At 39.0% G+C, this 144179-nt stretch overlaps 1 protein-coding gene across 1 annotated transcript; it reads left to right on the plus strand.

The window, feature by feature from the left end:
• Window positions 1-76664: 76664 nt before the first annotated feature.
• sfswap (splicing factor SWAP) lies at window positions 76665-119866 on the plus strand. The gene is made up of 19 exons (XM_033975974.2): window positions 76665-77012; window positions 78120-78283; window positions 78863-78994; window positions 79828-79904; window positions 81602-81824; window positions 82334-82437; window positions 82932-83082; window positions 84198-84444; window positions 85740-85892; window positions 86051-86144; window positions 90177-90246; window positions 91660-91763; window positions 91889-92021; window positions 95318-95514; window positions 103269-103558; window positions 106349-106480; window positions 107841-107975; window positions 113054-113126; window positions 119348-119866. The coding sequence occupies exons 1-19, from the start codon at window positions 76822-76824 to the stop codon at window positions 119411-119413; spliced, it is 2736 nt and encodes a 911-aa protein (XP_033831865.1). The 5' UTR covers window positions 76665-76821; the 3' UTR covers window positions 119414-119866.
• The last annotated feature ends 24313 nt before the right edge of the window (window positions 119867-144179 follow it).

Raw genomic sequence — 144179 nt, forward strand, 5'->3', positions numbered from 1 at the left:
CACGGTCTCCCATCCAAGTACAAACGAGAATGGGTATCGACAAGATGGTATGGGTGTTTTAAGTCAGTAGTCCTCCATATGTCCTCTTTCCAGTTATGCACAAATAGGTAAATTGGTCCTCTAGTATGTAATAATAATGCCTTACACTTGTAATGCACTTTCCAAGCTTGTTGAAGCCTCTCACACCACCAACCTCCAAACTCCGAGCACCACCAATCACTCACGCATACACCACTGTCATATTAGGCAAGGTGGGTGAAGTGTCTTGCTGAAGGATACAAATACAGAACTTGGTCCGAGCGGGAATCCATCCTCCGAGCTTTGAGCTGGGGAGCACTACTCTAACCACTGAGCCACTGTCACCCAATACAAGTCTTACCATATATAGAGATTAGATTATATATGAGATTGCTCAGTCATGGGAATTAACCAATTGTTGTTTTTTTCTAATTCACTGTGTTAATTTGGTTGTGAGTTGCCTATTTAACCATTTGGCTCAGTGGGTGTGCCTCTGTACCAACTCCTTCCAAATGTAATTGCAAAAAAACACCTCTGCACCCTATAAACCAGACTACCTTCTTCAAACCAGTTCACTCGACAAATACCTCTAAATGCCCCTAATCTCTCCAGGGTCCACGGGTATTTGCCGATCAAAGCCAGCCTGATAAACGACTGCTGTAGATGCTAAGACCTTGTGGCAAGTCACAGTTATCCATTGCCATCAGAGAGGCGTGCCCGGGCCCCAAAGCACTCCCAGAGCGGCCCCAGAGCAGCCCTGGCACCCCTCATCAATAATGGGAGCAGCTCAGACTAGTCCTCAGTATTCAGACACATGGGGTAATCGCTCATGTCGCCGTGGTAACGCACAGGCAGTGGATACAGTGATGGATCGTGATCATGCTCCTCTGCCTCACACAGGCTCTGCTCCTGATGCTCAGATTTCCACTCCTCCTCACTCTTTCCTTAGAGCTTCATCTTTCTCTATGATCGCATTCCTCATAGTCTGCGTTTTGTCCCGCTCGGTCAGACATTACCGGATTTTGGCACCCACATCAATCTGAAAGGGAGGGTGTAGGATAGGGACATGTTTACAGTTCCACTCAAGGGGAATGCGGATTATTCTATTGATAAAATTCTAATGTCTTATGTTTTATTACTTTTATATATTGTTGCCATATAAGGTCCAAAACCAGTTACATTTTTTGACCCTTCCTGGTAACTACCCATGTGAGCTGTACTTGTACTGTGTGTGCAACAACTTGTCTCCAGCACCAGCAACAGATCCTTAATCAGTGCTAGTTCAGCCTCTGCAGCTCAGTGAGTGAAATCTGGAGGTTCTTTCATGTGAGGCAGTGTCTATCCATGCCTCAATACTGGGAATCAGAAAAACCTGTATCTGCAACTTGTAATACCTTTTTTTTTTAGCTGTAATGCCGTGTTTAGACCGTGGCGTCAAGCTAGTCCAGTGTTTCCGTGGCAGGTTTCAAGCTTACACATGGTGCGTCTTGGGTGTTTTCACTGTGCTTTCAGTGCATTTGAACATTGTCCAAAGCCTCAAACACAAGAACTGAAAAATCCAAACTTTGACACAGCACGTCAACGAGTTTCAAGCTTTTGTCCTCAAATGCAGAGGCGTTCAACTAGACACTGGTGTGATTTTGACGCTGTGGTCTGAACTGAGCAGCTTCTTTAATAAAATGCAGTTGCGTTAATTTTTCACGATGAAACATGAAATGTGGTTAAAAGCTCATAAAGTCAATGTAGTGTAGTATGGGTCCGTGAAAGTATGATAACATTTAGGATATTACTTTCCTGTGCAATCTTCTTTGTTCAGCTGGACATGATTCTGGGGCAGATGGGTTTAGTTGCATTTGCAGACTATTAAAAATCCATTTGGTCTTTTTTATTTGTTAACAGTATTTGAACTGCTTCACCCTTCACCTTGGCAGCAGAGTGTGTCCTGGTGGTCTCTGCTGGCTACTTGTATGCTGAATACTGTAGAATGAGTTGTGTTCCATATACGAGTACAAACAATGCCAAGGCTAAGATGTTCAGCGGACAGATTCAAGACACATTTCTCATTTATGGCTTTTACGTTCCTAACCACTACCTAAACCCAAACACTCAACAGGGATTAATTCCTTATCAAGTAATACATTGCAAGGACATTTTAATTTCCAATTGCTCTTGTAAATAACCTTGGGGCATGAGACACCAGGTATAATATCAAAGTTTTATATGTCTTAATTCCAATTCTGCAATCAATCCTACTGTACCGAACAAGTACTAACGCAAAAATCCATTCATTTCCCCTCAAGGACAGCTTTCTGAGTGAGAAACATCCGCTCGATAATGTAACCACCAAAAATCATTTGCAAGAAGAAAATACTGCCGTTTAGATATTGGCTTTCTAATCTCAGGGGTTGTGCCGGCCCTTTAAGGCTAAAAACGTGTGACTGATGAGAGTGCTAGCCCTCTCTGATTTACACGGTTGTATTGATAGGCTATGCTTGATTAAGATGGTTTTGGGGGCTTGGTGTGGAATGATCCGTGGGAGACGTGCCATAAGCCAGTTGGGGCCAGTGGATGCACTTGAAGGAATTAGAAAAGTGGCAGTGTATGGGAGGTTGCAATTACAGAAATGATTTCCGCCAAGTGAGCGCTACAAGGCATGGTGTCTGTGGCATTTTCTAAGCCGGGACTACATCTGTGAAATAACCGTGATTAAGCACGCTGCAACGCTTTTCTCGTACCACTTTTCAATCAGCTAAAAGCAAGAATGGCATCGGAAAGCTTTCAAGCATGCCCAAGTCCAGTCCTCCTGTTGTTCAATTTCACGCAAGCAATCCCATTTATTCTAGGACCACAAAGTTCGCCTGCAGTATTAAATTAAATCTCAATGCAATTATAACAGTGTCTCTTATTCTATTACTAACACTCATGAGGAAGTAGTAGTTGTCAGTTTTTCATATTTGAAATTGATACATAATAATAGCTTGAATAAGAGATAGTTAGTCATTTTCATTTTTGTTTTATGGTTTCTAATGCCACCCAATTTAAGTGAAAAAAAATAAAAAATAAATAAATAAATAAATCAACACAATGTAAAAAAGCAGACAGAGGAAAAAACATATTATTTTCTTACACAAGAAAATAACTAGCAAAGAAAAATACAGTATGGAAATACAGTATGGTCTGAATCACACTTTAGACATTTTTTTAAAAATAATTATTCCATTCATATTAATTGAATATTGTGCTTTGAATTGTTTCCTAAAACATATAGACCTAAGAGAAGGTATTTAAATTATAAACCAGCTACAAGTTACAGGTCAGATCTGTGGAGAGGAGACCCTACTCACAGAAAGATTGCATATATTTCAAGCTGGTTTTCAGCAGTAAAACACACAAGACCAATAAGTTGCCATACTGGGGAAGTAAGTGTAACTGTATACAGACATAGCTAACCTGCTAGTCACCATGTTCCAAACAGGAAGTGATCATGGGTGTGTTTCCGGTTCCATCAACTCCAATGGCTCCAATTCACTTTACCCCCCTGTCTCTGTAACTGCTGCAGTGAGCCTTGTCATTTTGGTCTTAAAATGTTTATATTCACCCTTTCTACATGATCCTGTGATTTTTATCTTGCTATTGTATCCATAAATAAACATATGAACATAAATAACAGACGAATCAGGCGGCTTCTTCCCCCGTGGTCAAGTGTTAGCAACAAGTTGAATGTACAGCGTTGCTAAGCGCCTGCTCTGTGACTGGAGTCGACCTATGGCTGATGTCACACTCCCTTAAACCACTTTTTTTTTTTTTTTTTTTTTTTAGCTTTCTCAGTCTATGGAAGTAAAGAATAATGCAATAACATCCATGGAGACAAGCAGACGGCAGACATGCTACGATAAAAGTTCCACAGCGCACCTTTAAGAATAGTGACTTTAAGTAGAAATGTTGATATAGTATGGGATAAGGTACAGCTGGTATCAAGAAACCCAAACCACCAACAAATTCCTATACATTTCATACATATGACATATTTGACTGCGCACAAGTTAAAGCCAAATGCAAATTGCACCTCATGTACCACAAATCTATTTATTTTCAACAATGTTATTTTATGCATTTGTATCTGTATTTGATTGGAACTTTTTTTTCTGTTGACAGTTCTATCCAAATCTGAAAATTATACAGAAAAAAGATAAAAATATACATACAATATAAATATAGCACAAACCCTAAATCAAAAACAAACAGCATGGATTTTTTCCCCCTTTGTCCTTTAAGATCTTGCAGTGCTTGCTGTGTGCCTGGCGTCTGTCTCTGTCTGTACGGGTTACTTTTGGGAGCAGAGACATTGTATTTTGATTAGCCCAGCGAGCCAGAGGTCAATGCATCGCTCCACTTCCACCCCCCGATCATGTGTGGTCACTAATGGGCCTTTCTGCATGACAAACAGCACCATCAGCGTCCACTGTCCAGGAGGGCTCTTCATTAAGATGCACTGTCTGCAGTTTGAGCAGTCGGGCTCAGCTTGTTAGTTATGGAGCGTCTTTGGAGCACTTGTGACGACTCAAGTCAATTAAAAATGCCAAGCGCTGATTAAAAGCCTGCGCAAACTTGGTGGTGACGGGGTTCTGTAATAGGAAGTTCCAATTGGTCACATACTGAGACTTTGGTTCCTTTCAAATTCACCAATAGTCTTAAAGTCAAGATGGTCTTTTTTTTTTGTTTTTGTTTTTTTCTACAATGAGTGTGTGTGCATATGTGTGTGCATGCATGTGCGTGTATGTATGTATTTTTCAAGAGATGATGTGTAGATGTCAGTGTGATAGATTCCTTTCAAGAAAAAAAATAAAAATAAATTAAAGCTCTATTTTGCTTAAAACCACAGTGTGTAAACTTTTAGCCAAAAATAGCATAAAATCATGTTTTGTTTAGTTTTTTTATTTTTTTATTTTGATGTTTATTGCACTGACAAACAAGCATCCTTACTGTGAGTATGTTTGCATCTCCACAAACAAAAATAATATTATAACAAAAATTATATTATTATTTTTTGGTAAGAACAGAACTTGACATGCCTTATCTTCCACACACAAATGTATAAATGTACTTTGTGTAATAATGACTTTTCTGTGTGCCCATGTTGTGAACATGGGTCTTAGTCCAAATAAAGGCCACAATGCAATTTTCTGTACAAAAACACTTGCATTTACACTTGGAAATTGGAGCTGTCAGCCTTTGTAGTGGCTGACCAGTGTTGGTGTGATGTTGTCATGGATTTCTTCTCATAACAGCAAAAGAACACAAAACATTATAATTCTAGAGGATTTCTGAAAAGTGTCTGCATAATATTATCACATGATTTGCTTAAGAACAAGCCTTTAACAAGCCTTATATTTTGCAAAATGGACTCTTGGATGCTGTGACCTCTTCAAAAACATATCTGAAGTTGTGTTTTGTTTCATTCACACATGTTTGAGTAACACTTTATTATTAGTTTGTCCACATCTCCAAAGCTCAAAATGCTCTGCTCCACCTCATGATGTCATGAAGCGGTAGTTTTCATGTTAACAGCTCCTTTTTACCTTTTGTTCAATAGAGATGAGCAATTCCACGGCTGAAATTATTAAAATGATTCTGGTGAACATGTGTTACCACATGACATCACAAGGTGGAACACAGTGTTTTCGGAATGTTAAACATGTGTGAATGAAACAAAACACAACACCAAGTATGTTTGTAATGAGGAAACAACATAACAACATAGATCAGAAAATAGTGTTTAAGAAGCATTTGCATTAATAAACCATGGCATTGGATTTTTTTTATTTCTTCCGTTTACTTAACAGTTTTGAAAAAATGTCTTAATTGTACTAATTCAGAGTTCTTCACAGGTGTGATTACTTGCTCAAAAAGTACATCTTTCACGATTGTTTTTCTGTGTGAACTGCCCTGAGATTCTAGACCAGGGGTGAGCAAAACGTTTTGACACATGGGCCACAATGGTATATGTGTACATAACATGTAGCATAAATATGCAATGCTCATTGTACAATTGTTTTCCAAATGCATTAATTAAATTAATAATTAATTTATTCAATTTCAGTTAAATAAATACAGCAGAAAAACTCACATTCAGTTTTATCAAGTGCCAAAAGATCAACAACTTGTTGAAAAGGTAAATGGAACAAGGTTTACACTTACCTCCATCCATCCATCCATTTTCTTCCGCTTATCCGGGGCTGGGTCGCGGGGGCAGCAGTCTAAGCAGGGACTCCCAGACTTCCCTCACCCCGGACACGTCCTCCAGCTCCTAGGGAGGCGTCCAGGAGGCATCCTGAGTAGATGCCCGAGCCACCTCAGCTGGTTCCTCTCAACGTGTAGGAGCAGCGGCTCTACTCCGAGCTCCTCCCGTGTGACCGAGCTCCTCACCCTATCCCTAAGGGTGCGCCCGGCCACTCTGCGGAGGAAGCCCATTTCAGCCGCTTGTATCCGTGATCTTGTCCTTTCGGTCATTACCCAGAGCTCATGACCATAGGTGAGGGTAGGAACGTAGATTGACCGGTAAATCGAGAGCTTCGCCTTCCGGCTCAGCTCCTTCTTTACCACAACGGACCGATACAGCGACCGCATCACTGCAGACGCTGCACCGATCCGCCTGTCAATCTCCCGCTCCATCCTTCCCTCACTCGTGAACAAGACCCCGAGATACTTGAACTCCTCCACTTGGGGCAGAGACTCACCACCCACCCGGAGAGAGCAAACCACCTTTTTCCGGTGGAGAACCATGGCCTCGGATTTGGAGGAGCTGATTCTCATCCCAGCCGCTTCACACTCGGCTGCAAACCGCCCCAGTGCCTGCTGCAGGTCCTGGCTCGAAGAAGCCATCAGGACAACATCATCTGCAAACAGCAGAGATGAAATCCTGTGGTTCCCAAACCAGGCCCCCTCCGGCCCCTGGCTGCGCCTAGAAATTCTGTCCATAAATATAATGAACAGAACCGGTGACAAAGGGCAGCTCTGGCAGAGTCCAACATGCACCGGGAACAGGTCTGACTTACTGCCAGCAATGCGAACACAGCTCCTGCTCCGGTCATACAGGGACCGGACAGCCCTTAGCAAAGAGCCCCGGACCCCATACTCCCAGAGCACCCCCCAAAGGACACCACGAGGGACACGGTCGAATGCCTTCTCCAGATCCACAAAACACATGTGGACTGGTTGGGCAAACTCCCATGAGCCCTCGAGGACCCGATGAAGAGTATAGAGCTGGTCCAGTGTTCCACGACCAGGACGAAAAACACACTGCTCCTCCTGAATCCGAGGTTCGACTATCGGTCGGATTCTCCTCTCCAGTACCCTGGAATAGACCTTACCGGGAAGGTTGAGGAGTGTGATTCCCCTGTAATTGGAACACACCCTCCGGTCCCCCTTCTTATACAGAGGGACCACCACCCCGGTCTGCCATTCCACAGGCACTGTCCCCGACCGCCACGCGATGTTGCAGAGACGTGTCAGCCAAGACAGCCCCACAACATCCAGAGACTTGAGGTACTCAGGACGGATCTCGTCCACCCCCGGAGCCTTGCCACCGAGGAGCTTGCCAACCACCTCAGTGACTTCAGCCAGGGTGATGGACGAGTCCGCCTCTGGGTCCCCAGTTTCTGCTTCCTCCTCGGAAGACGTGACAGTGGGATTGAGGAGATCCTCAAAGTATTCCTTCCACCGCCCGACAACATCCCCAGTCGAAGTCAGCAGCTCTCCACCCACACTGTAAACAGTGTTGGTGAAGCACTGCTTCCCCCTCCTGAGGCGTCGGACGGTTTGCCAATATCTCTTTGAGGCCGTCCGATAGTCCTCCTCCATGGCCTCCCCGAACTCCTCCCAACCCCGAGTTTTTGCCTCTGTGACTGCCCGAGCCGCGGCACGCTTGGCCCGCCGGTACTCATCAGCTGCCTCAGGAGTCCCACGAGCCAACAAGGCTCGATAGGACTCCTTCTTCAGCTTGACGGCATCCCTTACTTCCGGTGTCCACCACCGGGTTCGGGGATTGCCGCCGCGACAAGCACCACAGACCTTACGACCACAGCTACGAGCAGCCGCATCGACAATAGAGGTGGAGAACATGGCCCACTCGGAGTCCATGTCTCCAACCTCCCCCGGGATCAGGGAGAAGCTCTCCCGGAGGTGGGAGTTGAAGACCCCCCTGACAGAGGGCTCCGCCAGACGTTCCCAGCAGACCCTCACAATGCGCTTGGGCCTGCCAGGTCTGTCCGGCTTCCTCCTCCGCCAGCGGATCCAACTCACCACCAGGTGGTGATCAGTTGACAGCTCAGCCCCTCTCTTCACCCGAGTGTCCAAGACACGCGGTCGGAGGTCAGATGACACGACAACAAAGTCGATCATCGACCTCCGACCTAGAGTGTCCTGGTGCCACGTGCACCGATGGACACCCTTGTGCTCGAACATGGTGTTCGTTATGGACAAGCTGTGACTAGCACAGAAGTCCAATAACAAAACACCGCTCGGGTTCAGATCGGGGAGGCCGTTCCTCCCAATCACGCCCCTCCAAGTGTCACTGTCGTTACCCACATGGGCGTTGAAGTCCCCCAGGAGAACAACGGAGTCCTCGGTTGGTGCACTGTCTAGTACCCCTCCCAGGGACTCCAAGAAGGCTGGGTACTCTGCACTGCTGTTTGGCCCGTAGGCCGACACAACAGTGAGAGACCTGTCCCCGACCCAAAGGCGCAGGGACGCGACCCTCTCGTCCACCGGAGTGAACCCCAACACGCAGCGGCTGAGCTGTGGGGCAATGAGCAAGCCCACACCAGCTCACCGCCGCTCCCCGCGGGCAACGTCAGAGAAATGGAGAGTCCAACCCCTCTCAAGAAGTTGGGTTCCAGAGCCCAAGCTGTGCGTGGAGGTGAGGCCGACTATATCTAGCCGGTAACGCTCAACCTTCCACACAAGCTCAGGCTCCTTCCCCCCCAGCGAGGTGACATTCCACGTCCCCAGAGCTAGTCTCCATGTCCGGAGATCCGGTCGTCGAGGTCCCCGCCTTCGACTGCCGCCCGGATCTCTCCGCACCCGCCCCTCATGGCTCCTCCCGCAGGTGGTGGGTCCACGGGAGGACGGCCCCACGTCGTTCCTTCGGGCTGGGCCCGACCGGGCCCCGTGGGGAAAGGCCCGGCCACCAGGCGCTCGCTGCCGAGCACCCACCCCAGGCCTGGCTCCAGGGTGGGGCCCCGGTAACGCCAGTCCGGGCGACGTAACTGGCCTCGTTGTTTCTCTATTCATGATGGGCTTCTGAACCGCTCTTAGTCAGACCCGTCTCCGAGGACCTGTTTGCCATGGGTGACCCTACCAGGGGCATAAAGCCCCCGACAACATAGCTCCCAGGATCATTCGGGTGCTCAAACCCCTCCACCACGTTAAGGTGGCGGTTCGGGAAGGGGTTACACTTACTATTTTAATATAATTTTGTCACGTTTTGCGGGCTGGATTAATAAGCCCAAAGAGCCGTGTGTGGCCTCCGGGCCGTAGTTTGCCTATGTCTGCTCTAGACTCTTTTTCCCTCTCTCCAGATCTTGAGGCTTGGTCATAACCCAAAATTTTCATGAGGAGAAATCGGTGTTAGAGCTGCAAATATAACACACATAATATTGGCTACATTTCCATGACCAGTAAAATCTGTGTGTCTTTCCGTCAGCATCACAAATTATAGGCAATCAGATTACTCACATGTAATTTAGATCTTTACATACCACTTTAGCGTCTCTGATTACTCCAGAAATCACGTAATGATTAGATTACTGATGTATATTTAAACATTTAAAGAAGACATATTGAGCTTGTGTCTGCTATATAGTTAGAAACAATGACACTCATGGATCATTATATTATAATTTGCACATTTTAAATTGCGGTATTCATCTAAAAGAACTTAATACAAGAAACAAGTCCACTGATTTCAGCATAAGAAAATTGTAGTGCCCAATGGGAGCTGATGTCGATATGAAAGTCAGCACAACAAAGAGCCGTGAAGTTGTCTGCACCTTCGATGGGTAGCATTAGCACATTTTATTTATTTATTTTTTTCATTTGTACTAAAGTGACTACATGATGCTGCAGAATCCTACGCGTATCACCGATTAAGAAAATAGAATTGGAGAACAAAGATAGCATAGTGCAGTGGGGGTATGCCGGTGGAGGTGAAAATGGGAGGTGATTGGCAGCATGGTGTGATTAAAGATTGCTCAAACATGCACGAATCACTCCAAATACAACGTTGGGGGAGTAAAGGATGAGGGGAAACAACTATAACATGATTAGAAGCTCTGAAAAATCTATGTTGCGTAACAGGTCTGCTTTAAAGGCTTATGAAACATGCTACATTATTGTGGCCAACAAAATGTAACCACGTAACCAAGTCTCATTGAAGGACTTACATAACCAAAATACATACATTCCTATAACTCTGCTCTTCTCACAAACCACTATTAACCAATTTACACATCAGCTCTCCTTGTCAAAGCCTGATCTCGTCAGATCTCTGATGCCAAGCAGGGAAGCTATGACTACAATAGTAGCTTAGAGTCTGAACTGAATAAATAGTACAAGAAACTGTAAAGCGGCTTTAAGCATCGGTAAAAGTGCTGCATAAGAGTAATGCCTCATTATTAACTAACTAATTAACTAATAACTGTCCTTACCAAAGCACCATGAATGTCAACAGGCAGCACATCACAATTACCACAGAACACACACCTCTATTAGGCCCATACAGATCCACACCTTTTACACTAACATGCCATTACTGTGATTACTCATGTGGAACTTAACTCCAGCCTCAGAGGGAGCGGCTAAATGGACCAGGTCTCTCAGTCCAAATCACACTACACTTTTTACTTTTCAAAATCGCTAGAAATCGTTCAGGTGATACACTCTAAATTACAATTGATCTGTGAAAGGTCAAACACCAGGGGATATGGGACGTCTTCTTTAGCTCCAGGAACAGTTCAAATAAGTCACATGTGAAGGAGGGAGTGGATGAGATGTCTCCTGGATTAAGGTTAAGTTTAAACATCAGTGGGATCACAGGGGAGCACTTGGACACTCCACTTCTTATACTCTTATACCAGGTCTTGTGTTGGAAAAAAAAAAAAAAAAATGAAGAAAGTCAAACCATTATAGTTTTGAAAAGCTTTTTTTTTTATGTTGAACTTTTTGTGTCATAGTTTGGTAACACTAAAACACAAAAGGAGTCATAGTATAATCATTAATTGGTAAGACCAGTACTTCCACACTGACGAACACTTAAGAAATCTATCCCCTAATGAAGTTTTAGTTGCAAATTGTTGGTTTCTTGACATACAGTGGTCCCTCGTGACATCCTGATTCACCTTTTACAGCCTCTGTTTTGCAATTTTTTTTATTTATTTTTTTTGTGCAGTTTTGCATGCTTTTTTACATGTGCATTGTGCTCTCCATTCTGACTGGCTAAGGGACTGTAGACCACTGTCAATCAATCTCCTCCGTGTCTCCTGTACAGTGCAGAATGCGTTCAGCCAAATTTATGTAGCCTTTGATTTATTTGACGTATATCATTTTATGTATTAACATTTATTTGGAGCAGAGGCACATGAACAACACATTTCAAGCGATAATTGAGGAAGGAAGATATAAAATACGAAGGTTTGAACTTTGAGAGTGTTTAAATAAGAGAGAAATATAAGAAAATGTTAATGTCTGTCTGAGAAAAGTGTATAAAGTGTGTGGTGAGGCGTTTTACAGCCTTAAAACATATATAATAATTGTAAAAAATTAAGCTGACTACTTTGCAGATTTTGGCTATTGCGGGCTATTTTTAGAACGTAACCCCCTCGATAAACGACGGACCACTGTATATTGATTTCATCCAAGATATGTAGCCTATTTATTGAATTAATCTTGCTGGAAAATAAAATAAAATAAAAATCAACACAGATCCACTTACACTTGAATGTAAGAGGGATAGCTAAAATCCATAGCACAGTATTGCAAAATTTAGGAGTCAAATTTGATTAAATATTGTAATGTTGCAATGCAGGAGAATATGGTGTAAAATGGGGGGTGAAGAGAGTGGGAGAGGCAGTCGGTAAGCTGGCCAGAGACGGAAATGAAATTCACATCATCACTGAGAGGCGGCAAAGAACAAGCATCCTGTTACCAAAGGCCTTGGTCATAATGCAGGACAAATAGTGTTTGGTCCCCATTCCCTCCATCACACCTTGAGCCAGATTCAAACACAACTGTGCAATGTGTTTACTGGCAGTAGCAAATTCCTATCCGAGAATTGTATGCAACAATAACAATTACTTAATATAGTTAGATTTAGATACACTCAATTGGCTAAGTGCCCCTGTTGAAAATGTGGCAGTGAAACTTCCCATTGACTTTTACACAGACCCACAAATAACAGCCGGGAGTGCATTGTCACACCAATCGCCATGACGACAAGAGCGAATTGCAGATAGACTCGGTGGCAGACGTGTGTGATGCTTTCATTATCTCCTAATTTCCATTTACAAATGAGAAGGATCCCGGCTGCCACATTTAAAGCGGCCCGGAGCGGTTTGATGCATGCTAAAGTCAAACCAACCATTAACAGGCAGTAAACACCTCATTTGAAGGAGATGGACCTTTTATATCAAACCTAATCGTAATTGTTTAGAATCTGAGGCTTGTTTCAAACTTCATTTGGAAAATTGGTTTTACTCCAAAGGTGACCTGAATCTCAAGGTAAGTTCTGATTGTTGTACATAACGAACAGAGGGGGACAAAAAGACGACAAAAAAACAATTGAATGATTTGTTCAAACTTTATTTATTCATCTGCAGCAATAGAAACGTTTCCAGCGTATTTGAGCTAAGTGTGCAGCTGGAGGAGTACACTGAATAACTAGCTGCAGGAAAACTAGTTACTCCATCCAATGATTGTCATGTTAAAGGAAAAATAGTACAATTCACCACCAAATCCAGTCTTTACAAACTATTTCATTTATCAAAAATATACTTTATCTTCAGTAAACAATGGTCAAACATGTCAGATCTTCTGGTACACATCCTGTCTGTGATAAAAAATCCACCAAAACTCATCCAGGAGATATATTTTTCAGGAGATATATAACCACACTGAGATTTTCCTCCCATTCCTCTATTCTCTCAAACAAAAACCTGACCAGAATACAGAGCTGCCTTTCAAATTCACCTGGCCAGTCCAACTTTACTTTCTGTACAAACCAGATCCTACCCTCTGTTACTCTCTGATGCAACAATAGCTTTTGGGGGACATCGTCAATGTTTGATGATGTTGTTAAATCGACTCTCCAGAAAAGAATGGACCTCCAAAATAAACACAAAGGAATTATGTAAGTGCTGTGTCCAGGGAATAAAACGCAGGTCTGGCTATTATCTCTGTGGCGCATCCATTTTATGCGCGCTCCTAAAACTCCTAAGTACCAATGTTGGACGTCTTTTATTGTCTACTTGCTTTGGTGACTCAGCAGTGTCCCATATGGTGAGCCTCTTTAGTACTTGAAAGAGTCAGACATCGCATGTGTCATAGCACAGACATGACAAAAAAGGGTATCTTGAAGTTAGGTATGATGAAAGACCACAGATCAGACCACACGTTTGCGGAGCGATTCCATCTCCCAGAGATGAATGTTGACATTGTGTCCTCGGGCAAGACATTTAACCCCCCTCGCCCTCAGTGTCCGCGTACACTGGTGGATGAATCTGTGTGTGAAAATGAATGCTATATAAATGCGACTATTTATATGTTCAAAGACAAGCTCCGACTGATATCAAGCATGGGTGATATTTTGAAATCTTAAAAAAAAATAAAATAAAATAAAATCTTCCCTCCCTCTCTTGCTGTGTTTATGATCAATCTCTGTCAATAAATGTGACCAACTGCAAAAACAAGTGCACTGTCAAAGTAAAAGCCAAAGTGCTCTGCCATGAACGGGACCCTATCATCCCATTTCCTTTTCATACTTTTACAAATGCAAACCAAGCCCTGGGGCCTAAACATGGCCACCAATTGAAGTCAATGGGCCGTGCTCAATGGTGCATGTTGCTGGTTAAGCCTTTAGCAGCTAGGCACAGCCGCTCCTGCCCACTGGCCATGAGACTTTACGTGACAAAAGAGAGTGGAGCAGAGCGGCTGCAAAGGAGGCAAGGGAGTGAACCTGAACAGGAGAGAGTTGGAGTGAGCAGAGCCAGCCATAGATCGATTAGGTTGGCTCTATGGTTATGAAATCAAGGAGGTTCACGATTGGATGAGAATATGACCATTTTATATTTGACATTATTGGCATAAACATGTCTGTTTTCCCCGGCTGCCTTTGAAAGCACTCCTGTGCCTCCACCCTTGATCCCGCTCTCCTAGTTAGCGACTATTTAAGCCACCTGCTCCCAATATGGACCTGCTGCACTGTCTGCTGCTGTACCTTTACTTTTTTAGGTTAATTGCAAGGTAGGAAAATGGCTCTTTACAAATGGTAAAAATGTATCCATTAATTTAAATGGCATGTTTCTGTTAGTGGTTTTCTTCTGTGCTGCTGTTGGTGTGGGAGTAAAAATGGGTAGCTCTGATACAGAGGGCTGGGTGCTTAGTTCCTGATTGTCATTAATGGGTGGCTAAACCTGTTGCTGTTTTGCTGTTTTGTCTTGCCATTTTATTTTGTTTTGCTATTTTACTTTTGCGGTTTTGTTTAACTTATTTTGTGTTTTTGGTTTATTTAATGTACTTTGTAAGCAGATTTTTAACCAAAGTGAGTCATACAATTAACCTTTTTGTTTCAGTGATGCTGGGTGCCTCCTTGTGGTTGGGCTAGGCCAGACATAGGCAAACTACAGCCCGAGGTCCTTTGGGTTTATTAATCCGGCCCGCCAAACGTGACCAAATTATTAAAACAGGTTAGGATAAACTTTGTTAAATTTTTTTTTTTTTTTGCTGTGTTTATTTAACTGAAATTTTATAAATTATTAATTTAATGAATGCATTTGGAAAACAATTTGTACAATGAGCCTCACATATTCATGCTTTGCTTCATGTTACAGGCCAAATCTCTAATGTAATATATACATATATATATATATATATATATCCTGGCCCAGCTCCTCTGTCAAATTTTAGAACCCATTGGGGCCCGTGTGTCAAAAAGTTTGCCCACCCCTGGGCTAGGCACATTGGTGAGGTTTCCCCACCCTTGCATGTGATTTAGTGCAATAGGAGTGCACTAAATCACACAAGTTTTTGCTCTTTTCATTTGCTGTGCTGTCTGTCCACTAGGGTGAGTATGTGGTAGTGCCCCTGAGAACATTCTCAATAGTCTGTTCACCACAGGTGGCCCCAGCTACCTTATTTTTCTTTATTTTTTATGTGTTTGGTAATTTCAAACTGCTAATTTGCTGCTTAATTCTTAGGCCTATTTTAGATAAAGATTCAACTTTTAGCTTTTTGTAATAAAATTTTTAATTTTCTACCTTTTTTTTTTAACTTAAATTTTGTTATAATAAATATACACTTTGAGATGTAGTTGTCTTGTCTAACTTAATTGTATTTCAGCCCCATCCAAGGATCTTCTTTTTGTTTTTTTTTCAGTAAATTCATTTTAATTGTTTATCACATCTCATCTTTTTAATTCAGAACCTTTCCTGTGTGTCTTTAATTTGTAAATTTGATTGTGACCCCTGGGTTTTTAAACCCTCAAAATTAGACTCTGTAATACCACACATGCAGGGTCAAGTGTTTTAGGGGCATGTCCCAGTGGTAACTGGGACTAAATTCGGAAGTAATATTAATATTTAATGACAGTTTGGTTCGTTCGACCTTTGTGAAAACTGCAGGTGCTGTGTCAACAAAACACGAGCAGCTTGATTACATTGCACGCTATGAGAATCCTTTCTGAGTGTGAGGGATTTTTTCATTGTTGTGCCAATGAGTGGCCACTAATCCAACTTGAGACAGCTCTAAAGTAGCACTGCTCTATCCAGTTATTTTAATAGATTCATGATGCAAATTCACTGGCAGCATCAGTAAATGCTACCACTAAGATGACTTTACCTCACAGAGCCTAGAGCCTAATATTTGCCCAAACAAACTTTGGTCATCACCACGTGTGATCACAACTATTGTATAGTGTGCAGGTCTGCTGTCGCACTCACTTCCAACTACTGGTGCTAAAATTGACTTGGGAAATGAATGTACTGTGTTAAAGCCTGTTTACATCCTCAATAGGTATAGGTTTGTATGTTGCTCTGAATCACTAAGGTAGTAGCTATAAAAAATTTAAATCCATCTAATTGTAATTTGGCTTTACAATGCCCTCCTGTTTGTTTTTTTTAAATAGCATGTATGTGTGGTGCAATGAGGGCATCAGAATATAAAATGTTTCAACACAGGTAAGTGCACATCTGTGAAACACGTATGAAAAGGGCTGTAGTTGACCAAAATTATCAGACACTAATGAGAATGCAAAAGTGGTAGTCAATCAATCAAACTTTATTTCTATAGCACCTTCTAACAACCCAGGCTGCCCAAAGTGCTGTACAATGTTAAAAAACATGATTAAAAACAAGTGGTACTTGTCATCATTTTAAACCTGATACATAGTCCAGAATGATTCAACATCGACTAATTGAGCAACTGCTTTGTGTCATGGATTAATGGAAATATTTCAGTGTGAGAGGTGGCCTCTTCTGTTCTATACTCCTCCTCCATATGCCCGTGGATTTGTGATGCTCCTCTCCTGCTGCTCCAGACTCCATTGACCTTTAGTCCATTCACAAACTCAGCCGTGTTTCATAAGAACCGCATCACTCTTCGTTATCTGACCTTTTCTCTGCATACTTCAAAATCACTTTTGTCTGGAGATATCTACAAAGTGCCATTTAGTTGTATCGTTTCATTCTTTACATTACAGTCAGAGGTGCACAACAGAATGTCCTTTTGGATTGCCTGATCTTGGATTGCACTTTATCTGTGTGGTTTCTATAGGTTTTCTGTCAGATTTAATTTTCTCTATCCTCCCATCACCTTAAAAAATATTAACAGCAGGCTCTGAGGTGCTTCCAACCAATATTCAAGCTCAGGTCTGGAGAAAACACCCAGGGGACTGCATCTGTTTATGACCCAGCAGGACTCAGGATCAGTAAAACTTCTTAAAGGTCCTATATTGCACAAAATTGACTCTTGTGAGCTTTAAGGCATGTTAAAATGTTATTACTTCATCAAAAATGTACTTGGAGTTGTGTTTTGCTCACATATGTTTGAGTGACCCTTTATTATTAGTCTGTCTATATTGCAAAAGCTCAAAATGTTCTGTTCCACCTTGTGATGTCATGAAGCAGTAGTCTTCAGGTTAACCTCCACCTTTTACCTTTAGTTCAGTAGAGATTGGCAATTCCAGGGCTGAAATTATCCAAATGATATAGTGAAGCAGTATGGAGTCTGACTATGAGATGAGGAGTTAACATTTGATTACACTGGGTTACAAAAAAAAACATTTTTGAAAGTTGTCTGTGTTTTTTCAACTGAATTAGGACCATTTAGCACCGCTGAATCCAAAAATGACATCCATTTTTCTCAGTCAGGTCAGGTTTTTATGCTAATTTGATTTTGAACCGCCACCTTAACGTGGTGGAGGGGTTTGAGCACCCGAATGATCCTGGGAGCTATGTTGTCGGGGGCTTTATGCCCCTGGTAGGGTCACCCATGGCAAACAGGTCCTTGGAGACGGGTCTGACTAAGAGCGGTTCAGAAGCCCATCATGAATAGAGAAACAACGAGGCCAGTTACGTCGCCCGGACTGGCGTTACCGGGGCCCCACCCTGGAGCCAGGCCTGGGGTGGGTGCTCGGCAGCGAGCGCCTGGTGGCCGGGCCTTTCCCCACGGGGCCCGGTCGGGCCCAGCCCGAAGAAACGACGTGGGGCCATCCTCCCGTGGACCCACCAGGAGCCATGAGGGGCGGGTGCGGAGAGATCCGGGCGGCAGTCGAAGGCGGGGACCTCGACGACCGGATCTCCGGACATGGAGACTAGCTCTGGGGACATGGAATGTCACCTCGCTGGGGGGGAAGGAGCCTGAGCTTGTGCGGGAGGTTGAGCGTTACCGGCTAGATATAGTCGGCCTCACCTCCACGCACAGCTTGGGCTCTGGAACCCAACTTCTCGAGAGGGGTTAGACTCTCCATTTCTCTGGCGTTGCCCGCGGGGAGCGGCGGCGAGCTGGTGTGGGCTTGCTCATTGCCCCACAGCTCAGCCGCTGCGTGTTGGGGTTCACTCCGGTGAACGAGAGGGTCGCGTCCCTGCGCCTTCGGGTCGGGGACAGGTCTCTCACTGTTGTGTCGGCCTACGGGCCAAACAGCAGTGCAGAGTACCCGGCCTTCTTGGAGTCCCTGGGAGGGGTACTAGACAGTGCACCAACCGGGGACTCCGTTGTTCTCCTGGGGGACTTCAACGCCCATGTGGGTAACGACAGTGACACTTGGAGGGGCGTGATTGGGAGGAACGGCCTCCCCGATCTGAACCCGAGCGGTGTTTTGTTATTGGACTTCTGTGCTAGTCACAGCTTGTCCATAACAAACACCATGTTCGAGCACAAGGGTGTCCATCGGTGCACATGGCACCAGGACACTCTAGGTCGGAGGTCGATGATCGACTTTGTTGTCGTGTCATCTGACCTCCGACCACGTGTCTTGGACACTCGGGTGAAGAGAGGGGCTGAGCTGTCAACTGATCACCACCTGGTGGTGAGTTGGATCCGCTGGCGGAGGAGGAAGCCGGACAGACCTGGCAGGCCCAAGCGCATTGTGAGGGTCTGCTGGGAACGTCTGGCGGAGCACTCTGTCAGGGGGGTCTTCAACTCCCACCTCCGGGAGAGCTTCTCCCTGATCCCGGGGGAGGTTGGAGACATGGACTCCGAGTGGGCCATGTTCTCCACCTCTATTGTCGATGCGGCTGCTCGTAGCTGTGGTCGTAAGGTCTGCGGTGCTTGTCGCGGCGGCAATCCCCGAACCCGGTGGTGGACACCAGAAGTAAGGGATGCCGTCAAGCTGAAGAAGGAGTCCTATCGAGCCTTGTTGGCTCGTGGGACTCCTGAGGCAGCTGATGAGTACCGGCGGGCCAAGCGTGCCGCGGCTCGGGCAGTCACAGAGGCAAAAACTCGGGGTTGGGAGGAGTTCGGGGAGGCCATGGAGGAGGACTATCGGACGGCCTCAAAGAGATTCTGGCAAACCGTCCGACGCCTCAGGAGGGGAAAGCAGTGCTTCACCAACACTGTTTACAGTGCGGGTGGAGAGCTGCTGACTTCGACTGGGGGATGTTGTCGGGCGGTGGAAGGAATACTTTGAGGATCTCCTCAATCCCACTGTCACGTCTTCCGAGGAGGAAGCAGAAACTGGGGACCCAGAGGCGGACTCGTCCATCACCCTGGCTGAAGTCACTGAGGTGGTTGGCAAGCTCCTCGGTGGCAAGGCTCCGGGGGTGGACGAGATCCGTCCTGAGTACCTCAAGTCTCTGGATGTTGTGGGACTGTCTTGGCTGACACGTCTCTGCAACATCGCGTGGCGGTCGGGGACGGTACCTGTGGAATGGCAGACCGGGGTGGTGGTCCCTCTGTATAAGAAGGGGGACCGGAGGGTGTGTTCCAATTACAGGGGAATCACACTCCTCAGCCTTCCCGGTAAGGTGTATTCCAGGGTACTGGAGAGGAGAATCCGACCGATAGTCGAACCTCGGATTCAGGAGGAGCAGTGTGGTTTTCGTCCTGGTCGTGGAACACTGGACCAGCTCTATACTCTCCATCGGGTCCTCGAGGGCTCATGGGAGTATGCCCAACCAGTCCACATGTGTTTTGTGGATCTGGAGAAGGCATTCGACCGTGTCCCTCGTGATGTCCTTTGGGGGGTGCTCTGGGAGTATGGGGTCCGGGGCTCTTTGCTAAGGGCTGTCCGGTCCCTGTATGACCGGAGCAGGAGCTGTGTTCGCATTGCCGGCAGTAAGTCAGACCTGTTCCCAGTGCATGTTGGACTCCGCCAGGGCTGCCCTTTGTCACCGGTTCTGTTCATTATATTTATGGACAGAATTTCTAGGCGCAGCCAGGGGCCGGAGGGGGCCTGGTTTGGGAATCACAGGATTTCATCTCTGCTGTTTGCAGATGATGTTGTCCTGATGGCTTCTTCGAGCCAGGACCTGCAGCAGGCACTGGGGCGGTTTGCAGCCGAGTGTGAAGCGGCTGGGATGAGAATCAGCTCCTCCAAATCCGAGGCCATGGTTCTCGACCGGAAAAAGGTGGTTTGCTCTCTCCGGGTGGGTGGTGAGTCTCTGCCCCAAGTGGAGGAGTTCAAGTATCTCGGGGTCTTGTTCACGAGTGAGGGAAGGATGGAGCGGGAGATTGACAGGCGGATCGGTGCAGCGTCTGCAGTGATGCGGTCGCTGTATCGGTCCGTTGTGGTAAAGAAGGAGCTGAGCCGGAAGGCGAAGCTCTCGATTTACCGGTCAATCTACGTTCCTACCCTCACCTATGGTCATGAGCTTTGGGTAATGACCGAAAGGACAAGATCGCGGATACAAGCGGCTGAAATGGGCTTCCTCCGCAGAGTGGCCGGGCGCACCCTTAGGGATAGGGTGAGAAGCTCGGTCACACGGGAGGAGCTCGGAGTAGATCCGCTGCTCCTACACGTTGAGAGGAACCAGCTGAGGTGGCTCGGGCATCTGCTCAGGATGCCTCCTGGACGCCTCCCTAGGGAGGTGTTCTGGGCATGTCCCACCGGGAGGAGGCCCCGGGGAAGACCCAGGACACGCTGGAGGGACTATGTCTCTCAGCTGGCCTGGGAACGCCTTGGGGTCCCACCGGAGGAGCTGGAGGACGTGTCCGGGGTGAGGGAAGTCTGGGAGTCCCTGCTTAGACTGCTGCCCCCGCGACCCGGCCCCGGATAAGCGGAAGAAAATGGATGGATGGATGGATGATTTTGAAAAATCAGATCTTCTGACTAAATTGATTACAATTTTGTGACATTATCAGTTGATTTTCTTTAATATTTCTCATCCAAAAAATGTTTTAGGAGATAAAAAATAGTTTTCTACCGAATGTATTAATTAAATGTTACGTTATGTTAATTGATAAAGGTAAGTACATGTAAATTGGAACGTTACGTTATCATTGTGCAAAATTCAGGACATGAACTTCTGTTTCTATGAACCCCTTGAATGCTCAGCAGCAGGGATGTCTCTCTTCAGAGTCCAACAGTAATCAGCCATCATGACTGCATCCCAGTGTCCCTGATACCTGCTCTTCATCTCTTTTATGTCCTGATGGAATCTCTCCACCTGCTCATCACTCAGTGATCCCAGATTCTCAGGAAACTTGAACATTTAGCTCCTTTTGGGAAAAAGGATGTGGAGCATCATCATTAAAACCACACTGGAGGAATCTTTGTCACTGATGTCAGGAACTTCTACAAAGACAGGTACTGGAATTTCATCACAGTGAGGACGACGTGCTGATTCACGGTCAGGATACTTGAGGCTGCTTCGGTTCTTTCTGTTGATCCCAGTCACATCAATAGCCCAGAAGTAGCTACTGATGTCGGCTCCCTCCAAACCATGGGAATTCCAAACTTCAGAAAATTCTTCTCGCCTTTAGTCCACTGACGCAGATACTCGGTGCATGACTTGCATGCCATGTGTGGCGCCCAAGCCTTGGTCACCAAGTTTAATATCAAAATAAGCATGGTAAGCACTCTTTATGAAACTTGTGACTTGATTCCTGTTAGGAACATTGGTGTATTCACCGCAGATATAGCAGAATATGTCAGGCTTATTTTTGCAAGATCTTCTAGTCGAAGCCATTTCATTCACTTGTAATATAAAAAAAAAAAAAAATTGTCATAAGTTGGCACATGCAAAATCTTCAGAATTTGTTTATAGCGAGAAATATAACAGAATTTTGCATCATATGATGTGAAAATACTCATACATGTAAACAAAATCGTCCAAAAACAAATAGTTCAGAACGCTGATTGAGCAAAACCAATGTGATTTTTGGATTCAGCACACCAAAATTATCCTAAATCAGCTAAAAAAATCTTAGACAATAAATTTAGTGTTGACCAGTGTTATTATAGATTAGAAAACAGTGTAATATGGGCCCTTCAGTCTTTGCACACAGATGACTACTTTGGGTTTAAGGTTCCGCACAGATGTGAATGTAGTCTGTAGAATATCTAAAAGAGATTAACAAATACAAGAGGCAGAAGTCTTTGTGTTTTTTAGCTTCTTTTTTTTTTTTTGTTAGACTGATTCAGAAAGGTGTACTCGAATAAACTGTTTCCCTACTTAATCAGCATAGTCTGCTATGCATACCAATAAATAAACTACACACAGAGTGTCTGCCCCATTTTGAGTCAGCAGTGGGGTCAGACGGGGAGCATTTTCTCTCCAGTTTTATTTCAATTCAATCAAAAAAAAATTGTCAACAAAACTAAAAACATGTAAAACTGGTTGTATGGCTGGATATCTTGATTAATTTAATGTATGCAGACGACTTGTTTTTTTTTTTGTTTGAGCACCACTGGTCTACAGCAGCTACTCAGCATCTGTTCACCTTATGGTTATATTTATCATATTGAATATAATGCAACTAAGAGTATGATCACGATGTGTAGGATCAAAGAGGACAAGCACATGATATATCCTGGTTTTTGCCGGCCTAATGTTGTGTTATGTTACAACTAAAATTAAATATGTTGGGCATATTCTCACTGCGGACATGGCAGATGGTGATATTTATAGACAGTGCAGGATGTTGTATGCTCAAGCAAATACTCTGGTCCACAAGCTTGGTTCTTGTACTACTTAGCAGGCTGAATAAGTCACTCACAAATATAAGATTCAGTGCAATACGCTCTCAGTCCAAGATGTGGAGACACTGGTGTGGTTGTCTTTAAAATATAAATGTTTATTGTTTGTATTGTCACTGTCCTATTTTAAAAATGGACCATGAGTCCAGAACAAAGATGAATGTGTTGAATTTAACACAGTTTCAAGGACAGTTTGAGTATAGTGAACTGCATGAATTATTTTATGGGTAAGCCTCCACTGTCATAGGCAAACAACTTTACAGAATTCAGATTCCACTGCAGTATTCCCAGAGATCACTATTATCTATTAACCTTGTTTTGTTTTTTTCTTCACAACTTTCATGTTGTTATTGCAAAACCTTACACTCATACCTGTTTGCTAGGTTCTAGCTCCTCACAATCTTACACTGCTAACCATCCCAGCTACGTTTGAGCAAAAATTATTGCTTCACTAATGCCAGACCAAACCAAAACAAAGATTTCAAGCCACATTTGCCAAGTTTGTTCATTTTTGCACCTACAGTGGTTCATTCCTAGTACACGTTTGTCGATACAATATATTTTCTTTTTTGCATTGTATTGGAACAGACTTGTTGGATTGCTGTATTTATCCTTTTGAATCTTCTCTAGGAAAAGATCCATAACAAAAGAATCCACTGACATGCTATAACTAAAGAACAGGCTGACAAAGAATGTATTTGCAGGGGGTAGCTGTCGCCCATTTTCTGTCCCCATCTAAACACAGTCTGCCTCAGTAATTGGATTGTCCTCTAACCTACATTATTGTATTTTTACTCCAAACATTCACTGCTGCTGCTGGAATGTAAAGTTGTTGTTTTTTTTGTTTCTTTTTTTTACCTTTTGTGCCTTTTGTCATCCATGGAAGTGGAAACAACACAAGTAGGCAGACTTTAAATAAAGAATCTGTACATCTACCAGATTACTTTTCAATACAAGTGTGTCCAAGTCCAACACTGTTTCTGCACCTTGTTGACAATAATTTAGTGGCTCAAGCCCACAGAGCAGCTATTATACATGAATACACAAGCATTGATTTTCTGCAGGACGACCCCACTGGTCACTGAGCTTAGTTCCTGTTGAGGCTATATGCAATTATTTCTCAGGCTATGGCAGAAAACAGCTTTGGCCTGACAATGGAGCTGTGGGGAGTTGTTTTGGTGTGGAATTTGTCCAAAATAATATTGCACCTGCTGAACTGTAAGGTTTAATTTTCTGTTCTGTTTCTGTTCGAGCCATTCACACATGGCCGCATAGTGCCACAGCAGGGACAAAATTCAGGTTGAATGACTAGGCAGGGGCTGTCTGAACAATAGTGATGAAAACAGGACCGATTTTAATTTGTGACTCCAGGAAATGCAGAACACCTTTGATTGATCTCAGCGTAAACACAGCTGTAGGGAGGGTTTGAGACCTCAGCAGCGTCTCCGAAACAAGCCGGCCTGTAATTTCAACTTGTTAGTGGAAGGCATCAATCTGCGAAATGTGATGCATTGATTATTAATGTTCAAGGCGCGCTGCTTCTTTCCTCCAAGTTTATGTCTCTGGTGATTTCCTCAAAAAAAACCAAACACAACCAGTTAAATAATCCTTTTTGAACAGTCCTTTTGTTTGACCAGCTGGATTGGTATTGCCCATCACTAGAGAAAAGTTGTGAATATATCAGTGATTTTTGTTTCCAGCCAAGTATCACGATATTGATCTTTGTGTCATTATTTTTGCTCCACACCAACTCGTCTAAAAATAAACATGTGCAAATAAATAAAAATATAAAGTCCTTTTAACAAATCGTCTGTTTCTTTACAAAAACATGAATTATTTTGAGCAGTTTTGAAGTATTGAATTTTTATTTTTATTTTTTTTTTAGAATCAATATCATTTGGAATCGATCAGCCTATCCCTACTTAAAACTTCAAAACATAATAAATGCCACATAATGACTAAGAAAAACTGAACATCACTGAGATGTGTGTGTGTGTTTTGGTTTGTTTTTTTTCATATGACAGAGAAGCTCCAGTTTTTGTTGCTATATAACTTTCGACATGGTCCAGTTTGCACACGCTACATTGAAGTTTTCAGCTAATAAAAAAGCACATAGGATTTTCTCAGTTTGATGCACTGGGGGAAGGACTGACATCTGAGTACAAGGCGCATGATAAAATGTAAGAGCACTGCAAGAAACTGTAATTTTACAGAAAGTGAAGGACACTTTTTGCAAGTCAGAAAGTAGATGGGAAAAGTGAACTATAGGAAGATGCCCAACATTGTGGCAAAAATATGCAATAGAATCTACTGCAGTGAGCATTGCGCAAGCAAGTTTGAGAGCACGGGGTAGAGAAGCTGGCTGGAGAAAGACTTTCAGAATGTATGCATATAGCTAAAAGTCACCAAGGCAACCCTCTAGTCTTAAAAACCTGAAAAACAGAACTTGTTCATTTTAAGTTTCAGTCGTCCAAAGTTGTTCCTCACTCATTTTATGCATTCTGAGCATCCTAATTATTCACCATGATGAGTTCATAAGGACTTTTCAAAACTTTCAGAGACCAGAGTGGAGCTTATCACGGTAATGCACACTAGCATGCTAACAACATCTTGGTTCTCAGATGTAATACACTTTATAATTAGATGCAGAGAGCACAGAGCTGTCGCATTGTGACTCAGAGCTGCTTTTATAATATACCTGTCCAGGAGCAAAACTATGCAGGAAGAATTTGGGTTCAGCCACTTTAATAGGATAAGCAAAAGTTAAATCTGTCAACTGGACAAATGTAGGAATGAAGACGTTTCGCTGCTCATCCAAGTCGCTTCTTCAGTTCTGGTTAGATTGCTGATGGACACTGCCTTATATCTATCTGAAGGGAGACGCTAACTACACTGAAACTATAAACAGCTATTAACAGTTTCAGCCTTAATGGCCTACATTCAACCTTCAGTGGCCCTATTGGCTCACTCTATTCTTTGTTTCCTTTGTTTGCCTTGGGACTGATGATGGAGTTGTAAATGGTGTTGTAAACTGGTGTCCCCCATTCCTGTTCAAGGAAGGATTGTGTTTCCTAACAAAAATAGCTTCTTTAACTCCCCTCTCTGGCTAAGATCTGTACATCACTATCTTCAAAGTTGATGGTTAGTGGCTTTGAGATGGAGATGTACAGCAGACTGGGGTCCAGAGGAGGTCTCGTGATGGCGTTCGGACATTCTCTTATGGGTGACTGTTTAGTTTCTCCAATGTAACACTCACTGCACTATTCACTACACTGAATGAAGTAGACCACATTGCTTTGTTTATGGCTTGGGATTTTGTCCTTTGATTGAACCAATTTCTGTCTTAAAGTGTTTGTAGGTTTGAAATAGACTGGAATCTCAAACTGTCTGAAAATTCTCTGAAGTTTTTCAGACACACCCGCTGTGTAAGGAATAGTAACACCTTTCCTCCTAGGTTCAGATTATTGTTGTCCTGTTTTTTTTAGCTCTCTTAGATCTATTGAAAGCCCATTTTGGTTATCCACAAGCAGAGAGGGCTTTCTCCATGCATTGTTCCTCCTTTACATTTTCCTCTGTGTTTGTGGGTACCACTTGAGCTCTGTGTTGTAGTGTGAGGATAACTCCGACTTTGTGCTGCAGTGGATGGTGTGAATCAAACAGCAGGTATTGGTCAGTGTGTGTGGGCTTCCTGAAGACTTTTACCTGGAGTCGCCGGTCCTCTCCTATCGTTTCTGCATAGTCTAAGAAGGCCAGTTTGTTCTCCTTGGCCTCTTCCCGTATGAACTTGATGTTTGGATCTACCGCATTAATATGTGCAGTAAATTGTTCCAGATCTTGACTGTTGATTTTAGTCCAGTTGTCATCCACATATCGATACCAATGTGTAGGTGGAGTGCCTGGAAATGAGGCCAATGCATCCTGTTCAAATTGTCCCATATGTAAGTTAGCCATAATAGGAGAGACTGGTGAGCCATTGGCACAGCTGTGGATTTGTCTATAGAAGTTTCCTCTAAACTGTAAATATGTGGTATTTGAACAAATTTCCAGCAGTTTGCAGATTTGGCCCGGTGACAATTTAACTTTTCCAGTAAAATCATCAATAACATAACTATTTATGCAGTAGTAAAGGTAGTATTTTGAGTACAAAGTTGTCATTTAGCTTTGATGAACACTAACCAAAGATGAGTTTGCAGATGCATTATTTGTCTGGTATAATTGTAAGTAGTAAACACTCTCTCGAGCAGCAGTTTTGCGTTGGAGTGAGTCCAGGTGTTGATGTTTGTCACACCATACATAATTCTTTTATGTATTTCAGGCTTTGGTGTAATGTTCAGTCACAAAGTCCCATCTGTGCTCCCCACTTCACAAGGCACAACATGGACTGTGATGTCGTCTTTGTCGTCCTTTGACTGTGATCTACAACTGGCTGCGCGTCCAAGAACAACCTAACCATTAACAGCTTTAGAGCCGTGTCGCCTGAATCAATAATGCAACGTGCTTTCTTTATGTGTTTCCCTCCACACCTCATTAGAATCCAGCTTAGGGCAGAAGAAGGCCAAGGGCAAGCTTTAAGTCAAGATGGATGTGGAGAAGATGGAGAGATAGAAAAGATGAAGAGATAGATAACAAGTGACACAAGCTTCAAACCCTACAGAAGATACAGGGTTTTAGTATTGTGTTTGTATTGTGGCTCATGAAAGCACTTTGAGAGGCCATTAGTAAGGCACATCCTTGTTTTCTTACCGTAGAGACAGGTACTCACATTATTTACATTTTCTGCAGGTTTTTAACACCGTTATAATGGTATTCATTTTGTAAAAACAGGTAAACAAACCACTGAAAGACTGATGACAACATTTTCATATATGCATTCATTTTCAGCAACTGTATCCTGTTTGTCTGAGATCCAGAATACATATGTATTCAATACCTTACGAAGACGTGAGTCTGATCACTGGTGAATCCCCCCTTTTTGGGCATGACTGACAGGTGGATAGGCCAATCAGGAACACACGGTCTGTCCATATCGGAAAAGAGAATTGGAAAAAAAATACCACAGTGGGCTGAAATACATTGAGGATTTCTGCAGAATTAATGGAGACGCACTAAACTCTGTTAATCTGAGGTGAGATAAATTTGATTTTATGTGTAAATCATATGTTTCCAATGAGCTCCGTTGTTTCATATGTGTCACTGAAAAAAAAAAAAATCTGATTGCATCTCAAGCCGGGTCAAACGTGATCGTTCAGAGGAGGGCACAGGGACCAGACTGATATCAATCTGTATAAACCATACAGAAAATATCATTCTGGATTTGCCAGGCAAGTTAACATGGTCAAATGCATCAGCATGTAGCCAGTTCAAGTCCATGGCATCCATGTTTTTGTGAAGTGAGTCAAATGTACAATTTGTTGACATGTTCAAATGAGTTCATAGGTTCATTCTCTTATTATAAAGCATCTGATCATATATTTATTATTTACCAATAACACTGTACTCTTCAAACACAAACTTAAAAAGCTTTTGAGTATTTACTGGGAGGTGTGAGTAGAATGATAAACATGGCATAGTCCTTTTAAAGATTTAGTTTAACTTCAAGGCTAATTTAATTTAACCCTTTGTCACCAGTGTCATTAGCGTTTTCCGTTGCCATGGTGAGTCTGAAGGAGTGCCATGCCAAAGGTCTGAGCCATAACTCCACTAATTAGATGCACTGGCTGCGATCACCTTCAGCGTCCTTGTTAACGGTTTGATACACTGATGAGAACACAGAAGTATAGTGTCAACTTTTTTTTTGTCTTCTCATTTAGAAAGCTATTTTCGCCATATGACTTCTTTGCCCACTTTCATTTCTAATTTATGCACCATGTACTACTACAGTGAGAGCAGACAGCTACATCCTTCTGTTGAAAGTAAAACTATACCCAAAAATGTCATTGTGAGTCCTGTGCAAAATGAACCAATTATCTGAAGGTCACTGACCCCCAAGCACATAATGGTTTGAGGGATTTTAAAAGTATGGGGACAGCCAGGACCTGAACAAAATGGTGAAATGAATTGAAAACTGGATTATGATGGCTACTGCTCGTTAACTCCTAAATTAAATGACCTTTTGATAGACTTGCTGCTGTCTTTCATGCAGTTATCCAGTGCAAACCATATCCATTTCATGTGCTAGCAGTTTGGCAATTGTCACTATTTTAACAAACCTGAAACGCAAACTTGTTTAATGGGACAGATAGATACCAAACATTGACATATCGATACTGACTGAGGTTTTCAAAAGTATTATCATGTACAAAATATAAATTCTTAAAATTTCTCAAAAAAATGCAGTTCAAGCTGTGATGGACTGGGGATAATGATGCAAGTATAGCAGTAAATGAATTTCTGTACGTTTTAATACAAATTGGACTCGATATTGCGATACTAGTATTACCTGCTGTCGTATCAAAACAAAACAAAAATGACTGGTATTGTACTACAAAAAGATTAAGTCTGTATTGAAAGCATGATTTTTACTTTACTCTTAAACCTTGTGTTGAATACTTTGTGTCTTAAGCATCCAGGTGAACGTGTTTCTCTGTAAGAACCCGACACACACTTATTTGTTTTTAAGATGTCTTCAGTAGAACCATCTGCTTTGGTCACCTGATACTGGTATTCCTTTTCAAGCGGACAAGAGGTCTTTTATTGCATCTTTTTAGTGACTGCAAGCATCTGTTAGTGACATATTCTACCTCTCTGTGAACAGCTAACTATACATCCCTTTATGGCCTTGTATGGACAGTATGTAAAATGAGTCAAGTCCTTATGAAACCTGCCTTCTATAGATAGTACCTTTACCTTTAAGTTCTGGAAAACTCCCCTGAAACACAACGCATGTGCCTGCTGTCTGTAACTTCATTCATCTGCTCAGATAAACTTTTTTCACCTCTCTATCTGGTCTGCAATCTCTTCCTTCACAATTACATGTATGTTGTTAGAAAATCACGTCCCGATGGAGCGTTTTTGTTTTACTTTTCTTTACTGTGTTGAACCCTCCTGGAAATAGTAACCACTGTAAACTACCTTTTCTCTAAACCATAATGTAAAAGCTATTTCTAAACCACAGAGAGATGGGCAGTATATAGGACTTAGGAGAAGCATCTACCCACGTCTGAAATCAATTGAACTGATGTTTTGATGCAGAGTGAGTTATATATTCAGGTTTTTTTATTATTATTTCCTTTTCATTTTAATTTCTATCTATTATTTTTGCCTCTTGGAATTATAACATTCTATCTGAATTCTGAGTATAGTTCTAAGTTCTGACCTGTCATAGAATACAATAGAATAGAGAAATGGGTTTTTCTCATATAACCAAATACGGCCAATAGTAGCTCATGTTCATTCATTGATCCGAAAGTTCCTGCTCTCGACATGAACATCATTAGTAGAGCGGTCAGATCCCTTAACCCAGAGTTTGGCAGTGCGATTCCAGTTCCCACAGATGAATGCTTTAGTTGTGTCCTTGGGCAAGACACGTAATCCACCTCGCTCCCAGTGTCTGCATACAGTGGTGTATAAATGTGTGAATGGGCGAGTGGTTCCTTTATGTAAATGGTCTGATTTTTATACAGCGCTTTTCCACCGTCAAGGCACTCAAAGCGCTATATAAATATTTGACCATTTGCCATATTAAAAAAAAAAAAAATCCTACAAAATCTAAATGTGTAAAGTGTACAGAGAGTATTCAGAAACAAGATTAACTGAGTTTCAACCAAAGTGTCAGATAGAACCTTTATAACTCTACGATGATGAAATTCTTAAAAATGTGCTAAATTCTATCTATCTTGTACAGATGTTGGGTGAGTACCAGATTTCACATTTACTCATATGTGTAGATTTGGGCCTGGAGGATGCACTAGCCTCCTTGCAGCAGTTCAGAGTGTTTTGGTCCAGCTGGCACATTGAAGATGGAACAGACTGAAATGAGGATGTATGATTCAAGATTGTTAAAGCTAATTGCCAGAAATGTAGCAAACATCTGATGTGCTGTTGTTACTATGGCGCCTGGTGTGTAATTTTAACACTATTCACACTTGGAATAAAATGATATCAGATGCCAGTCTACAACACACCAGCTGGGAGTATTATAAATGACAGTTGGAGATTTATTATGCTTTATGGGTACAATAACTCCATCACACAAATCCTTTTTACATCTCAAATATTCAAGGTAAAATGGAGCAAAATGATGCAGCTGAAGGTATGAAACAAAGCAATGGGAATAAATGATGCCGGCTGTTTACAGTCAAATATATTACTATGATAAACAATGTCAGGAATATTTCTTTTTGAGTTGTGTCATTTCTGCTGTCTTTCCATGAAGGTAAAAGTGTTTATGTGCTCAGATTTTGTGCCTCTTTCTTGCACCTTTTTTCATTTTCTGATATTTCAACTTTAAAAAGTCATATTGACCGATTGTCATAAATTAGAAGAAAGGGTCTGCAAATTTGCTATTTAATACTCAAGGTAAAAATGTATTTAAAGGTACAGCCTAGCATGTGGTGACATTATTCAGCACAAATTAAAATGTTGTTCCAGTTTCTCCTAATAAGTGATCATTTTTGTACACAGCCTTAGATTAGTTTTGTCACTTACTTAGTTGTAAGTAAAATGTCCATTTTATCAAATAAAAAATGTGCTTTGGGTCTGTCTGATGTTTACGTCTGTCTGATGAACTTAATGTAAAAAGTGATTTGAGGGTTAACTAGAATAGTTGCCCGTAAAAAACATAAATAAATAAAAAATGCACAACATTTTCTTTTGTTTTGTTCACTGAGAGACTTTTTTGTGTAACTCTCACCTGCATTCCTTGGAAAAAGAAAGCTAAAACCATGCTTTGCAACATTCTCCGTGGAAATAAATGCGTTTTGTGCTGCACTGTGGAAAATTACAGCCAAAGGAACAACATTTTCATGGAAACAAACAGGAGAAAGCTCTCCTCCAAGCCAAATAAGAGTCAGGTCTGTGTTGATGCAAGTTTTCCAGGGCAATAAAGTGAAAAAAACACATGATTTTATTTTAGTCTAACTAAAAGTTACATACTGTGGCTTTAACGAATATATATTGTGCAAATAGACCTTTAAGAGCTTTTAATCATGTGGTTTCCCCTATCACTAACTCACTCTGAGTTGTATTTAGAGTGATTCATGCATGTTTGCTCCTGATAAACACACACTGCCCTGTACTTACTTTGTGCTTTGTTTATGTGCGTTTGTGTGTTTCTCCCCAAAAACACTGATTCAACAGTCATTTTATGTGAATACTGTGGTTTACAATGAACAAAATGTAAAAAGGAAAATAATGTATGTGTGCCAGATTGTGCGTTTCTTTAACTTTTTTTTTCCACTATATATTAGTTATATATTCCTCCATTAGAATAAGAAAGTTAAAAAGTTAAACACATTATAGCAAAAGCAAAAGTTCAAACCTGGATGACTGAGAGATTGCACAGACATCTTAAACACATTGTAGAAATTAAAGCAAGAAGTCTAATATAAATATAACCACTGCACAGTTCTACAGCAGCACTTTTGAGTGAAAGTAGCAGACTGAATTAAAAATACAAACTTTAGGTCATAGAAATATTTGAGAGGAAAAGTTTCTGGTACATTTGGCATGATTTAAAGGCTCTGTACCTGATTTTGTTTCAAAGTATTTGAGTAAAATATGCCTTGTCAGTACAGATATATTGTATAAGCAGCTCTTGAGGTCAAAAGTCCAGTGTGATATTGTCTGCATCTAATGATAGTGTGTTTTATTTATCAGTAATCAGGAAGTGCATTGTTAGCCTGTTAGATGTTAGCACTCGGGACAGCAAAGCACTCTGGTCTCTGAAAGTTCTGAAAAGCACTTATAAATATGGTGAATAACTAGGAGAGGTAAGAGAGCGGTAACTTTGAACCACTGCAAATGCTTTTAAATAAAGTTCTGATTTTCACGTTTTTAAGACAGTAAAAATCAGGTACAGCGCCTTTAAGTAGTGAGTAGGTTAACACTGGCCTTTTGTTGCCCCCCCCGATCTGCTCTTAAGGAGTTTCTTTTATCTGGCAGACACGGGACTTATGCCTGCAAACCAGTCCATGTTCATTTCATGCAAGTTAGCCTCTGCACAGCAAACTCACCGAGGTCGAGATAACAGGCCGTCTCTCCTCCCGCTCTACACTACAGCTGTCTGTGTGTCTGCAGGCTCTGGACCTACAAGCTCTGGGGACTCAAGCTGTGGTTAAGATACTTCAAAAATACAGAAGTTAGAGGATAAATATTCCTTTTGTGTCAGTTTTACTTATTCATTAGCAATACTTAGCTATACATTTGTAATTAAGACAAAAGAGACGTACTTAAACAGTGGGTATTTTACTTTTATGGGGAATTAACGGCTAACGCATAAAATATTATCGTTTGTCAGGTTGCTTTGTACAGTTTTGTATCATGCTTTTGTACATTTATGGATGCAGGGTTCGAATATGGCCCGGGAAAAAACGCAAAATTACTTTTCAGGCGAGATTTTAATGAGGGAGCCATGTTATAATATGGTAGAAAGCTTAAAAAAATCGATTTTGCATAATACATATTCAAGAGCATGTACCTGATTTTTCAAACCAAGAGTAAGGAACATGTGTGAGCTTTTGGTCCCACCCTATTAGTCCTTTGTCACTGTGATATTGCACCCTGACACAGAAACAACTGTCTGGGATAATGTCGTGTTAGTTTTCATCAATCTTTACCCATTTAATGCTGTATTCCTGCATCATTACAGAGAATCAAGTGTCTGAGATAGTGTCAGGTGGTTGATTTCCCATCATTCTTAATAACAATGCACCTATTTCTATATTGGCTATAACCTGAGAAAATGGTATACAAAGTGAGTAGATTATAATTTACAGTCTCAATTGCTCAGCTTTACCATACAACGCGTGCTATAAAGAGCATTTATCATGACAAGAATAAATTAAAGTCAGGTACAAGCCCTTTAAAAGCTTGCAGTCTCCATGGCGACAAGCCGGAAGCAAATAAACAGACATGTAATGACATATATTAGAGATAGATACACTTATTGACACACTGTAGAACAATACAGGCAAAGAAATAACAAGGAACTGGAGGAACCCTTACCAGAAAAGTTACAAAGCGCAACTTTAAATATTCACATCCTAATATCCAAAGCCAACAGGTCTCTTTTTTGTCTCTGTGAGTAATCCTTTAATAGGGCTGAGTAACTGATTAGGAGAAGTGGTGGGATCCTTCTTCAGATCTTTGTCAATATCTTGGTCTGGGGTAGCTGAAGGATTTCCCTGATGCATTTTTAATGATGAAAAATGGATGACCTGCAGGATAAGTTAAGCAGTGAAACCTTTGCAAGTTCTCTGGATTGTGTAAAATGGACCTATAATCTTCCATTGAGGAGGCAGCATGAAATATATTGTGAACAGTTGCATGTATTTTTTTTATGGATTGGTGTATTATCACATTTATATTAGAATGGGTTTATGTAATGCCTCTGGGTAAATTATTAAACAGCACACACAATCCCAGTGTTCATGACAGGTTGTGGGTCTAATGACAAGATTAACCTTTTCTCATTCTATACAGGCGACAGTAGCTCAGTTGGTAGAGTGTTTGTCCACTGACCCACAGGTTGACAGTGCGATTCCAGCTCCCACAGATGAATGCTGTTGTTGCGACCTTTGGCCAGGCACTTAACCCCCTTATAGGTGAAAAAGCGTGTTCGTAGAAATCATTTCCAAGTCCAGTGTCTATCATGTGCCTGAAAAAAATGGAGGGAAATGGATTGTGCGCACATATATATATATATTTTTTTAAGTCACACTTAGCTGATCCCTGTCAAATAAGTTGCCAAATCAAACATAAGACAAAATATATTTCTGAGGTATTAGGAAATAAATTCTGAGTTATTATTGAAATTATTGAAATGATTGTTCACAGCTGTGCAGATTTTCACAAGGAAAGTTTTATGCAAAAATATGTAAATAATAACTAGGTAATAGTGACTAGAGGCAAGGCAAGCTATTTGTACAGCACAATTCGTACACAAAGTAATTCAAAGTGCCTTACAGAATGAGAAAAATGTTAAAATCACAATACAAACAAATCAAAACATAAGTAATCATTATAAAATTAACATTATGAAAGAAGAGTGCGGAATAAAAAACTTTCAGTCATATGCACAGCTAAACAGAACCGTTTTGAGCCTGGATTTAAACATTGTCAGAATTGAGGCCTGTCTCACATCTACAAGAAGACTGTTCCAGGTTTTAGCTGCACAAAAACTGAAACACTGATTCCCCATGTTTAGTCCTGACTCTGGGCACCAGCAGGAGGTCAGTCCGTGAAGTCCTTAGAGTATGAGTGTCATAACGACTGACTGGGGGACCAAAGATTCAGACTCGGGTGAACAGTTTAAATAAAGTTTATTTGCAGATAAGGGAATGCAAATGAAAATGACGGAGCAGACGGTTGAGAGCCATGTCGTGTCGTATGCCATAGTCTTCAAGTGGATCGTAGTTAGCAGGGTCAGAGTCTAGGAAGTCCGTACCGGTCGAGATGTGTATAGGAGGAACCGGAATCTCCGCCCAGCTCCAGACTCTGACACAGAAGGGAGAGGGAAAGACAGCACCACAACACAGGGCAGACTGGGATCTTGACAGTGAGATGGTTCATATGGCACTAACATGTCAGATATGTACTTTACTGCCAGGTCATGGAGAGACTTCTACACAAGTACAGCTGCTTTAAAGTCTATTCTCTAACTAACTATTTATTTTGGTTAACTAAAGCACCAGAGACAAATAAAAATAAGAGAAACTACTTTGTCTTCCAAATTCACCAGGTGTTTTGGATGATCAGATTTCTCAAAAATCAGATCTAGTTGGGGTAATGTGATTATTCTAGTTATATTATTTTAAATGGACATTTAAATGTAACCACAGTCTCCCTCTACATTCCACAGTGCAAATCGTCCGTCCTTCATCGCATGTGTTAACGACTTTCATTTGTCAGTGGCCATTTGTCATCCCTAGACACCCAGTCGTGTACCTGGCATTAATCGACAGGAAGTGACCGAGCCAACAGACGGCACGTGTCCAGATCTCCGCCCAGGACTGGACTACTAATGCTGCACATATGGTTATGGAAGCATGTTCGGAGGCAGATGACATTATGCTTTTGGTGCAGATGAATCACTTGGCCAAGATCAGACCAAACATTTGTCAAAACTCCAATCAGAGAATGGACTGCAGCGGATTCATCTGCCCAAAGCCACCAAGCAAGAAAAGTGATTATGCAAGCGTTGGAATTTCTATGCTATCGTTCCATCTTTGTCAAGTTGAACCTCAAGCGATTTCAACTTTTGATTTTTTTTATTATTTATTTATTTTATTTTTCATAAAGCAGTAATTTCAGAGCAATTATCAGTCCAGATTTACAGAAAATCCAGTTATTTAATGGCACATAAATTATAGACTTTAAGCAGAGTGAAAGAAAAGAAATATATGTGAAGCCGTCAAGTACAGACGTGTAATTAGACTTCATAGAGAAGACTGCCCTAATTAGTTATTAAAAGTAATATTATGCCAGAGTGCGCCATAGCATTTGAATATATGCTTCTGAATAGTCCTCCCAGTGGAACTTACATACACCATATAGGATGGATAATTAACATTTACCTGAAGTGCAGGCAGAGGATAAAGTTGCCAGACAAATTGAAAAAGAAAAAACAAATAAAAAAGGTCAATGTATATTGTCAATGGAACGCATACTTGTATTTATTTGTTTTTAAAAGTTTGAGAGCAAAATGCGCAGTTAAATATGTGGCAATTTGATAGTGTATGCGTGTTACAATGTCCATTAATATTATGTCAGTGCTTTTACGATGGTGAAGGGAGAACACCAGCAACGCCATTCCAGTGTACTAACCCAGAGATTTAATAAGGTTAAACAAAAGACACCCAGGTTTGTCTACTTTATAAATACCAAACAAGACTCCATTTGGTAGTAAAAATAATGATGTTTATTGAAAGACAGCAGGTAGAAACCAGAAAACTTTATTAGTTGTCAATTATTAGATTTATTGGTATGTGTATCACAAATTATCTTCGGGTAATATTTACCTTTAAAATCTTTAATAGAATGTTTAAAATATTCCCATGCGGTATGAAATATTTTAAAATCAGGGAAGCTGAGACTGGAAATGGAGGGGCTAGTGACAAAAGAGGGGTGTTGTTCGTGATGAAAAGGGGAACCTTAGACACAGCAAACACACAAAATAAAAGAAATAGCCACTACTTTGGACCACAGCTCCTGAAACAGAAACTAAATTATTAAAATGCAACCTCTGTGATATTTTTAACAATGCACATTATAAAACAGGAACTTTTGATCTTTTACAATGGTCCATAGTTTTTTTTTTTATTGCTCTCCGATGAGCAGTCCATGCATCCTCAGTGTCCAAACTCTGGAAGCATTCAAAGTGAGAGACAGGTTTGGTTTAACAGGCCACACTATGGCCAACTTCTGTACGGACTGCAGCTCTATAACCCAGTTGTCAACCACAATACTGTGGGCAATTATTCCAGAACAATAGAATTTAACTGGAAACAGACTAAGCAAAACAACAGTGAGCGCTCCAATGACAGGTAGAAACAGCCACCTGGGCTATGGGGCCGGCACACATGGAGCAGGCTGCTAATGAGACGTTTGGATGTAGGAGGATGCATGAATGCCGATGCGCTCTTGTAGTGATCTTGTAGTGGATCAGTGGGTAAGTCCGAGCTAACCCACACTGGGAGGCAGAAAAGGCAGAGGGCAACAATCACTGTGGATCAGATGTGGGAAACAAACGCAGTGGAGAGGCATGAGGAAAACTGCAATGTGAGGCAAAGGATCACAATCTCTGCAGAGAGCTGTGAGCAAGGGATACAACAGCAGACTTATTTACTTACTGGAATTGGACATCTTAAAGTGACAGGCACAATCTATATTGCTACACATAAATAACACATACAACATAATCCTGAAAACTCTTTACCAGATTTCAAACTTTACTCTTACAGGCATGAAGACAATAGATAAATACAAAGGGTTTCCCATACAAAAAGTGTAATTTAATTATTTCTTTGAATCTTTTTCCAGAAAAAAACCCAAACTAACAAATAATTAAATTTAAGTGTATTGTTGCGTCTTTTCTAAGCTACGAAACAGTTATGTTTACATGCACATCAGGAAAACCAGATAACTGGCCTAGTCCAATTTAAACTGATTTATGGTAATGTATGTTAACCCTATAGAGACAATTAAGATGTAGTAAGTACAATCTCAAAAAAACAAACACAAAAAAAACAAAAAAATAAAAATGACAGTTACAAATCTGGAGGAGGCCAGGCAAGTTCATTTGTATAACACAATTCATACACAATGTAATTCAAAGTGCTTTACAGAATAAGAAAGACATTAAAATCCCACATATCAAAACATAAATAATCACAATCATTATAATAAAAGAGAAGAGTGCAGAATAATAACCACAGTCATATAAACAGCTAAACAGAACCATTTTGAGTCTGGATTTAAACATTATCAAAGTAGACGCCTGCCTCACACAGATGTGGCACTAGGCCATGGAGATACTTGTACACTGAGCTGCTTTAAAGTCTATTGTCTGACCCACAGGAGCCAGTGCAGAGACCTGAGCACAGGACACATGTGCTCGTACTTCCTGGTTCTAGTCAGGACATGAGCAGCTGTGTTAAAGCTTGTTTGGAGAGGCCAGTGAGAACCACATACAAACTTGGATGTCTGATATATAACTGCGCAGTCCAATTTACATTAGGAGCAGAGTAGAAGAGGAGTTCACAGCATGGGGTAAGAAATAGCCACGGAAATATTAGACATTTGTCTGGACATGCACAGAGAACTCTAAACCCACTTGGAGTTCTCTGTGCATGTAAATTTAGCGAGGGACTCATTAAATACTTGATGGAATAATTTGCTTTGTGTCTCTCTGCTGCTCAAGGAATTTCCAATGAGTTTTGATTGGAAAAAATGGCCAAAACACGATTGCTTTGTTTTGTAGTTGCATAGCAGGTGTTAATTTTCCCAGCATGCTCCAAGTGGCTGTCAGTGCTTGGAAAGAAAACTATTCGACATTTTAAAATCCAGATGCGTCCTCAGTTCACAGCAAAAGTTCACAAAAGTTCAGTTGTTTTTGATGCAGACTTAAACAGCAATGAGTCACTTTTCAGCAAAGACTATTCTTAAAATATCACCAGAAAATGTACAAAAACATTAAACTAATTTGTTAGAGAGGTAGCAAACTCTAATTAATTATAATGGCCCATCAACATCTATCAAATATAATTAAGGAAAATGGAGTCTCTGATAGCACTACATAAACACGATATAAAGATTTTTTGCATTTTGTAAATCACCGTAATATTATTCAAGCTGCATTACCTGATTTTCAAACCGTAATTATTTTCAGTAGTTAGTAGTAGGTGTTAAAATCTACTTAATAGTTCCTAGTTCTAAAAAAAAACATTTAATTTAATATATGAAGTTGTAAAATAAAATATAAAAATGTAAATGTAAAATTATACTAAAACCGTGTTGCTTTGATTAGTTTTTGTTTTTGTTGTTTTGATCTTAACATGGAGATTCCAGTGTTGGAACATAAAGTCAAAGTAGCAAAGTACTTTTTAAAGTGGATACTTTACTACTACTTTGAGAGCACGTATCTGCACTTTCTACTTCACTACATTGTTGAACAGGACTGAAAACTCAAGGTATTTTTTATTATTGTTTGAGACATGTAAAGGCCATGGGGTTATTTTTATTAAGTTCACAGTTTGAGCAAACAAAAATATACAAATGAAAACAGATGTATAAATGTGTAAAATGGTTGATTTAGTGGTTTCTCTTGAGCAAAATTCAGCACAAATCTTTATCAAAATGACTAGATTTGAAAGCTTAAAAGACTTCAAAATCAGTGTGAAATACTTTTACTTTTTACTCTTGAAGTTAATTTTGAAACCGGTACTTAAATACTTTTACTTTGAGATACTTGTACTTAACTGGTATCTGTTCCTTTACCTAAGTAACGAAACTGAGCACTTCTTCCACCACTGCATTCAGTACACATTTAACCATGTAACTTTACTTTTAATGAAGCACACACTTTTCAGTACTTTTTCCACCTCTAATTAGACACAAGTATGAATTTACTCTAAAGGAATTATCTTGGCCTCATATATTACCACTAAGCCTCCCACTGACATCATGATCTTAATATTGCACTGACAATAAAAGTCACAACATTGTAATATCATATAACCATTATTGCACACCTCTCCTCCTCTAAGTGGCAATATAATAATCAGTATCATTAGACCATGCACACTGAGTACCTAGGAAAGCACGGCATGATGGGTAATAGCACATTTGTCAATAGGTAGCCGCTTTCCCAACTCTAATCACTGGCTTGTTTCTCTCCTGACGGTCAGTTCAAAGCCTTTTCCCTACAGATACGACAATATTATTTATGTGTTTGTTGTGTTTTGGAGTGAGCGCTTGCAGACCTGTGGGGAGTTGCCCTAGAGAGCGAGCTGTTCCCTGGTGTCCCGGACAAGCACAGGGCTGATTGCAATCTGGAGAAGCCTCTTTTTCTCCCTCTCTTTTCAATGTGTCTGTATCTGGCAGGTTGTAAAGAACGCTGTCATCCTTTTGTATTGCGCCAGATGCACTCACCAACTTTAGTTAAAGGTGATGAATGTTAAAGATGTGCGATGAAGTAATTTGCAGCTCTGTGTTTGGAGTAAAGTCAAGGGTTATGCAGCTGTGCGTTGGATATTTTAAAGAACAAATATTATACTTTGTGTATATTGTTGTCGGTCTTGGTCCTGTTGCTGTGGCATCTCGGGGTTGAGAACTTAAAATTAAAAATTAAAAAAACAGATTATTTTTCAGCTTGGGCGCTCCCCATATGGAAATCTGATGTAGCGCTCCATCTACTGGCAGTAAAGGGAACTAACATGGGGGGAAAGACTAACGTTAGACTGTTAAAGAACATGCCCCAATGCTGATGTAAGGATACAGTAGTAATGAATGTAATTTCACTGCAGAAACACTTAGAAACTTTGAGTTGGGTAATAATTTGTGAACTTTACAAAAAAAAAAAAAAAAAAAAAAAAAAAAAACTACCTATGTTTCTACCTATGACGACACAATCCTGGTAATATTCAAACTGGGTCTTTTTTTGAGGCTCAGAGGGAGTGGACTTGCTGCAAAGTATTACTGAAATAAGTATGAATGAAACTAATATGATTCCAGGTATTTTATTTTCATGTTTGTGTTTATGTGTCGTTTATTGTTCAAGTCCAATGGCTTCAATAGACTTTGTATTGTGTTTTCTTTGGGCAGATATTTCATGGCTTGCCCATTACTGTTGTAGTATATATTTGGATGACATGATACAAACAATATTTGGATGACACGATCAAACATTTTCTTATATTTGTTTATACTGCAGAAGGAACATCACTAGTGTATTTTTAAATTCAATTCCAAAACCCGCCTCACTGTCTACTGGTTTGAAAGATTCTGCACCAAATGGTATTTGACACGTGGCACTGATTTGAGACATATTAAATAAGAAATCGTTAATATTTCAGTGCGTCACTGCTCCATAAGATCAGTGGGAGGCTGCTAATCTCCACAACAGTTCTTCCTAATGCTGAAAGATTTCTGTCTAAAGAACCGCCAAGGAAGCCAAGAGCTGAAACACACATTCTTGCATTCATTATTATTTGTTAAGAGCTTTATTCTATAAGCTGATAATCTGTTAAATGGAGCCTGTTTTAGGGAGATCTGATGGTTTAAATCAGGCTGAGTGCTCCGTAAGCCTTCCACTCCAGGACCCCCGTGGATGTTCTGACTGCGGGCGGCCCTCATTAGGAATCACTCCAAAACTCAATCCAAATGAATAGGTGGGTATAACACATTGGCTACAGCAAGTGAGTATATGACTGTTCAAGGCTTGGTCTCATTATGGTGCAATGTTGTGTTTAAAGTAATTTATGATTAGAGCATTTCCCACTGTGGGATTGAATCAGGTTCCATCCGCACTGGGAGCCTGGAGTTTGGCACATTGTGCAGAGCTGAGAGTATTTCAGACAAGGATGAAAATGCCAATAAACAATGACTAAGTTGTAGAGTAAAAAGTGAAGGCCACACAGCAATGCGGCACTATGTAAAGTTACATAGTGCATCTTTAAAGGAGACATATGCAATATAAACTTTTATGATGTTTTAACCTTGTTATAATGGCCTCCTCCCATTATTATCTTACTCAGAGTTGCATTTTGATTCATGCATGTTTGAGAAAGTGTGCATTCTCCTTAACAGAGGAGTATTAGGGAAGATTTCTGTTTTCACCTACCCCTTATCTCCACCCACATCCCTGTCCTTAAAATTCCTACACTTGGGTTTCAAAATGGTTGCATAACCAAAATGTAAAATCATTTTGTACTTATGTTATATAGATTTAGATATAAAAAGCAACGTTGTCATGATAATTTGAGTCTTAAATCATTGTTTGCACACTGCCTAAAGCTCTTGTTTTTTCAACACCATTTGGCAGCAATCACGCTGTATGTGTTTTATGCAATATACACTCATTACACCATAAATGTTTATGAATCTTACAATTAAGAAGAACATAAAAAGCACATTTTAAAACTGACAACTTTTGAAAACAGAAACTGGTAATGACCAAGGAAATATTGCAAAGTACAATTACGGTTGTAATGAAGTTTGTATCCTCACAAAACCTCCCTCCTCTCATGAAAATGTCCACCGTTAAGCACTAAAATAATTAAGTCTGTCTTACATTTGTGTGGGGGAGAATAATGCAATGCACTCAACCAAAAGCACATTTTGCTCAACTGAAACAAGGCAAAATTGACTTCTGTTAATCCAATCAAAGACACTAATCATTTTGTATGGAGCTGTTCTCTTTACACACATGTTTATCTGTACAGATATGCCTAGGCCAAGAAGAATTACAACATATAATTCTGTCATGCTAGTGTTGCAGAAAATGTCAAACAAGCCAGTCTTGACTCTGTATCCTTTTGTATCAATGCAACAGGCCCATTTTCAAAGCCCTAAGCCACACATTTCATTGTAATTACAGATCTATTAGCTTGTCACACTAGTTACACTCTACCTTCCAAAGCAGGAGAGGCTGATAGCAAATGTGGGCGTTAGCGTAGAACCAGTCATTGTTTCTCTACAAAATCATTTAAAGGACCTGTCCCGAATTTTCTTCTCACACATTTGAGCAAAATGTGTCCTGCCCCACTACAGATATATTGTATAAGCAGCTCGAGGTCAAAATAAGTCTGTTGTAAACTGTCTGCATCTAATTAGAAAGCATTTTACTGTCCAATAATCAGGAAGTGTGTGCGTTAGCATGCCAGCTGTTGTTAGCTTTAAACTCATCGTGGTGGAAAATTAGGATGTTCGGAATCCATGAGGTAAGTGAGGAATACCTTTGGACCACTGCAAACCATTTATTTATTTATCTTTATTTATACAGGGGGACCCAATGAGACACTTGGGCTCTCTTTTTCATGGGTGCCCTGTTTAAAATACAACACAAACCGAAAAAACAATCAAAACAAATAAGTCCATAAAAAACATCATTTAAAATAAACTACTTCTGTTTTTCACGTTTATAAGACAGTGACCCATATCTTCAGGAAAGAGTTGCTACAAGCCAAGGACTGCGACAGTGTCAGATGATTGAATGGCCTAACCAAATAGTGTGTCTGATAAAAACAAATACACAAAGATATGAGGTGAGCGCCGCAAGTTCCCTTTACATACACCCTTATTCCCTGCAAAAATGAAATAAAGAGACATGTGCAGATAAGGAGCCTGTTGCAATCACTGAAGAGATGACGATAACTGAAAAAGTTTGCAAAAGGTTCATGTTTATGTCTTTTCTACTGACCTGTTACGATGGGTGCTTGTTGCAGTCTTGACTCTGATGTAGTGCTGGTAGTGCTGGCAGCATAGATTGTATAAAGAAGTGCGCTAAGGGACTACAACATCACCCATAAATTTCAGTTCTGACAACTGACAATTGTCAATTATAGGGCCAAATTTGGAGCCAAGTTACAGTGGAATTCCAAAGAGCCAATCAGGAGTGGGGCTGTTGAAGGTAAAGCTCATTTCCACCCGCACCGCTAGTTTAGCAACGCTGTCAATCAAAGCAACCTTGGGGAAAGAAGGTGCCTGATTTGACTGTTACCAATGTTCATTTCTTAATTTACACACAATAGCGAAATAAAAACACCAGGATAATGTAGAGCGGGTTAGTATGAACATTTTAAGACCAAAATGACAAGTCTGACAGCAGCTACGGAGAAAAGCGTCACAGTTTTTCAATACAAAGTGAATTGGAACCAGACTCGATGGAGCCTGGAAACCCGCCCATCCTCATTACATATTCAGAGTGTGGTGGTTAGTAAGTTAGCTATGTCCTTTTACAGTCTATGGTTGGTAATTGGCAATTTGAGGTTTTGGTGCTGTGATCCAACAATCAGTCATAACAGAATCACTCTGACCCCGCAGACATGAGGAATAAGAAATTCTACTCAGGCCACACCTCCCTGAACTCCTGGAGCGACAAATTGAGCTAAATTCCTCAATGTGCAGCTGGTCGTATTGTTGTTTGGCTGGGCAATTATGTAGTGATTCTAGTCTGTTTAGTCCAGTGCAAATCAATGTCACAGAAAAGCCTTTAGCAATTCAACACAACGGTTGGCCTAACCCAAAGACAACTTTTTTTTTCATTGCCTTCTGTTGTTTTTGTCTTTCAGGTAACTGCTCCCGCACCAGGCAATTTGTCTTCGTCTGCGAGTGGACACAACAACAGCAAACAGAGCTACATTCATATTCTTCCAGATGCATCGCTGACCCAGATACTCCATCTCAAATTCTGTTTCTCACAGGCTGCGATTGTAAATGAAAGCCTCTTACCATTTGACAGCAACAGAAGGCGCAAGAGATAGAGTTGAGTTTGATCGTAATCTAAATATGTCATTTTATATGCAAGCCATCATTTCTAAAGGTTAGATCTGCCGTCTTCAGGACATGGGTAAAAATAACGGATTTCCATTTCCTCTTGACTTGGAAAAGGTCAGATGTGTTATAAGAAACATCTGGTCCCAGCGTCACTCGTGTGGTACTTCAGCCATCAGGATTAAGCTTTCAAATATCATAAACAAATAGTAATAGGATTTTGTAGATCGATTTTTAGGGAACGTGATCCAAATTTGCCAAATTGTGATAGGCTTATTTGAAAGAAATTAAAATACCATTTTGAGTGGGGGTTTTTTTGTTGTTTTTTTTAATACCTGGAATATGCTTTTTGGAGCCTATCATTTTTTTGTCTCAAAAAGTGGCTAGTCAGAAGTAGTGCAATGGAAATTTCATGATGCCCTACAAACAACATGAATGATTTGATTGAAAACAACTTTTATTTCAGGAATAAATGCTGAACATTTAGTAAGCAGCTGCAAAAGTAACAAAACATTATTTTTACTGCCGTATCTCTAACATGGGTGACTAGTAGCAGGTCTGTCATGAAAATGTTTTTGCTTTGCCTTGAATGTTCCCCAGTTTGTTATATACTATGATATATTCAAGGTTTACTGCCAAAAATACTTAGTTTAGTGTTTGTCTCCATGGAGATCGCTAAATGCCCCTTTAAACTGACCTATTACTCAGAGCCTTGCGATAACTTGACCAATAATAGTGAGTTAAACATATCACTTGAGCATAAGGAAGCTCTAAGATGCAATATGATCATTAAGAAGTTGAAAGTTTGTAATATGGCCTTCTTTCAGCTCTTACAGCTTATTGCATGTGTTGGGATGTATTTGTGTTCTGTGTTATGACAGTCCCAACAAAATAGTTTCTTCTTTCATCTTCAGCCGCTCCTCCTCTCACTTCCTCTGTATGGAAACGCCCTCCTCTCCTGTGACTACAAAAACATTTACAATAACATTTAGAAAGCTGTTAAAGTGAGATTCAGGGGGCACATAATTCATCAACATTAGGATTAGTTACAACCAGTGGTGGGAAAAGTTAATTTATCAAGTGCCCCTTTAAAAATGTACCTAAAGAGAGATTTGTGCTGAATTTTTAAACTGATTTTTTGAACAGAGACAATTGTAATGTCAGATTGAGGGTTCGTTCATCAGTATTTGATTTGATGATTGATTTGATGATAAGTAGGGATGGCCCAATATGAATTTATTTATTTCGTTTTTGAGTCAGTGTGACATTTGTGTTGTTATTGCGGCTGATAACGATATTTGCCAGTGCCAATATTAAATTCTAAAATCCATAATATCTTGAATATGTAGTTTACAAATTCACTTAAGTAAAAATACTAAGAACATATTTTTATCTGGAATATAAAATAATTTGTTGGCTGATTTTATAAACATTCAGCCATTTGTTTTTTGTTATTTGTTTTATTATTATTATTATTATTATTAATATTATTATTATTATTATTATTATTATTATTATTATTATTATTATTATTATTATTATTATTATTATTATTACAAATTGCTCTTCTTTTCACTTTTTTTTTTTTTTTTTTTTTCCCCCAAGGCTTAGAAAAATGTTCATGTCTAATATTGGCAGAATTTTCAATATTGCACTGATACTGAAATCTGGGGGATCCCTCCAATATCATCAATACTGGAAGCAATATATCGCCCAATCCCTACAGTTTTGAATGTTTTGCATTTAACAATATAATAATACATCATTCTTTTACTGTTTTTAATTCAATTTTATGCATTACTATCCAGAGTGTGGTTGTAAATCTGCACAACACACTGCAGTCATAAAGTGTCTTGCAAAAGGACACTGGTCTTATTAGGATAACAGCAGCAGCCTTTTTGTTTAGGAACCTAAAAGTTACCAAATCCAAATAAAGGAATAAACATGCATATTTATTTATTAAAATGTGTGATTATTTCATTCATTTTTGATTTGTTTTGGAGGGTTTTTGAGATTCTGGTCACATGTTTACAGACCTGAAAATGACTTTTAAATGTCTTTCGCACTATTTGCTGTAACTTTGACAGATGAAAATTCTCTTGTCTGACCTGGTGGATATTTAAAAAGAACAACACAATTTAAGATAATTTTCTTTTTGTAATGTGCGGGTCATTTCGACTTTGTATTATGCTTTCCATGTCATCCTAACTGTAGCACATTCACAAAAGGAGCTGAGAACACACCACTGCTGCACTGATGGGACACGTGTGCTGTGTGTCAGGGTGACCCAACAAGCCTGGAGAAATACTTGACCACTTTTTGTAAAAATAACTCAGAATAAAATAGTTGCTTGTGGAGGCTGTTATCTTTTGAACAGAGTAGTAAATGGTCACATTTTTCTATAGCGCTTTTCTACCTTCAAGGCACTCAAAGCGCTTTACGACAAGGAACCACTCACCCATTCATACACCGGTGTACGCAGACACTGAGGGCAAGGTGGGTTAAGTGTCTTGCCCAAGGACACAACGACAGCATCATCTGTGTGAGCTAGAACTGCACCGCCAACCTGTGGATCTGACCGCTCAACCAATGATATACAGGGTGTCCATAAATGCTCATTACAATAAAAACATGTTTTACAAATCCAGTTGATAAAATATCTTAATCAGACTCGCTATTGAGAGCAGCTATCAAGTCTTTCTACTCCGCCGCATTATTGTGCTGGACTGAAAAGCAAAAGTGTTTTTCTATCATTTGAGACTTGCTGAAATGGCTAAGAGCATTGTTTTTTCGCATGTTCATTGTTTGAGAAATATACAAATAAAAACAGCTAGTAAAAACAAGAAAGTGGTACAATTGTTTCTCCTCAACACAATTCAGCACAGTTCTTTATCAAAATCAGTACATGTGGTGCTTTAAAAGATCTCAAGTAGATTTTGTGATACTTTTTGATTTGATGTGCTGATAATTGTACTTGTACTTGAGTATTTTTTAGTACTTTTGCTCAGGTAACTAAATGACTTCTTCCACCAGTGTTGTAGACTTACTCACAGTGGGAAGATTTACCAAAACTTTTACTCACAAAGGATTACTGCTACTTCAAAGTAACTGTAACGGAGAACTACCCACCACTTGAATACTCCATGGTGTTTGTGATTAGAGGGAGGGATCGCTGTCACAACCCGTAGCTTGGACTCAGGATGATTTTCACCTTGGTAAACCTGTCACAGCGACTTGCAGAGTGTGAACTACAAGCCTCAAGCTCCTAACAATCCGTTAGTGCTTGTGTTGTGTCTAATTGGGCTCGCCGTGAGTTGTTGCTAACCGTGAGTAACTTTTAATAAGTGCTGGATGCTGGAGTGCTTAAGTGCACCTCAATTGAACTGACGGCAGACAGTCTCACACTCACACAGCCCAGTCATTACAGTGTTTAAAGACTACGTTTTATTTTTCCTTTGCATTTGTAAGATACTTGGTCAGAGCAGAATTTGGGTTAGAATAGCTTTTTTTAATAGGACAGTCAAAATGGTTTCCGCTTTCATCTTCCGCCGCTCCTCCTCTCATTTCCTCTTTATTGAAACTCCCTCCTCACTTGTGACTTCAAAGTGATTTAGAAAAGCATTAATAAAAAAAAAGAACATACTAAAATTGCCTTGGTTCATAGCACCCATGCAGCCTCTAACAATTAAACTTTATACAAACCTGCTTTGACTCTGATGCTATACAGACAGGAATGTAAATAGTTTAGTGCCTGATTAATGATAATAGGATCTTTAGGTTTTAAAGATACACTGTAACTTTTCTGATGGACAGCCCAGCACCTGCTTGACTCTAAAGAGATGTTATTGCTGTGCTTGAAATGTTCCACAGCTTTTAATCTATCCATGGAGAAAAAGCCAAATTACAGGTCAGATCTGGAGAGAAGGGTCTGGGTGGGTTTCCTCTGGGCATTCCAGTTTCTCCCATCAACCCAGAACATGCACCATATGTAAAATCCTCCAGCTAAGGTAGTCCTGACCAAGCCTAGCTGCTGCGCTGTCATGGCCACTGCTCCTATCAGTTTGCCCCTGCAGCATTGAAGGACAGGTCAAATGCAGTGGAGTGTGAACTTAAGTGTGAGCCAGTAGCCAGTAGGGCAACAGTAGCTCAGTGTTTGTCCATTGATCCAAAGGTTTGTGGTTCGAATCCTGCTCTCGACATAAACATCAACGGTTGAGCAGTCAAATCCACTGACCCAGAGGTTGGTATTGCGATTCCTGCTCCCACAAATGCTGTCATTGTATCTTTGGGCAAGAAACTTAACCCACTTTGCCCCTGGTATCTGTGTACTCTGGTGTATGAATGCGTGAGTGGTTTCTTGATGTAATGCGCTTTGACTGCCCAGAAAAGCGCTGTATAAAAATGTGACCGTTTACCATATTTTCAAATGTAGCTGTTAGAGTAGAACGCCACCTTCAGGTTGACACATGCCATATTAGTCCTATCTACAGCTTGTAAATTGAAGGGCAGCAGGGACACTTCATCCAGATGGCACCGCACCAAAATACTCACATATTATGTGTAGCAATAAAGCTGAGTGCAACGTGATGCTATTGTCCGCACCGCCTTTGTTCCCCTGTTGTGTCGTGAATTTGATTTCGCCGACCCTGAAACTGAACCAACCGACCTACAGGAAAAATATTTTACTAAAGAAAAGAATACTTCCATCTTCTAAACAAGAACAATAACTGTAGAAATGTCATTACGGATCACCTGAAAACTTAGATTCAATGTTTTTTTTTTTTCTTTTCTATCTAAGCTTTCAAATATAAATGAATCAAAAACAATATTTGCTTGGTAACCGGCTGCTCCTTGGCATTTACTCTGCAGGCAAAGTTACGATCCCCGCTGTAAAAACACATCATCAAAAACAAGGCTTGCCGCTGTCTCATTGGCCCCGTAAATTGTGGTTCTTAGTCGGACAATCTGGAGAGCATGATGTCTGCAATGTTTATGTCCTTGTTAAGACAGCCTATCTTTGGTGAGCAGAGGTGTATCTTTGAAGATGCAGTTATTTTTACTGTTCTTGCCGAGTTGCGAAAACAGCAAAATGGAATTATGGGTGAAATAAAGTTCTGGATTTTTTTATACAATGCTTTTTCATTGTGCATAGTGCTCCTGCAAACCTGCAAACAGCCAGTATTGAATGTTGTTATTTCTGTCAAAGAACATTGTTGTGATTACATTTTGAAACTCCAGTAAATGTCAGAAGTCACTGTCGCCGGCTGTTCTGTGTTTTGCCCAAGGAGACAGCAGCAGTATTGTATAAACTGTATTTGCCATTTTAAACTCATGTTTGGTTCATACATGTTTTTGTTTTTTTCCCCTTTGTTTTAGTTACATCTCTATAGTCTTTTTACTTACAGAACTGTACATTTTTAAATACTACTGTAACCTTAAAGAGGAGTATTATGCAAAATCGACTTTTTGGAGCTTTCCACCATAACGTCTTCCTCGTCAAAAGAGGTTTTAAATGTCATCCATGCATGTTTGAGTAATCTAGCAATATCTCCCACGTCCTATTCGAACCCTCCCTACAGAGTACAAGCCAACGCCTCTTGTACAACGCTCCGCCCACAAGCTTACATAACCAGGAAGCTCTCTGCACCACTGCCACCCGTGCTCGCGCAAGGAAATTTGTTTCATTAATATACAAAAGCGGGATACAAAACAACACACTACAGCTGCACAAATTTGGAGTAATGTTCAGTAGTTTCATCAGCGGAATTAGTTTGTTTGTTGTCTATGCATCAGGCACTTTTATTCAAACACAGTGTTGAGAGAAATGACTAAGCAGAACTTTAGCAGTCTGACTAACACATGATACCTGCATTGCAAAACCTTTCATTTTCACAGGTAAATTACATATTGTACCAAGATGGAACGGGAAAATGGGATGTTATGTGATAAGCTGCATGTTGCGGATGCTCTTGATGCTGGTTCACATGTTTATACATATGGACAGGTAACACTCAGATACACCATTTATGTGGGCGTACTATCTGTAATCATATGTACAGTTATTTTCCTGCACACTGCTTCTGCTGAACATGTAAAGTTAAGAATATTGGAAGTGAAGTACGTATTATTTTGTCCAATACTTCCGTCTTTCACCTCTAAAATTCCGGCACTATATACAACTTTTACTTCTGAACTGCCCCACCAAGCAAAAACACATTTATCAGAGTGCAAAGATTTATTTCCTTTGTTTTGAAAAGATAGCGCTCCCCCGCAGCTGTTTGCATGGTTCCATCTCCCGGAGCATTTGACCTGCTTTGATTGTCTTTGAGCATCACCAATGCGGCCTGACTGTCAGTCACTCTGGCTCTCCCTCCCCACGGCACTATGCTCCCACAGGCAGACAGCAGCAGATGAGCACTGCTCCAGTAATAGGCTATTACAAATCATCCAGCGGTTCTAAGCCCAGTCTGTCACTCAGTCAATAAAGACATAATAAGAAACTCAGAGGCCACCTTCACAATGAGAGACGATCACACGCTACAAGGCAAACTGACAAAAGAAACACACGGCTTCAGCTGAAAATGTAGACATCTTAAAACATACAGACCATGAACATGTACAAGACCATTTAAATGCAAAGTGAATGAAGTCTAACATAGAAATTTGAAGAAACTACATGATAGAAACGGGTTCATTGTCTCAAATTTATGGACTGATTCTCTGCTGTAGGCCCTGTCTCTAGTCACTGGCCACTGTAGCAAGCGATAATTTTTTTTATTTGTGGTGTTTTTGTGTGTGCACCCTAACAATTTTCAGAGAAGCGTGCATAAATAAAGTCATGGCTGGATACTTTTATGTGACAACAAATGCATGAACATTTTAGCATTTCTCAAGCATGCATCAATCATTCAAAAAATTTCATGTTGAGGTCAAAAGAGACTCAAGAGGGTCCTGGGTTATGCGTCCAGGTCCAAATGCTTTTTGCTATTAGTTGAAAATGTGTTTGTTTGGCAATATTTCCTGGTTGAAGTTGAAATGCAGGTCATCAGTCTTTACTTCAACACTATTAAAACTTGCTGTATAAGCGTGTTCATGCTGTGCCAGGGGGGTCAAAACACTGCCCCATTGGCTGACTTGAGACTAACGTTTGAAGCTAAAGTTTTTATTCAACAGCAGCATGCGTCCAGGCTATTGACCAGTTTTTCTTTATTTTACTCTTCCAAGACATTAATAGTCCTGGGTTATGCGTCTGGGCGGGCAGGTTTCCTTTGAACACTCGTTTCACGTCTTAAAGTGGAACTACACACTACATTTTCACTACTAAACTATGTATATGTGAGTTCAATACCATTTTCTGCTGTTCCTAGTTATTTTTTGGCAACTTTAGACAAAACTACATTTGCAACTTTCTCGTCAAAAACGTCTTTCCAGTAGTTGGTGACATCGCAAAAGACTGCCCTGAGTACAGATAGGTGTTTCTGATTACAAACCTCTGGCTGCAGCGATGGAGTTTGAAGTGTTACTTGTTAGACCAGGAATGTCCAAACGTTTTTCACATATTATTGAATATATTGAAACATATTTGAAGTGGAGGGCTACAAACCTATGGTCACTACATTGAGTCTTTCAGAATGGTGCATTTTACATCATTTTGACAGAACCACTGTACCTTTAATAGGGATGAAACACAAATTTGAGATCTGTATCACAATGCACTCAGATGCCATTGAAGTTACAGAGGCAGAACTACTTAAATTTGTTGTGGAATGTACTACCTGTCATCAATTATACAGGAGACTTGAGGGCCAACAAATTTAGACACCTTTGTTACACCAGTCGCAGTGTTCCTTATACCTCTTGACACCCATCCTACCTCCTCACTCTCTTCTTTAGTCCACAAGCATTGCCCAGTTGAACAGTCCTATTTGAAATGCAGTAGTGGGCGGAGGATATGTGTTTTTGTACTTTTCTTCTCAACTTTTTCGACAAACTGCCACTTAACAGATGTAAAACTATGATAAATATTTACCAAACAATCCCACAAAACTAAGTATATGCACTTTAACCTCTAAAATTAAATTATATGCAAGCTTTAAGCGAGCCTTGCACTCAAATGCGTATGAGGAAAATCCAATATTTTTAGGTAAACATAGTAATTGCTTTCTGCTTTTAGTTGAAAATGTGTTTGTTTGGCTATAGTTCCTGGTTGAAGTTGATATGCAGGTCATCAGTCTTTACTTCAACACTATTAAAACTTGCTGTATAAGCGTGTGCAAAACACTGGCCCTTTGGCTGACTTGAGACTAATGCTTGAAGCTAAAGTTTTTATCCAACAGCAACATTCGTCCAGGCTATTGACCAGTTTTTCTCAACTTTACTCTTCCAAGACATTACCAGAATAATAAACTCTGCCATAAATAAAATGGACTGGGCTATTCCATTTTCTTGAGTGTGGCTCAACAGGTAGAGCACTGCAGGAATGGTTCAATAAGGATCTACACTACTACTGAAAAGTATGGAAAACACTTTTTAATGTTTGTTTTTTCTTTATTTATTTATTATTTTGTGGATTTTTACAGAAAGCATGAAAACTTTATATGAACACATTTCAAAGTAGTAAAAACTCGATATCACTCAAAACTTCTTTTAGATTTAAAATAAAATAGCCACCCTTTACTTTGATCATTACTTTGCACTATGACCCTGACATGGCACATCTTGAAGTGAAAGCCATTTCATGTAACTTCATCATAAAGATCATTGAGAGGTCATTGACAAAGCAAACAGTAGCTACTTTGAGGAATATTTATCTAAAATATAAAAACATATTTAGTTGAGTTATTTTTTTGGTTTGCTACATAATTCCTTGGATCTTGCATCATATATTTGCTGTCTTTCGTATGTATATAAAATGTAGAAAGTAGCAGACATAAAGAAAGAAAAAAACACATTCCATGACAAGGTGTGTCCAAACTAACTTTCAGAATAATGAGAAATTAACTTTTTCAGAGTAATGAGAAATTAACACCACTGTCATAATAAATAATTCAATACAAAATATTGCATTTTTAGAAAAGTCCTCAAAATTTCACCTTTAAAAGAAACCCATGAATATCAATATTTCTAAATCCTATCGGCCTGTAGTGACCTGTAATAGTCCCATAGATGCCCATAGTGCTCTCATTTGAGTTAATAGCCTTCAGGTGTCTTCAAAATACCAAAAAGAGCCTGGATGGTTACCTATCACTAAATAATTTTAACTAATACGAATGCTTCTACTCAATCACCTTAATCCCTTTAATTATTTACTTCCCTTCCCCTGAGTGAATGTAAACGTAATATCATCAAGGATGCTCCACTGATTTGTTTTATTTATCATCCAAACTCTCTGTGCTCCCTCCGCCCACACTCTCCTCTCCAGCGGCTGCATATCTTCATGTTTATTCTCTTTGTTTGCTTTCCACGCACCTCCTAATATGTAACCCAACTCGCATCAGCGGCGCATTCATTCATTGTTAATAAATTATTCATAATGTGTTCTTTAATGGGCCACATCTTTCTTTGATTTCAATTACACATACCGCGACCCGTGGTCTTTGGAGAATCAAAGAAAAACAAACAATGGGAACTATTTACAATGTTGTTTGAATGAAGACTAATCCGAGTAACTTATAAATAAGCCAAATGCAACGTGCTTCAGGGTTTTAACTTGAAAGCCACAATTTAGTAATAATTGCCGTTATGAAAGTGCAATGCAAGTGCAAGTAAGCTTCTCATTACCGAAAACACAACCCACCTCGCCTAAATGCACATCAAAACGCCATTATGACAAAGAACAGAGCTTTGTTATTGCATAAGATACGTTGTCGGTGCCAAATTTAATTTCCGCTCGTCCCAACCTTACCTTTCTTTCATGATGCCTCTCGTTAAATATACTCTACCCTTTCATTACGCGGCTCTATCAGTGAAGCTGCCTTACGTCGCTATATTAAACCATAGTCTCCACACAGGTGCCTTTTCTATACAAATTGAATTCAGCAATAGTTCCATTAAATTACCAAGAACAAATGCTTCCCCTTCTCTTAAAAATAGCTTTGGCACAGCAGCGCGTTACGTAGTCAGCTGTTGTGTTTGCAGCGATGAAAATTTCGAAGACATTTTATCCGTAGCCCCTCCCGACAGCGGAATGTCACTTTTAATCAAAGGATGAATGCTGACGCGCAGAAAATAAAGTTATATTTTAAACAGTGCCAGTGAAAAGCCTGCACTCAGGGGTTTTAAGAGATTGTTTTTCTAATGGCTACATAATTGGTTACTTGTTGGAAAAGAAAAATAGGTCAGTCATGTTTAGACCCCCAACACTGATATTACCTCATGTACCTAACTGAGCAGAGAGTTGTCCTTTTCAATGCCCGACTGCCAGCATCCCACCACACCAGACAGAAGCTTTCATAAGGCCATGTAGGTACAATGTAATTAGAGCTGCACAATATATCAATGTCAATATCGCAATGTTTGCTGACACAATAACTGATATCGCAAGAAAATAAATATATTGCGGCAACACAAGTTCTTCATTTTACATAAGTGTACTGTTTTTGGAAAGTAAAATGGACAAAAGCCAGATTTTATTCAGAATTTTCCTTCTGAAGTCCTACATTTGCCAACATGTTCTCACAAATAAACATATAAATAATAATAAATAAATATAAATAAACATAAAATGACTGAAACCCAGTGCAAATTAAAGGTTTTCACAGGTCCTAGGTTGGAATAAAACTCAGTCAAGCCATATCTGTTCATTTTCAGGAGCTCCTGGAATCACCTTCAGGAGTATCTACATCTCATCATGTAGCGGAATTTGTGGTTAGTGATAAAATGATCAAATGTTCCCAATTTTGCCTTTGTTAATATTTTATTTGGACCCAGATTGACTAGTAAATGAAGGCACGTGACAAAAAGTATATTAAAATATCTATAATATCAATATTGCAACACAAAGCATAGTGGGTGAATATCACAACACATCTGATGTCGTGCAGTCTTAAATCTGCATTTGGCTGAAAGAAAGTTCATAAAATGTTTGATGTAACAGCATGAATAATGTGGTTTCAATTGACAGAATTCACAAGCGCCAAGAAAACAAAATAATTGCAAAGAACAAATAGCTGCGGCCAATGGGTGAGTGAATAACTGAATGAGAAACAAAGCTCTCAGGTGTGTAGAGAAGTTTCACATTTTGATTGGCAGCAGATTGGCTCAACAAACTTGAACTCTGTCTGCAAATGGATGCGTGTTAGTCCTGGACACATCTAAAACCTGTCTGTCCATGGGAGTCTTTTTTTTTTCCCCCGTTTTGTTATTTGTTTTTCCTGTCCTAGAAGCAGTGTCTAAGGACAGGGGATGCTAAACGTTTGTATGTAAGATTTACATACAGCTCATTTAATCATCTTGTTGTTTTTTGACAAGCAGATTGAAGGATTGTTTGATTTTCTAAGTGTTTATGTGGGTTAAATGAAAAAAGGCAAGAGAGATTCCCACATTAATTGCTCTGTGCATTCAGGTTTGCATATTCTCCCCCCCTTTCCACCTGCCTGGATGGATTTTCATTGTCAACCTCAGACAAGTACAGCGTAGGCTAAGCTAAGTTCTCAATGATATGCAGAGAAGAATCCCTCTCTACTGTGGGTTTTGTCTTTGCTCCTGTCATCTTATCCCAGTGTCCCGAAAGAAAGCCTCGAATGCAAAAAAGTTAAAGAATTCCAGAGATAAAGATGAATTTAAGAACCTTCAAATTACAGTTAATACAAGTTCAAATTATAGTAAAAGCAGAAGTTAAATCTGTCAAAACGTTGTAGGAGTGAAGACGTTTCGCTGCTCATCCAAGCCACTTCTTCAGTTAACAGATTTAACTTCAGCTTTAACTATGGATCAGACCTGGACGACTGAGGGATTACACAGACACAAGTTGAAATTATAACTCCATAACTCCATTGATGCTGATGCAGTGATCCATTTGTTAAGACCACCAGACAAGTTGCAAGCTGTGAGTTACTTATCCAAGTCTGAAAGTATATCCTGTTATATTTTTAGCTCACAATTTACAATGTAAGTGACCATGGTTGAACTGCAATGGCCCCTGGGAAAGAGTGTGAAATCTAAAGCTTCCCTGTTAGCAGTTTGGTAAATGTGTGCCGCTGAAACGTATCCCAAACCGGTTTGTTTTGCTCTGTTCCTTTGGTGTATTTGAAATAGAGCAGCCTTTTCGCAAGTCACGCGTTTTTTGTTTTTTTTGACAGCTCACAATTTGTTCTAGCTCTGTGGGGCATGAGCACAAAGTAGATTACTTTTTGACTGCTGTAACTGCTCCCTGCTCTTCATGAATTCTAATCCCCATTGCGATGCAGTACACTTAAACTGGCATGTTAGGTGTATTTCTTCATTATTAATAGACCTGCTTAACATTCCCTGGAACCAATTTGCTGTCATCGGATCATAATGGAGCTTGGCATAGAGGGCGGGGAGGTCAGACTGACGGGCAGCTGCTGAGAATAAAGAAGCAAATGTCAAGAAGACAAGAGGTGAAATTGAATTTTGACTCTTGTGTGCCCCCGACAATGAAAGACGACTCAGGAGAGAACCGAAGCAAATGGAAATTTAAAAAGGATTGATTAATAACCTCAGAATGAAAAAAAGTAAAAAATCTCACCTCATTTTCCAAGGCTTATCATTACCTGCTATTTATAAAACTATAAAACTATGACTGTTTCTTTCAAATTGGGCAATGAGATGTTCCGAATTATTTGTGAGAGTTGCGGTTGCAGATAACATAACAAGCCGCTTCTACTTAATAAGGTTAGACATGGAAAAACATAGGTAATGCTGCTTTAATATTGCATTTTGTGCATATTTAAGAAGTTAGGGAATAAGAAGCTGGCATGAAAAACCACAATAAAAATGTAGGTTCCTGATCAAGCAAGCAAGTTTGATGAATTATCAATCTTACAATGCATTATCCATGGTCAGATTGTGTGCTTCGCAGTAGAGGTGCACATACTCAAGTAGAATATAGAGAAATATTAGTAGCCATGCACACAACGCAATCATGAACAACATCAAAACCCAATGTGGAATGTTTATGCCTTTGCAAAGTTCTGCTCTTGTTTCCCGACGGGTTTTTGCTTATATAATTCTTACTACTTCCAAAATCTAATAAGCTTGTGACATCCGACAGCATTCACACTCCCTCCTTTCTAACACATATATCCCTTGTGTGACAAAACCATTAGATTAGTTTGCAGTGACTGACACTGTACTTCGCCGTCTTTATTATCACCCATTGCAGAAGTCTGAGTGTCTCCGAAACAGGTAATCTTTTCATCTTTCCCTGCCCAAGTGGAACAATGTGTCCTGACAGCGGAGCAGCCTCTGTCCTCCCTCAGGCATAAATGGTAACCTGATTAAGAGGTCTGTGATAGGATCTCATGTGCTGATGGAAAGAGAGCCACAAAGAGATTAAAAGGATAAAGAGGACAGATAAAGGCTCAATGATAAATAGTGAGCAGTGCCGATGGCTTTAGGTACCAAAGTCCTTGCGGCTAACACTTATGAGCCCACTAGAACTTCTCTAGTCATTGGGTAAGTGTATTATCCAAGAAGTTAATGGACATACCCTCAATCTCTCTTTGGCTTTATTGTTTCATTTACAGTTTAAAATGCATGTTTCTGTGTGTTCTGGGGCAAAAATATGAAAATACACAATTAAGAGCATTCTCTGCAAACTCCAATATAATGGTGGTGTTCCTCAAGATTTATCATAGGTCTTGTACTGTTTATTTTATTTCATTTAACATTTTAAAATCTAATACATATTTTTGGTTAGATATGTCATTTTTTGTGTATGTATTTTCCTTTTGTTTTAAGATTAGGCCAGAATACAAGTATTTAGGTCACTTCTTTAAATAAATAATAATAATAATAAAAACAAAAACAAAAAACAAAACAAAATGGAAAACATGAGATTTTGAATTGAAAGCCCGAATTGAAAACTAAATACATTATCCCTTCTATATCAAATTTGTCAAATATACGTTTCATGAGTGCATTTCAGTGAGATATAAAGTGATGATTCAGCAGGCATCGAGTATTCCCTGGAAGCACAACTATTGGTGACACCAGCCATGTGGAAATTGTTTCTTCTTGAGCTTATTGTCACAAATCACAGGCCAATCCTTTCTTGGCTCTGCTTTACAATAGTCTTCATGCTCCAAAATCGTCTGTCTGAAGTTGGAAGTCATATTTTGGAAGAATTTGGATACTTTTGTCGCTTGATGGTAGGCCCAGAATTGTAATAGCTGCCAAATAAGTCGGCCAATTACAAATATGTCCATGGTGTGAAGGTCATCACCCCATTGTTTCATCGGTGCTGGTCTTTATGGTCTTTGTGTTGCGCTTTTGTCAGTCATTAAGGCGTTCTATCAGGTATGCTCCGAAGCCAATGGTCTCCAGTCGCCAGCATGGGCCTTTATTGATTCTTATATTTTTATTGCCAGAGCCTGACAATGTGGATAGATACACAGGAATTGTTTATCCTCTGATCACTGCTATCTGTTTAGTTACCCATTTTCACTGAAGTAAGAATCAATAGTGGTTCCTGTGCAAAACTGAGATTATTGGAACTGGAAACGTCTACACTTGCAGCTAGTTATTGATTAAATAAACTATTTCTTGATTGTTTTCTAGTATGTCGCTTCCAGAATAGAAGAAAGGTTATTCAGTTTCATTCTTGTTGTGACTTTCTTTGCATGTACTTCTCCTATGCATTAGTAGAATCCTCCATGACTCCATTAAGCTGTTTGAAAGTTGATGTTGTAGCTGGTACACAAACATCCCCAGTGGGAAAGAGGAAACATCAATAACATTGGCTCAAACCCACAGCCAGCTTACAGACTATTGATAGAAAAGTGGAAACTGTGATTTTCTTCCACTTTGGAAGCAACATGAAGACAGACCAACAAGCTGACATATAGAAGACATCAATACTGTGATGAGCTTTCAAATGCCTGAGTGCTGGAAGACACTTGTGTATAAGATTAAAGAGTGGAATAATGTTTGAGGTATTTGTACAGATATGCACATACTTATGGTGAAGAATAATACTGAAACATGGTAACAAGGTTGTTTATATTATTATTTTTTCTTGCATTTGAGAAGCCTTGAGGACAAAAAGCCAAATTATTGAGCGTTTTATCATCCAGGAATCAGGAAGTACACTGTTCGCATGACAGTTGTTAGCATTATTGTCAAGGCAACTCACTACTGGCATCAGCAAGTTCTGAAACACTCTTATAAAGTCATTACGGTGACTAATTAGGATGTTCAGAGCGCATAAGGTACATGAGGACTTTGGACCACTGCAAACTGTTTAAAAAAAGGCAAATTCTGTTTTTCACATTTTGAATACACAAAGAATAGAATATTTAATTGTAATATTTCTACTGAGCAACATTTCCATGCATCTACTTCCCTCTTGTCATTCATATACTGTTGTCAACCATCTGAAAAACAACTCCAACTTTGCCATTCTGAGATACATCAGTTTTACAATGGCTGAAATGGTAAGATAATTGCCATCACACTACAATGGGGGTGCTTCGCTGATTTCGGTAACCAAGTAGTATTGTATGGCATCTGTATTGTGTTTATGTTGTATTGCTGATTCCAATCCAACCATTACTTTGGGGCACAGAATGACTCTTGAATAAACTATTACCGAACTTGGCTAAAGGATTTCCCATTAGTTGTAAGTGCACAGCTAGATATCCCTCAATCACCTTTAAATCTCAGTCATGCACACATTGACAACCCTGCCTCCTGTGAATTTCACCCTGCAAACTGGCTGTAATTGCTGCTCTCTGATCCTAATCTATGTCTGTCACAGAGACTTCACTCGGGGTGGCCACCAAATCAATTTGATAAAAGGGAATCAAGCTTCAATGCCATTCGTATTACAGGTTCATGTTATCCCCTAGTTTTCACAGCACGGTTTCCTATGTGACTTTTCTCCAGCGGTGTCTATTACTGATGGTTAACCATTGCTTGTGGCAGTGACAGAGGGAAGCTTGTTTACATTTTGCCATCAGCTCTAGATCGGCTGGAGTTAAGGGATTTAGCAGTTGAGCAATAGGGGAGTGGGGCTTAGAGGTAGCATGAGGTTAGCGCCATCTTTTACATTTGTCTGGAGGCAACTATTTGTAAAATATACTAGTGTCAGAATGCCTTCTATATTTGGGGATTAGAAGAAAAGCAAGGCCAGGTTTGGACATAACTTGGATGAGAGAGGGCTGGAAATACCATGTGCCACAGTGGGACAGCAGTGGCTCTAGTGGAAACTGTTGTGTCCTTAGGCAAGACACTTCACCCACATGGCTAGTATGGATGTGTGGTGTTGGTGTGATTGGTGGTGCAGATTGGCAGCCTCGTTTCCACCAGCATACCCCGGGGCAGCTGTGACGACAATAGTAGTTTACCACCATCGAGCGTGGAGTGAATGGATAATGCAATTGAACACGTTTTGGGTGTCTTGAAAGTTGCCATATAAATCCAATACATTATTATTATAACTAGTGGATTCGGATTTGTAAGTCATCTCAAATTTTAATAAGGAACTACAAATAATGTAATTTCCTCTTGAGTTCTGACTTTGCTTCACTTCATTTTGCAAAATTTAAAGCTTCCATAAATGTCTTACCTCAAGGATTCTGCCATCAACTCAAAGTGGTAAGTAAAATTAACTAACCCGTACACAAAAAGGAATTACTCTGCCATGTGTTTTACTAGTGCACCAGAGATGTCGACCCGAAATCACTTGAGGAATGACCCTATGTGAGGTATGCAGGATCCTCTTGGGTTGCTGGCAGTGACTGATAGGAGTGTAAAGTGCCTCCAAGAGTTTTAAACATAATTTCAGTATAGAACAGATACACTACTGCTGGGACTGCACCGTTTCTCCTGCAGATCCCGGGAGTCCGACACTTCACGTCTATCTAAATTACATCAAACTCACAGTGACAGGAAGCAGGCAACGGTTGGTTTGGGAAAAAGAATCTTGACCCATGGCTGATTTATACAGTGACCATGCCGAAAGGGATATGCCTGTTGTGTCTTAACTGCAAGGTCTTTTGTATGTTCAGCTGATAGTCATTTCTAAATAGTTTGGAAATTCCAGCATATACATGAGAGTGTAGAAGAAACAGCTTTAAGATATTGAATTTGTGTAGAAAATAGTTTTTTTTATTTATTGAACAAATGGAGGTCATCAGGGACCGCCCACTTCAAGTTTTCTGGAAGCACATTTTCCTCTCATGTTTTTGTTTAGCTATAAATCTATTTAAAAACTGTTTTTGAAATTGGACTGAGACAGCGAAGTTAAAACATTTTGCCAAATTTAAGTTTCATCCCTACCTCTGGGATCCATGGAACACTAGTTACATTTGTAACTTTTGTGTTATGTGCTTAACTGTGTTTATGGACTTTAGTTTTGGTTAGCTTCCTCCACACCTTTTAATATTTTATTCAGAGGTCTATGGGAATGGGATTTTTACTTCCAAAACAACAGTGGGCTTTGACTGTTGAGCTCCATTAGGGACAAGTTACTATTTTTACAAATAAACTGTTTGTATGTGACTGTGGTCTTCACTGGTAATTGCAGGATAGTTGCAAAATGTACATCAAATGCCAGAACAACCATAACATGCTGTAAATCCTCTTAAGTAGTAGTACACTTTAAGATGTAGTTTGCACTGCACTGAGTCAATAACATCACAACATGAAATCTGGGGTGATTTAGAAGTGAAGCTGTAATAGACAAGTGTATTGAGGTTAAGTGGAGCTTCATTAAACTCTTATTTTGTCTCTCTCCCCTATCCTTGTAGGCAAACATTATAAATACTAGTGTGCAAGTTCATTTCCATATGCATGCTGAGATTGAGCTATTTATGAGACATAATTACACCATCAAAACAAATTAAAATTCCACTCTGCCTCTCCACTAACGAGAGGTGTGCTTTCCAAGAATCTATTACTGACAACAGGGGGAACAAATGGACTCATACATCAGCCCATAAGGGAGGCAGAACAAAGTCGGGCTCTGATGCCTGATTAAGTGCTGTTGTACTTTAGAGACTTTCCGATCCCAAGATCCAACCACCTTCTGCAGTTTTTAATGGTAATCTTTTGGACCACTGGAACTTACATTTCACATTTAAATGAACCATAAAGCAAGAACCCATAAACATGACCTAACTGTGTCCCCAGATACGAGGTAAACATGTTTAAATCAAATATAGCTCTTACTGTACTGGTCACAGTTGTAATGCTAATGTATTCTTAATTACGAAAAAACATTGGGCATTATGACCCAGTTGTTTATCCTATAATTTGATGTTTTGGTTCTCAGGACGTCCATCTAATCACAGCAGAATAAGCCTCTCATGAGTTGCTGATTTGCGTTGCCAGGTTCAATGCTGAAATCCAGTTGGTTTAAACTTAAAAGTGCTGTCTCTGATCTGAATTCTCACTACCAAAACCCCAGCACCAGCAGCCAATAATTAAGCAGTGCTAGTGCAGCCTCTGCAGCTCAGTGAGTGAATTCTGGAGGTTCTGAGTTTTCACATGAGGCATGGCCAGTCCATATACTGAGAACGAGAAATACTTCTTTTGAATATTTTGGAAATTAAAGCTGGAGTCACTGACTCTGAAAGAAGGACGTAGGCATCTAAATATATCTAAATTGTTCTTATAGATCTCAAAAAGCAGTTGTACACATCACTAGTGTTCACATGCATGAATACTGAGACATGCTTTTGAACAGCTTCTACAGGTTGCACCACCATCGCACACCCAAAATGCTCTTATCACACATACCAGGTTGTGATCAATGAAGTGTCTCACAAATTGATACAGAGCCTGCAGCAGTCTGATTATGTTGTGTGAGACAAAAAATACATTTACTCATTTTCAAGTATAAAGCCCCCAGCTTTTATGTGGATGATTGAATGATTTCCTAGTAGTAGTTTAAACTTTGGTGGCAAACAAGAATGACTTTGCAGTAATAACTGACTCTTGAGCAACAAACGCTGAAGTTTTATTAGTTTGCTGAATATGCTGTAAACAATAGTGGTGCATCAGAGGGCAGTAGGCTAATGCTAATAGTTGAATAGTATAAATAATAAATAGTATTTACTATCTCTTTTTTTTAATTACTTCCCCAAGCAAAAAGTGAAAAAGCTGAACTTGAGCACAGCATTGGAATATTTGTGACCATTTTTCCTGATGCTTGTCCCATTTATCACTTGTTAGACATGTCACATACAGTGCACTTAATCACAGCTGCAGCTCCTGTTTTCTCAGCGTCATTATGAAAAATGAAAGGGGGATTCTGGGTTGACTTTATTCCAGGTGATTCATTCCACTATTGCGGCTTGTACCATGCAGGGCCCAGATAGTGCAGACTGATTGACTCCCTGTAGGCACTGGTGATTACACTACCTCCAATGTTCACTCATTAACTGTGAATTTCCATCCCAAAACAGTTTATCCTAATCAGAAACACAAAGAGATAAATGAATGGAGTCGAGATGTGGGAATATTACAATAGTCATATTATGTTGAGGCACAGTTCTAACTGGGTCAAGTCAGTATGGTAACATTTATAGTTTTACATAAGGTTTACTGGATATGGGAAAGTATTATTCATTATTAGTGAATTATTATTTACATTATTATGTTTAAAACACATATACATACATGTATATTGTTGAGGGGATCTGCAGTGCACTCTTTTTTATCTCAGAAGATTTCATATTCCTATTGTGCAAATTTCTGCTCTTCTCCAAGCAACACTGATTGCAAAATTATTATTATTAAATTATTATTATAATTTTGTGTGCCCTAAAAACTTGAAAAACAGAAGCAGTTCATTTTAAAGAGTTTGCCGCATTCCATATTTATTCCTAACCATCCCAGCATCCTACGTATTCATTGCAATAAGTTTATAAGAGTATTTCACACATTTGCAACATCCAAGCAGTGCACAAGAGTGACTTCCTGGTTCGTGGCTGATAAAATATTGTTTATATCCCTTTAACGTAGAAAAGAAAAAAAAACTTTTATCCATGCATTGATAATCTTTTAAAGATGTAGTCTATTCATATTAAGTTGGTGAAAAAATGTACAAACTCCTTGTTGTCAATTGAAAAGTTATGAAGTGCCCATCAAATGCTGTTTTTTTCTAGATGCCTATTTTCCTCAACAAATGTACATCATGAGCCCAGAATTCCCTGAGTGCGGTCCAAAGCCTGGCCTTTAGCTGGGAGCAGGTGGTGCTGTTGTTGCCAGCGAGTTCAGAAGAGGTCTGGGGATTACTGAAGCCCTCTCCCTAGACCATGGTCTATCTCCAAAGCCCTGTTCCACCTCCAATCTTCCCTATGCGGAGGATTGTGCAATCATAGCCTCATTACTGGCCCGTCTATATGATGCCTCCGAGCATCCGGCGCCCAACCTCACAAAGCATCATTTCTCATCCTGTGCCGGAGAAAGAGCAGAGGAGCTGGAGGGGCTCTATTTATAACATCTGCTCCCATAAGAACAGACAGGTTTATATCACATGGTATGGATACAAGCTCCAAACAAGTGAAGGATTTCTTCTAAAAACACCTGTTACATGTACTTAATAAGACATACAATTTTGTACCATATGCCTTAAAGGTCCCATATTATGCAAAATTGACTCATGTGAGCTTTAAGACATGTTAGAATCAAAAATATACAAGGTTTGTGTGTTAAACATGTGTGACTGAAACAAAACACAGCTCCAGGTCTGTTTGTGATGAGGAAACAACATTATAACATAGATCAGAAAATAGTGTAACATGGGCCCTTTAATGATCAAACACATAACACAAACAACATGGTTTTAGAAATCCATATGCCACACAATTAGATACTCCAGCCACCAGGGGTCACCGAAAGAACAAATATTTCCTTATGGCTACAATGCATATAATAACATTGCCAGCATTAAAATGTAATTGCGTTTGGCACAAATGCATTCAGTCTTAAAAAGTTACGATGTAAGGTTACACTTCATTCTGTCCATATGCATTTGACTCATTTGTCATTGCTGTGAGGGAGACCTGCCTGGACCAATGAGCATCCATAGTGCAGGCCCTGAGGTCTCAACTCCAGATGTTGGTCAGGATCTTAACCATTGCCTTTTGTGCATGTTTTTGTTTTGCATGGGCCTGGGGATCTCAGGGAACTCATCACCTTCTTACTGTGATACAAGTGTGCTACCCACTCAAGTACTATGTCTGCATCTGTACTTGTCTGTGTTACTGACTCCTATGTAAGCAGAAGATATTATCGAGCATAAGCAGTGAGAATGACCTGTCCAATCACATCCTAAGTGGAACACAACACATGAAAGGACTTAGAATTTGTGTATTCTAATATTTTAAAGGATCCATATAATCTTATTATTATTATTCAGATCTGTTATAATGTTGTGTCCTTACCTCAAACATAGCTGGAGTTGTGTTTTGTTGCATTCACACATGTTTAACACACAAACCTGCATGTTTAGGTTCTTCTCTCAAACAGAAACACTCAGTTCCACCTTGTGATGTTATGTGATAATACAGGAATTGCTCCACTGTGTTTTAAACTCCATACACCTTCACTAGAATCATTTCAGCCCTGGAGTTGCCAATTTCTTGCCAAACCTTGAAAACTATTGCTTATTGAGCTTTGAAGATGTAGACAGTCTAATAAAGTACGATTACTCAAAAATGTGTGAATGAAACAAAACACAACGCCAGGTATGTTTTTATTGAAGTAACATCATTATAACATGGCTTAAAGCTCACAAGGGTCAATTTTGCATAATATAGGACCTTAGTGAGGAGTAATTAAACAATTAGAAAAGAGAAAAAACAAAAACTGCAGTAGTCAAAATCCAATTAGTCCCAAATAAATATGATTGATGGATACACAAGTGAAGGTATAAAGATAGGCCAGTCCTTTGTCGCAGTCACGTTAGGGGACAGCAAATTACTGCCACAAATTGGGAACATCATTGTGCATAAAAGTCTTTTGACAGGCTATAATAAACCAACCAGGGACATTTAGTTATAATTTGCAGCACAAAAAAACTAAGAGCAGGGTTAGTACACACTGGATGCAGAGCAATATAATGCCCATTCAGTGGCCTTGAATAGAGACCTCATTAATTCTATTAGATCAGCTCGCGGAAAAAATCTTAGGCTTTTATGGCCGGGTGTGATATGCTCCCATTCCTGTCAGGGAGGAGAGGCAAAGTGGTTAAATTAATTCTTGAGCTAAATATTCCCTACAGCTGTGCAGAGGCAGTGTACGCGGGCTGCTGCTCTAAACAAACAATATAATAGAGCCTTGGTGCAAGACAATAAATCATTTTGGGTGACAGTTTCAACACGTAGGCTAGTTATCTGGAAGTTTGTGGAAAATACGCCTTTTCCAAAACCTCATATGTCCCTGAAATGATGCAACTTGGTCTTAAAAGATTGTTTTTTGGAGAGTCTGAACAATAGAGTGGATGATGAAACATATTAAAGAGTACTAAAGACTATAGAGCGTGTTGTCAGAGCTTTAACTGTTTTAAAAGGCCGTGAGTGTTTCAGAGTGAACTGTTAGCCTTGTCCATTTAATCCCTTTTCTTAGAGGCTGTCCTTAAAGACTGTCCAACAATATCTTTGATTGGATACAATTTCCTAGCACTTGCTTCCTAGTTCTTCTATCTTGTCCAAAGTTTGGAGGAAGAAAGGTGAAGGCGAATACAAGTTTGTGCTTTGAGGAGAAAAAACGGTATGTTTTTTGTGTTATGAGGCAGGGTCGGTAAAATCTACGTCGACATTTTGACACCAAACATGGAGCTTAGTATGCAAAAGTTAGTCTGCAAGAAAAACAACAAATTGCCCAATAATTAAAAGGCTGTAAAAGGCCGTATTTGAAGCAGTGCTAAAGGTCTGTGAGTATAAGTGGAGTGTGTCCCGACCAGATAACACTTTTAAAAATATCAGTTTATCACAGAAACCGTTATTTAACAAGTTAAAAAGTAATTACATTTATTTTACATGACATTCGGTTACATTTAGTGATATTTACACTGCCGCACAGTTACATCTGGCCCTTGATGGCGGCCATTTTGCTGATGTGGCCCTTGGTGAAAATGAGTTTGACGCCCCTGGTGTAGGCTGTGTTAATTCTTTAGTTTTTGGTTTACTTGGTTTGAAATTTACCCAAGTAACAGCAGCAGCATAAATGTCTTGGAGAGGGTGTATCTAAAAAGTGGAGATAAGTGGATTGATAGAAAATATTGATATATCAGTACTGAGGTATTGAAAAGTATTGATTTTTATGTCAAAATATCAATACTTTAAAACACACTTCATTTATATTTGAGTTTATCTGCACATATAATAGCTGGGGTGGAGCAAAGATAATGACATCAAGGTATAATTCTTTATTGTAAAAGAGTTTCAGTACCTTTTAATACTGGAGATGCGTCCCCACGGCATTAAAGGATGGGTCAAACGCAGATAACAAAGTCACGCAAGCCAGTACACGTTGACAATCATGCACATAACTTGCCCTGGAACCTTATTCCTTGGTGTAAACACGCTTGCTTTTAAGTGTTACAAAGACAATAGAATACACACAACTCAGTATGATATAAGGTGATTAGTGAATGTCAACATTAAAATGAATATGCATGTATCTAGTAATTTAATAATAAACATAACCACTCACAGGGAAGGGACCGCAGCCCATTTCTATTTGCTTTGCTCTTGTGCCAACAACAAGACCAACCTCTCTACAAGATAACCGGACACTGTCAAAACAAGCAAGGCTGTATCACCAAGCAGACGAGGGCGGCGCAAGGCAATGCAGAGAGGACCATTTATTAGTCAAACTGCAGCATAACAAAAGGAGGGTGCATGGCAGACTCACCACATTGTCGATGGAGGTGTCATCCAGCATGGCATTCAACAAGCTTCTACAGTTAAACAGCCTGGAACATGACAAATACTCTGGCAGGTCTAGTTCTGCGATGGATCCCCCATCTGTTAGTAATGTCTTTCTGTTTCCTCATCAATTACATTTTTTTTTTTATGTTTTAACACATTTTCAGGAACTTGGTTTGTTTTAATAATTTGGTTCAAATATGTATCTGAACAGGAGCGCAGGAGGTCAGATCATTTGGAACATTTCTCACCAGTTCACACAGTTCTCAGGCTCTTTCTCTGAACACTTGACACAGCTCTCATTCACAAACACACATGTTCAGTGAATTCAACCTGTCTTTTTCAACACTACAGGCCTGTTGACATGTGGTCAGGCCCGGGTCTACAGGGGTGCAAAAGGATGCATTGCAATTTAATTTAGTGTTTGCACCCTCATTTGAGGCAGGTAAAATAATGACATTTAATGGAGGAGCATTGTCTTTGCACTCTTTTAAAACTCAGATGCTCCCTCAGTCAGTTTGGTCTGCACCCGGGCCTGCACGTGATAAAGCAACTTTGGTTCTAACACAGTCACTTACAATATGGCTCAAACTCAAACAGAACAGTAAAAAACTACAACATTAAATATTGTTTAAAATCACAAGCTAGACACAAAAATGAGACAAACTAAATAAGAACGGTGCAAGAAACACACATGTTCAGATAATTTAATATTCCTCAACATGAAGCTTTTGTCACTTGTAGAAATACTCACAGCGGGAAGAATAACCTACGCTTCTACTCAACTAAGAATACTGTGTTATGGCTTTCTTTAGCATAAATCTTTATTTGTATTATTATGGATCATTTTGACCTAACCTTCGTAATTCCATCTGTTGTTATGTATAAGGTGTATCTCTTGTTCGTGTGTCTGGCGTCCTCCAGCCACTTGGATTAGACTAAACTGTTTTGGTGGTATAAATACTCTGTATTGTTTACATTTGTCAGCTGAGGGCGAGACCACACTGCTACTGACACAGCTCTTTGACAATTGTGCACAGTTGATTCAATAAACCAGCCCTTTGATTCAAGACAACTTCTCTGTTGATTTTTATATTTTTAAGGCTTTTGACTATTAGAAATTCCACAACAACTGTTAATCAAGTGGAATTAATAGTATGCAGCTGGAAAACGTCTTACTTAACGACTCACCTCTACATGCTCCTGGTCCATCCTCGGAACCTGTTCCAGCCACTGGAGGCGTTGACGTTTGATCTCCTGGACCACATTCAGGCTTCTTGTTTTCTTGTAGAGGTTCTTATTGGAGATTTATTAGCCAGAAGAACAGCAGATGTTTCTGAGGCAACAATTGTGGTTTAGAATTAGGGTTCGCCTAACCCTAACCCTCAGGTTTGCTGGTGTGTTGCCTTTAATGACACACCAGCATTCAGAGGCATATGACAGTGCTATTATACAGTCTTATCTTAGTCTTGATACTATACTGGTTTGACATCCAGATGGGTTGAAGTCTGTTGAATGTGACAGGGGCCTTCTTCCTTTGATATCTTTTTGTGCTGAATTATCTTTGCTGACAAGACATCCCATCTAGGTAAATTCCTCAACAAAGTAAAGTGGTTTACCATCTACTCTGATTGGTAAGTTGGGAGTTGTGTTGATGCACATAACCTGGCTTTTGGAGGCATTGATGGTAGAAATGTACTTAGAGTAAATGCAACTGAATACTACCCACCTCTGGCACAGAATTGTCAATAGTTGTTGTTGTTTGATGAAGACTAGAAGTAAAGTTAACTTCATTGAGGTAACCGTGGCTTAGGTGGTGGAGGCATTTAGTTCATTCCCCTGCTATCAGTAATTGAGCACAAATGAATTAAAATAAACTATAATGACTAAAGTACAGCATTACAGCAATCCTTTACACACAATACAGTTTCAAACATTTAAAGGGGACATGCTCTGTAAAACTGACATTATTATAACAGTGTTCTCTCATCGTTAGCTTCCTTGTAGTTTTACTTTGATTCATACATGTTTTAGCACTCCTGTATTGTCCTGCATTCAAGACTGGAAAACCTACCCCATATATCAGCCCACTTCTCTAAAATTATCTAAAATTATATCTACATATGTTATAGTTTAATGCTAATAACCCTGAAAAAAGCATAATAAGTCTTCTGTAAATAATATATGTAACTCCATTTTTAACGCATTTTGTGCTGCTGGAATAGTTTAGTCAATTATACAAAATAATATTCTTAATGAAATATTGAGTCAGCACTGTTAATGCCAAGTAATGAATTACTATAGATCAACATACATATTTTGTCACAACCCTTGTAAGTGCACTAACAATCCTATCCATTATCAATATTACCACACCAATATTATCATTAAATTGCAACTTTGCCCTCGTGGCCCTTTTAGATACACTAGTTGAACTTTACAGATGGTTGTATCAGCTGGCAGACCTCTTTATTACAGACATTATGTTGATTAGGTTGAGAAATAATGACTAAATTATCCTCATTGGTGTCCAGACTTTGAAATATGCCACAGATATTGCCAGCCTTGCCCCATTAGAGTCTACTGAGGTCGTGATGAAGACTGAGTGTTGACCACGGCACAGTGAAGTCACCAGGCCAGTCCCTCGGAGCGCCTCTAGAATTCATTTGCCTATGTAAATCCTGCAGTCTTCTGAGTAAATCCACCTCGTGTCTGTCTGCTCAGCTGTGTTTGCGCAGCTCTGCACATTTGACCCGCCGTCTCTCCCTTGTCTGGGCAACATTTGCATTTTGCTTTTTGAAAAATGCTTTGGTAATTTATTCTGTTTCTCAACAAGTTCTGAGAGAGGAGTGTTTTTTGTTATTATTATTATTATTATTATTATTATTATTATTATTATTATTATTATTATTATTATTATTATTATTATTATTTTGTACAGTAAACAGGATTTCAAAATAGTAATAAGCTACTACAGGAACATTTCAAGTTTCAGAGGACGATAGCCTATAGGTAATGTTTTGGCTCTTCACCAGTGAGACTGAACAATCTTAAAATGAACTGTTTATATTTAGTAATATGAAATTATTTATTTTTATTTCAATATGTGTGCTGTACAGACATTTGGTCTCCAGTGAGAAACAATAGAATTCAAGTGTAAAACTGCCTAAGACAACTCACTAAGTAGAACTCACTATGACGGTGTAACCATTTTCCCGAAAATCTTGAAAAATGACTTTATGTATTATTTTATGACGCTAACAATAATGGCATACAGTATGTTGGTCTAAACAACAAAATTATTCAAATATATAAATGTGGACACATGATAAATTATATAATACAAACTGATAACTTTCTGAAATAATCATTATTTATCAGCATTTTGATTAAGCATGTGGTATTTGTGTTTGCAAAAGCAAAGACTCCATTCAGAAACTGACCCAATGATGTAACCATTCTACATGACTACTGCATTTCATTTGGAAGTAACCTTATCAGCGCACAGCCCCAGTATCCCATACAGCTGCAATAGTAGTAGAGGTGTTAGCAGTAGCAGCACACAATAACAGCTGTGTTATTAATCTCTCTCTATGAGAAAAATCTTCAAACCAAAACTATATTTTTGCTGGAATATTGTCAGTCAACTTTTCAAAGGTTTGTGAATATTACTGTGCCCTTGGAGATATTGCTTTTATAACGCAGTCATATCTGTGCGGAAGCTTTTCCAGTAAAATGTCAGGTGTGTTTAGAGGCATCTTTTATTGCTTGTTTATATTTAGAGGCAATAGTCTGGACACAATGCACTTCCCACCAATCTGATCCTGTCAACGACTGTCACTCTTCTCAGATATCTTAGAGGCAAGCTTTGACTAAATTATACAAAACTCAATTTGTTGTGGTGAATAATCCAATATGTGAAACTAAAAAGATTATACTTGGCACATAATGCATTCAAGCACCATACCGTCTATGCGCTCTTACATTTGGTCTTTCCAAAAATACTTTTCACTTAAGTTTTCTTTAAACTGATCATTACCTTGAGATGTTTCAGGTGGCTTCTGCATCCTTTCTCAGAAAGGTCACATGATATTACGGTTACAAATCAGCCAGCAAACATTTCTTTAACAATGAGGCAGAATGCACCCAAATTAAAGTTGTCAAGGGACTTATACAAACCACATCTACTGATCACTGAATGTGACTTTTCTCCAAACAACAGAAACTCTACTATCAAACCTTTTCTACCAAAATTATGACTGTTGGGAAATGTGTCATTTTACATAATTACTCTGTTTCTCTGCAAGTGTGTGAAGGTTGTTACTAATATTTGGAGAAAATGTTATGTTAAAAAACTGTGTACAAAACAGCCGCTTACTTTTGGAGGACACTAACAATTTTAATAAAGTGCATTATATCAGAATCAGAATAAAATAAAATAAAAATATGGGCATGCATTCAAAATAAGGTAAGTAAAAATGAAAGTCAGACTTTGATTGATGTACAGCATTGGAAGAACAACGGCGCAAAACTTTCAGTACAAATTCAATTACATTTTAAGGATTATCAAGTCACAGCACTCATTTTCCTATTAGCCAACACCACATGCCATCAGCAGAGCAGGAGCTGTGAGGCCAGTATAGTTTATCCTACTCCAGTGAATGGACCAAGTGCACGGCATGTGTGTTCATCACAAAGCAAGATCTGGGTCAAATATGGGAGGCATTCATCAGTCGAGGTTCCTAATCAACAAACTAAAAGATAAACAAATAAATCAACATGATAAACCATTTTTCTCGTTGCCATATTGTCCTCTTTTTCTTTTTTTTTTAAGGAAATTTCTATTTCCATTTCTTATTCTACTGTGACACAGGTTCTTTACAGAGAAGGTTATGAATCTCTCCGCAGTCAAGAAAAGGGAACATTTATATTATTCTGGCAAAGGCAAATCTATCTAATATGACAGTTTAATCCTCTCAGGGAAGCATTCAGCCACATCAAAGAAGGAACATTTCAGGATCCTTGCTGATTCTTTTTGAGCCACTGCCCTCTTTCACAAAGCTGACTACACAAGTGCTTCAAGCAGGTCGTAAACTGTCACTAAGTAGCCTGGATTATACTGATGTTTGAGAAGAGACATTACTGATATACAGTATTTGTAATTAACCACTTTGTGTTCATTGACATCCTTTTCTTTTTGAAGTGACGTAGAATCAGGCCCTAATCCTCCTGACCGTGCGTCCAAGTTTCAAAGGTGCACTCGTCTCAACCCGGGCCTAAGACTCAAGTCAGATTTGAGCCACTGATAAGGTGAGTTGAGGCTTGATAAAATGGACATATGGAGCTTGAACCAATGACTGCTGAGAGATTTTAGACTGTTATTACCATAGGTGTGTATCTCCATCCAAATAACATGCGGTCAAATTGCAATGTTATGCACACTGGAAGGCTAGAAGGAGCATTCGAATCCTGCAGGCTAAAAGCAACAGGTAGCGTCACTTTTATATATATCAGTTTATAAAATTCTTAATCAACATAGACTGATTGTGGAGGCAGGTGTGTGCCAATGCCGAATTACTTTTACTCAAATTACTTGAAGCCAAAGACTTAATTTGATGCTTCAGTAAGAAGGATGGAAGGATCTGAGCACAGGTTTGAATCTGGATTATCAAGAGGATCAGAGAACTTCAAGTCAAGAAAAAAGGATTGTTCAGGTGTAAATGAAGAAACTTATCTGTTGGGAATGATAGCTGTAAGGTAAGACGATGGATTGTTTAGTAACGCGTATGAGGTTGGAAAGTTTGTTCGCCAAAAGGTGGGTAAAGTGAAATTGGATTACAAGAGATTGAGTCGTTGTGATTGAATGTGCTTCTATGGAGCAGCAAGAAAGAGCTTTGAAAATCAACGTTTACAAGGTGTGTTGTAAAATGTTTTCTGCTTGGCTATAAGGTTGGGAAAAAGGAGGCTATTTCTGGAGTCCCACTTTCAACTGGAGCAAAAGTTGGTGATGTTATTGAGTGAAGCTTTTGAAAAAATTTGTGATGGTGAAAGATTCGAGAACACGTCACTTTGCGTCACCTTTAGTGGAGACTTACCTGAGAAAATGTACCTGGACTACGTATATTACCAACACCAATTAAGAAGAGACCATTAAGACACTTGATTTTGTGTATACTAGGAAATGTGCATCGAGTGTGTGCTATAATGATGTGGAGAACAGTTCAAAGCCTAAGTGTCTACATTGTGCTGGTGAACTTCATACTGGATCGATCAATTGTTCGCAAATATAAGAAAATAAAATACAAGATGTCATATGTCGATGCTGTGAAGAAAGCAAACTCAGGAAATGCATCCTTCATCCACTTGGGTAGCTGAAGCCTGACAACCCTGTATGACAAGCAAAAGACTCAGTCCACTCATAGGCTCTATAAAGAAGTGGACTAAGTGAACGTGACGACACCCATAGGTGTTGGAATTCCGACCACGAGTATCATAGCAACCAAAGAGCCAATCTGTTCAGACAAACTGTTAAAGGTAACCCCTTCCCACCCGCACCATTTGTTTAGCAGGGCTTAGCAATGCTGTCAATCAAACCTGTTGCAAACGCTAGCGGGAGCAACCTCAGGGACAGAAGACACCTGATTTGTCTGTTATTAATGTTCGTATCTTGATTTATGGGCACAAATACAAAATAAAAATGCCAAGATCATGCAGAGCACATTAATGTGAACATTTTAAGATAAAAATGGCTAGCCTGACAGCAGCAGGAGCAACAGTTTTTCAATACAAAATGAATTGGAGCTAGAGTTGATGGATGCTCACTTGCTATTGGGAATACGGTGGATAGTGGGTTAGCTATGTTGATTTACATATACAGTCTATGGTAAAGATGAGTTCAAATAGCAAGACAGAAAGTTACATCACTATGGTGATCTTCCAGTATGTTATTTATACAGGCTTATCCAATTGAAAAGTGTTAATTGCAGTTTGTGGGTTTAGGGACTCCAGCTTATAACTACTACATTCTATTCGTACCATAGAGTATGTGATTTGCACACAAGACTCGTCTTCACCTCAAGATGATAAGATGGAAATATTGTCCTAAAGGCTTTTGTCTGCTCTTTTGTTTAGCTTAGTCAAGACAACAAAATTGCAAGATGCTTACCATGGATTTAGTATACTTACATGTTCCATCCATAGACAGTCCGAGAAAGTAGGCTTTATGGTTCCCTCAGTTCCTCCCTTTGCATTTTTCACAACCATGCGCCCATGCTCCCCCCAAAAAACCAAACAAACAAAAAAAACAAAAACCCAGCAAGAACAAAACATGGCATGTGCAGATTCGCCAATTTAACTAAATAAATATGAAAACATGTAGTAAGGTATATACGTTTTCTGTCATCATAAAATGTTGAATAAATATTAATTTCACATCAAATGGACTAATTTCAAGAAAATAATATCGCATACCGCCTTTAAGGAATGCCGTTTCGTCGAAAGTGCTGGTTAAAACTCCAGCTGTATTTCCTGTGTTTCCAACATGGCCACGGATGACATGTAGCGTTTGTTTTGGAGAGCTCGCAAAGTATTTGCTTATTTTCTGGAATTACTGCGACCTACTCGAAGATTATAATTTTTAAATAGTCGTACTTTTAAAGGGGTGCTTTGATTTGTACAACAATTTCGGATATGTATCGGCGGGGAGCAGGGAAGAGTGACAAGCCTGTGAAGAAGGATGTTAGCGACAGCGACAAATACGCCGACCTCTTGGTTTTCGGCTATGCCTGCAAACTGTTCCGAGATGACGAAAAGGCTCTTTACCACGATCAAGGAAAACATCTTATCCCATGGATGGGGGACAAGAACATCATGATTGATAGGTCGGTTGAACAAACTTAGACCGAAACGTTATGCTAACCTCCTTTCTCTACGCTAGCCATTTCAAGGGACACCTTGAATTTTTTTTCTTGCAGAAGCTTGGAAATGCGCGCACCAGATTTGATTTTGCATTTCTGTCATGATAAACTGTCTTTTGATGTCACACTAAAATCCAGACCTTTCAGAATAACATGCAAATATGCAAATATTCCAAGGCCTCTAGCTGCCCAGGTTTACTAGTCAAGCAAGAATATGGAAACCTATTTACATCTTTTACAATGTTTCCGATGTCCTCGAAGTGTCTAAAGTCATTACATTAGTCTACTAATTCGAGGTTTAGCTTTCTATGATTTGCATATTTGTATGTTGTCAAAAATTCTCGGGGCATATCTCCGGTGCATCTGAATACAAAGAACTTTGTTTCAGTTAAAAAGTTTCTTTGAACAAAATCTGAGGCCAGAGAGGCAAAAAACTATGGTAGCTGAAGTTATATCTGAATTAATTAATAAAGTCACTGACGTGAATCCAAATTGGATCTTAAAAATAAATTGTTGTGGCTCCGCTTGTGATTTATTTGTATAGCATATGTATGTGTGTCTCTATCACATAAACCAGTCTCTCCCCAGCAAGGTAGGCAAAGGGGTCCACCCAACCCTGAATGCCAACTACTGCAGCCCATTTCTCTGTCTCCATGAAGAAACTGCCACAGAGAGATGCCATAGAGGAGCGAGCGCAGGAAAATGTCGACCATTTGGGTTCTTACGGATAGGTATTTATGTACTCGGGTTTGTGTGAATGTAACTTTATTTACAGATGTAGAAGTGTTGATGAGTGTTACAGGGGGATTGAACCCTATAAGGTAAGAGGCGTGATGATTTATTTTTCTTCAAAGTAAGGCCTTTGGTTTGTATATTTTCTACAAAACCTTGATAACATGTTTACAGTACATACTGTTCAGGCAAAGAGCTTTTAATTTATTTTAGATTGAGGTTTTAAAGCAAACACTTTAGTTTTAAACTCAAATAAATGTTGTAACATTAGGAGTAAAATAGGCCAATACTTGTTGTAATGGTCACTTCTATCCTCTAATGCTTGTTTTCATTCAACAGATACGATGGGCGTGGTCACTTACATGACCTCTCTGAGTATGACAGCGGGTCATGGAACACGTCTTACCAGCTGTCCGAGGAAGAGGCCAGGATCGAGGCGTTGTGCGATGAGGAGCGGTACCTGGCCCTTCACGCGGACTTGCTAGAGGAGGAGGCTAGACAAGGTATGTTATCAAAATTGCATTCACATAAAAAAATTCAAAAAAAAAAAAAAAATAGTCCATCTATTTTCTAATTCTTATTAACATTTTCTATAAAGCTTCGTTTGTGATGTTTGTGGGAATTTAAGGGTTTTTTATTAGTTATGTTAAATGTAATCAAAAATCTGTAAGACAGTTATAGACTAAAGGGCAGGGGCAATTAAATATGTAGAAATAAAACAATGTTGACAAAGAAACAGACGTAAGAAGTATCGTACTGCAGTATTGTATCTTGTCATCTTGCATTTTTCAAGTGAGTCGTGTAATGACCCATGTACCCTCTAATAAGTACATGTTGGTATTTAGGATAGATTTAGACCTACAGGATACACATGGGTGTTACAAATCTAAGAAGGCATCCCATGGCCAAGTTTACTGTGGCCCTTAACAAATTTCTGCAAAACACTTTTTTTTTTTTTTTTTTTGAAATGTTGCATTATACTGATGATTTAAAACAGTGCTTGATAGAGGGTTGAGAGGCTTCAGTTTTTTTCCTCTATGAAGGTATTCTTGAGTAATTTCATAATCTTATTTATTTTTCAGAGGAGGAGTACAAACGTCTGAGCGAAGCCTTGGCGGATGAAGGAACCTACAATTCAGTGGCCTTCAAATATAGCGCTGACTACTATGACCCGTCCCAGCCCACAGAAGAGGAGGATGCCAACAGGGCAGCTGGTGTGTATCTAAACCCCTTCATATATTGTCAGGACTGTTGTAGTTGTTTTCTGTTAGTAATTACTAGGGATCTGTGCACTTAACAGCCTGACCTGTGGCTCTAGCATGGCAGTATGTACCCAAGCACAGCACGTTCAATATAGTCTATTGATTCACTGTTATATCAAACTGTGTGCAAATGCATGGTTTAACAGGTCTTATTGTGAATTTTATTTGGTAGGTCAGTCTGCAGAAAATGGACCTTATTTATATTTATAAAACGCGTACTAATTCATACTAATTATGATGATGGATCTCACTTGCATGTACAAAGATAAACAATTAAAAGTGCTTTTTGGCATCTTGCTGAATTAATTACAGAAAAAGCCAGAAGGTTAATTACAGCCTAATTTATTTTCTGTTCCCTGTCAAATTAAAACACCTTAGCACAGCTTAGTTAACCCATTTTACAACAAACTAATATTAACATCATCACTTCAAGACATTTTCAGACCCAAAATAAATCAAATAAAACTATTTAACTTAATATGCTTTATTTCACAGATATATTAAGTTAAAGCTGTGCATCTTTAAACCCATGCAATGATGACCATATAAGGTTCAATGCAATGGCAGCGTCTGAAAGGTTGAGACTAGGAACGCTTGTCCAGAATAGAAAATTTAGCATATAATGGCTAAATGGCTTGATTAAGAGTTTCTAATAATTTCTTAAAAGCAATAGTGTCAACATGTAAAGTTCAAATAAATATGTCGTTGACCTACAGGAATTGAACATTGCACCATTTTTAATTTACACTGTTCACGTTGTCTATAAAATGTGTTGATTTTCACAGAAGAAGCAGAGCCAGAGGAGAGTGAAGAGCCCTTTGTTGCACCCCCAGGACTGGACATCCCTCCTGATGTAGAACTGGTGAGCATGTATTGCTAAGCTCATTCGACTCCCATTTACTGCAGCTTCCTGGAAATTGCGTTAGTCTCCTGAATGTCTGTTTTCTTCAACAAGATGAATGGGAACAACTACTGATGCCATTACATACTGAGCTCAATTTCCTCAAATGTATTTTGTAACTGGTTTAAGTCCAGACTCTGGGGCTAGAGCTGATGGGGTCCACTATACTATCACATAACCTTGTGAGAACCAGCTGAAGATGTAATGATTTAGTTAAGGCCTCTTATTGTATTTGTGTTATTATTGGAGTTTTCTTCTAGTTTTATTGGCAGAACAAGATGGATTACTAAATATCAGTTGAGTGATACTTCACGGAATAGGAAAATCTACAAAAAAAGAAAACTAGAGACTTACATATTAATATTAAAGGTCCTACATTACACAAAATTGACTCATATGAACTTTTAGCCACATTTATATTGTGACACTACTTTGCTAAAATCTCTTCCATTGACATATGACATATTTTAGCGATGGTGTACAGCAATTCTCTTTTGAATATATTTGGGTTTTTTCCAATGAGCTGTTGGGTTAGGATAGTTCTTAGTTAGCAGAAAATCAGATGCTTAAAAATAAGGGTCTCTGGTTAGGGCTATCATGTGAATTCATTCCACTTTACAGTAAATAACCACGGCAATGTGGGTTACAGCTGTTCAGAGTGTGCTATTTCTACTAGAGGACAATGCAACAGCATCTGTTCAATTGTGTATTTTACATAATGAAGTAACTGCGCCATACAATATCATTCACAAGTCCTTGGAGTCTTGAAACACGATTATGCCTTTTAAGCCATGAGCACTTTTTCTGGGTATTTCTGGAAAGGTATCATTTATTTTGACTATAAGCTTGATGAGATATGAGCCTTTTCAGAGATATTACTGCCCTTGTCCCTGCTCTTCAGATAATGACAATGATTAATAACTGAATGCGTGTAAGACGAACAATAATGAATGGATAATAAGCCATTTATAATATCACCGTTTTGAAAAGGTGTATTTTTTGATGCATGGGGACCAATATAATGTGTGTCTTATGGAACAAGGAACAGTATGGCAGCATAGTACATGTACTATGCACATATACAATGTACGACATGTACTAAAATCTGTTAAGCAAGGAAGTTGTAGGGTATTTTTTTTATTTATTTGTTATGGTAAGTGGTAACACTAAAAGCTACCTTTATTTACCCAAATTTTTTGATTGGAGAATATTAGTAAAATCAGCTTCAGCCATTTTTCTCTGTACTAACCTCTTTGATAAAATGGGTTTATTTTATTTGTTTTTTTTCTTAAATAACACATATGAAAAAATCTAAAATGTGAACTTTGTTTCTTTTTCCACAGTATGGAATTAAACATCTATATGTTGTATTTGTTCAGTAAAAGTGTTTTTATTGTGAGCAGGCTTGATCTGACCTGTAATTTGGCCGGGTGGCATTATGTAGTTGCTTGTCTTCATGAAGACACAACTTTAATGCCATGCTATATAACATCCTGGGCGAAGCCATGACACCTCCATGTAAACAAGCAGGTGGCGGACCCTCCATCAGAAAAGCTGTATCGTTTAACTGATCCCCAAAATTCTAGTTAAAGAGTGACATTTTCCACCAGCTTAGCCTTTGTTCTTTTTAACTTATTCATGTTTTTTTTCCCCACAAGCCTGCAACCATCAAGACCCATGCCATCATCGAGAGGACGGCGAACTTTGTGTGCCAGCAGGGAGCACAGTTTGAGATCGTGCTAAAAGCCAAGCAGGCCAATAACTCCCAGTTTGACTTCCTCCGTTTTGACCATTATCTCAACCCCTATTACAAGCACATCCTGCGGGCCATGAAGGAAGGTCGCTACAACCTTCCCTCTGCCAACAAGCCTGAACAAGAGGGTAAGTACTAAAAAAAAGTTTCTTGGTATAAGCTAAGCGGCTAATTTCACTAGAACATAGATAGCATAAATATATTTAAAATTACACAAAAAGTGACTAGTTTTTTTTTCTAGTTTCTTAATTTTGGTGAAGTTTATCATTTTACTTCATGGTTGAACATGGGCAACAGATGACATATGCAGAAGTCATTCTATAAGTACAACTATAATGTTAACAAGAGCCAAAATTGAGCTTGATTGCATGTAAATTATTCCTGCATTTTTGATGGAATTTTCAGTGTTTATGAAATGGGTAGATGGATTTCATTTTAGAACTCATAGCTACTTCCTGTATTTTTGCACTTTTCTCATCAACTTTTTTTACAAACTGCCATTTCACTGATGTAAAACAATGATAAATATCTGCTACAGGAACTATTCCACCAAGTAAAAATTAGAAAAACATTAAAACAAGCCATATGCACTTTAAAGTAAAATGTCTTGCTAATGTTTGGAATGGTGTTTGCGCAGATTCCGAGTCAGACGACTCTGATGATGATGGTGATGGTGGATATCTACATCCCAGCCTGTTTGCCCCCAAGAGAGAGCCTTCTCGTCTGGAGGAGCTCATGAAGGTAAAGCGTTTCCATAGCTTCATTCCTAAGGTCAGGCGGTAAATGGTTATGGCTTCTTTTATTATGGTTCATTTAAAAGTAATTGCATTTGGAGTGAAGTAAGAAAAGTACTTTAGTGGGATGGATGGGCAGCTGTTGGTAAAAGAGATTCCCTTACTGCTGAGCCATACATCTGTAAGGTAAATATAATTACCATCAAGTAATTGCTCATATATTGTATTACTGTTTTGTGGAGGTTAATCAGACCAGCTTTACTTTAGCTGTGCTATTGTTCGTAGAGCAAGAAGATTATATTAAGCCATATGCTGGATTGCACAAAGAACTTCAAATGGGATTAAGATACGTTTTAAAAAATAAATGAAGACTAATACGTTATGTCAATTAAACTTAAACACAGTTTGGTAATGCAGTTTTGTGGGCCATAGTTATTGCGATTATTCCAACTTAAATCTAACAAACTAAATATATATTGTGTATTGTCTTTTGCTTTGTAGCCTTTGCAAGTGATGGACCCAGACCACCCACTTGCTGCCCTTGTACGAAAGGCAAGACAGGAAAGAAATGGGACTGCAGCAGAAGAACCTAAACCTGAGGAAGTGGTAGAGACAGCGCCACCTGCCGCACCAACACAGTATAGTGCAGACCGTGGGTATCTTATTATCTTAAATGTTAAACTTATATTATATTATCACAATATACCAACTTTTTTTTTCCTCAGATATACTTCAAAACACAATGAAAATAATGTATTCCAATTATGCATGCTAGATTCTCCTCCCACTCATGTTAGTCATAATATAATGCAATCTATTTATCACAGAAAGAGCTCATTTCAGTTAGTAACCCTTGGGTTAACTTGTCTATTACAGTAATTTATTCATCTGTTGTGAGTGTTGTCTTTTGCCCTCATTGTTACTCCATAGCAGAAAACTGAACTACCAAACACATTCTGAATACATGCAATTGCAAACCATCCTACTCAAACCTAACTGACATTTTTATCAGTCAGTATAACCCACAAGCTCTATCATTATTATTTACACTTCCACACATTGCCTATTATTTTGATAACGGTATGGTAATGTATATTTAAAAAAATATCAACATTTGACCATCTAATTGGCTATCCTGGGTCATTTTGTCTGTAGACATGCACTTACTGTCTTTATCTTTACTGTGGCATGTGTCAGCTTTGTAAGTGAGCAGAGAAAATTACATACGTCATTAATGTCACCCAGGGAAGTGACTAATGTTTTAATATCTCAGTGCCTCCTCTGTGATACAGGCTATTCATTAGACCACCATCTTTCTTTTTTTTTTTTTTTTTATCTATGACGGCAATGATTGAAATGAACGAGGAAATGCTAAAGGTCATGTTATGTTCGTTTATATCATTGCCCTTCAGTCATAATTGCTGAGGCAAAAGTTAACATAAGATTTGTGCTTGAAGTTTAAATTGGAGAGCAAAGATCAGTGCCATTACTCACTGATTCTTGGATGTTTAAAGGTGTTGTACCTGATTTTTACAGTCTTAAAGGGAAAAAAGGACCTAATTCATTTTAAATGGTTTGCAGTGGTCCAAAGTTATTCATTGCCTACTTCATGTGTTCAGAGCAGTTGATTTATTTTGACCTCAAGAGCTCCTTATACGATATATCTGTACTGGGGCAACAAAACAAATTTTGCCCAAATACATGGGAAAAAAACTGGTAGTTTAAAATATGCATAGATCTATATAAATGTCCTTTTCACTCTTGTAGCTGTGTACTATGGCTACTACATGCTTCCGGATGGCACATTCTGTTTAGCCCCACCTCCACCTGGTATAGATGCCACCGCGTACTACAGCAGCGTGCCAGCTGCTGCTGTGGCCCCTCCTACCACCTCTACACCAGCTCTGCCTCATATGAACACACCGACCCCTTCCCAGACCTTGGCACCCCCAGGAGTGAGCCCAGTCCAGATCTCAGCCACTGTTCCTCCACCAGCAGCTCTATCAGAACCTAGGTAAGGAAACAAAAGATCAAATGTTGTACAATTTAAGGCAACACAATATTTTGCAAAATTATCATTAATTATTTGCAACATCAGAGATTTACTATATCAAAAGTGAAAATATGTTGTTCAATATGTAACTGGAAGACCTGCTGCCTGCTTATCACCATGTAGATCCTATTAAATATGTCGGTCCCACATTATGGCATTAAACCACCTAACCAAGTTAGAGGTTAGATATGTGCAGAGGCAAGGTATTTTGAATAGAAAACGTGTAAAACATTGCTGGCAAACCAATAACCTTTCCATGAAGACAAACAGGTGGTGGAGCTTCTATCAGAAACATTACATAGTGCACCTTGAAATACAAAATAATCTCTGGGTCATGATTTTAATTTGATCACGTATAGTTAGTACTGGGAAATATAGGAAACAAAGAATCACAATTTTTTCTCAATATTGATCTATCTCAGATTTAGATTTCGAGGCACTTATGTTTTTTTTTTTTTTACCGCTATTGGCAGAAAAGAATGCACGCACACTACGGGCAGAAACATGTACGATGTCCATGAGCTAAATTAGCATTTTCTTTTCACCATTTATGAGAGAAACTTGAAGTTTACTTTCCATAACAGGGATTATAATGAGAAGCACAAGAGAAAGAAAGGAGAAAAGGTGAGGAGCTGTGTCGGGATCAGAGAGAGGGAGGGCAAGCGAGGGTAACTGCACACAAAGAGTCGGGAGGGAAGGAGGCATTGGATTTTTTGTCAGATTGTGCAGATTTAAGTAAAAACTTAAGTAAAATAAGACATGTGAGGAGACATGAAGAGACACACCGTGGCCCTGATTCAGCGCTTTCACCTAATGAGTGGTGACTCCTCTTCAGCACCATACACTCTTACTGCCACAGGATTTGCTGTAGACTTGTCGATTTAAAATGCACATACCTTATCAACGAGATAAACCAAAGTTTATATTGCGATCTTTCGATTTTTGGCACAGCCCTACATAAACTCTTTGCTAGGTTATTTTGACACTTGTAGTATTGAATAAGTATTTTATATTTTTACACCTCTTTTCAACATAATGTCTTCAAACATCCCCAAAATAATATTACAATTATCCCCATATTTCATTTCACATTGTACAGCCCTACTATGATTCAAGAGTAACTGCTATTTTATTGAACATAAATATGTCACCACAAAATGTAACAGCAAACAAATGGACATTTTAGTACTTGCTAAAATCACTGCTAGTATTCACAGACATGTTTTTTTCTTGTTCCCCACCTCTAACATTTCTAGTTCAAAGCTTGAAGTTCCATTGTCCAGTCCAGCAATGCCTGCCATCATGCCCCCTCCCCCGGACACCCAGCCTGTCATAGACAAACTGGCCGAATATGTCGCCAGAAACGGACTGAAGTTTGAATCGAGCGTCCGAGCCAAAAATGATCCGCGGTGAGTGCAATTTGTTTCCCAAATCTAATCCCAGTTTAAGGATCTCTCCCCATAGTCTTTGCCTCCACATACAAGCTCCTCAATCATATTCTGACATGTCCCTTATGAGCTTCCACATCTCATCTTTTACACACTGCTCTTGCTTCTGTTCGCTATAGGTTTGACTTTCTACTGCCTTGGCATCAGTACAACACCTATTACGAGTTCAAGAAGAAATACTTCATGCAGAAAGAAGGGAAGGACCCACCAGAGGTACTTTGAACTTTAGATACAGACTAAAAATGTTCACTGTACATAACATCTGCAACCAAGTCAATTCTAATTGCCTTGTAGCTTTCTTGTGCTGAAAAGTGCATTTTATTAAGAAAGGTCTCATATGTTTGACTCAAATTATAGTATTTCTTTTTGCCAACTTATTTCAACTTGCATTTAACATGGCACTTTTTGGTGAGAATAGAGCTAGCACAACGATGCTTCTTTTAATTGCATGTATGTTGCGTGCTGTGTAGTACTAGTTTGTAGAAATATTGAAACATGATAGAAAAAATGTGATTGCAATATTATAAGCCTAAGTTGGCTCATCATTAAGATGAGTAAAATACAATAAAATGTCATAATTTCTAATACATTATGTTTCCTTTCCTGTTACAAGTCCATACAAATATTATAAATAATGTGCAAGTTTTTACAGTGAATATTTCAAGTATATTTTAACTTGACTAATGTTGACATAGTGGATTATCTAAGATGTGCTTTTTCAAATTTGAAATGATTAAGATCTACAAACAATTACAGACTGTCTGGAAGCTGATTCCACTGTCTGATGGTCTTAAAAGAAAAGGCCGAGGATTTTTTTCTGGATAGTTTTCATCTTGGCCATTTCTGCTATTAAGTAACATTGTACACTTTTTTTCAGATTTTAATTAAAACGGTATCATAGAAAAATGCCATAATGTAATAAAGGGATACTTATGTTATTTGACTCATCTGATAATTTTCTCTGAGCAAAATAGGTTCTAATTCTATTTTTGCTCCAATTCTGTTATACAGCAAACTATTTTCTCTGTCAGATAGAAAAATAAATACAGTAAAAGTTGCACTCTGTTTTCAAATGTAAACAAGGAGTAAACCAGTGTTGAGGTAAACAAAAAAGAATCTATTGCACAGTGGAGCCGCTCCACGAGTTGCACTAAAATGTGTATAAACACTCAGCTTCGTGGGCACAAGCCTTCCATAAACATATGCATACATTTATTTACAATTTGTTGAGCCTGCTTTGTCGCCAGGAGCGAGAAAGAGTATGGAGTGATTGGAAAAGTTCCACAAAGAGCAATTTGTCATCCGACGAATCAAATCCATTAGGTTGTCAGTGTGTGGGGAAGTGTGGCCCATTAGAATCCCGCTCTGGCTGCACCCACCACCAGCAGTAGCAGCAACAGCTTCCATTTTCTGTCACAAAAACCTGCTTTGAGCTGGGTGCTGTGGCTAATGCAACGCAGACATTTCCATCGTCACACAGTCTTATTATTTTAAGTTTCATGTTTAATGAAAAGGATAAATATGACAAATTTAGCTGTAGCCTTTAGTTATTTAGTCAATTAATCAAACAATGGAGTCTTAGTCAACCAAAATTTGTATTAGTCGACTAATTATTTAGTTTAAATTATAAGGATTTATGAGACAACAGCAGAAAGAAGCAGTGAATGAGTGAGTTAGCTAAAAAATTGGTATTTTGATATATGTAAACGGGCAGATTAAACTCATGATTTACAAGTTGAATCTGTCTTTATATGAATTCTAGTGCAGGATTAGTCTTGCGAGTGCAGTTTTGGTCAGACACATAGAGATACATGTTATTTTTTAAAGTTTTTGCCAAGCCCTCTTTTTAGTCGATTAATCGATCTGCAGGAGACGTCTTTAGTCAACGAAGAATTTCTGTAGTTGATTACAACCCTAGATGGCTATGGAGCGAAAAATATTGGCAAAACTATATGGTACCTGGACCTGAAATTGTCCTGTATCAATGGAAACAAAACTAACAAAGTGAACTTCACTTACTATCCTTTGCCTATATATGAAAAAATCAAGTATCATAATACCAGACTACAAACATACCCTCCTTTGGTGATGCTGCTCACATGCACATGGTTCTGCACGGTTTAGCAGGATTATGCATGTTTTCATTTTCTTTACTGTCAGATTACCCTAGATTTAGTTTTTTGAGTCAATTAAACACATTACACACACAATGCTATGTTTGGCATTGGCCTATTTTGGTTGTGAATTGACTGTCATTTTCCTAAACTGTTTACTAAAGGTTTTGTCGGCTATACTGATTGTTTATAGTACATTCATGCTGAAGCCTTTTCAACATTTCCCCAGTGTGAACTTCTAGCCTGCAGAGATAGTGCGTTTCAGAACAGTGAAAATTACTGGCTTTTTCTGGTGTTATGAAAACCTCCGCACAATGGCTGGAGTCAGCATGTCATTCTCTGGCTGTTTTAAGTGTCATAGTCTGTTGGGCTGCTCTAATGACTATTGAAACAGAGGCACAATTACTATGAAGTGACAGAAAGTCGTCAGAGGCGTAATTCTAATACATCCTGAAGGTTTCACACTCCCACACCCAAGCTAGTGTTTATCAGCACTGCAATTGCTTCTATATTGACATGGCTGAGAGTAAAAAAATAAATAAATAAATAAAATAAATAAATAAATAAAAAACAATGAATATAGAGATGGAGATAAAGACAGATAAAGATGAATGTGGAGGGCCACATTTGGCCCGTGGGCCTTGAGTTTGACACATGTGCTTTAAATGGTCCAAACTGCACTTTCTTTGTGGTGGCACTTATGCTTAAGAGTGAATCCAAATTATTTCAATGGAGAATTTGAGAAAAGTTTCGCCTCAAAAATCTGATATATAGTAGGTTGATTTATGTAAAATGTTCAATGCTCATGTGACCAACAAGTCAACATTACACTGATTCTCTGGGAGGCTTTAAAAGGGCTTTGTAGTCTATATAGAATTTATTTGCTGTCAAGATCGGCAGCTCCAAGCACAATAATACGCACATGGCAACTTTCAGAATAAAGTGAGTAGTACCTGTTTATCTCCATGGAAACAAAAATGTGATGCTACCAGTTGAAGTTACAGTTGTAGTCTGTGGAGAGTATCCTTACTGCTCACAGTAAGAATGCATGTTTTTAAGAGATTTTTGAGCTATTATAACACTATTTGAGCTGTCTGTTTAGGTTAGGGGTAGGCAAACTTTTCGACACAAAGGCCACAATGGGTTCTAAAATTTGACAGAGGGGCTGGGCCAGGATATATATATATATATATATATATATATATATATATATAAATAAAATTACATTAGAGATTTGGCCTGTAACATGTAGCAAAGCATGAACATTCAAGGCTAATTGTAAAAAAAAATACTTCAAAATGCATTCATTAAATTAATAATTAATTCATAAAATTTCAGTTAATCACAGGAGGAAAAACATTGAACAAGGTTCACCCTTACTTATTTTAATATAATTTGGTCACGTTCGGCGGGCCGGATTAATAAGCCCAAAGGGCCGTGGGTGGCCCCCGGGCCGTAGGTTTCCCATGTCTGGTGTAGATTAAATAGATATGTTTAATTCCATACTGTGGGACATTTCAGGCAAAGTAATTACATCACCATGGATAAAGTTGAAGCATGCACCTTTATTTTTATGTATTTTTAATTTGACTTATAATTAACACTGAAGTGTAAGTGTACCTGGTTTTATGTACCAAACCTTTCAGTATCACGGTTACATTGATCACAGACTTATGTGATCAGTGTGTATGTGTATATTATGTATATTAAAATGATGGGTGTATTTTCTGTGAACTTTTGAAAGTCAAAACTTCAAAACTTAGATGTGCATAGAACTGACAGTTTCTTTAGCCATGGTTTGCATTCAATCAAATGTGATTGCTTTAGCATTTTTTCCAAGTGACAGGAAATGATTTCCTCTTAATGACGCCTTTCAAAATCTCCCATCAACAATAATCTATCCTAACTGTGTATTTTTTATTATAGCGTGTCATTTTCAGCGACGTCTATGCTGTTCTCCTGGTGTATCCATGTTTGTATACGTTTACAAACAAACAAACAATAACCGCAACTGACTTTAGTCCCTGTGAGACTTTGTATCTCCAATTGTCAAATATTTTTCATGATGTGAACGGTGAATTGATTCAAATCATTTTGTGTTTACTGTTTGTCTGCTTTCCCTTCCCTCTAGAGAAACGCTGAGGATGCCAGTGATAAGCTTCAATCAGACGAGTCACTTCAGGATTCCAAGCTGAACAAAGGTAGAACTGCCTCTTAAGTTCAGACACTGTGTAAATGAGATGCAAAGGCTTTGGGTAAATAGACTTGTTTATGTGTGCATGCATACCATTGAGAAAGTTCATGTTTATGTGAGTCTATTGCTATCTATGGCTGAAATGTTCCTTTGGTTGAGTCAGAGTTGCAGTCTGCATACAGAGATGAAAAGAGTTTACTGTCACAATGCTGGTGGCACTCTTATGGATACACTGAGAAGCAAGTGGAAAGGCATAGTACTGCTCAAGGCGGCCACGGGTCACAGAGCAGACCAGGGTATATGCATGCAAAGATAGAGCAGTGCACAATTCACTACTTGGAAATTTTAAAAGTGCCTGAAATCTTCTTAACAGTTCTTGCTTGTCAGTTTTTTTTTGTTGGATCGCTGCTCATCTATCCCAAAACTTGAAGTGCAACTAAACACTATAATTTACCACTTACTAAGAGCTTTTTCAGCAGTTATTTGAACATTTCAGGATGGGGCATTTTGACTTAAATGTGCACTGTGTAACTTTCCTGGTGGGGGTTTCGCAGTATGGCATTAAACCTATCCATCTGACATATGTAAAATTACAAGGGGTTTTATTCCTACAAAATACCTTGATAAGCATGCATTTTGCTGTGAGTGAGCTTGCCTCCCCACATAACTTACCTGTAACTTGGCCAGACGGCATCACTTGATTTTCCTTCTCCTGAAAATAATGTCCCATAGTATGGCATTAATTTATCTATAGGCAAATCAGTAACTGCTGGTGGAGGATCAGCCTGGAGATGGGCAGATGGCAGAAGTAACATAGCGGACCTTTAAACTTCATATTCAGTACTTTTATGTAAATGTTGAGTAAAACAGAATTTTAAAGAAAAATATCCAAGAGTGTCCTCCTAGTTTGAGTTAAGATGATCCTTTATGAGATGATGGCATTGAGATGCAAATGGAACAGACCTGATAATAAACTGCAGCGCACACTTTTCATTATTGGCATCTGTCTGAAAAAATTTGAAATGATCAAATTTGAGGTTATTTTGAATTGAATAAATATGCAGATTTTGTGATGTTCGAGCAAACTCTCATTTTTTTGATAGGGCCACTTATCTTTTCAGAGTTTTTAAGTGGAATAGACTTGAGAGTTTTGCTTATTTAATTACTGATGAGTGTTTTTTGTATACTTATTCTACAGTTCTATATAAATATGTCATCTGTTTACATTTTGTTTTTGTCTGCCTACTTTCAAACTTTTATCAAAAACTTGCACACATCCACATTTTGACAGCCTCTTATAAATCATAATTTCTTGCCAAATTCATTACTTATTTCTCTCAAAGTTATGAATTCCTGCTTTATTGTAGCATTTGCTTTTAATTTTTACCCTGTTAATAGCTTATTTTTTATACATTTTCAGCCTCGTTTGCACCAATCAGTTTTGCCATCAAAGCCAAGGAAAATGACTTGCTTCCACTGGAGAAGAACAGAGTCCGGCTAGACGATGACTCCGATGAAGAAAAGGTCTAATTGAAATGCACTCACTCAAATGTTGCTGGCACCAATCCAATCCAGCGATTTTACCTCAGGTGGTGCTTTGATGAAGACTTTTGGATTAACTGTTCAAACTGTTGTGAATATGTTGGCAGTTGGAGATGGAAGAAGAGGCCTCAGAAGTTGTAATGGCAGTACCTGAGCTGGTGCCGAGGGAAGTGGTTCCTCTTGCTGTACCAGAAGAAAAAAAGCCCACGTTGAGTTTAGAGGAACTGGAGGCTAAACAAGGTAGTAAATATACAATAATATACCCCCTTCCCCCCCCCCTGTTCTTCTTTATTGAAATAAGACAGTATAATCACATACAAAAATATATAACATTGCCAAATATTAAAAGAGCCAGAGTTTTTAGGAGAGTTCTGTTTTTGCAGCATTGGTTTTCTGCCCAGAGACACGCACACAAAAAACACCCCAAAAATACATATTTAACCATCTCCTGGACAACATTTATTAAGTTCAAAATGTTACTCAGTTCTACTTTAAAAGCATGAAAAACAAAACAAATGATGACTTGATAAGCACATTTCACAACTTCGAGAGACCAAAGTGGAGTTATGCCGCCGCTGCTAGCTGCTACAAGTAGCGTGGTAAAACTTCTACAGCATTACTTCCTGGTTTGTGGCCAATAAAAACACATTATAATTAGATGCAGATGACACACAGCAATCTTATTTTGACAGAGAAGCTGCTTTTACAATATAACTTTGGTGAGCCATACAAACCATGATTATTTGCATTATGATTATATGATTCTCACTGAAGGCATCAAAACTATGAATGACACATATGGAATGTTTCAAACAATAAATAAACTCAATTTAACTCAAAACTTGTTTTAGAGTTTAAAACATTTTAAATAGCCACCCTTTGCTTTAAACCCTGGTTTCCACTTTTGGCATTTCTTGACCCTGTCAAGGCACAGCTGTTAACTGAAAACACTTTCCTTAGACTTCATTAAGAAGCTCACTGAGAGAAGGCCAAGGGTTTGCAGCTCTGTCGGCAAAGCAAAGGGTAGCTACTTTGAGGAACTGAATATAAAATAAATAGGGCTGGGCACATTAATGTGTTTTATTGTACTCAAAAAATGAATAAAAAAGGTAAAAAAATTGCTTAAAACTAAAAATGCTAATCGTGATTAATTATTTTGTCGAATATTAATCAGGTCACGTGTCATGTCAAAGAGCCCCGCTCCAGTCTGTGAGCGTGCCTGTCGTGTCAATCATGTTTAATTTAAAAACTACAGAGATATTAAAATCCCACATATTTAGTAATTATTGAGCTGGTTTGAACTAGGACTAAACAAGGACTAAATAGGAGGACTGACCTTTACCAGACCTGAATCAGGACTAAAGCAAGACTAAGCCAGGACTCTAGCAGCTTTCTGTTAGGCTTATAGTGAACAGAAGGAAGCAGCAGACTACACAGGACAACCACAGGAAAAAACAGGCTTAGCTTCAAAAGGTTAAACAACATTTAAATCCTATATTTAAATGTAGATATTAGAAAATAATACAATAAGCAAATAGTGAGCCTTTTATATTATTTTAACTTTTATTTACAGATGCATAGAAAAATCATATCCAAGTCAAACCAGCACAGCACTGGGTGAATACTACAGTGTATATATAAGCCTCAAAGGTGAAATAAAGATATTTAGGAGCCAAAAAACCTTTATTATATTGTTTTTTGACCTTTGCGCGCAACACGTAATAAATGGCAATTAAAAATATATGATACAGTATTTTGAAAGTAAATGAAGAAAACATTGAAAACAAAGGTGTGTCCAAACATTTGACTGGCAGTGTAAATGTTTTGTTATATTTTGCTTGTGTTCTAAAGTTTTATACCTGAATTTGCAATTGACAGTGAGAGTTTACTGTAGGGCATGTTCATGTTACCCTGAGTTTAATATCCATCCCACATGCACTCCTCCTTTTTCTCTGACACACCTGATGTAGGCATGGGGGCAATTGAATGTTTATCTGTGCATGTGTCAAAGTGCTCACATTCTCTAGGCTTTCACATTCTGAGAGGGGGGGAGGTGTGATAAAACCAGAGAGACGGGGAATAAATAATCAGTTCAGGTTGCGTTGCATTAAACCCTTAGTAAGAAAGCAGCAATCTAGTTCCTGACAGCTATGTATCTGCATATTGGGGGCCTAACAGCAACCCATTCACTTTGTCTGTCAAGCTATCAATCAGCTTTTAAATAATGCTGTGAATATTTTATGCAAAGTGCTGCTTTATAGGACGACATGAATATGTAAAAGTCACACCCTGTTCTAAACTTTTTCTCAGAATCCACTGTTTGTGAGGCACTGAAATTATATAAAACATTCTGCATTATTCTGATAGATTCTGCCAGGTTCTTTGGCATCGACCTGCCAATTTACCTGCCAGCAGTTGAGCCAAATGCCTTGAACATAGTGTGGACTTTTAAAGGGCTGATTTCAGCGTTTCTGCCTATTTTTTGTGAACAGCTATTCAGCCAATACTTAAGTAATATCTTCAGTGCCGAACTCCTTCTCCAGACTGTTGAAGACAAATGTGGTACATCTGTGCATCAGAGGTGCTGACAGATCCGCTTAGGTCCAGCAGCGCAGCCTAATGCTCTTCCTCTCAGCTGACAGACGTCCGGAGGAGGAGGCTGCAAAGGCCTAATAAATAACCCAGTGAATTGGCTTTGCTGTGCGGCAAAGTGGCTGTCAGTCAGAGGGCCTAACTTGATCAGATAGCAGGAGAATCAGTGGCAGCCCAGCGCTAATCTGTATTGATGGCTTAGAAAAGAGCCACACAGTAAATGTACTTTCCTCTGATAAGTACATGAGTGGCTCAGGCGTGAGGCTCTTTAAAGGCTACATATTTACACTAAAGTCAAAGTGTGCATGCTCTTCATTGTAAAAGACGAAAACAGTAATATTTATCCATTCATTATCCAAAAGCTTTCTTGAACCTTTTAATAGAATTAACCCGCTTGTTCTTTTCTTCTGCCCCCATCTTTGTTAGTATATTTTTATATTTTATATTTTAAAAACCATCACCATTGTATATTTCCATTTAAAACCTGGCTCCAAATAACATTGGTATTTGATTCATTTGTATTTTACTCAAATTAAAATCCATGTCTTGCAAAATGATAACTGTTATTCTAATAGACTTTTGAGCATTTCGATTCTAAGTTGGAGCCATAGATTGGAATTGTGTGAATTGCTTTTTTTATTTAGATGATTGTTCCCATTTTTCTAACCTAACAGCAAATAATTTGGCATAACAAATTAGTGGCTGCATCCTTGTTTTATAGCCAACGATCTATTTAAAAAACTAACAAAAAAACATGTTAATACATTGCTTTTGGTGAAATATAGCATTTTCAAAGGTAACATGGTGATCTAAATATGCTGTGTGTTAGCAATCAAGAAGTAATTGCTAACTTGTAGGCATTCAAAATAGGACAAACATGGTGACAGTTGTTTCTCCTCTTACCACATCTCTGTTGTACTGCTCACTTGTGCCCCTGCTTTCAGCCAAGCACAAACTGGAGGACCGCCTGGCCGCAGCAGCCAGGGAGAAGCTGGCTCAGGCGTCCAAGGAGTCCAAGGAGAAGCAGCTCCAGGCGGAGAGGAAGAGGAAGGCAGCACTCTTCCTCCAGACTCTGAGAGGGCCAGGGACCGGAGAGCCCGAGGCCAAAAGAGCCGAGCTAGACACAGCTGCACAATATGAGGTAAATGAAGGGCCCTGGGTTTTACAAGAAGAATTTAAAACCGTAAGAGGAATGAATTAATTTGCTCTTGGGATGTTGTTAACATGACTTGTGCTTATAGTTGGCAGTCACAAGTCAAAAATGCAAAAACTACGGAGCTGCAAGTTTACACGTCTAAAAGGGAGTGGGAAAAAGTAATTTATTTAATCCTACCTTTTCTTAATTACAACTTAAACTTTTCAATTTTCTGTTACTTGTTACTTGTCGATAACTCATGTCTTCAATAAACATAAGAACCTATCCTAATTAGCATTTTTCATTAGGCGTGTCAAAAGTATCAAAAAACAGATACTAATCAATAGTAAAAAGCAAAACTTGATATTCATTTGAGCAGGTATCAATATTAACAGAGCAGAAATGAATCTTAGAATGATCTTGAGCTATGTCAGAACAAGTATAAGACAAGTATACTAAGGGACTACACAGAAAAGAAAAATCACATTCTATTGTCTAAAGAAAGATTTTTTTATTTTTTTTTTCATCATTGTGGTATCTGTATCAGTATTGAGTTTCAAGTCTATTCCTTATTATCGACATAGAAATTTTAGAATCATGGTTTCGTAGTTCATCAGTGTCGTTTCTTAATATATTTCTTCTTAAATTTAATCATGCTTGAACATTGTTTCAAATCTAGGCTCCTGCCATTTCATAATTGAACAGAAATTGAGATGCAGAGGCTTTGAGTTTTAGGATAGAAAGAACATAATAAAACATCATTCTATATCCAGTGAACAAATTCTGTCAAAAAAGCTAAAGAATGGTGAAAAAATACAGCTAAATGTTAGCAACAAAACACATGGGAAATACAGCATATACTTTACACTTATGTGATTTGGATTTATCATATTGTTATAATACTGAAAATTTTGCAGATATTTAGCACCAATGTTTATTTTCTGTTTTTGTTCAGGTGGATGAACAGATGAATGAATTAAAATATGAATTTACATCCCACAGTACATTTTGTTATTATTTTGACAAAAGAGAAACTTCACTATAACTTATTATAAATTTGGTCCTTGGTAATGGATTTTTAAAAGCTTAATATCAGTCCTTCCCTAGTGTATAGTAAATCAATTATGTATGAAACATCTTTGTGATTCTGATAGTCGCAGAGCTGATATCTTTAGTAGCAGAGAGTGTTTAGCAAAAAGATACCCCTGTCTTTAACAAAGCTGGTTCATTCACAGTGTTTTGTCCTCACTCACGGGGACAGCTTCTTTCTAGTGTAAATAAGGTGCATCAGGCTTATTTGAAGTGTAGATGGCCTGTCCGTTTGATGGATGCTTAATGTCAGGCTCTCACAGATATGCAGTACCAGGCCTCTATCCTGCTGGGACAGGTGGCTGCTGTCACTGTGAAAGCCACTTTAGTCATTCAGATGCCACAGTGACTTTTGCTCTGTCCTGACCATCTGAACTCTCCTATCAAAGTTATACCTGCGGAGAAGTGCGGTGTTTTGACTTTAGATTATTGAAAACCACTCTATGATTTTCAATAGAAACTAAAAGTGAAGACTTGTAGGCAGCGCTTAATTTATAAATCAGAAGTTGCTGGAACAAAAAGTGGCTTTGGACCTGTGTCCATACAAGGTCAAAACTACTGGAGTGCACACAATAGGTATTGTATAAACACCATAGGCTGTATGTACTTAGAAATGTCTGTGATCCATGGCAAAATATAACTTTTGTCCAGTTGCCAGAATTGAATTTTGTGAGTGAAGATGTTACGCCCCTCATCCAAATGGTTTCTTTAGTTCTGCTCAGATTGCTGGTGAACACTGCCTTACATCTATTTGAAGGGAAGAACTTACTACACGAACACACCTATTTGTTTACAGTTTCTGTTTGTTAGCTAGGTCTATAGATTGTTTAGGCCCCTAACGGATCCTGTCACACCTATTGGCCTTTTTAGATTGTACAGAAACTACGGAGAGGACCAGTGACTCCAGGTAGAAGTCTTCAGGAAGCCTACACACAGACCAATACCTGCTGTTTGATTGACCCCATCCACTGTAGCACAGAGTTATTTGAACATTGCAACACAGGATTCAAGTGGTGCCTACAAGCACAGAGGGAAAAGTGAAAGAAAAATACATACAAAAAGCCCTCTCTGCTTGTGGATATCCAAAACGGGTCTTCAGTAGATCTAAGAGACAGAGAAACAGATCCTCGGATAAAAGGTGTAACTATTCCCTACATAGCTGGTGTGTTTGAAAAGCATCAGAGAATTTTCAGACACCATGAAATCCTGGTCTATTTCAAACCTACAAACACTTGGGGTTTTGTTCTTTAAGACAGAAACTGGTTCACCCAAGCCACAAACAAAGCAATGTGGTCTACTCCATTCAGTCTAGTGAAGACAGCAGTGAGTGTTATATTGGAGAAACAAAACAGCCACTCCATAAGACTGCTGCCATGAGAGCAGCTCAGGACACCAATCCTCTGTGCACCTCCATTTCAAAGCCACTAAACACTCCTTAGAGATGGTGAGGTACAGATCTTAGCCAAAGAAAATAAATGATTTGAGGAATTACAGAGGCAGTTTGTGTTAGGAAAGATATTCCATCTTTGAACAGAAACAGGGGACTTATCTCATATTTATAACTTTATGCCCAGACCTAAATCAAAGCAAGGAAAACTGTAGTGATAGCCAGTATGCTAATAGATGTGAGAGCACCCATTGGGGGCCTGAACAATTATGGAAATTATCCCCGGGCACAGTTCACACTTGTGTCTTCACTATAAAACATTTGCCCAGTTGATAGAATTTAATTTTTCTTTTGCCATTCAGAAATGCAAAAATACAATGCAATTCACCATCTTACTCAACTCTAAACCATATAAAGGGCCATTTTATTTGTCAGAGGATGTTTTCATACATACGGGATGTCCATTCATTCTGAATCAAGTTGCTCCCTGCACCACACCCCTACCCTTCCCTCGCCTGCACCCTGCATCAGCTCAGTCCGACTCCACTACAGTTTAGGAACAGATCTGGATTGGTGCAAAAGTTGCTCATTCACACAAGGCTGTTTACAACACTACAATGCTTACACTAACAGATGCCCTCCCACACACGTGCTCCCCAACCTTACATCAGAGCAGCCCTCCTCTAGTTCTCTCGTTGTAGCTCAATCTGACTCTGATCGATAGTAGTTGGAAGAAAAAGTTGTACAAACGCTGTTCATTCACATGAGGCCATTAGCCTAAAGCGTGTGACTTTACCTGTATTTAGTCTGCAATGTAGGATTTCCTCACATCCTCCTCTGCTCTCTCTGTGGTGCATTTAATGTCGAGAACAAATTAATCCCATTTAGCCGCTTTGACTTAGATTTGCAACTCCCATTCTGCATGGGAGGATTGGGAGTGGGCTGAACTACTCTCACAGAAGGGGGACAGTGGCGTAGACGAGATCAAACTGTAGGATAGCTCTGTGCTATGAGAGCGTTGCGGAGGGGATGAGATGTAGCCTGCGGCTTACAAAAATGTTAGCTTGATTCTTCTAAAACACAAATGCCTGTGTTTATATTATTCAAGACTTTAAACAAAGGTTTAACTCCAGTTTAGTTTCCGGATTAAAGAAAACTGTTGGCGGAACGCACTCTGACCATTGCTGGAACCTGTTCCTGCTCAAATTAAGCCCTGTTTGTAGGGCATTGTAGGGTTTGTAGCAATATGGTGATTAAAAATCAAACTGTGATTTTTGTTGTGGAATAAATTGAAGTAGTCACAGTTGTAACAAGAGGCATAGGGCTGGGGTTTTAACCCAGAAGTGCATTTACCATCAGTAGATATTGTGATAGTATTGTCCTGTCCTGTCCAGTCCAGTCTGACTTTGCTTTAGTTGTAGGGAGTATAGGATAAGATGACAAGGGCTGAGTTGGCAATGCAATTATGGTAAAATCACCATATCATGATTTACTTTAGACTTTGTGTATGTGTGTGTGTGTGTGTGTATGTGTGTGGGTGGGTGTGGGGTGTGTGTGTGTGTGTGTGTGTATATATGTATGTATATATATATATATATATATATATATATATATCAAATCAAATCAAATCTCACTCCCTATCCACTTATTATATAAACAGTGGTTTGTAGGGAACATTGGTTGGTTTACTCATAAATGTCACATGCAATATCGTAGTAAGCTGCATCATAAAACCTACTATTAGAATGTTTAAACACATTGGCACAGCAATTTTTGGAAAAGCTGAAGTTTCACAGCCTGTGCACTGGTTGTACCTTGGGTCTTTGGAGATTAGAAGACAGGTGAATGCTGATGCCATGCCTTTGTCGAGTTTGCTAAACGAGCTGACTTGATCTTTTATGTAGCTTTCCCTTGTTTCTTGTCATGCTCACCATGTTTCTGTGGCAGCACTGGAGCACCTAGAGCAAGCTTTCAGGAGGGAACAGGCCGCTCAGCAGCCAAAAAGCTCTGATTTTGTTTTGATTGTCATTGTAATTGGCATATACTCTAGATTCAGAAAGGTCTTGCCTTGATTGCAAGCAAGGGTGGAAGTAACTAATTACTAATACTCAAGGAAATTGTACTTTTTTGAGATATTTAATGTGCTATTATGTACTTGTAATTGAATATAATTTTATATATGTAGTTGTAATTAACCACATTTAAATTCAAGTTACAGTGAACAGCACTCCCAATTGCTACAACACTGCTACATTGTCTGCGCTCCTAAAAAATGCATATTGCAGATTAACTATTTGTTTAATTGAGTTTTGTATAAAAGATTTACAATGTCACTAACATTGCTTAAAACGTAACTAGTATTATTTTTCATGCATACTGATATTTTGACTTAAGTACAAACTTGGCAGTAGTTGTTGTACTTGTAGCCCTGTAAGTGCACTTTCAGTACTCTTTCCACCACTGATTGAAAGTAGCATAACCTTTGACAATGATTATCCCATCTCACACAGTAATATCTTTTGTCTAATCGCACATTATTACAGTCTCACTACTACTACTACTACTACCTGATTAAATCAAATGTATTATTTGTATTGGTGACAAGGGTATCTACATCTTGATTTCTTCTTGCACACGAATCACTTTATCCCTCTTGATAGATTTTTATATTTTTCCCCTCACGTACAATGCTTCCACAGCAGTTCATGATAAAAAATGTTAACCAATATATACACTTTATATTACATGAATACATTTAAATACACCATAAGCTGCTTTTTATCTTGTGCTTCAGCTGGGACTGTGGGTCTGTACTTTTCTTCCCATCCAAACTTTGGTATCTGAGCTGAGCAGGTGTAGGAGCGTAGACATTCTTTCCATCTGGAGTCTGGATAAGCTTTTCATAAGTCTACTCCTAAATTTCACCTGAAATGTTTGCATCATTTTATTATCCCTATTTCAAAACGGGCACCAAATAAATGCACAGACAGAAGGTAGTAATAAATAATCATTTTGTTTGTTTTTCATGTTCGTGTTTTGCTAATACACTGGTTTCTCGTTCCACATTGGGAAATGGTTTCGAATGCCACGTACATGAGTATTCATATTGGGATCACTATCATTGTTTTATTAAGTAATAGCTTTCTCTCCAACAAAGAAGCTTGCAGGTTCAATATCTACTTTGCCAACCCACTTTAGTGAAGTTAGGAATTTATTAGCAGGCCTTTTTCTTTTTAAGCATCACAGTATAGGGCAAGTAACAGAGGATGAGCAATATGACCCAAAAAAAATCATATTGATCAGTCACGATTTGAACTGTATTATGCTCCTTGAAAATGAGACGTTAAATCTCAAGAGGCCATCTTGTATAATTTTGTTTATTAAAACAAACACAAATTCTGTTCAGTATGAATTTTCTGAAAATGCCATTTAACAAGATAGTAATTTTTTTTATCTGAAGTCTGACCTCTGTTTTAAACCACCTGCTTTTACTGACCTGTTTAAATAGCAAGTCCTAATGGTTGATGTTTTGACAAGATTCATTTTTTACTCCCTTTCATGAATCATGATTTATTCCCTTTTGTATTGTTTTAGTAGTTCAAGATGCATTAGTTTGACAAAATGGCAAGCATTACAAAAACTTCAAATCCATGTTTATTCTTTGACCTTTACACAATCCGTTTATGTTAATTTACATTCCTCCTTTTTTCCTTACATTTCATGCAAATCACTAGAGTGGGTGGATTTAATCTAAGCATATAACATTTAAATTTATGTAGCTGAGCCAACTAGACAACTTCATTTATTTAGCTCCCCGCCCCTGTTCCCTTGAATCTTTTACATAGGAATTCCATTTTATGCATTGACACTATTAATCTTCATGCTTACATATAAATGATACAATTTCTTAAATGGTCAGATGCGTCTTTGCTTGTCAGAGGGGTGGGGCTTGACATGATTTGAGATGTAACCTTTAGTAATAAAATGTGACCCTAGATAATTTAGTGTCACGTTTAATCCACTGATGGACTCAGAGCATCTCTACAGAGTGAATCTAGCAGCTCTTCAGTCTAATGTGAGCGGACAGGGCCACACTGGGACAATTACATCCACTTTACAGCTGTCAGACCAGTCTCTATGTATGTTGTAATCCTACCTAAAGATGTAGGTGTGTTCAAGAGAAGTAGTTTTGTTCACAATCTGGTAAAGTTAGCATTAAGATTTTTTCCTTGAGCTTGAAGGAGAACAAATATTATGCATTATTTGTACTGTCATTTATATTGCCCTTTAAATTTGCCATTGAGCACCTTTGCTTTGGCAATTATGACATGCTATCAGCAGATGTAATGAATGCGAGTTGATGGCAGAAATGCTTAAAATGAGTTTGGCAATTATTTATGGGCAGCACGGGAGACCTCTAAACTTTAACTGAGATGTGACAATTTAAGGAAATTCAAAATGGTGGTTTGTTTTTTTTTATTCTCAGAGGGAGTGAACTTGCTAAACAAGCGCATTATATTAACATAATTACAACTCCACGTATGTTTTGGATGAGGGAACAATGTTATAGCATGGTTAAAAGCTAAAAAGTTGATTTTGCACAATACCCTTTAAAGGAAAACATTTTTTGTTCCATTTGACTCTTGTAATCAACAGATTTTAAGATTTTGTTAGGAATTGTCTTTTCTTTTACTTCAGGCCCAGACTAGTATTTTCAATTCACATTATGTAAATCTGAACCTGACAAATGATGTGTGCAGTAGGAAAGAAGTTTTACAAAAACTCTCATTCTTTCCCTCGCCATGGCGCGCTGGCGACCACTGAAATATCTGTCCCACTAGTATGCAAATCAGATTGTTTTGCAACATGTTGCAACTCTCATAAACTGCTATACTACATCTTTGAAATGGAGTTTCACTCTTGCAAACAAAACTATAAACACAGGACATGGAAGACAATACAATGCCTATGTATTTCATGTGAAAGCATTGAATTTTGTTTGCATATTTTGGTCATGTCAAGTCCTTCTTTAGGGAATACATCTATTCCCCAAATACAGGTTTAATCTTTTTACCTCAAAAGCCTTGTTGGCCACCTGTGCCTCATTAGGTGGATAGATGCCCACATTTATTGTCTGGCTGTACAGAGCAGGGTCTTATGGGAAATCTCTCCTTGTGCCCTATGTCAAAGAGCAAAGCTTCACTGTTAGCTCAATCAATGGCTGTCTGCATCTCCACATCCATTCATAAAACCTGAGCTGATCCACTGCTTTGTGTGTCTCCAGATGCAGGAAGCTCTGTCCACTCTGTCAGACATGTCATCAGTGGCACCGGTCTACGTTCTTGATCAGAGGATCCCCACAGAGACCCACGTGGCCTATCGCAGCAGGGATGAGCCATCTTCCTCCTCACACTCCAGAGGGTCAGACAGAGAGCGTGACAAAGGCAGGGACAAAGACAAGAAGAAAAAGAAGCACAAAAGACGATCTCGGTCTAGGTCCAAGTCTAGATCCAGATCTCGGTCCAAGTCCAAACACTCTCTCCCCAGTGCCTACAGAAGAGGTCACAGGTCCAGGTAAGAACTAAGGAACTAGGAACTATTAATAGAACTCAGATTACTTTCATTCATTCTGTTTTGATTCAGCCAATTTCAACTTTTCACACATTGATATGCCTCAGTATAGGTCTTTCTATATTTAGTTGTATTGACTATGGCATACCTTTATGCCTTTTAACTTTTTGATGGTATACTTTTGCATTTATTCAATTAGAGGTGTTTATATTGCTCAGAAATCCCTTGAAAAGCGTTTACTCTGAGCCTCTCCACAGGTCAATGATAATTCAAATGCCATACCGTGGAACATTCCAGGCAAAGCAATAACATCTCCATGGAGACGAGCAGGTGGCAGACTTTCTATTCGAAAAGTTACACAATGCATCTTTAAATAATTCTGTTGATTTTGACATATTTGTTATTCCAGCTCCTATAGGTTGTGCTTAAATCAATTGTTCAATTAATGTCATTTGGACTGCACTTCACCCAAGGGTTGAGAGATAGCCTGTTAACAATAGAAAAACAAATGTTCCCATCAAAAACCCATTATCCTTACTTATTTAACTAAAACATTTTAAAACAGATCTCACATAGTAGCCTCACTCTTCTTTGCCTCGCTCTTTGATGCGCTTTACATATAAAAAACACAAGTCTTTTTTTATGTAAATTGTTCAGTTATGAGCTACCCTTATAACAACAGCACTTGCACATTTGTTGTTATTAGAAAAGATTTATTTATCTCTTAGATTAAATTACCAGAAAGGTCAGTGCTAAATGGATTCCAAAACTGCATAACGTGTCTGATATTTACTAAATTAAAGCAGAGCAAATGAATATGTAGCTCTTTTTCTCTTCCTAATAACATGGAATGCATAGTTAAAGGCCTTGTGCCTATTTTTTTTTTTTTCATGCATTTGATCAAAATTTTTCTTGCCCCAGTACAGATATATTGTATAAACAGTTCAAGAGGGCAATATATGTCCATTTTATACTGTCTGCATCTAAGTATGATTGTGTTTTATTGTTCAATAATCATTCAATAAAGCATTAACATGATAGTTGTTGTTAGCTTTAACTTGACTGAAAACACCACTCTGATCTAGAAAGTTGTAATGAATAAACTCATTGTGTTTGATAATTAGGTTGCTTGGAATGCATAAGGTAAGTGAGGAATAACTTTGGATCACTGTTTAAAATAAACTAGTTCCGTTATTCACATTTTTTACGACATTAAAAATATGGTACAATGCCTTTAATGTCACCCGTTGCATGTCCTGTGCTAAAGTTTGGACAATGGGCATTACAGGAACACAGATCAAATACAAAACAAAATAAATATTTGTAGAATCGCTTGCATCACACTTCTCATTCCCTCACTTTTCTCATTAACTATGAATATGATACTTTCTAGCCACCACTTCCACTCGCCGTTGATTGGCTCCATTGTTTCTGGGAATATTTATGTCCTTAACAAAAGGGCAAGACGGAGAGAGAGGGCAGGAGAATTTGAGAGAAGTGGAGCGTCAAATTATTCTCTAATTTTTTTTTCATCTGAGACCTGTGTGCCCGTGTCCCAGCAGCAGCAGGATATAAATCACAGGGTTATTAATCATTATGTTCTCGGCCTGTCACATTACCTGTCTTAATGCCTTTAACAATGGCAGCTCCTAGTGCTCTGTCAAGGAGCCTGGCTCTTAAGTTCTTCCTATTGGGAGGTTAAACAGTGATTTAGTGAAATATTGTGTTGTGGATAGTGTACTAGCTTTGTCAGAGGTTTCACTTGACAGCAATGGGTAGTTGAAGCATGTTTTTTAATAGAGTTGTCAAAAATATCAATCAGTAGGGTTGTTCTAATACTAATACTGGTATCGACAAAAGCTCAGATACCGCTCATTTTCTTTAGAGATTGCCTTTTACTAGAGTTATTCTTTGCTCTGGTACGGTAACAAAATTGAGCAGCCTTAGTTTACTTCTTCACACTATGCGGTGTTGGATTGGATCCCAAATAAAGGTATCTGAACAACATTACTAATCAATACTACAACTAGTATTGAAACTAGATACTCATTTGAATGGGTATCGACACTAAAAAAGTCACATTCACACAGGACAGAAATGATCCTTTTCTGAACAGCTTTAGAATGATCTAGAGCTGTATCAGAACAAGTATAAGACCAACTAGACTAGTATACGCCCATGTACCACTACGGAACCTACCTCGAAGACTGAAGGATTACACAGATGTAAGACCACATGGCAGTATTTTTAATGTTGAAAATCACATTCTTTTGTTTAAAGAAAGAGCATTTTTAATATTTTTGTCTGGAATGTTCCACAGTATGACATAAAACATATCTAATTTGCATTTATTCAATTACACATGCTTTTATTGCTGAAAAGGCTTTGAAATAACTTTGCCTGGTGGCGTTACCTGTGTTTGTCTCCATGGAGGTTTGTTTAAAAGGTTTGCGAAATCTCTCCATGTAGACAAGCAGGTAGAGAACCCTTCACCAGGTGCATAGGACGTTTAATACTATGCTTAATAAAATATTTAGTTCATCACTTTAGCCCTCATATATTTGGACAGGATGTATAACTTTTTACTGGTAAATTTTTGATCAATCTCTCACTCTGGTCTTTATTCTATGCTATACAGTTTGAATGGTTTTGACTACATATTTTATGCTTTATTGTCATCACCTCTCTGCTGTACTTTTTACCCTTGATCTTTAATGAGTTTGCTCCTCTCACTCTCTTCACGCTGTGTTTTCATCTGCGCCTGCCTCCCTCTGTGTCCCGCTGTTTGTCCAGATCACGCTCGTACTCCCCGGGGAGGAGGAGCAGGAGGGGGGCGTCATCAGAGAGAAGGTATGAGGAGCGCGAGCGAGAGCGCTATCATCGCAGCAGTAGCTCAGGCGCACCCCGAGGCCACTCTAGGTCCAGGTAAACACCACACACTCCCCCGCTGATAGTTCCACCTCTGGGAATACTGATTAGCACCGTGAGAGATGGTAGGGTGGTACTCTTACATAAACATTTTCTTGTAATAGATAACCTTTTTATCTAGTTAGTGCATTTGCCTCCAAACTACAAAATGCATGGTTTGTGTCAAGATATACTTGTATATCAGTATATTTCTTATCGTGTGAACTGTCTGTATGGATTGTTTTTGTCCTAGCACCAAGGTTTACTTTGAAATAATGCTTCATCAGGAAATAGTACTTTAGTTGTTTAGTGGATTCATCTGTCAGTTAATGGTTTCTTAGTTGACCTCTTTTTTTTTTCTTTTTTCTTCTTTTTTATTAGTCAGTTATTTTAGATTGAGTGGACAACAGCAGCAAGGAGTGAGTTATCTGAACTTTCAGGAATGACTGGAGAACACGCTTGTCAAAAGTATCGAAAATCAGATACTAACCAATACTAAAACTAGTATTGAAAAAAATCACGTGGAAATATAAATGTACTATTATGCAATGTTGAAAATGACATTCCATTGTCTGAATAAAGAGTGTTTTGAGTTGTGTATTGAGAGTGTAATGAGTATTGAGTCCTTTGTATCAAAATCGAGAAATTTTAGTATTGTGAATACTAGGCAAGGCAAGTTTATTAGTATAGCACAGTTCGTACACAAAGTAATTAAAAATGCTTTACAGAATAAGAAAGACATTAAAATCACACAAATCAAAACATGAATAATCACAAATAATCATCATAAAATTAACATCAAAACAGAAGAGCGCACAATAAAAACTTTTCAGTGATACTACTACTACTACACTAATGGACAGATTATCTGCTTTTTCTCTTAAGAAGACGCTGTTTACTAGTATTTATGTAGTAGTAGTTTTTGTGTGGGAGCCTAATAATTTTGAGTCTTTTGGCCAGCACCATGTCCTGCCCCCTTTTTAGTCAATTAATCAAGTTGACCAAGAATTGCTTTAGTTGACTACAGTCCTACAAGTAAAGGTTGTCTGGACTTAGTTTTACTATGCAAAACTATAGTAATACTAAAGCTTTTTGTTCATTTGTGGTTCATCAAACCACAAATTTTTGACATTTCCTTTTCAAAGCTGCAGGACAGATAAACCCTCTCTCTCTCATCGTAGCAAGCAGCAGATTTTAATTTACATGTTTTTTAGAGTTGAAAAATGGCTGTGACTTTTTTTTTAACCCTGTATGACCCAGAGCCTGATTTTTTTGGAATAATCACAAGTAACTACAGAAAAGTGGCCAGAGCCTGCGGGTAGGTGAAAACGATTTGACAATTTTTACTTAAAATGTGCCCTTTAAATCTTCTTTCCAGGTCTCCATCTGAAAAAAGCAGGACATCTTTATTATCAGGACTTGCTCAGGCTGCTGGTTCATCCCTGTCGCCATACGCTTCACCCAGAGGAGCATCACCAGCTGCTAGCCCCGCCTCCAGTCTGGCACTCTCCAGGTAAGTCTCAGTTTGTCTGCCACTCCTCGTATTATGGACATTCAAAGTGTTGTAGTTGATGTTTGTGAGATATATTGTCAGATTTGCCATTACTTGTCAAAATATTTTTTTAAAAAGCTACAAAAAGAGATGCTTGAAAATACAAATGAGCAGGAGCTTGCAGTGTAATTACAAACAAGGGTACAAGGTGATTTTTTTTGGCACTTTTGCGTTTAATTTTATGGGACTTGAACCTAAATCTGAGACATTTACAGGTATGTTTTAGCACATTTCTGGTTTATTGCTAAAATGTCTGAATATGAGCCCAAAAAACCTATAAAAAAAAGTGTCAATATTGCTATCCCCTATACCCAAATGCTCCTTACATGTGAAAAGGCCATTGCTAGTTACGCTTCACTATTTGGCACTACTCTCGCTTACGTACATTTTGCACTATTTGAAAACGGTTATTTAGAGAGTCATAACAAGTGACACCGGCCTGATGCAAAAGACTACAAAAGTGAACTATTCAGAGTAATCCCACAGAGACGATGCGGAGAAGTGCACAGGTAGTTAACGTTAATTATAGACATGAAAATGAAGACACCCAAGGACACACAAACCTGTTGACATGGAGAAAGACAGATGAGGTGTGGTGAAGAAAAGATAGCAAGTTGTTAAAATCATGTCTGAAATATGTCTGAGTAATAGCCACTTCACTGTCAAACTGAATAACTCACTCTGAATAAATGGGAGCTCTCACAAAACACTCAACACACTATTCTTTTACTGGGCAGCACAGTGGTTCAAATTATGAGGTTTAACTAATTGGTTGGTTACACATGGGAGTACCATTACCACTACTTCATTAAGTATTATCCCAAAAACAGTATTCAAGCGATATATGGAAATCGGCCTGTCACAATAATTACTACATCGAGTTATCACTTAATATATGAAAGCTGGAACAATATATTTTGGCGCTCAATATTTACCGTGGGTACTTTTTCCTTAGCAAAATTCTGAATATTTTGTGTTATTTTAGTCGTAATAGGATAAGATTTGAGCTGTGGAAAGTTGAATAACTCACTTCTATGGCTAATTATTGCTTCATTTTGCTATTTATTTGTTGCAGCTCTTGACTTTTAATGAAACAGTCTATTAAAAAATGCTTTTATTATCTTGGATTATCTTGCTGTATTTTAACTGTATCAGTGGTATAAAATAGTTTCATCATTATCATTTATCGCAGTGGACTCTGTAGCAATATATTGTGTTTCAAACTGTTATTGTGACAGCCTGATATGGAAAACCATTAAAATGTAATTGAAAATATAACTGAAATATCACTTTATACCGTAATAACACTGGCATTTTTTTAAATTTATTTATTTATTTATTTTTATCTGATCTGGTTGTAGCCTTTGTATTAAATTTATAAAATATTTTTATCATAGCTACACCTTTGATAATCTGAAACTATTGCAGTATTATCTACTTTGCAGAATTGCACAGTTCTAAATATACAGGTGGGTCAAGCATTATTTCTTTACACCCACAGGGATCAAAGTGTAAATCTATCAATCTGTTACATGCATTTTTTTATTTTATTTTTTTTCATTTTAGTGCCTTTTATATTTGTCATCTGCTACCAAAAGAAGAATTTTGTTAATGCTTATTATTATTATTTTTTTTTTATTATTATTATTATTATTATTAATCTTTTCTATAACACTATAAAAATTCCAACTGAGACCAACCAGCGTGATTGAAGGTCATATTTCTGAATCTTGATATTCTAGACTAATGCTTTTTGTTTTGAGTTTCATTTTCTTTGAGGACTATGCTTAATGCAATCAGGGCCAGTGCATTCTAATTTGCAATCAGATTTGTAGTTGTTTGTTTTCTGTCATGTTTCTCAGAGCATCGTAAGTGGCTTGTATTTGGGAGGAAACTAGATATTGAAATTTGTAGATATGTAATGAAGGGTGATGCATTGGTTCCATTATTGGTATTCGTGATATTGCAGCGGTTTAACAGATAACCAATAATAACATTTTGCCTATATTTGACACTGATATTTTTTCTAAGCTGCCCCAATCTCTTTTTGCCCATGTCACCTCTGTGCCTCAGATTTGTGTATACATGTATATATTTAGAAGATATAGATAAACAGCACAAATCGTGCTGGCCAAAGGAGGAGATACAGACCACAGACGTTAAGACCCGAAAGCTCCTGAGCTCCTAAGTACATCAAGGACAAGGCCCCAACAGATGCAGGGTGCTCAGCGAATGTCTCAGACAGTGGAGCGCAGAAGAAGAGGTGCTATAGAAGCCCAGATCTATCACACTAGACAAGACCCAAGGTGTAGGCTGTGCAAAGAAGCCCCTGAGACAATCCAGCACATAACTGCAGGTTGTAAGATGCTGGCAGGGAAAGCATACATGGAGCAGCATAACGAAGTGGCGTGCAAAGTGTACAGAAACATCTGTGCAGAGTACAGATGGGAGACCCCAAGGTCAAGGTGGGAAACACCTCCAAAGGTAGTGGAGAATGGTCGAGTCAAGATCCTGCGGGACTTCCAAATACAGACTGACAGAATGGTGATGGCAAATCAACCAGACATTGTGGTGGTGGATAAACAAAAGAGCAAAGCTAAGTGATAAGAACATTAGGAAAAAGGAGCACGAGAAACTAGAGAAATACCAGGGGCTCAAAGAAAAGCTGGACAAGGTCTGGAAGGTGAAGGCATCAGTGGTGCCAGTGACCTGTATCGGACAGTTGTGGCAAAGGAGCTGAATCGAAAGGCAAAGCTCTCGATTTACTGGTAAATCTACGTTCCTACCCTCACCTATAATCATGACCTGTGGGTAATGACCCACAGGACAAGATCGTGGATACAAGCATCCAAAATCGGTTTCCTCCACAGGGTGGCTGGGTGCTCCCTTAGAGATAGGGTGAGGAGCTTGGTCACATGGGAGGAGCTCGAAGTAGAACCGCTGCTCCTCCACGTCGAGAGGAGCCAGCTGAGGTGGCTCGGGCACCTGTTCAGTATGCCTCCAGTACGCCTCCCGAGGACACGCTAAAGCGACTATGTCTCTCGGCTGGCCTGGGAACGCCTTGGGGTCCAAACAGAGGAGCTGGAGGACATGTCTGGGATGTGGGAAGTCTGGGAGTCTCTGCTTAGATTGCTGCCCCTACGACCTGGCCCTGGATAAGCCGAAGAAAATGGATGTTGTAATGTAAAAAGCTGGGTATCCTACTTTAAAATTTTAATGATGGTATCAGCCAGGTAGAGAAATATTGAATATTGGCACAAAACAATCCATATTGGACCATCTCTAACACTAACTTATAGTAGTAGTATCAAGTTTGAGAGAAAAGCTTGTAACCCTAACACTAAAAAATGGGTATTTTTGCAATACCTTTGTAAGATAGCAAATATTGTGCAGTGATACCGATTCTATTTCAAGTGTAAATGTTGGTTTGTTTACCTCTATAATAGCTTTGTCCTTTCACAGAGGCAATTATTCTTAAGATGAATGTAGGAAGAGCTTGTTATGTTCAGTATGTCATTTTAGCAAAGCCAGTGAGTATGAGGCTGTGGTCCTTATTGAGTCCATGCTGCCGTACAGAAATAGTTATGAATGAAATGTCACTTGCTGGATTTAATTAAGACTTTTCTGAGCCCAATGTAACAATCTCTTATTATAAAATGTCAAACCGGAAAAAAAGGCACAATACAGTTTCTCATGATTTTCTTTTCCTTTTTTTCCCCCTCATTCTTTTAATGTATCTTCTTCTTGTTTATTTTATTTATTAAATTCTAAATTAAATACCATATCATTTGTTTAGGTGATTACTGCAATTAAAGTTAAGTTTGGACCATAAACTGGCTATAAAGAAGTGGACTGAGTGAGTGTGACGTCTCCAGTCAAATGAAGCTTTTATAGGGGCGAATTTGGAGCCAAGTTCTATATTTGGAATTCTGACCGCAAGTATCAAAACAAGCAAAGATCCAATCCAGAGCAAGGCTGTTGAAGGCAGCTCACCTTCCCATCCGCATTTCTGGCTTAGCAGGGAGTGGGTGTTCAGCAATGTTGTCACTCAAACCTGTTGCAAACGTTCATATCTTGAAATTGCGAAACACCAGCGTCATGTAGAGTAGCTTAATACAAACATTTAAAGACCAAAATTAACCTGAAAACAGCAGTTACAGAAAGAGGACGAGAGAGGTTTTTCAATAGAATGTGAATTGGAGTCAAAATCGATGGCGCCAGAAGCGCGCCCATGCCCACTTCCTGTTTGTAACACCTAGCGGGTTAGCTATGTCCATTTACCATACAGTCTATGGCTTGGACAGAACCACAAAAGATATTGAAATGTGTTAAAGGAACTGTACGTAACCTGTATATAGAGAACACATAAGTTTTTCTCATTTTCATTATAGGGACAGGGCATAGCTCACGTGAAAGCTCAGAACCTCCACAATTTAGTCACTGAGCTGCAGAGGTGCTGGGGTTTAAGTAGTGAGGATTCAGATCTCCTTCTGGGTTTTAGGATTTAACCACATGATTTCAGCATTGAACCTGGCAACCCACTCTTGTGAAGTTCATTCTGCTTTTGATTGAATAATTGAGAACCTAAACAAATTATAATATAAACAACATGGCCAACATGTTTGATGTTTTTTTGTAATTAAATCAGTAATTGTTGTTATTATTAGTAAAATCTATATTTTATTTTGAGATTTTATAACACTTCGTTTTATGTCTCTGCAGGTCACTAAAATAAGCAGTTCAAAATATTAGCATTATCAGGCTTGAATACTTTCAGTGATCCTGATGGGTGAATACTTCAATTTTATTTTGTTTTTACCCGACTTACTAGTGTTTTTGGACCCTATATTTTCAAATGCTATTTGATTTTACAAGGATTTTCTTTTTCCTTTGTCTCTCCTCTCCCATGTTCATTGTTCCTTTTACCTGTCGAGTTGTGAACATCTCTGAAGCCCTCATAAATACTGAATGCTCTCTGCAGTTTGCTCTGTTGTGTTGTTCTGCAGCTTACTTACTTTGTCTCCCTCTTCTCTCGACAGGGACGGCTCTCAGGAGAAAGACAAGGCTGTGTCCTCCACTATAGTATCGTCTGTGCAGTCCAAAATAACTCAGGTATTTTCTTTGTTTCTCTCCCTTTCTAAAAGTGCTTTTATGTCCTGTAGTTTTTTAAAGTTTGGCTTGAAGGCTCTATACCTGATTTAATTTATTTATTATTATTATTTATTTTATTTTTTTTGTATCAATATTTTGTTTGATTTCAAGTATTCATAGGTGAAAGGTTTTCATTTGACATATGTAAATACAGATTTGATTTGACACAGAATAAGTGCACATATCTACAGGGAGGAAGCATTTCACCACTGTCACCCACTAAAGGTGATGTGTTGCTTGTAAATATGTAGTAGAGACATCAGCCGTATGAAAAAGATAAGTCATAAACATATGTTGAAGTTGGTTCTGCATAGGCAAGTATGAGCCTGTCAGTCCATTTTGAAATCAGGAAATAGCACATGACAGAAAATCCCACTGGGAATTTCAAGTAGTTCAGAGAAAACAGAAGGCTTAAATGTTTGGTTTTTTTTGTGTGTTTTTTTGGTTGCTCATTGCAATTAATGCTCCCACTGCAGATCTAATAAAATATGCACACCAAATATATTTTATAGCAAGACAGATAATACAATCACATAGGGCGTCGTCACAATTTTGTGTCATGTAGTGGTAGTTTTCGAGTTAACAGCTTTGTTCAGTAGATACTGGCAAGTCAAGTGCTGAAATTATCCAAATGATTCTAGTGAATATGTATAGAGTTTAAAAACACAGTGGAGCATTTCCTGTACAACCACATGACATCACAAGGTGGAACTGAGTGTTTTCTGTTTGAAGAAGAACTCAGCTTAAATATGCAAGGTTTGTGTGTTAAACATGTGTGAAAGGAACAAAACACAAGTCTGGCTATATTTTTGGAGAGGAAACAAGATTATAACATAGATCAGAAAATAGCATAATATGAGCCCTTTAATTGCCAATTAACATAAATAATATTCTTAGTTTCTTTTTTCCCACACATTTTTACTGACAAAGAATTGGCTGTAGACCTCAGTTAAAAAGACCAAAGCGTATCATTGACAATTAGAAATGAAAGCATCTCTATTTCAATTTAAAATTTGATTAACTGCAAAGCCCTAATTTTCATAAAAATGTATGTTCAAGAAGTTTTTTAATGCAGTGATTATGAAGACACTAGGTTTAACCTCTTCAAATCAGGCTAACTATTACACATAGTTTTTTTGCCTGTTTTTTTTTCCTTACATTTATTCAACAGCAGAGAATGAGAGCGTACTGATAATAGGCAGTCCAGCTCACACATTATGATGCTTAGATTCTTATTGTGGCAAGTGTATGTCTCTGTGAAACTTCAAGTCGGTTGTGCAGTTGAGTTTTAAATTGAAACTTGGTGTTTCAAGAGGTTCTGAACTGTGAGTAGGCCCAAGTCCAAAAAGCACAAAGGCTAAAGTTAATGGAGGTCAATAGAGTGTGAATGGCCATGCTCGCTGCTGTTTGATACCTGATCAAATCTTTTCCTTCTCTGTCCACTGTTTGAAATCAAAATGTGCATTTTATCACCCTAAAACTCAACCAAAATACAATTTTGGTTGCCGCAATTATCAATTTGAAAAGGCTGCTATTATTTAGATAATAAAATGTCCTTTGCAAAGAACAAAATATCTTGTCGTCCACGTAGAAAATTGAATTCTGCCAACTGAACAAATGTCTTTAAGAGTGAATGCATTCTTTAATTCTTAAACTTTTGTCCAGTTGACAGTTATTTTTTTGCCATGTGAGAAAGCTTGTACGTGTAGTTTAGACCTCTAAGCTTCAGCATACACCTTTTTTTTTGTTTTTTGTTTTGAGGCACGTAAAGACGTGTGTGCATATCATGTACATATTTATTTTCAAGTAACTGAAATAAACATTCATTTATTCATTCATTCAGCTGTCAAAATCATAAAAATGAATTCATTTTCTGTTCTTTTTTTTTTTTTTGTTCAAAATTATGCAGCCTTATCACTCACCAATCAAAATATCTCAGCGGGAAAACACCTGAGCTTGTGGATTACCTACATGTTCCACTATGGCAGTGCATCTGTGATGTCTTACAAACATATGTTGAATAATTCACAACCTCCTCATCTTCTTATTTTTTACTTCTCCACAGTCCTCTTCACTTCTCTATACACCTTTGTTTATCCATCTTCTGTTCATTTATTGTCAAGGTACAGTCTTGAGTGAAGCTTTCAGACATAACCTTGGCACATTTGATTCATCACTGTTAGATGACAATGTTTATTTGTTGCACCTTTTGAAAGTAAGGTACAGAGTTAAACATTTAGACAAATGGAATTAAAGACAATTGAATCCAAGAGGGAGAAAAAAAGAAATAACACAGTACAGCACAGTAACTTTGTTTCCCCAGGCATCCTGTTTAAAATTTAAAGAGCCTTGATTTAGACAAGTGTAATCAAAAGAGTTGTGTATCAGTACATTACCATTAAATTGGCTAATGTTGCTCTTTAGTTTGTTTCGAGGTTGGGGAATACACCTAATGGAACTGTTTAACTGATAGTGAGAGGTGGGCCCACAGGTGGTATATAGCAAGTCACAAACGGTAATATATGTGATTTAATGGTTTATTTTGGCATTAATGTGTACTTGCACATTCAAAAGATAAGAGATCTTGGCCAATATTTAGCTTAGACTGTCACATTTGATTAATATTAATATGTTGGTGTCAGCTGTTGAAATTTTACCAAGAACAACAGCAGCACCTCACAAGAAAATGTTATGTACGGAAATAAACAATTAATGAAGCATAAGGATTGGACAGTGCCATAACAACTTGGAACTAACTGGAACTTTTTTCCACGTAGGTTACGACCTCAGATTGTCCCTGCTGAATTAACTGCTATATAAACAATATGGCTAATGCTAAACAAAAGGCTAAAAGAAATGTAAACATTAAACAAATGTCTCCAACAAGTGAAATAACAGAATATTGTCGGTGTTTATGTGATGGTTGACCTTCAAATTAACTTTTTGCGGTGATTAGTATTGTTGTATGTCACAATTTAACTCGTATGTGAAGTGGGAGTCCTCCGATTTATCTCTCAGTTCACAAGTTCAAGTAGCGTTCCAGGGCATTTTTTCATATCGGAATTGAGAAAAATCCTACGCATCATAAAGGCTGATTACAATGCATATGAAAGGTTAGACTAATTTCACTAAAATATAGTTATAATTAGGGGGGGTGAGTTTATAATTGTACCTCCTGTTTGAAAATGGGCCGCAGATGTGACATACGTATAGGTAATTCCATAACCTGTCAACCATAATGTTAACAAGGTCCAAAACTTACAATATTTGATATGAGAATACACAACAGTTGGTTGGTGCTACAGTACATCATATACTGATCATAGTGTCTTAATGGTGTTTACTGCATTAGGCTTGCTCTCCATTCTCGGTGAACCATTTTTGCTCGAATTGGACAGGAGGGATTTCAGACCCACTCTTATTTTGCACAGACTAAATGAAGATACATTAGACAGAGTGATGCATTGTTTATTGGCTGCAGATCCAGTGTGTAAACTACATCTTGGGACATTCCATTTATGAAATATCCTTTGGTTTGCAGCTGTGAAGGGACGTTCTTTCCCTCCATTCATCAGAATTGTAAGCCTTGTTTTTTTGGCTGTGTACCTGTTTGATCAAAGATTACAAATTAACTATATATTATATTTTTGTTGTTGCGCACGTCATTTAAATATGTTGTAGTTATAGATAAAAGTTATTGTATGTGCAGATGACAGGTTTTCTTCTTTTGTTTGTTTGGAGGGATAGTATATATGTTTAATATTTCTGAGTTTTACATAAGTCAAGTGGCAGTTTGTGATAATTAGGCTGATTAAATTATAGAATTAGCTTTGACCCTTGTTTGGAGTATGGTTGCAATGTAAGGTTCTAAGGACATGGAATTACCTCAACAAATGCCTTTCCAATTTCCAAGCATGAAGTAAAATGATAAACCTCACCACATTTGAAACAGGTTAAAACTATTCAAGATTTTTATCAAAACCTTACTCTGTGCCTATTTTTTTTCTCTCTAAAAAAACGAACCAGTTCATTTTAAATAGTTTGCAGTGGTCCAAAGTTGTTCCTCACTTACCTTATGCATTCCGATCATCCTAATTATTCACAATGTTGAGTTTATAAGCACTTTTCACAACTTTTAGAGACCAGAACAGCTAACAATAACATGCTAACTACGCACTTTCTGATAATTGGACAATAGAAAGGTTTATAATTGGATGCAGACAGTACACAGCAAACTTCTTTTGACCAAGAAGCTGCTTATACAAAATATCTATACTGGGGCAAGACAAATTTAGCTCAAATACATGGAGAAAGTGGTATTGTAACATGTCATCTGCACTTTAAATGGACACTATGCCCCTGAGCCTTTATTGTGTTTGGGAATTCTCTGCAGCACTGGGATTTACTGAAAGTAGCTACTAACTGATGTGATGTGACAGTCCCTTCCCTTTGTGATTACCACTGTTAATTTGTCTCATCTGTCAGGAGAGCTCAGGGGTGCGGGTATTTGTTCACACCAATATGAATCACTCCCAATATGCAAATAAGGGTTTGGTATTCAGCTATGCAAGCATTCGCCCCCTGGTCAGCACAATCTTACCTGAACCAGGAAGGAAGTAAAAAGTGCAGCTCTGTAGTTTCAACTTGTGATTAATATTCATACGGGTTGCAGATGTAAATATGTATTGTGCGAGTTTTGTATATGGTGCACACTGTCGCTGGTTTGATAAGGATGTGTTTAACTGTAGTGTGTGTAGGGCTGCAGTTGTTAAATCGTTAAAAGTATTCATATAGGACAACAGCAGAAAGGCGAAGTGAGTGTGTTAGCTGAAGATTTGTTATTTTTGGTATTTACATGTGAATCATGAGTTTAATCTGCTTTTTTACAAGTTGAATCTAGTTAAATGTATTGTTCAAAGTTCAATAGCTCAATTTTTTTAGATAATAAGGTGTAGACCTCGAGCAAAACAGACACGTAGCTATCAGTTAATGACTCTAAAGGAGTTTTCACATCACATACAAAGACCCAATGCTAAATAGTTTGAGATTTTGTTTACCTCAGCTTATCTTCACTTTTCTCAGAAGAATAACACTTTTCTGATGGGCGAAAGATTTGGCTCTCCCTTAGCAGCAGCACTCACACACCCAGCTCATTCTGTACAGGCGCACTTTGCTTTTGTGAGCTTATCGGCTGGACGCTGCATCCAGAGATGTCTTTGGGCCCAATAGAACCAATCACATCGCACAGAGAAAGGACAAACAAAAGAGTGTAGCCCGGACTTTGACTTTAAAAATGCACAGTGCTGCAGACTGGAGACTTGATTCCCAGTGGGATCAGCAGTAGCGGCAGCGCTTGCACATTAAAGGCGTAATTTGATTGAATTGTACCACTTTATCCAATCCCATTTGCCCCATTCTTACAAATTGGCTTTTTTTCACTGCAGACTTTGTGCTTTCTGTTATGTAGGTTGTTGGATTTTTAAAAATTTGAGAAAAGGAAGAGTCCTAACCGATTAGTTTTGAGATCCATTGTATTTTTTTGGAAGCTGATGCAGGATTTGAGTGGGAGGATGGTTAGCTGTGTCTTTGGGTGCGTTCACTTCTTCTAAGACATGAATGTGTGTGTGTGTGTATTGTGTTTGTGTATTTGTGTGTGTGTTCAACTGCCAAGCAGAATAAATGGAAGATTTGTCATTAAAAGTCTTTACCACAGCCCTGGAACAAACAAGGCCTTAGGGCGCTGTTCTCTCCCTTGTTGATAAAATAGATTCAAGGAACTATACAACCCTTAAAGTTCCACTACAGAACCTTTCTACTGTCTCCATGGAGATTGTTTTGCATGGAGTAACATTAAATATATATGTTTTGCAATTATTCAATTACAATTTGTCAATTTGTTTTTTGCAAAAGAAAACACACATTCTTACTGTGAGTGGGCTTGCTTATCCACAGATCTGACTTTTAACTGCCTGTGTTCATGGAGAGAAATACGTTTAATACTATACTGAGGAATATTGTAGGTGAAGGAGTCTTTTTTGAGACAAGGAGGTGGCAGATCCTCCATCAGAGGTTGTACAGCGCTCCTTTAATGTGAATAAGCAGAAAATGATGAATCTTAGTTGATGGTTGTATAGCGGAGGTTTGATACTTGGTCTAATATCTTGTTTACTTTCTTCTTCCAGGATCTGATGGCCAAAGTGCGAGCTATGTTAGCCACCTCAAAGACCTTCCAGCCTCCAACCTCCTGAAGAATCCTCTGATATCTTCACACATCAGACACGTTGGATTTGAGTTTGGCCTTCTCAGAATCTTCAACTATTCAAACTTTTATTATCAATGTGGACCTTGGATTACTTTTTCACTCACAGACAATAGCCAAGAACATTACAACCCCTGCAATGCTTTCACCATTCTTAGCAGCCTGAGAAAAGGCTGCCAAGACTCATATTGTGTCCTTCTATGAAGGCGTGTGTTGTTTTGATAATCTCTGACTTGAGTTGATTCTTCTACGCCAGCTATTTTCCTTCCGTCTCTTTGCGGCTCTTCACCAATTTCCTCAGAAAAAAACCCTCTTAGTTTTGTACTCTGCTCTCCTTCTTTGCGCGTGGCCTTCTCTTTCAGTTTCCAGTTTGTACTTGAATGAATTTATTGAAGAAATACTTTCTAATCCAAACTGTCAATAAACTGTCAACTCTAATAGACTGTTGGCCTCGACTCCGTTTGTTTTTCACTTGAGACAAATGTCACAACCTTTGGAACAAAATATGCTTGAGATCCTCTTTAGCATTCCATCTGTTACTAGCAAACACCTCACATTGATTTGACTTATCTTATTTTGATTACCTTACCCTGGAAAGGACTAAATATTTCCATAATTTGCCATTAGTATACCATAAATTATTACTTACTTAAGAGTTAAACTGTCCAAGTACCCTAGATGCACATTTTACCAACTTGCAGAGATTCTTTTAAATGTAGTCAAAGTGTAAAGTTTAATAGAATGACTGATGTGTCCTTTTGATGCTGAACCAAAGACAAAAGTCCAATATAGTGCACAATAAAATTTAAAGTGCATATGGCAGGTTAGACTACTAATTTCACTAAAACATAGTTTTAGAGGTAATTTCATAACTGTTACCTAGCAACCATAATGTTAATTAGGGCCAAAACCTCTAATTTTCACAATAGTTATGATTACACTAATAAAAACACCTTTAAACAGCCAGTAAAAATGTCTTCCTGCATTTTGGATAACAGAAGTATTCCATTTTAGAACTCACCAATACATCACTACAAGGCTTCCTTTTTTTCTCAACTTTTTTTTCCACAAACTACCACTTGTGATGTAACACTATGATAAATATTGTCCACAGGTTCTATCCTACCAAACCAAGCTATTAGAAATACATTTACACTGAAGTTAAGATTTTACCAACTACATTAATACCTTGAACTAAACTATAACATCTTGCACTCAATCTGGAGAGAGCAAGCAGCACCGAACATTGTTAAGGCTGAGCTGTTCTCTCATCTCACTTTCATTTAAAGTTTGGCTGCAGTTGAGCAGCACAGAGCACAGTTGTCTTTTAAAGTTTGGTAAACACAATGACACAGCAGAGGAGATGAGCCCCAGGTGCAAAGTAAAGCAATGCAGAGCTAAACACTGAGGCAATGACTAAATACACTAAACAAAGTATGTAATGTATGTAATAATACACTGCACTTCACGTAATCTGTCAGTGTCTGGACCAAACGACAAAGAATCATTGATAAAATATACTTTCTTGTGAAGTATCATCTGACCTTCAAACATTTTTCGCATCTAACAAAAAAAATACATGGGATTGTGAGATTTAAGTCAGGAAAAAATTGAGTAAGAAAGAACTATGCACAAAGTAGTTTTTCAGAATATGAATAAAACTAATAAAAAATTGAAATTCAAATGAGGAAATGTTTATGGGAACTGAACCACTTTACTTTATTTATTTTTACATGCATGTTAATTAACGAATTTATATTTATTTAAAAATAATAAAAAAAATATATTAATTGAATGAAACATTTTTTTGTATAATTTATCTTCTACACTGTTCCACTATGTATCCTAAACTTTCTAAACTAAAATTGAAAAAAGGACAGAAATGTGATAAAGATAAATCCAGTCAGTACACATCATGGTATTTATTATTCTTTTGTCTCTATTGAATTTTAAAAAGCAGCCTACAAAACCATCACCATTATTTTGTGTCTCCTCCTGTTGGTGCATTTCACACAGCATTCATAATTGGTCAACATTAAAATGGTGATTGGAAAGTGTAGTTTTTTGCTTTCCAGAAGAATCCATTAGTTTTGTCCAGATGAGCTTTGAAACTACTTCCTTCTTGGACCACTTCTGGGTGAATGAGGGATTACACTGACTAGTCGTTGCATCTGATTTGCTATTCTATGACATCATCACCGCAGCTAAACACATGGACAAAGTGGCAATGTGTAGGAGATTAAACTGTCAACCTTAATGAGTTTAGACTCATTCATCTTGTGTGTTTAGCGTTTATTTACAACCCCAATTCCAATGAAGTTGGGGCTGAAGCTGTATAAAACTTTAAAAAAAAACTAAACTATATTGAACTGAATAAACTACAAAGATGTGATATTTAATGTTCAAACTGATTTTAATGTCTTTAATGTTTTTATCCCAATATTCACTTATTTTCAATGTGATGCCTGTAACTTGTTCCAATAAAGCTGGGACAGGGGCATGTTTACCACTGTGTTACATCACCTTTCCTTTTAACAAAAATCAATAAGTGTTTGGGAACTGAGCACACAAATTGTTGAAGCTTTGCAGGAGGAATCCTTTCCCATTCTTGCTGAATGTACAATTGAAAATGAGTGAATATTTCATGTCTTTGTAATTTATACCGTATATATTTTGTATCATGACTTTGTAGTTTATTGAGGTCAATATAGGTTGAAAAGGATTTGCAAATCATTGTATTCTGTATTCTGTGTTTTTTAAGTTTTACACAGTGTCCCAACTTCATTGGAATTGGATGTACTATCTGGTGCACAAGCAGCCCTCAGGAGGGCACTAGAGGACCCATACTCCACTACGAGATGTTTGGCTGCTCTTTTGCCATTTTTTTGTAAGTCCTCAAAGCTGATATCACCATCTCCATCGACAATGAGATGCTCCTGGATCTTTCTATATAACTCCTCAGCCATTATGCTGGTGTCATGCTGATCAGAGATTCTTGCCATCTTTAACATTTTTTTGACACAAGCCTCTGTAAGGATGTACGGCACTCGATGTCCACACGGGGGTGCAGGCGGATTGCTCCTCTCTGTTATGGTTTGTAGGACAGTGGACATTTCATCTGTTTGTTGATGCAGGATGTGTTCTGCTGGACTCACTTCCCTCTTGTCCTCTGGCTCGTGTACAGTGGCACTTGGTGCTGGTGAAGTGCTGCGCTGGTGTTCTTCAGACTCAGGCTGCAGACATCTTCAGACTCCTCTTGGTGAATGGTGGTTGGGTTTGGTTCACACCAGTCTATGGTGCCATTGTTTTCTGATATAACTCTAATGAAGGCCAACTGTGTCAGGACTTCCACAGGCAGCACCTGTAGGTTCACTGATAGAGGTTGGACCTTCTCCTAGTGTTTGTTGTTTGCATTGATCTGGGATGTGGTTCCCTGAGTGATACCAGGTACCTCTTGTTGGATTGCTGTAGGTGAGCATTCCAGGACATTTTCAAAATGTATTTCTTGTAAAAATTCTGATACCGTTTCCTGAGGCTCTGAAGATAATGCTTCAGTTTCCAATGGAAACGCTACCTCCTCTAGTAGTTTGAAGTCACCCTGGAAAACATCTGCTTCATTGTCACCTGTAACCTCCAGTAGATCAGTAGCCAACATGGTCTTGACATTTGGGTTCTGCAGGTGATGGTGGTCCACTGATGGTGACGGAACCTCCTCATCTGTTTTGGGCATGTGACCTTGAGAGGTAGATATGTCACCCAAAGAAACATTTGGAATGCCGATGGTAACTTCCTGTGAAATAATTGTGACAATTTCCGATAAGTCCTCCTGGAGTACATCAGATTACATTTCCTGGAGTGTGTCAGGTGCCACGTCCTGGAGTGTGTCAGGTGCCACGTCCTGGAGTGTGTCATGTGCCATGTCCTGGTGTGCTGATTTTAATACATGTACCTTTCCCTCAGGTGTGGCAGCCTCACTAACCTGAGGTAAATGGACTGGGGCATCTTCAGAGACCATCTCTCCAGTACCTGAAGGGCCTTGTGTCTCAAACCACTGGACTGTGTTGTGGTTGTTGTTAATGATACCCATTACCACGAACATAGGAAGGACATCTGGAGACAGCAGGTAGAGCTTGTCACCTCTGGCTTCTTTGCATGTGTCCTCATGCAGTGTTTCAGATGGTTCTTCTTGAGGAACACTAGATGACTTCTTCAAAAAGCACATCAGGCTGTTGTAGGTCCTCTGGTGCAGACTGGAACTTCTCCTCAGAGTGGGTCCATTGAGGAACAGGATAAGTGTCTTCTGTTGTATCTTCTAGATGCCTGTTCCTCTCAGTAACAACCTCTTCTTCTGGGCTGGTGGCACCCTGTGCATTTGAATGCTCTTCAGAGACGGGGGTCACTGGTTTGATCATCTCCTCTGGTGGGATCAGATCTTTTACTGCAGTGACAGGGTCTCTAGGGCTGTTTCCATCCTGAGGAGGTGAGGGCTGCGTAGGACGTCTCTCCTCTGGTGAATCATCTGAATCTGTGGCCTTAGGTGGGTTTGTACTCATATGGCTTTCTTTCTTGGCTTTAAATGCTTGCATGCGTTCCAGCTTGTATAATTCCTGCTGCCGGTCAGGGACAGTACCTGTGGAATGGCAGACCAAGGTGGTGGTCCCTCTGTTTAAGAAGGGGGACCGGAGAATGTGTTCCAACTACAGTGGAATCATACTCCTCAGCCTTCCTGGTGAGGTCTATTCCAGGGTACTGGAGAGGAGAATCCAACCAATAGTCGAACCTTGGATCCAGGAGGAGCAGTGTGGTTTTCCTCCCAGTCGCGGAACACTGGACCAGCTCTATACTCTCCGGGTGTTCAAGGGCTCATGGGAGTTTGCCCAACTAGTCTACATGTGCTTTTTGGACCTGGAAAAGGCCTTCGACCTTGTACTTTGGGGGGTGCTCTGGGAGTATGGGGTCCGGGGCCCTTTGTTAAGGGCTGCCCGGTCCCTGTATGACCGGAGCAGGAGCTGTGTTTGCATTGCCAGCAGTAAGTCAGACCTGTTCCCGGTGCATGTTGAACACCACTAGGGCTGCCCTTTGTCACCGGTTCTGTTCATTATATTTATGGACAGAATTTCTAGGCACAGCCAGGGGCCGGAGGGGGTCTGGTTTGGGAACCACAGGATTTCATCTCTGCTGTTTGCAGATGATGTTGTCCTGATGGCTTCTTCGAGCCAGGACCTGCAGCAGGCACTGGGGCAGTTTGCAGCTGAGTGTGAAGCAGCTGTGATGAAAATCAGCACCTCCAAATCTGAGGCCATGGTTCTCGACCAGAAAAAGGTGCTTTGCCCTCTCCGGGTGGGTGGTGAGTCTCTGCCTCAAGTGGAGGAGTTCAAGTATCTCGGGGTCTTGTTCACGAGTGAGGGAAGGATGGAGCGGGAGATTGACAGGTGGATCTGTGCAGCATCTGCAGTGATGTGGTCGCTGTATCGGTCCGTTGTGGTAAAGAAGAAGCGGAGTCAAAAGGCAAAGCTCTCGATTTACCGGTCAGTCTACGTTTCTACCCTCACCTATGGTCCTGAGCTTTGGGTAATGACCGAAAGGACAAGATCACGGTTACAAGTGGTCGGAATGAGTTTCCTCTGCAGCTCTGCTGGTCACTGTCTTAGATAGGGTGAGGAGCTCAGTCACATGAGAGGAATTCAGAGTAGAGCTGCTGCTCCCTCACGTCGAGAGGAGCCAGCTGAGGTGGCTTGGACATCTATTCCAGAAGCCTCCTAGACGCCTCCCTAGGGAGGCATTCCTGGCACATCCCACAGGGAGGAGGCCTGGGGGAAGACCCAGGACATGCTGGAGGGACTATGTCTGGCCTGGGAACGCCTCGGATCCTCCCGGAAGAGCTGGAGAAAGTGTGAGTGGAGAGGGAAGTCTGAGCCTCCCTGCTGAAACTGCTGCCTCCGCAACCCGACCCAGGATGAAGCGGAAGAAAATGGATGGATGGATGGACAATGGTTACTAGCGGTTGCCTCTACGTATCTCGCATGTACTAGCCGTGTCCAAGTAGAAAGTCACCATTACCCCCCACCCCCCTCTAGATCTGTCCCAGCGTTAGTGTTGAATTATCTTTACTCCTACTCCAAAAAAAAAATTATTTCTAGATTATACATCACAACTTCTCTGTGAATCCTCTCACACGCCAGAAAAGAAATAATCAATAGACAACCAACCATGCATAATTCAAATGATGAATGCTCATTAGATTTTTCTAAATTATTCCAACTAAAATAAATGCAATTCAATCTATACAATTTTGCAGCCAACGACCCACACCTTTTGTGGAGATTTCTGAATCATTGGAACCAGGAACACTCAGTCCTTGTGGCAGCTCTCTTCTGTAGTGCCTGAAGGATATTATGTGGTTTTGAGCAGTCATATATTCTTTTTAAGGTAACAGCAAACTTTCAATGTTGGGTTGTATTTAGCATAATATTCTTGGGAAGGTCTTGTTGAAGTGTACTCAGAAGAGGAAGAAATCATATATATGTCTGTCCCGTATAGGCCTTGAGTTTGTCTCTAGTGTCTTTCCGGCCAAAGGTTTTTCAAGGAGTTCTGTTGATGCTGGACCGGCAAAAGCATGCGTGTATTTTGAGAATGTGCAAGGAAAAACTGTTTTTGTTTGAAATGAGGCCAGAATATGAACTGCGTCTGTCAGAGTCACAAGTCAGCTAGAGATGGAGGAAGTTTTATGTAACACCAGAATTATTCTTCTTGAATAATGCTGGTGCTTGCAAAATACTGTTGCATTTATTGTTGTGGTTCATTAATAGGCAAACTCCAAATTAATATCATGACAACTAAAGGCCCTGTACACATTTTTTTCCTTGTGTATTTGAGCAAAATGTGTCCTGCTCCAGTACTGATATACATCCTATAAGCTGCTCTTGAGGTCAAAATAAGTAAGCTGTGCTCTGTCTGCATTTAATTATTAATAGTAATTATTGTCTGAAGTGCACATTAGCGTTACAAACTCATTGCGGTGAATAATTATGATGCTCAGAATGTATAAGGTAGAGAGGAATAACTTTGGATCACTGTAAAACTAAAATGAAGTAGTTCTGTTTTTCACAGGAACATTGCCTTTTAATATTGTTTGATATATATCTTTTTTTACCTCTTCTTTCCAAACTTTAAAACCTAATTTAGAACAAATAATACATAATAATGTAAAACAAATCGTCATGGTGATTTAGGCACTGTGGAGTTTCTGGAGAATTTGTTCGTATACTAACGTGTATCCATAATCACTCTTCTCCCTCTAATCTCAATTGTGCAGTTAAAGCCTGTGTACGATTTTTTGGTGAAAGGTTCTTGCCAAAGCAAAATCCCTGCCATGGAAACCAGCAAACAACTAGATCAGATCTGTGAAGAGGAAAGCCCGCTCAAAGTAAGGTTGCATGTTTTTTAGGTTTTTGTAGTCCGATGAAAACACCCATGATAAAATAAAGCTTATTTTGGTTTATTTTTTGGCTTGAAACATGACATGGTTACATTGTGGGGCTTTAACAATAATATAAGAATGATCATGAATAAATTGTCCAAGCTCTATGCAAAACACCTCATACTAAACAAGCTACATGTTTACATTTATGATTCACCCAGAGGAAATTTAAATATTCAACTGTGAGAGGTGCAATGGCAAGTTTATAGGTTGCCCACAGTTTAAAATTGAGCTGGAGGGCACAAAAACAGGCACAAAACCTTCTCTTTAGAATAAACAGATGCAAAATGTAGTTTCAAAAAGTAGTATTTCTCAAATGCAAATGCATGTTTGTAAATTTGGGAACTTAAGCTGTAATGAAGTATACTGTGGGTCAGTGTCTGTGGAATAAAGTGTATACTGTCAAAACCAGACTTGGAAAGATGTATACATGCATTTGTCTCCACTAGTTCAGACTACTGTAACGTCCTGCTCACTGGCCTCTCCAAACGAGCCTTAACACAGCTGCAGTACATCCAGAACACTGCTGCTCGGGTCCTGACCAAAACCAGGAAGTACAAGCACATAAGTCCTGTGCTCAGGTCTCTGCACTGGCTTTCTGTAGCTCAAAGAACAGACTTTAAAGCAGCTCTGCTTGTGAACAAGTCTCTCCATGACCTAGCGCCAAGTATCTCCCACATGTTAGTGCCATATGAACCATCTCGCACTCTGAGGACTTCAGGGACCGGCCTCCTGCTGGTGCCCAGAGTCAGGACTAAACATGGGGAATCAGTGTTTCAGTTTTATGCAGCTAAAACCTGGGACAATCTTCCTGAAGATGTGAGACAGGCCTCTACTTTGATAATGTTTAAATTCAGGCTGAAAACAGTTCTGTTTAGCTGTTCACATGACTGACAAGTTTTTATTCTGCACTCTTGTCTTTTCATGTTCATTTTATATTGATTATTTGTGATAATTAATGTTTTGATTTGTTGTATTGTGATTTTAATGTTTTTGCTATTGCGTAAAGCACTTTGAATTGCTTCATGTACAAATTGTGCTACACAAATATTGTGTACAGTTAATCTCCTAAAGACATTAATTAGGAACCTGTCCTCCATCTGAAATTATGACATCATCAAATTCCAGAAGGTAAAGACCCATGGAATGGATGGATTTTTCATTGTTTTAATCCCATATTCTTCAGTAATTTGTTAGGTGAGTCCATAACCCATTCATGAAAGTAACACCTCATTACAATTTCAAGCCATTTTTTCTTTTGGCGAATTCCCATGCTGGATCAACCCCTTTCTTATCTGCCCATTTTCAAACATGTAGCATCTAATTGCACGCTATGTCCAACACGGATTTTCAACAATGGCTTTTATGATGTGATAAACAAAACACTTGTGGCATTCTGTCCCCGATCCTCATGGCTTCCCTTGATACCAGCGCACAGGTCAAGAATACAGTGAGTGGTTCATGTGGCCAATCGGGTGAGTGCGCAAAGGCATTCTCTTTGATTATTTGGGCTTTTATCTCCCTCCGTACAGCTGCAGAGCCTTTGATAACGCGAGCTGGTGATGCCTTACGCAGCATTTTTAAGTGGGTAATTGTGCGCTTCCACTGAGAGCCGATAAACACCAGTCAAAGGAAAGAGAGAGGGGGAAGATTTATAGTGTGGCACAAGTCAATATGACTTTATTATGATCCCTTTGGAGCATGATGATTTGTGGGAATAACTGAAATGGAAATGCATGAAAACGGGCATAGACCTAGAAGACAAGTGAATGTTTCATGTTTTTAAATGTTTTTTTTTATTTTTAAATAACAGATGATGTTGTGCTAATTATTGATGAGATAAGTTGTGTCAGACAAGATGCAGTTGTAATGGGAGCGATCGATCTTAGTGAAGTGGCTTTTTTGGTAATCACACTCTCCATAGCACAGTGAATTTTTGTGTGAAGTAAATTTACCGAGCTGTAGAGAATTATCTATGGACCAGTGGAATTGTGTGCGAGAAAAGACAATAAAAAAGTCCAATAATAATATATTTTGATAACATGGTAAAGGAGATTAGCTGTTCTCATTGGACATGGACCTTCTGTGGCCTTGTCTAATATACAATAAATAGTTATATGTATTCAAAACACCAAAGTGCGTTGCCTCTGGGTAATTTTCATCTTTGTGTTTTGGGGGCTGTAGCTCCGACACTGAGATTGTAGTTTTAGTCCTGGTCTGTGATGTAGGATTTAACGCAGGAATTACCAATGGGCATTAACTAGGAATTACCTCCATAAATGGCCAGCAGTAACTGGGATTGTGTAGGAATATTTACAGGGAATTACCTGGGCATTACCATAAGGGATAATATAAGGATTAGTACTGGAAACAACCTAGGAATTACCAACATGATTTACTATTGTGAGTTACCCAGCAATTACCAGATATATTATTATCTATCACCATTGCAGCCTCCTCCCCATGTTTACCAGCTCTTTAGTGTGCCACATTCACATTCATGCAAGATCAGGAGGGTGTCTTGCCAAAGAGCACAATATCTCTTTTATACAGCTGTGCTTCTATCACCGCAGCAGTTGGCATTTCAAATCTGTGGCACACCACTGATTTCGCATCTGCTTCACACTTTGCCTACCACCAGTCCTTTATGAACCCAATCCCGCTGAAAACATTACAATTGTTGAGATATTTAAACAAGGACATAAAACCCATTCCAGACTCACGCAGGAATCGGGTCAGACCGCGCGTGCATATTGTTGGAAGCGCCCACTGATTACCCTTGTAGTTTAAAGCCCATAAAACCAAAGTCATGAGATTCTCCTTTTCTTCCCTCTTCATCTCCGCAGGCTCTGTTGTCTGAAATAATCACAAGGCCCCATGCAGCCACACATTAAATCACAATTGTATATGTAATCAAATGGAGCTCATCACATCTGCACTGATTGATTCCACACTAAATTGCTGGCTGGCATTTGCAATTTCATTAAGTCACCCACCGACAGGCCCCGCGATTGTTTATGCGTGAGCAAGACACAGAGAGGAGAGCAGCGCCAAAGTCACTCGCTAAAAGTACTTAGAGAGAAAGATGAGGGCATGCGGTGATTTGTTTGTTTTACGGGCCATGAATGCACCGTAACTCAGGGCGACATGCGAGGAGATGGCGAGAGGGATAGAGGAAGTGGAGGGATCAGAATGGCCGTTCATGTTTATTAATGGAATAATACTGTAGATTTATGGGAGGACAGGCGAACATTGGAATGATTCAACACTGTGCCTTGTCATTTTGTGGTGAAGTCTGCGCGATCACGTCGAGGGCTTTTAGTGACTGTATAGAGCTTAATTATTTTATGGTGTGTGGGCTCATCTCTCCACAGATCTCACCTGCCTCATGGTGTCACTTGCTTTTCTAAATAGACGTACGTAAGTTGAATGTCTTACAGTGAAACATCCCAGGCAAAGCAGCGACATTGAATATTGTAGAATATTAATAACTAGAATATTGTAATAGTTCATGATTCATTTTCTCAAAAAAAAAAAAAAAAAAAATGTATCGCCATATTTCAACAATGCATTTGAAATCAGTTTGAGCTTGTAATAAAACAGCAAAAAAAAAAAAAAAAAATCTGTCGTTAAATCCTCCATATTTTTTTGTAAAGTGTCCATAGAGATGCATCAGCTGAAACATAGATAAAAAGTAAACAAAAACAGAGGTACTAGTAGTAGGAGTAATGGAACAACCCAAAAACTGCTGGGTCACTGCTGGTAAATACATTTATCACACACCTTTTAGTGAATGCAAAGTTTAGTATTTAGCATCTTCAAGAACACATGCATTCTTGTGGCTTTAATTCTCCATTTTCTAAAATGTCCACATTTGGAAAGTGCACTTAATAAATGACACCTCCATTTCCAATCAGGCTTTTAGGCATTGGAGCTCCCTCTGCTGTCAGCAATAGAAATTAATGAGAAAAATAAACAAATTAAGCCGCAATTTGACTGCAGAATAAGTCCAGTGATTCAGATTTTTTATCTGTAATGACACAATCCAAGCAAAATCCCCAGAGAATATGATTTTGGGTTAATAGATTAATGACTCCTCGTATGACACTGTAGTACTGTACTGTAGTACTGTACTGTAGTACTGTACGCAGCGCGCACAGCAAAGAGCAGGAGAGAGCGAACAGATCGTGACACAGGGCAGTGAACAAGAAACACTTTTGCTAAAGAGACACTATGGAAAACATTTTAACAGGGATGAAAAGAAAGGCGGATATAGACGGAGGTAAAGTCACCCGAAAAATAAGACGAGGAAGTCTGATGAAGCGTATTTAGCACTTGGCTTCACCGTGACTCCGGTGGGACACGAGGACAGACCGGTGTCTGCTGTGTCTGAAAATGTTGGCAGCGGACAGTATGAAGCCAAATAAGTTAAGGCGCCTCATTACACCTCAGTCACGCTGATAAGACGCTGGAGTTTTTTCAGCATAAACGTGCCAAATATTAACAACAATCATCCACTTTGTAAATCAGAATCAGAATCAGAATCAGAAGACTTTTATTGCCATAGTCTGTGAACACAGTTCACAAACTAGGAACTTGCTTCGGTGAAAAAGTGCAACATAAACACACTGAATAAATACAAATACAAATAAGGGCATGCACAAAGTTTAAAAGATATGCTTAAAAAAATCAAATGAAATACTTAAAGGGAGAAAATATATACAACAGCTGCATCAGAACAACAGTGCAAAGTGGCTTATTAAAGTGACCGGTGTTATTAAGTGTCCAGTTTAGTGCAGATATTATAAAGTGTCACTTAAACCAGCGAGCACCGAGCATCATATAAGGTGGTGTACCAAATTGCTAAATTACTTGTTTTAATTTGATATTTATTTAATTTGAATTTAATTTCGGGGGGCTCGAAATTTTTTCTTCTTTATACGGGGGGCATGATAGAACATAATTGAGAAGCACTGGTCTAACTGATGATGTGATGGGATGAAACAATCATGAGCTGTACCATTTTTAGTCAATAATGGTGAACAAATTAACAAATTAGCCTTTGTTTAGTTTTTGTTTCTTTTCCACAAGTTCATTCGACTGTCTAAATTTTTGTGAGCAATGATATTATTTGTCCATGTTGGTTTATCAATTAAGGAATTATGTTTTACTTTAGTTTGGGATCATGTTTTGATTACACTCCATCCATGAAAATAAATAGTATTTAAAGCCACAGTAGGTAAAATTTTAGCCAAAAAGATAGACTAAAAATAGCATTGTTTTTTTCTTTTTTGCTCTGAAAAACTCACAAAAATGTGTGAGTGGGATTGCATCTCCACAAACCTGACTCTTACTTGGCCTGGAGGGGAGCCTCTTCCTGCTTGTTTCCATGGAAATGTGGGTCCTTTGTATGACAATCTTCCAAAGTATGTTTTTAACTTTTCTATTTCCATGGAATTATGCATGTGACATTCCACCTCTAGAAAGTTACATACTGTACCTTTAACTTATTTCAACTGTGTAGTTGAGAATCTGTCCCATGATCCTCTATGACTAGCTCTGGACTGACCGTGAGGTTTCCAGTGCGTTGACATTCTGATGTTTCATTTTAAAAGAAATATTGCCGTGCTTTAGAGTAATCACGGTTTGCAGCTCCAATACATTTGGAGTGGCATCTGAGTGGCTTTGACAGATGCACTGGGGTCTCCGTTGGGAGCAGCTCCTGTATGTGTGGTGGACCCCGGGCACCTTGGCCAGTGGCAGACAGAGACACAGTACTCTAATTAAGATGTGTGTGTGAGAGAGAGGGGGGAGGGCAAACTGGCACTGTCCCAGTAATATCCAGGCCACTCTGAGACCAACGTAGGCAAGGCAATCTATCTACCAATGTCTCTGTAAAATACAATCGCATCCCCAGGCATAATATAAGGAGCTCTGGTCCACCTCATTATAATGGTGGTAATGGAGAACTTTAATGGCCTGTTAGCCCACCCCTGCCCATCTAATATCAATTAAGGTTGAGACAAAAAGTGTTGGTACAAGCCACATTCTGTAAGGGGGAAGGAAAACAATGCACCCGAACGGCAAAAATGAACAGAAAGCTTATTGTGAAGGAACTTCTCATGAAGCTGGAATGTGCTAAAACTAATCACTTTGGTTTTGGGTGTAATTTTAGACTTATTAACTCACCTGGAATATTCCACAGTATGGCTTTAAAGTGAACACTAAATCTATTATTGGAAACTTTATGCAAACTAGCAGTCACAGTGACATTACAGCTGTTAAAAATAAATAAATAAACAACAATACCCACAAAATGGACCACAATAAGTGCTCCTTATTCTCTTTTACTGTGCTGATTTTAATGAAAATTTCAACATGGTAGTGTACTTAAATGGCCCCAGTGTCGGCACATGAGAGATGCTGCAGTTGGGGGAAAAAAACCAAAAAACACTCCGCAATAAATTTCACAGACTACACGATCTGTGACTCTGAAAAGTTTGAACCACCATGAACCACCTCGGTATGCGCTCATGCACAGAAAAGAATAAATATTCTCCAGACTCACCATCAGCTGCACAGCCTCTGCTCTGTCCTTTGTTTCAACATATATATATATATATATATATATATATATATATATATATATATATATATATATATATATATATATATATATATATATATATATATATATATATATATATATATTCCACCAAACCTTTAGTTCGTTTACAGCGGAGCACAGCACAGGGAGCTGTGTCAGCAGGGTTTATGCAAATTAGCCATGTGGTTTTAAGTTTTGTTTCTATAAAATGTAAACAAGGTGTGCAGATCTTCCCTTATGTCATTACGTAGCCTACAAATAAATCTCATGAAGCTGTGATCACCCTAAAAGCTTTCATTTTCACTCTTATGTAAAGTTGGGTTTGTCCAGATATATAGTTGTTTTGAGATTCCTTTTTCCTAACTCCTTTCTAACTCAGCAGACTATTTGAACAGTCCTTATCACGGCAGATGGTGACGCACATCCGGTTTTGGCTTAAGGAACTAGCAGCTCTCTGGCCAAATTGACGAATTTGAGTCATAGAGCTGCTAAACTGTGCTGTACCTGGAGGACTAACGAAGTGAGGGGGAAGGGTCTGAATATATGAGGAACAGTGTGATTGGTCAAACAGGTATACAGACTTCAAACTCCAGTCCTTCAGGTCAGGACAGTCTTGCGTGATGTCAGCAAGTATGTGAAATCGTAGAGGCCGTATGAGCCAGGATACACACATTTTTACACACATTTTCGACTACAAAGCTAGAAACGTTCCTATTTTGCACGAAAATTTCCAAAAAGCACCAGAACTAGAAAGCTATTCAAACACCACGTACACAGTTAAGTAACAAAAAGTAAGTGTTTAGTTGAAATCAGAAGAATCGAGTATAGGGTGACCAGATTTTCATATTCAGTTGATTGAAATTTCTGGGACACACCTGGGTTGAGATGGTTAGCATAAATAAAATAGTTAAAAGAGCGAGTAACATCGTCCATTCTCGACTCTTGTGGGTCAGTATATAATCTGAGCAACTTGTGCAACCACATTTTGCTCATTTTCAGGCATATTTTCTGTATTTTAGCTAAACAAATGCCAATATATTTCCCTCTTTACTATTGGCGGGGATTAGATTTTCAAAAATTGTCACGGTTTTACTTAAAAACCAAAAGCAGCACACAACTAGTAAGTAGTTCAGCTGTTTGTTGTCCAAGGTAGTAATCAGTTAAATGTGGTAAATATCAAGCTGGGGGGTTCCAGGGCAGGGGTACAGGCAGGTATTGGGCTGGCTAGTAAGCAGGCAGGCAGGTAGCTTCCAAAAATAATGACACAGGCAGATGTAATAAAAAAAACACTGGGAAAAAAAGTTTAGTTATCTTGTGGTACCAAACGTATCTACAAACTGGCCAGGAGTGGATGAAAAACCAGGCTTCTATACTGCAGGTAATGAATGAAATTGGATCTAGGTGTGCCAGCTGTCAGATCAGGTAAGCAGACGCACAGGTGGGAGGAGAGATAGACAACACAGAAAGAGAGGGAAACAACAGGGAAAACAGCAGAAGGGAGGATCCTGACAAAAAAATAAGGATACCTGCGACATTTCTTGAAGAAAACGGTGGCAAATCTGTTGGAACGGGGGACACAGGGCTCAAAACTGGGTAAATAACAACGTCTGGTCACGCTAATTTAGTACTGTCTTATTTTGATCGATACTAAAAGCAATCATTCCATCCATGATATGCAAATATGTACAGTTAAACCATATGCGTAATCATTTCCAGTCAAAGTTTTTCCCTTACAACCTTTTTAGGATGTGTCTTATTATTAGTCTTTGTGATTCCAACTGGTTTGTCGATGGCGGTGTCTGTGTTTACCATTGGGGTCTGTCCGATTCCCTGTCTGCCTTGTTTTGGTGGATCTTAATTGGACCACTATGTCTCTGTAGGAGTTTTATTTCATGTTTTTTTGTGAAACTGGAGGCTCAGAGTTTTGTTCCTTGTTTTGTCTCTGTAAAGTCTTGGCACGGCGGCTTGAAAGAAAAGCGCACAAGTGGAAGTCTGACTGAGCAGCTCGATACGTAGAGATAGACAAATTGGCTTGGTGCTGTGTACACTGTGGGAACACTCATAATACAAGTGTAGCGTATACCCCCATTTTGACAATAGTGTGTGATTCTAACATAGTGACAGTGATAATGTAGGAAGCATAGGAAGCAAATGCCAGCTTAAAAGAGGCATTATCCAAAAATTGACTTACTGGAGCTTTCGATCTTACACCGTTGTTCCCTCATCAAAAACATACCTGAAATGGTTTTATATGTCATACATGCATGTTTGAGTAATCTTGCAATCTCCCCGATCTACTATTTGAACCATCCTTCCAGTTAGCAGTATAAGCCCTCACTGATTGTACAAGGCTCAGGAAATAGGAAGCTCAAAAACTAAGCAAACTAATTCAAAATTGAATGTTTTTTTCAGGAAATACAACTTTTTCAAAACAGTAAAAGGTCATGTGTTAACAATGAATACCCCCTATAAGTGTAATGCCCCCTCACACATCACTCTGTTAGGCTTGAGAATGTGTTGGCTGTGCGGTGGTAGTTTGCCCTGCTTAGCTTTGCCGTCTGAAACAGTGGTTCTAAAGCTACTCACATGTCGGAAAACGTCATCCATGTGAATACTAGTGATGTGCTAAATGTTTTTTGTGAGTTTAATTGCCTGCTTCCACCTTTCATCGTTTGAAAATCATGTTTCCCGTCTTTACACTGGGACTAAAGACCTAAACTCCATTTCAAATAAAGCTGCTAAACTGGGCAGCACCTGAAGGACTAAAGGGGAGAGGTATAAGAACAGTGTGATTGATCTAACACTTTAAATTACGCCCCTGCAGCCTGGTGTTTGTGCTCAGAAACATCAAGCTGTAATCAGGGCAGTCCTGCGTGGTGTCACCAACTACTGGAAATGGCAAACAAACACAAACAAACTTGGATTTAGGTGTTTTTTGACCAGAAAGCTGTAAATTGACCTAATTTGCTCTAAAGTTGCCAAAAAAAAACCCATAATAAATAAAACAAGACTAAATTTCAAGACATTTCAATTTGTTCAAGTTGTTTTAGAGGTGATAAGATACACAGATCAGACAGATCCCTCAACTCGCCCACACAAATCCATGTAGCCCTCCTGCCCTTGGCGTGTGAAACACTCTTGCTATTCTGAAGAATAAAAAAACAACTACAATTGAAATCACAATCAAACTAAAATGGTCATTTTAATGGTCATAATTGTCTGATTTCTTCTGCTGCAAGAATTTTAGAAATCATAGATTGTGTGGAAAAATTACAATTCTAGAAGAAAAGTTATCCATTTGCGAAGCCCGGTGAGTTATGAAATACAAAAACGGTTTATCCTGTGTTACAGCAGATACAGACAGGACAGGGCCCAGACCTCCCCTGGCCACAGACTGGTAGCCTTCTGGCATCCTAAGTCTCTCTTAGTCTCTCTCCTAGAGCATCTCTCCCCCGATCCCTAGTCTTCCTTTCCCTGTCCCCCGAGCATCTGAGCTTTGAGTATTTATACCAGAATGAGAAAGCTACATACATTTCAAAGCAGTGACTTTTGTTTCACTCCCATGAGATAATGAACTTTTATACCTGAGAACAGCTAAGACAGGGGTCGGCAACCTGTAACACGCAAAGACCCATTTGGACCCACTTTCCACGTAAAATAAAACACTGGGAGCCGCAAATACTTTTTGACATCTAAAATGAAGATAACACTGTGTATAATAATAATAATATTTTAGGTTTTATTTTCATGGACAAGCCATCTACATGTGGCAGATAAATATGGCAAAAAACAACTTAAGTGCATAAAAAATACAACTCACCAAACCGCTGCATCAGTGTGAGCTCTGCGCTGATTATGTGATTATGTCTACTCTGCTCCGCAGTTTCTTTCAAACAAAAACTCCAAAGGCGTATCGTTTAATCCCAGGTGCTTATTCTCCATGTGCCAAAGCAGTTTTGAAGGTTTCATTGCCTCATTTGCTTTTCCCGCATGTTACGCAGAGCGGACTCTGTGCGTGAGTCACCTGTAGCGACAAACCCAGATTTTAAGTAGGTATTGTCTGTTAAATTTATCTTTCTTTTACTTGGAGGTCGTAGTCTCCTCTTCTGGCTCCTCGGTTGTCCTTTTCCCCTTTGTTAAAAGCTCTCCAAAGACTTTTGTTTTGGCTCATTTTCACTCGCTTTTGGCTCTACTTTTGTGCGTCGTGTCTGATGTGTTATACGTGATACGTCATCGCGGAGACAAGAGCAGATAATAAACTTGCTACTACATCAAATAGATTTCTGTGGCGATTTCCAGCAGGATTTTCATGATACATCTACGGACAAGCTTACTAGTGTGTCATTAGGGACGGACGAAAGTTGCTCCTGACCCCTGTGCGCACAGCGTCTGAAAATCAGGGCTCTTTACGAAGGACTGTGAGCTGTGTCTGTGTCTGTGTCTGTGTCAGTGTCAGTGAGACGTGAGCGGTGTTTGTTTTTAACATTGTTCCGCGAGTGTGACGCTTATTTTGAGCAACGAAAAATAAGAAAATTTTATTTTATTTTAAGATCATAATAATCTTCCAATTTAAACTACAATAAAAAAGAGCTAACACAAATAAAATACACTTCAGCCACGCAGAGCCGCAGTATAAGGCTGAAAGAGCCGCATGCGGCACCGGAGCCGCGGGTTGCCGACCCCTGAGCTAAGACAACAAAGGCTTTCCCCGAGGATGGGCCACACATTCACACATGTAAATGTCTGGTCTGGGTCTGACAGATTGACACAGATCAAATGCATTTAAAGACATATGATAAGAATATTTTCTTCACAATATTAATATGCTTAAATTTCCATCACAGATTGCATTGCACCTTTAGTTAAGACCCCTATAACCTCGGTATGTAAAAACATGTTATTCTTCTGTAAGTTTAGCATATCAGTCTTTTCTAAAATGTTAATGCCCTAGACTTGTTTGGATGTGCTTTATAAACCCCAAAAAAACCAAAAACAACAACAACTATATATTAAACGTCTAATCACAAGTCAGCCATGCTAAAAACAGAGTGACACATTCCTATACACCCACAATGACTCATGTCCCCATGTGTCTGATGTCACTGATGACGTATGTTCTCTGTGTTCCTTATGCCTCACTTACAGCCTTTAATCCACTCACAGTGCGTCTGAATGAAAGCGGCTGGGGAGAAAATTCATTATGGCCATAATGGATAGGGAGTGCGTTCTCGTTCCCCCGACTGATTTTCTGGACCATTGCTGCTGCCAAAGTTTAGCTCCGCTCTGAGACCCCAAAGCAGCGGGCCCATTACCCAGCTATTGTCTCAGCTCAGATGCTTGGAGAGTGTAGCTATTGTAAACCCATGCATCTTTGGGATTGGTTTGGGTAAATGCCATTTACAATATAGAAAAAAGCTCAAACTTGCAATACAATGAAAGTTAAAGTGCATGTTATGATGGGTTAGACTACTAATTTCACCAGAACATAGTTACTGAACAGAACTGTATTTCATAAGGGGGTATTAAATGCATAACAATATTTTATGTGCTGAAAACGTTTTAACATGCTTAATGAGTTTCAGTTTAGTTTCTGATGCTGTGAGTCCCCCCCTGCTCTCCGTACAGAGTGTTATCAGACTACAATCGGGGTATATTTCTCTAATAAAACTACTACACATTGATTCTGGTTTGTGAAGTTGTAGTGTATTGCTTTGTATCATGCTTTTGTATATTTACATACAGAAATAGGCTTGTGGGCTGAACTTTGGATAGGATTGTACTGCTAACCATAAGTGGGGTTAGAATAGGGCTGAGATCACTAAATTATTCAAATATGCTTGGATGACATATAAAACCTCTTCAGGCATGTTTTGGGTGAGGGAAACATTATAACATAGTAGAAAACTACACAAAGCCAATTTTGTATAATACCCTTTATTTAACATTTTAATAATCTTCCTTTTTTTCTTTTTTTCAAGTTTTTTTGTTTTATTTTACTACCTGTTTGGTCATGGAGAGCAGATGTGACGTTAACAAGGGCAACAACAATAACACCTTTATTTTGTTAAATGAAGGTTTAATGGTTTCCTTATGTATAAATTGTCTCTGGATTTTGGATAGAATTTTTTGGTTTTGATGTGCTACCTTACCTAATCCTAATACTTGAAATCTGTCATATGCACTTTAAATTAGTCATCTTTTCACCTTGAGTCTGCAAATGTAAATGGTTGCAAAGCGTCTGTCAGTTTTCTATTTGACTTAAGTCGCATACACTTTTTATTACTGAGCTGTGACAACAGACCGCAGCCCTTGGGATTTCAAAGTCAATGAGAACTGTGCAGTCAAATGTGGCAGAATTTTACTCATAGTTCTTAAATTTGAACTGGTGCCAACGCTAGAAAAGACTAGAGATATTTCAAATACTTTACAAAGATGTGCTGTCTGGGCTTGTTTCTTATCTCACAGAGTCCTGATGGTTGTGATGGACAGACAGATTAGCCAATAAGAGCAAAGCACGGTCTTTTCTGATCAGAACAAACATGACACAGAGGAGTGACCAGACTGTGAAATCCTCTGTATTAGAAATCGCAGAACCACAGAGAAACAGTCTGGCACTATGAGTGATTGGTGATATATATTTTGCATTGCAATACAGATGTTGTAAATTCTTTAATTCAGAGAATTGTTTTACAGCTGAGTTCAAGAAACACTCACAGTCTTTAAAGCCACATTGTTAGATAGCTAGTTGTCAATTAGCTGTGGTAGTTCTTGTAATGTCGCTAGCCGTCCTCATTTGTAAAATCTCTTTTGCACTATCCATACATCCATATTTTTTGAAAATTTCTCACATCACAAAATATTTTAATGGCCCTGTAAAAGAAAAGTGTTCTGACTGCATAAACTCTACAGAGTGGAAACAGGTCTGCTCTGGGTCACAGCAAAAAAAAGACAAATAATGAAAAATGTGACTTAGTGAACTGACTTTTACAAAAGGCCCTCGTGGTCAGTGCCATTTTTTGTTTCTGCAGCAAATTTACATTTGAATGGATTTGGCCGAGGTCCTAGTCTGAGTGGATGGATACACAGGATAGGGGAAATGCTTTACTCTGTTTTTACTCTCACATTGTATTGATGGAGAACAGCTCAGATTCATTTTGCCATACTTTTATTTGACCTTTTGTGGTTTAATTTCAATCTGAAAAATAAAGTGGTCTCCATATTTTTTCCCAGATGTGAGATAATTCAAAGCAGATGATTTCTCTTGGGCTGATCAAAACTCCATCCCTGTCACAGGTATTATTTTACTCTGTTAAGGCTCTATAAAATGTGTATTGGCAGAAATGATCTATGTTCACAGTGTGTGAATGCCACAGGTACTATGCTTAATGGGAATGCCCTTGGTCTCTTAGATATAGATGAAAGTACTGGTGGGTGGATAGAGCCTTCCTTTTGAGTTTTAAGTACTGGAATGGTGACTTGTTTGAGACTGATTCTGGCCATGTGGAAAGAACCCAACACACCAACTATCAAACTGGAAGACGATGGTATGGAAGAAGAGAATGTGTGTGAGGGGACACTGGAGAGGTTTGGTGAAGAGGGGACTTTTGCAGATACATGTCTACAATTGTTTTTAAGACTTTGTTTTTTGAGATTTTGTCTTTGGAACCCTCATTTTGTTTTTTATTTTGTTTTGTTTTTATTTTGTTAGCCCATTATTTTGTTAGGACATATTTTTGTTAATTTGTTGATTTTAAATTAAATAAACATGACCTAACTGTATGCCCAGATATGAAGTAAACATGTTCAAATCAAATATAGCTTTTACTGATAACAATGCTAATACTGATTTATTCTTGGTAAGAAAAACATTGGACAAGATTGAGATTGAGCATCAGACAAATCTCTTGCTCATGTTGCCATGTTCAATGTTTGAATGAGTTGCTGTAAGAGTAAAAGTACTTCCCCTGATCTGAATCCTTGCTACTTAAACTCCAGCACCTGAAGCCAACAGTGATCATGTTCATCCTAGAAAATCCTGTCCGGATCTCCAGAGAGCGCCTAGTGCCTGAAACTGGTTCTAGTCTACAAGTTGGATTGGGATGTAGCCTTAAGCGTCACTGCCACTGTGGAGTAGGCCTATCTTGGACCAGATTTTTCCTACCCGGTGTACCCAGTGAGTGGATTCTGTGTGTAGATAGAGACATCCGGCCATTGCATCAGTGTTCAGACTGGAGCAGAACATGCAACCAGAATTTTTTTGCTGAATGCTCATTCTATTACAAACAAAGCACTCACTCTTGGTAACATTTTACCAAGGAACATTTAGATTTCATGAGTCTCACAGAGACATGGCAGCAGGAACAGTAGTTCTTTCATCTAAACAAGCTTGTCCCTCTGGACTGCTCTGTGTTTGGGACTCTGCGCTGTGGGATTGGGCTTGTGCTTGTCTACCAGAGCTGTTCTCAGTGCAGATTGATGGACATGATGAAGCTCAACTCTTGCAGCCTGCAGATGAATAAGTTTGGAAACACAGATGTTTTCTATTGTGTCTTAGTTTATGGACTCTCGGTCTAAATATTGACCAGGTAACTGTTGAGGACTATTGATTAGGTAACCTCTGTTGTATTTTATTTGAATTGTTATTTGAATTGGTACTCTCTACTTCCCATGTTGTATCTCAAAGAGATATCTTAAATTAATCTATGTGTTGTGTTTTTTCTGCCTCCTTTGAGCCCAATACTTTTTCAAATTGTGATGACGGTGAAATGTTCACGACTAGTTTCGACCACCATTATCTTTTCTTAACATGTTCTGTTAAAACTCCATCAATAAAGCCCTGTCCTTGGAAAAATGAACCCATCTGTAGCTTCAGGAAAAACTGTCAGAAAGAGGAACGTTTGTGGAATTTGGTTGCCCCCCAGAGCCACAAGGGCTAGTATCAGTGCTCTTGTAAAAAGTGTTTGTTTCTCTGTGTCAAAGATAGAACCTTCAGTGTTGCTGTAAATAATATAATGACTGAAGTGTCTAGGTTCTCATGTGGAGTCACACAAGGGTCTGTCCTGGGCCCTGTTTTATTTTTGGTGTACATTTAACAGGAACCCCTAGAATGTCCCACATCACTCCAGTTCTATCATCTCTCCACTGGCTTCCAGTAAAGTTCAGGACAAAGAAAAAATAAATAAATAATAATAATTGTTACTTTTAGAGGCCCCCAGTACATCTTGGACCTTTTACCTCCTTACTTCTCTGGACGAACCTTCCGGTCCTTAGGTCAGATCCTGCTTGTGGTCCCCCCCCAAAAAACAGGTTTAAAAACTTTCAGGTTATGGCCTCAAAATTACAGAATGCCCTGCCTCTGTCTCTCCATGTGACTGACTGTGAATTCTTTTAAAAGGCAGCTGAAGATAAGACTGTTTAGAAAAGCTTTTGGTTGAACTTCTGTGTCCATATTTGACTTAGAGTTGTTTATTGGTGTAGTTGTTTATTTATGTACCCTCTGTCAATTGTAACTGTGGTTGTAATACTTTTTTTTAAACAGCACAGGTTTCATATATATATATATATATATATATAGATATATATATATATATATATATATATATATATATATATATATATATATATATATATATATATATATGTATATATATATATATATATATATATATATATATATATATATATATATATATATATATATATATATATATATATATATATATATATATATATATAATATATATATATGCTCTGGCTAACAGTGCTGCTTGCAGGAGAGAAGAGATAAAGAGGATGTGAGGAATCTAGCTTTACTGCTGAGAGGTGTTTGTGCAAAAGCTGTGGATGTATTTGCAGCTGATTTCTGCCTTTGGATAGCATACCACTATTCAAGTTTGGGCAGTTTCCGACTTTTCACTCTCAAGAGAAATATTTGGGCTTTCTATCCACCTTTCCTGGCCTCTATTTCCTCAAGTTGGCTATTGTAGCACTAGGAAGTGTATCTGTGTCTATAGTCTGCCACTTCTGGAACACAACTAAAATGGACCAACCAATTTTCACAATGATTCTCTCTACTCACAAAGATCTGATTTAGAGAAACTTTTCAAAAATGCAGCTAATAGAAACAATAAAAAGAATTGGAACCCTTGAGAATATCCAATCTCGGAAACTAAGCAGGGTTGAGTTACAACTGCTGACACATACTGTTTTTATGTCCTTAGGCAAGACATTTCAATCACCTTGCCTTGTGTGTCCATGTACGCAGCTGCATAAATTAGAGTGCGTTTGTGAGTGCAAATGTGGAAATTAGCCATTGTGTTTTCAGCACGTCTCTCATATATGTTCATAAACATGCACAGTCAGCATCAAATAAATAAACAATAATACTGGAGGTTTTATCATTGTTTGCATATTTTATATATTTTTTGTGTGTCAAAAGTGTAAATTATTCATGCAATCGACTTGTACACATAATACACCTGTGCTCTTAGCAGGTATATGTTTGGGCTCAGCTGTGCTCCCCTGTGTATGTTTATGGCCCTGTACAGTGCAGTGCATTAGTCATGATGTCACCTGCACTGCTTCTCTGAGCGGGAGATCACTGTAAGTCTGTATCCATCTTATTTCACAGTGCTCTCAGACTAAAGTCACAACACATCATGGAGCCTA

This window comes from Periophthalmus magnuspinnatus, chromosome 12, assembly GCF_009829125.3.
Source record: "Periophthalmus magnuspinnatus isolate fPerMag1 chromosome 12, fPerMag1.2.pri, whole genome shotgun sequence".
Taxonomy (NCBI): Eukaryota; Metazoa; Chordata; class Actinopteri; order Gobiiformes; family Gobiidae; genus Periophthalmus; species Periophthalmus magnuspinnatus.

What these genes read in the sequence shown, in the direction of transcription:
- sfswap (XM_033975974.2), top strand. Translation starts at nt 76,822, where the DNA reads ATGTATCGGCGGGGAGCAGGGAAGAGTGACAAGCCTGTGAAGAAGGAT. An exon ending in CAACAAGCCTGAACAAGAGG is followed by an intron (nt 81,825 to 82,333) that starts GTAAGTACTAAA and finishes GTGTTTGCGCAG; the next exon opens with ATTCCGAGTCAGACGACTCT. An exon ending in GGATTCCAAGCTGAACAAAG is followed by an intron (nt 90,247 to 91,659) that starts GTAGAACTGCCT and finishes ATACATTTTCAG; the next exon opens with CCTCGTTTGCACCAATCAGT.